General features: G+C 42.6%; 1 long non-coding RNA gene across 4 annotated transcripts; it reads left to right on the forward strand.

Moving 5' to 3' along the window:
* The first annotated feature begins 8487 nt into the window (after nt 1-8487).
* On the forward strand, nt 8488-117159 carry LOC144243649 (uncharacterized). 4 transcript variants are annotated; one of them, XR_013338724.1, is made up of 6 exons: nt 8488-8943; nt 9622-9799; nt 21229-21422; nt 62966-63173; nt 109052-109205; nt 117108-117159. It is a non-coding gene; the product is annotated as an uncharacterized LOC144243649 (long non-coding RNA). The 4 variants fall into 4 exon arrangements; XR_013338722.1 differs by lacking the exon at nt 117108-117159 and adding an exon at nt 110349-110536; XR_013338721.1 differs by lacking the exons at nt 109052-109205; nt 117108-117159 and adding exons at nt 80083-80248; nt 80955-81325.
* The last annotated feature ends 27020 nt before the right edge of the window (nt 117160-144179 follow it).

The raw sequence follows: 144179 nt of genomic DNA on the forward strand, positions 1-144179 counted from the left end.
TAAATTTAAAAAATAAATTTGAATTTAAAAGTTGTTTTTTCACATTGCTTAGATCATTTAAGCCAAAGTAAGTTTTTCTTTTTCTTTTTCTTAATCTTCATTTAATTCTCATTCTGAATTATCTGAGGCAGTGTGGCCAGATTACTTGGCCAGATTACTTGGCCAGGCTGAGCTGGCAAGGGTAGAAGACGTATGCCCACATAGCTGTGCTGCCATCCACACAAAAGCTAGAGACTGCCTTGGTTGAAGTAGCCTTTTGATCCTTTCAGGGCTTCTATCTTGGCTTAGAATCACAACCTTGAAGTACAAGAGAAAATATGAAATCCATGGTACTTAAGAGCAGTAAGATTCAAGGAATCTTCCCAGGACACACCCCCTGACTGACAGATATGCAAAATCTCAATCTAGCTGGGCCACCAGTCTCTGGAACCTGCCCTCTTGGTCTCCATATTGCTCCCCACACCTTCTTGGGTAAGAGGACTCCATAAGAGACTCAGATCTGTACGACTTCATTTTATTCCACCTCTCACCTTTAAGGGGAGCAAAAACCAGATTGACTTAATAACAACAACAAATTGATGGTTGCTGTTCTGTGCCTAGGGGAGAAGCTCTTCAAAGGCAAAGTCATCAGGGTCACCTTGATTTTTTAAAGTGTCCTAGAAGGTGACCCTGATGGGAAGATGGAAGGGGAAAACTAGTTCTTACTGGAAAGATGGGAGGGTGGGAGGGGAAAACTAGTTCTTACTGGGAAAGGGGCTATACTATCAGGAGACACATGGATCCTTGGGTTACATATGAAACAAATCACATTTCCCCGCTTTGGTTGAGAACCCCCCATACACATGTGCACACATCTAAAATACAATCATTCTTATTTCTTGGCTTCCTTAAAGTTCTGTTTATCTACCATTACAGCAATTATCACATTATACTATATTATGTCTGGTATACTTGTATGTTTTTATCATTAAACTTGTGAACTTTTTCTTTGTATTTACCTATAAAACATGAGCATGTGTTAAGAATTGTGTGTTGGATGACTATTTGAGTGAATGGCTATTATACATATTTGTTAACAAGATGGAACTCCAACTCACTCAACAGAGTCGTCTTATTTATCATGTAGGACCTGATGTCAGAAGTGTTCCTACCTCTCTGCTTGTCCCTGAATTATTTAGATGCACCTGGGGCTTCAGAAAGCATTAGTTCTGTTCTGACCCACAGTGGGACCCACACATTCCTCCATGTGTTTTAGTTTCTGGCAGAGGAAGAGGTGTGGACAAGCTGGTGTGGGCACGTCATCCTCACTGGGTCCGGCAGAGCTGGCCCAGGTGCACTGCCCAATACAGGCATCAGCTTATCTCCAAGAGCAGCAATGACCTGGTGAGTAAAAGAAGTGGGCAGGCATGGCTTTTAAGTCATTTGGCAAGTGCCTGGAAGCTTATCCTTCTGACAGCCCCCCTTACTGAGCTTCCTCTTTCCTGTCACTGTATCCAAAATTCCATCATCATTACTTATTTCACGCTTTGGGGTATTTCAGAGCTTCTAATTAGAAAGTGATTTCTTAACTTGGTATCTGTGTAGGAGTTTGGAATGCTGAGGGATGTGGGGATAGGTGAAGAGGACAAAGAAAAAAATAAATGAGAGAGAGAGAGAGAGAGAGAGAGAGAGAGAGATTTTGTCTCCCTTCCAGTAGTCGTGTGCATATGATAATACTTCCTAGAACACCCTCAGCCCTTCCAAAATTGCCCAGACAATATTGAGAAGAGGTGTATGTGTGTGTGTGTGTGGTGGGGAGGTCAGAACTCACCACATAAATTCATAAACACATTTCCAGCCTCAGAGCACTGAAAACTCAAGCACATAAGAGAAATGAAAGAGAAGAAGTCACTGCAGTCTTTACATGCCCCAGACACACACTTCCAGGCTCCCTTCTATCCAGATAAGTAAGATCTGAAGGACAATCTTTTTCTAGGTGAAGACTAAGAACTTAAAAGGAAACACAGGACTGTATTTTCCAATCCCAAATGGGAATGTTGGTTCAGACATATCTATACATGTCTTTATCTGTGAAGTCTTAAAAGAAGGAATATAAGTTGCGTTTAGTTTACATGTAATAAATCCCCTTTATTGGCTAGTGGATTTCATTACATTGGCTTCTGTTTCAGGAGAGGACTGTAGATGTGGTTGCCTACTCTGTCACTTCTGCAGTTGCTGTTCTTACCACCCAGACCATCTCCAGGTACAGACTGGCCCTTGGAATCTGTGTTTCACTTGCCTCCCATGCAGGACCATCTGGAACCAGTAATTTGTTGTGCTTTCTTTTCTCGTTGTAAGTAAATATTCACTCTTGTGCATCTTTTTGTATTTGTGATTTGCATTCCTTTTTATCAAGAAGACCTCCATCTTACATAAGTTTCAGTCTCCACTGAGTTGGATCTGCCCTTTTATACATCTGCTAATGCAGTGCACATGATTAAATAGAAAATCTCAATCTATAAGACTCTTGATAACCATGGTTCCGTTAACCAGAATGTTCTCTGCATAATGGTCTTAGGGGCAAGTAATGAAATTAGAAGGAAGAAGCATATGGTAGGGATTTCTAACGTTAGAAATGTAGGAAGTGTTCTACCTGGTTCCCAATCATTTCTCTACCTCTCTGCACAGAAGTGCAGGTAACACCTAACACTTACCTCGTGTTTACGATGAGCTGGGCACTTTTAGTCCTCATGGGCACCCCTTGAGGCGGGTGCCCTAACTCTACTCACAGATAAGGAAACTGAGGCATAAGAAGGTCAGCAAATTCTCCAAGGTTACACCTAATGTACAGGGTACAACTGGGATCTGACCAGGCTATCAGGTCCAGGATCCAGGGTCCTCACCTCTAAGCTCTATCACCTGTATAGGATCATTCTTTATGTTTGAAATGATAACTCAGCACTACAGAAACAAAATCTTTACTTGGTCACACAGGGCCATGCTTTGCACCCTTGTATTGGGTGTGCACTGTGTGATACACAGTCCTCCAGTTAATCCCCATAAGGTAAATGAAGAAACTGAGGTCACACACCTACGAAGCGCAGAGCAAGAATTTAAACCCAGGTCCGTCCAACTCCAAAGGCCATGAACAGAAACATGATACTATCCAGTCAATTTGAACCCCTTCCATGGAGATTTATTAGCCGAAAGAGACAGCCAAACTCCAACAATCCTTAATGATTTCTCTGAGGCTAGATTTATTAATTAAACTTTTCCTTCTTCAGCCATATCCCTCTCCCATTTGGTTATTTACTCGTTCTGGTTAGTGCCCCTTAAAAGAAATGAGATACAAACTACTATCAGCCCATTTTCCAAATGGAAGAAACTGAGACACAGAGAAGTTAGGTCACTTACTGGGACTCATCCCCCAGAGCCTGGTCCTGGAAACTTTTGCTTTTACCACTATATACCCTTTCAGAATCTCAGTCTGAATCTATCAGAAATAGCCAGTGGCTCTCAGTTTTTTTAAGTGCCTTTTAAGTTCATGGAGTAGATGTACCAGATCTCTCTGCACAAAGGTTAATTAAACCATGATAAAATGCAGAAGCAGCCAAGTCTTTGTCTCCAAGGTAATAAAATCACAAATGATTCCAGTTCAGAATGAAGCTTATAATAATCTGTTGCCAGTGGGTTGTGGCGTTTTTCTCATTTTAACAACATGTACTTCTCTCTTCAACAAAAACATTAGGTCACAAAAGCCGATCTCATCTACATCTTTACAATATTGTTTATCATTTTTTTTGCATGTCGGGGATAGAACTGGTAATGAACCAGACAAATTGGATTCCAGAGAGGATTTGTACCGACTTAGAATACTTTCAGAATCCATTCACGATGCCTCTGATTTATCATTATAACCTCTGAAGCCATTTATTTTGGGGCCAGCTTTTCAGGGATAGCACATCAATTGTATGCCAGTTATTGGGAATTATAACACAGCTGATGAAGTGTGACAATGCGGAGTCCTTTGGATTTGCAGTAGACTACAGGAGAGTGTTATAGAAGTCAGAGGCTATTAAGCTGAAAATGTTTCTGAGCATGAAAATAAGGAAATTGATTCTATCCTGTCATCTGACCTCTGTCTGGTGGTCCCTAGGGTTGAGCACAATTCTTTTCATCTCTGCTGCTGCTCTCTCTCTCTCTCTCTGTCTGCTTCCACCCACTCTCTTTCTCCCTCAAGTAGGTATCATACAAAACTAAGAACACAGAAGAAAGGTAGATTGATACTTGTGGCTATGCCATGGTGGGGGGGAGGGGGGATTCAGCCACACCACAGACTCAGTTATGGTCAGAAAAGGGAAGGCAGTATGTGATCTGATGAGGTTTTAGCCAATCCATAAAATCCAAAACACTTTCCAAACCGTAAATCATAGTCTTGTTATACTCACAACTGTATCCACTTGAAGGTGGATCCCAGGTCAGGTTGCCCCTTCCCACAGTAAACATAATAGTCTCATGGGAGGAGAAACTCATGGGAGGGGCGGTGGTGAAGCCCTTCAGCTTTGTGGTGATATCATCTAAAAGTTAACAATGTATATACTTTGTGCTCCAACTATTACCTTTTCTGATTCTATCCTAAGAGGAAAGAAAAAAATGCCAACATAACACACAAGAGCGTTTATTACAGGATAATACTTGATGGTTAAAATATGGTAGCAGACAGCTTTCATTTCCTGCAATAGGGAATGGCTGAAGAAAGCATGGAAACTATATACTATGGAATATTATGCAGTTATGAAAAAGAATAAGTTAGAGCTATATACATGAACCTGGAAGAATGTCCGCATAGATCAATAAGTCACAAAAAGTTGGTTGCAGCCTAGAGCATGTAATACTAGATGGCCAAACTTTATATCACCAGGGCTTGGTTTCTCCAGAAAGAGTACCATGATGACAATAATCATCTGTGAGTTTGAGGAGGGCTCATCAGTTTATCATAATGCAGAAGAAGTCTGAATCCTAAATTAGGTTGGTTTTCATCTAGCTGGGGAGATAGACTGAATAATATGTACATGCCCTGCCCACATTTATATTACCTTGGCAATCCTCATGCAGTAAAAATATCTTTTATCCTCCAGGGAAATCCCTTAAAGTAGGGTTCTAGTGGGATGTTATGTTGAGGGGTAAAATGAAAGAAAGCATTTTAGATATGCTTTTTCAAAGTATGCATCCCTAAGTTTTACCCAAGACCCACAGAATCTGAATTTCCAGAAGGTTGGAGACAAGAGATGAAGAGGAAGACCAGAACATGTAAAAGTGCCCCAGGTGATCTCACTACTGCTTTCCCCATTTTTAATTTTTTTTTTCATTTTGAGAGAGAAAGGAAAAGTGCATGCACGCAAGCAGGGGAGGAGCAGAGGGAGAGGGAGAGGGAGGGAGAGAATCAGTCCTAAGCAGGCTCCACGCCCAGCACAGAGCTCGATTTCACAGCTGTGAGATCATGACCTGAGCCAAAATAAAAAAATCAGAGAGCCACCCAGATGCCTCTCCTCCATTTTTGATGCAATTGCAAATAACTCTTTCAAAGTATAACAAGAGGCAGCCGTGCTGATGTTAGTAACAACAGCCTTTACAATATGTCAGATGGGAGGTCTTAATTATTTTTATCCCCATTTCACAGATGCAAATAGGCAGAAAGGTTAAGAATCATGCCCTGATTATAGTTAGTGTAGTGGTAGAGACAGGGGTTTAAAACCCAGGAGTTTACATGAAGAGATGTGAGCCACACGAAGTGAAACAGGGCAGACTCACGGGCTCAATAAAACCTTTCCAAGCCCAGGTTCCTCATTTATCTTGTCCGTTGGATGACATCTTACAAGTGACTCTGTTCCTCAGAGCTCACCACCTGCCATAGTCCTTGTCACAGAACTGCCCGTGCCCTTTGAATTGTTCAGTGCATCTGGAGAAATGATTCTGAGAAAATACATTTTTACCATTTTTTTCCTCTCTTTCCTCCCTCAGTTCCTCCTCTGCCATGGAAACAGGTTCCTTTCACAAGCAGAAAACTGTACCGAATCTTCCATTAGAAGTCAGTGCCAAAATGGGCTGAAATCTCATTATGTCTAGTTCTTATTTACCATGTTCTTAACAGGTGTCACTTTCCAGACCTGCCTTTAAAATTAGCCTGTGAGTACTGGCTCGCCTCTGAAATCACTTGGTTAGGGGAGGAGGAGGTGGTGAAGGAGACAGGCATATAAATGTTCTTTTCTCTAAAGGCGGCTTGTTCTCAGCCTAAAATGTGGAAATTAAGTCTTTCTTACCTTCAAGAATGATTATGTTGTGTGAAGAAAAATGTCGTAAAAACTAAAGTCAGTTCTGTCACTTTTTAAGTGTGTATTCTGCCAAGTCACTTAACTTTCTGAGCCTCCATTTCATCATTTGTAAAGTAGGACCAATAATTGCTGGTCTGCTTACTTCAGAAGGTTGTTGTGTTAATCCATATAAGAACCCAGATCTTCTGGCTTCATGTGCATTGGTGGTCCATCCATGCATCCACCCCTCCCTCCATGCATCACCCTTTCATTTCTTCATTCATTCATTCAGTATCTATTATACCTTATGATAGTTAACTAAGTGAGAATATATGTTAGGAGGCTGGGGGAAGAAAAGGAGAGATGAACCCCAGATTTGGAAAGAGCACTGAAGGCAGAGGCAATGAGGTGATTAAGAACATAGAGTGAGCAAGGACCTACAGCAGCCCATAATCCCACATTCTAATATTTTTCATGCTATTCCAGTTCCTCTGAAAGCAACCACTACATGTTGCACAAAAAGAATTAATTTTCAAGATTTTCTTAAGACAGAGCCACCTTTATTTTATCCAGGCAGGACTCTTGTTGACATCTTCTATCTCACCTTTTCTCTAGGTCCCTCCATTAAGTACAGTAACTAGTGAGCATAAGTGGACAAGGCTTATAAATCAGGCCGGCTCCTCAGCTCCAGTCATAGGAAGAGGTGTCTGTGGGGTGCTTTAAATCTGACATATGCCTGATATAAAGATAAACCTTAGGTATTACATAATGTATATAAAGTATAGATTCTATATGATCCAGAAAAACATTTTAAAGGTAATTAATGGTGTATATCTCCATATAAGGGACATTCATTAATAAAAGTCCTTTTCCGTGTATTGTTAGATTTATCTTTGATGTACCTTGAAAAAGTAAAATAAGAGTAAGAAACATGAGATGCCTCAGTGCCTCAGTCAATTGAGTCGTGGACTCTTGATTTCAGTTTACCTCATGATCCCAGGGTCATGGGATTGAGCCCCGCTTTGGACTCTGCACTGAGCATAGAGACTGCTTAAGATTCTCTCTCTCTCCCTCTGCCCCTCACCTGTGCACTCTCTCTCTCAAAAAATAAATAAATAAATAAATAAATAAATAAAATAAAATATTAAAAAAGAGAATAGAAAACATTACTTCACTGTCCCTATTTTATAAATAAAGTAATACAGACTGGAAGCAACATGTGGCAGATTACACAGTAAAATTAGCAGATGAGCAAGAATTAGATTTGAGGTTTCTTGGATTCCAGACAGAGTTGATTTCTCCATTTCAGGTGATTACTGAACACAATGGGTTTTCAAATGATGGAGGACTTCTCTTCTGACAAAACTGCTGAATAATTCTAGAAATAACTCATTCTTTCACTAATTTCACAAACCCTTAACGCAGGAAAGGAGTGGAAAGTGTCTGGAGATAGGGCTGGGGCAGGAGGCCAGAACCTCTGTTGCCCTGAAAGCCAAGTTCAAGGTTAGGCCTTTATCCTGAGGGCAGTGGCAAATCACAGAAAGGTTTTACGCAAGGGGAATGTCCTGACCATTTAGTACCAATCACTGTAGGCCTCAGTGGGCCTGACGGGAAGAGGCAAATCTTGGATCAGAAGTCCAGTCGGAATTATGGCGATTAAAAAAAAAAAAAAGTGTGAGAGAATGGTGGTGGCAGTTGTAAGAAGCAAAATGAACAGATCATATCAAGACGTGAGAATCAAGGTGTCATTCTTCCCCCAAATCCCACTGTTTCTTGGATTTCTCCTTCTAGAATGACTGCCCATGTATTTCCAGTAGGAAAATCATCCCTGCTCCTTCGCCAGCCTTCCGCAGCTCTGGGCCCCGGCGACAGGAATGACAGTGGACTCAGAAGGCGCGGGCCCCCTATCTGTCTATCACAACCACCAATTGCCCGGACACCCGGATTCCAGAGTCCCTGAGCCAGCTGAGGCCATTTGCAACACTTCGTGACTTCGCCAGCATCCTGCTGTCCTTGCTAACGAGTTTCTGCTTGTCTCCTCACACTAGGCCTCGGAGCATGAGATGAGCACCAGCCTACGTGATAAGGCCCCACAAATGTGCGCTCAGCAAACGCTGGGCAGGGCGGGAAACTGCGACAACGAGTCTGGCCACGTAGCCCTCTTCCGAGGCCCCGCCTCCGCAGCCTTATTGGCCTACGCTCCTGCCACTCAGCCAAACGCCCACCCCCAGGGTCGCAGGAAGGCGGGATCCCGAGTCTCCTCCCCGCGTTGGTGCCTCCTGGCTCGCCCTTCCAGCTGCTTCTCTGAACTTGCGGTAGTGGTCCCGACCCCTGTAAACTTTTAGCCGCCTGCAGCCAACTGGTGTAAAAACTCTCCCTTTGGATTCTCACCCGTGAGACGGACACGGCAGCTTTACAGGCGAGAAAAGTAAGGGTCACAGAGCTTGAGTGACTCTCCACAAAACCACGTGCTGGGATTTTAATAATGGTCCCAGACCCGTGTTTTCTCCTAAGTAACGTCTGCTCAGTGGTTAACTGTTCAGAACTTATTTCCTCCTCTGCGAAATGGGGAAAGTAATAGCCACCTTGTGAAGCTGGTGTGGAGAATACAGAAAAGAGCAGGAGAAGAATCTGGTGCAAGGACTGGCCTGTGGTAGGTTGTTCGTGAACAGTATGTGTCTAAGCCTCAAAAATTCCCAGGTCTTCCGACTTCCAGTCTGAGACTTTTTTTGTGCTAAACCAGTTTCAGAGGTCCAGAGAACTCAGAGGGTTCAGAGATATATTCAAGGGGTTCGTTTCTCACACGGGAGAGACACCAAAGGAAAACACACTACTCTGAGGCAAATACCAAACATTGTTTTTACCACTACTTAATTAGAATTAATGTTTTGTCTTTGCCAGGCACTGTTCTAAACCCTGTATGTTTCCTCTTCACAATGACCTATGTACATCCCATTAAAACTCTCACTTTACAGAGGGCAAACTGAGGCACAGAGAGAGGTTAAATAACATTCATCTTTAAAAAGCTGAAAGTTGTCAGAGCTGAGATTTATAGCCAACCAGTCTGGCCCATAAAGCCACACATGCTAATATTTGTGCTTTACACTATGCATGACAAAATGGGGTTGTGACAAGAGCTGTCTTTGAGAATAAATACTTTTGTCACCATCTACAAGATGCCTCTGACTTTTTTAAATCTCCTAAAGGGCCAGAGGAAGAAAAACCAAAATGGAGAGAGGCACCTAACTAAGCCCTTGACTGCGGACAGACTATATATGGTCTGATTATTAGAAACTCACATGCAGGTGCTATGTTTGGAATTCCATTTTAGCTGAATGCTTCGGACTGTCGCATCTCTCAGTGTCTCCGGGGAAGTGCCCACTATGGAAGAATGGCTGAAAGACACGATTGGAATGGAATGTAGCCGTCCTCTTATCTGACCACACAGATACCTGCCAGGGGAGGAATGCCTCACATCCTCATGATAATTTTGAAGACTTTCTGAGAAGGTGATAATATTATCCAATTACCTCACGATCATAAGGTTTACTGCAGTGACTGCAGACCCTGTGTGCCTCGTTCAGCAGGTATCACAGAACAAGGAAAAAGGTTGCGAGGGAGCTGGGACATGGTAGCTGGGAGGACACCAAAGACTCAAACTGAAGGTTAAATCCTGTGAGGTAGGAGCAGGGATTGTTGAGAGGACAAAAGTGAATAATACCGACAGGGGAGAGCTGCAAACAGTTCTCCCTGGGAGCCAGGTCAGAGTTCGTCCTAAAGTGACATTGGCCTCTATAGCTGTGGTAGCCTTGAACTATACAATACCCTTCCATACACAGCTTCTGTTTGTCCAGAACAGTCTTTTGACTCTTGCCCCATAAAAATACCTAAGGTCTTGGGCTTTATCCCTCTCTCCTGGCTTCTTTTCCTCCACCTTTCCTGGTAAACCCAGGAAATATGGAGCGTGAAGAGGGAGCTGAGTGGAGGCTACATTTTGGACAATGTTAGATGACGTTTGAACCTGACCGGTAGCAAAAGGAAGATCCTTAGAGGGTCCTGTATTCTCATCCCCTTTTCCGTCCAGATCTTTGTTGGGGGCAAAAGTCACCCGTCTCTGGGGCTGGGAAATAGCAGACAGGTTATATAGACAACATCAGACATGTAGGGGTGGCGCTGGGGGTTGGGTCTCAAGTGCGCTGTCAACATCCTGAGATGATATTCTGAGTGACCAGAGAAAATTCAGTCTCTATTAAAGAGCGAAATGTAGGGCAATCCTGGTAGAGAAATACTGGTTATGAGATTTTAGCAGTGTAATTACAGCACAGACCGATGAGGCAAGAGGCTGTGAGCTAATGACACCATCTGCTTGGAAAGTGGAGTAAAGGGTGGCATGAGCAATAAAGTCTTATGAGACTGTGGATTAGATAGCTCAGAGGACAGCTCAGGCCTGTGGCTGTTGGACACATGGGACAGGAGCAGGGCAGTGGAGTTAAAAGCCCAGGGACAAGGAGTCAAACAGTATGGCTCTTATTCCAGAAATGAAGGGCTTCACCGAACCACCATCCTCCAAGCTCCTCCATCCCCACCAACTGGTGATTTTCTTCATGATATGAGTAATGTCTACTGTGTTGCTGAGTATTCATTCAAAGAACGTACATATACTTTTTCCTGGGCTTTTGTTGTACATCTACTTGATTTTGTGGACATGTACTTTGTGCTGGGCTTTTACTAATTAGCTATAAAATGCTAACCTTTCATAAGTGATCCTAAAAAATATTATTTCTGCACAGCATTCCGAGCATTTATGATCTTAGAAAGAGAAACTGTAAGAAGCAGTGGGCTAGCAGACCCTTCTGAATAGCTTGGAAGGCATAAGCCAGGGAGACGCAGGCAGATATAAGGAAAACAGTTCTTTCATTAGGAAGGTGGAACATTTAAATGTTCACCATGGCACCACCATTAGCAAGTGGATTTTCTTTTTTTTCTTTTCTTTAGCAAGTGGATTTTCTAAGTACTAGGTTAACACATGTGAAGTGCTGATACTTAATTGTTTTTTTTTAATGTTTATTTATTTTTGAGAGGAGAGGAGGGGCAGAGAGAGAGGGTGACACAGAATCTGAAGCAGGCTCTAGGCTCTGAGCTGTTAGCACAGAGCTCAGTGCAGGACTCGAACTCACAAACCACGCAATCATGACCTGAGTTGAAGTCAGATGCTTAACTGACTGAGCCACCTAGGTGGTCCCTCAATCATTTTTGATGCACAACAATGGTAACTTCATGTGGCTAAATCTTCCAGAATCTCAAATACACTAGGGGATGCTTAGCTTAGTTGATTGAAGGAAAAAGACTGAGGAACTTTGGGGGTCTAGATCTCTGTAGAGTGAGTATTCCTAATTGCAAACAATCCATTAAAAATAGTCTTGCAGGATATCTCATTAAAAACACTAGTTTTATTCATTTACTCATTCACTGTAACAATAGTACAAATCATTGAGCTTCTCCTATGTCTCAGTCACTGTGCTAGAGACAGAATAAAATGATGGTCCCTGTCCTGGAGACCACACAGAATAGGAGTAAAGGCGTGAGGATGATGGAATGGACAGTGTTATGGGAAGGGGCCCAGGGAGAACAGGAGAGCAGCACAGAGAAGGAGTTATGAGGGAAAGAGAGGAGGGAATGAAGGAGGGAATGAGGGTATGATCTTATTAAAAGGTTTTGATATAAGAGAGAAGAATTATAATTAACCAAATGGTCAAGACAGGAAAGAACATTCCACACAGAAAAGGGCAGAGATAACCACATGATTTAAAGAAACAATTTGTGTTAACAGTGAATATGAATTTATTAAATCTACAGAAAGACATTTCTCAAAGGCCTTTAAGCCAGGTGTCTTGTCGTATTCATGTTCGTAGACCCTGTGTTGAGTCTAGGACAGTGCCTAGCACATAGTAGGTGCTCAGTAGATGTTGAGTTAAACTCATATGGAAGAATAAGCTTCAAGTTGAAATTTACCACATATTTAAAGGAAAGTTTCTTCTCCCCTATTCCCCTTAGTCCAAATTCATGAAGTTTCCATGTGTTCCTTGAAATCTTCTGTAAGAAAACATGCACTTCAGCTTATCTCTGAAAAGAGTAGTTGTGTAACCTTTTAATGTGTGCATATAAGTAGATATCAGAAGTATGTCTTGCCTTAGGGACATTTGCAGTTCCTTATTTGGAATATTTACTGTATACTGTCTATAGGCTAGGCAATATGCCAGGCCCGGGAACATAGTGGTGAATAGGATAAATATAGCCCCTGCATTCAAGGAGTTAAATGTTTTGTAGATAAAGCAGTTATTAAACAAATAATTAAACAAATATTTTCTAATTATAATTTCTGTTAATAAAATGGAAAACAACATACAGATGCCATGGGAATCTATAACAGGGTACAGAGCCTAGTCTGATAACAATTAGAAAGGTGCTCAATCAGAGTGTCTTTAAGGAATACACATTTAAGCTAGAATTAAATGGAGAGGAAGTAAGAGTGTTCTAAGCAGAGGAAACAGCATATGTGAGGACCATGAAGAAAGGGAAGCTGGCCTTCTAACAGAAGGGATTATGTGACTGTGACTGTGTGTTGATAAAACCATCTCGTATGATCCTTATAAAGTATAATTGATTTATCTGTCATTTTAACTCAGAAGAACGTAGCACATGAGAAGGAAACCCACTTTATTCATTTATTCCAGCACGTACTAAATCATTGCTATGTGCCTGACACTTTGCTGGGCACTGGAAATTAAAGAGAGAGAAACCTCATGAACCTCTAGAAGTTTATGGCTTTATGGGGAAACAGGTGAACCAACACACCATTATAATACAGTGTGGTTGTTTCTTTGCTTTAGGTAAAACACGCGGTGCATAGGAGCAATATGGTCATGTTTGCCTGGGAGAATCAGGGATGGCTCTCAGATGAACTATCTGAGATCTGAAGGATGAGGCCATTCCAGAGAGTAAAAGCAGCATATGAGAAAAGAGCATGATGTAGCCAGGAAAGAACAATGAGTCATTGGGAATGACAAGGGAATGGGAAGAGAGGTGAAGTTAGAAGGGTGGGTAGAAATTAGATCTTGAAGCATCTCAGAAAGAAGTTTTTATTTTATTCTATTGCCAATGAGGAGACTACACAGGAGAATAGGAGAGAGAGAGAGGAATCTAGACCAACTGCAAGGCTTACAACTCAAGAAACTGAGTGATAAGAGGCATTCAGAGTGACCAGGACCATGCCTTACTTATTTTTCAGACTTCAGCACCAAAAGAGGTGATATGTGCATAAGACCTTGAGGTTCTTGATCACCAAATTGCTGGTATTCTTAGGACTTTATATTCTTACGGCCAAAGAAAAGTCTCTGCAAAGACAAAAAAATAAAATAAATAAATAAATCTCAAGAAAAAGAAATTATTTATCAAGTCCCAGCCTCTCCCAAACGTCTCCTCCTTTCTGACTCCCCCCAGTTGTATAGCTGAAGCAATATTAGCTGCCATGCATTATGTCATTACCATCAATAGGCAAATAACTGCATAACCACCAGAGGGCAATGAAAATGGCCATAAAGGCACAGAGTAGTAATTATTTTTGCATTAGCACCAGCCACACTCATATCAACATAGAACAGTTACCATCCCTACCCTCATAGTTATGCTATAACCCCCACATGTCTTACAGGAGTAGATTGATGAATGGTACGGGAGGAATAAGCAACAATAGAGCAGTCGTGCAACGAGACCCCTGCATCCTGACTATGTCTGTGGGCCATCAGCCATGACGTTGGTGGAAAGCCAGTGGGAGAACTCAATTTTGATTATCACTGATCTAGCCACTCCCCAGGCAGAAACCATAATTCAACTTCCCTTTCTTTGGGCCCCCAGGAAGTGAGTATTTGAGTGGGAGCAAAGCTACAGCTGTAATAACACAGCAGGCAGCCTCCTTTGCATTTATATCTTGTTATTCTTCCTATCACTAGGCAACCATTCTTTGTGCGTAAAACTACACATCTTTCTACATTGTAACACCTTATTCTTTGAAGTAAGCACTCTGGTGTACACTGTTTTTAGGGGATATCCATTCCATTTATTTGTTAGGTCAACCACAGTGAAAAACCAAGCGGCTTGGAACCTCCAGCCTGATTTAGGAGCTTCTCTGTGTTCTCCTAGCCTCATATTAGAGCATGGATCATAAATTTCATTTATAATTGCATATTTCCTTGTCCATTTCTCCCTCCAGAATGAGTTCCTGGAGGGCAAGTACTATATCCAACCAATGCTTGTAGCCACATCCAGCATCTAGCACAGTACCTGGCTACTTGAACAATACTCCATAACCATTGGGCGGATGGATAGATGGATGGTTGGATGGATGGATGGATGGATGGATGGAGATGAATGAATGTTTTCCGTGAAATTCAAGTTTGGTGGTCAAAAGTGTCATTATTTGGTTTAAAGAGCAAGCCAGGCTAATTGGGTAGACTTGGCCAGGAAGAACTAGGCAAAATGTAAGAGAAACAGGACTCGGCCTCTCTGGCTGGGGAGGTCTGACATGGATAAAACAGGTACCAGCTGCAGAGGCAAAGCTATTTCACTCTCTGGCTGTAATATCACATAACTTACCCAAGGATCTGAGTAACAGAATCACAGTGAGCAAAATTGCTCATTATTGCTTCAGCAAGAAAGAAGAGTGCTCTCCAAGTAACTGTTTGTGTCTTAAGTTGGATACACTAGGAGCAGAGCTTGAGACAAGGAGTCTTGTCTAAGTGATTTACTGAGGACATGCTCTCAGAAGAAAGGGAGTGAAAGAGCAGAAAAGGGCAGGGGAAATGCCAGGATGTGACCCCACCTGCATTTTGATTTACCGTGAGTTTTAGGGTTGGTGCCATCTTAAGGCAAGGAAGATAACTCTTTGTTTCTCCTATATGTCAGTCACTGGCTGTGAGCTGTCCCTTGGGAGGAGGGAACCATAACTGCCTGGTGAACACAACTTTTGTTGTAATGGAGGGCAATTCTCTGGAGAAGCGGGCAGCTGTGAGCTGTTAGTACTCAATTCCTGGAGCTGGGGGATGGGCACGGTGGCCAGTAAAAGTAGTCTAGGTGTGGCGCCAACAGCATGTACTAAAATTGGTAGTGTGAAATAATGTTGATGATAGTAACCACTACCATTTATTGAGCACCCACTGTACTTCAAGTGCTGTGCTAAATGCTATATCTCTATTGGTCTATCTAGCTATCTGCCCATATAGTCCTTAGAATACAGCTCTTAAATAGGTAATATACTACCATTTCCATTGGACTGATGAGGAAACTCAGAAAATACCATATTTCACACTTAAAAGATTTCCTTTCTGCATCTACATTCCTATGGATAGAATCAGGATATTGCATATCCACCTGGCCTAAATTCCATGGATTCATTCAATTCATGAATTCCACCAGTGCTTTCGAGCAGCTAGGCCCTAAGGAGTTATCAGTGAACTGATAGTCTTGGATCCTATTCTCAAAGGGCAGAACTAAGCCTCAGGCTCAGATATAATACCCGTGTGGCCCATTTAAAAATATTGTTTGGACACCTGTTGTGTACCTTCTGCTCCATCAGGCCTTGATCAACAAAGAATCTAGACCCCAGGCCTCTGTAGCAATCCCCTTGAATTCCTCACATAAAACGTACTTCTGGGTTGGGAACATCAATTTTCAAGATTTTGTACAAACCAGGCACCACAGGCCCTTTCCCTGTGTGTGGAAGGATTGTGCTTGGGGTCTCCAAATCCCCTTCTGGCTCTCACAGCCTGGGATACTTTCTGATCATCCACTCTGCTTATGGCCACATCCTTTATGGGGAACTCTTCTGGTCAAAGTCATGTTTCCACTTGGCCAGGGTATAGTCATTTATTGCATTTTGTTGAACACTAATCTAGGTGTTGCTGGGGAAGTATTGTGTAGATGTGATTACCATCTACCTAAATTGATTTTAAGTAATGATTATCTTTGGTAATCTGGGCTTTGTCTAATGAGTTGAAAGGCCTTTAGAGCAAAGCTAAGTTTTCCCTGAGGAAGAAAAAAATTCCATCTGTGGACTGCAGCATCAGCCCCTGCCTGAGAGTTTCCAATTTGCTGCTGACTTGCCTTACAGATTTCAGACTTGCCAGTTACCCTTAGAATCCCTTAAGCCAATTCCTTGAAATAAATCTTCCTTTCTCTTTGTCTCTGTCTCTCTCCATATATACATATACATATGTATATGAAAATGTGTGTATATATATATACACACATATATACAAAATCTACTCTCTGTCTTTCTATACATATGCATATGTGTGTGTATATATACATATACATATATGTGTACTATAAATACACTACATATAGCATATATGTATAATCTACTAGTTCTGTTTCTCTTGAGAACTCTGAGTGACACAAGGATCCATCATGTCCTTTTTTCTTTATAATATTGTCTGGTATGATCAGTCTTGCATCTTGTGGTATGTGTAGTTAAGGCCCCCATCTGGATTACTAGTAGGCAGATGAAGCACGTACTTTAATCAATAAAGCAGGGGCACAAAAAAAACATGAGAAAAGTTCAGCTTTGATTCAACCAGCTTATCCAGAATTTTGCAATCAGAAAATCTAGAATTTTTACATGCATGCAGTTCTGTGTTTTACACTTTGCTGGGATCTTTAAAATTTTGATCGGTATAAAGGTGGGAGGGACCGTATCTTTTCATGTCAGGACCTATAAAGGTTTCATCCAGGTCTGTGTGTCCCCAAGTACAATGTAAGCTCTGTGAGGTCAGAGGACAAGTCTTGTTTTGTGTGTATGTGTGACCCTACAGTACCTATATGGTGCTTAATAGACACTCACATACACGGGACATGCTGCATCAATATAGTTTCGTTTTGTTTTATTCTCCAGAATATGTTTATGTTATCTTTGGGAAGTAGAAAACAGACTCAGAGAAATGTAGGTTTGTTTGTTTTGAGGCAAATCAGTGTACCGTCTCTGAGGGAGAGGTTCTCCTCAGTTGGAGATTTATATCTGAAAAGCATTTCAGAGACTAGCCCTTCCCTTGTTTCTCTGGCCACTGATAGGGAGAAGATTACTGATCTGCATCAGGCTTTGCAAGCATTTAAAGAGATTATTTTTCACAATAGCACATGGGCTGTTGTAAGATAGACAAGCATTGCTGGCAGTGGGAGGAATTACAGGGGCTTTTGCTGAGTCTCAGTCTAGTCTTTCTTGAACACAACCTGTAATATGTGATATGTAAACAGCAGGCGTCCAATAAATCTGTGATCATAGGTAGACTTGTTATTAACCCCTGAATTATTAACACCCTTGGTGTAGAAAATAAGGAAAGGTTGAGGTCCAGAGCAGCACTTTTTTCAAGGCCTCCTGGAGAGCTTTTTCGTTGTTATCACCTTTCACAGAAATTGTTTGGAAACAACATGACAATTTTCCCAGACAGGTGTTTGTGTGTATGAAGTATGAGGATGTGTATGAAGTATGAGTGATCAGAGGCCCTCCAAGCAAATGAGCAATACTTTGGAGAGGGATAGACGTTCACCATTAGCTCAAGGTTCGCTGAGTTCAGCACCAGGTAGGGGCTGCTTATTGCTATGAACACCTGACCTGAGGCTTCCTCATGGTGTGAACCTTCCTTTGGCTATTGAACAATATTCAGACTCTTTTGAACACAACCCAAAATAATGATGTGAAAGGTAAACATCAGATGTCCATTAAATTAGTGTTCAAAGGCCAGCTGGGACTTGATCCCTGGATTAATAACACCCTTGATAGAGAAACTAAGGAGAATTCCATGTCCTTATACAGATAACTTCAGCTTCAAGTGAGGAATTGTCAACTTGAAAAGATAAAGCACAATTATGTGGATCATAGGAGAGGGACTTCAAGTTGAGTCAACCTATGATGTGAAACTTCCATTAATCTGAATGTGCACCCTGAGGTCTCCCATCCCTGGCCAAGGACGAAAAATAGCGTACACCCTGACATTGTGAAAATAGAGGGTAGATCTTGAGGCCCAAGAAAAATGTGGGAGCAGGTTTCCAGAGTAAGTAGTTGCAGAGAATCAAATAAGAAAACATCTCTGTCGGGGGTGCCTGAGTGGCTCAGTTAGTTAAGTGTCTAACCTTGGCTCAGGTCGTGATGTTGCAGTTCACAAGTTCAAGTCCCCTGTTGGGAGCCTGAAGCCTGCTTCGGATTCTGTGTCTTCCTCTCTCTCTGCCCCTCCCCCACTTGCGCGCTCTCTCTCTCTCACTCTCTCAGATATTAATAAACATTTAAAAAAATTTTAATTAAAAAAAAAAGAAAAGAAAACATCTCTGTGTAACAGTACCCCAAAAGCTCTGAAAAGACAAAGAAAGAAACATGAGGGTGGAGTAGCCTCCATCTCATAGGTCTCTGGAAGCTTCTTCTGCTGCACGAATTCTGCCACTTTCCTACTTGTCTTTGCTTCCTGCCTTCCCCCTTTCCATGGATTCTCCTCCACACTGGCCAAAGTGAATCTCTTAATGCCCTCTCCCCACTTAGAGCCTTTGAAGTAGAAGCCCACATTCATCACAGGATACTCAGAACCTTCCAGAACTAGCCCAACCTCTTTCCAGCCACATTCCCACTCTATGCCTCCCTCCACATACTCTTTGGTCACATGGTATGTTTTCACATTCTTTTAATGACTCATTCTTTCAGCTTCCAAGCCTGAAATGCCCTCAGCAAAGCTTTCAGAAGCTCACCAACCTTTCCAGGCCCAGTTCAAATGGGGGTTCCACCTCCTCAGGTTGAGTCCATCTGTCTTTCCTCAGTGCTTTCCATTAACTCCTCCTTTCTGTGTGCTGTTGTACTCTGTACTCTCATTATTTATACAGTACATTCATACTTCAGTTCTCACTAGCATATGAGCTTCTCAAAGCCACAGGCAATGCTTTATTCTTTTTGAAAACTCTTTGCCTCATTTGGTTCTTGTCACTTAATAGGTCCTCAATAAATAGAGTGGGACAAATGAACCAAGTAATCAGTCCAGCAGCTAAGATCTCCAAGCCTGACCCCCTGACCTTCAGCTCACACTCAAATGCTTGAGAGAAATTCTCAAGCATTCTCCATTTGACTCTTGCTCTGAAAACCCACACTCATTGCTGCATCTGACTTGCACTGCTCCCTCATATTTCCATATATTCCGTATATTCATGGTGCCTTAATGCATAATCTATACTCATATTGCAGGAAATAATACAGTCTTCTCAAAGATTGTATTGCATCCAGCATGAAACAGTGAATACTATTTAAATCAACAATTTGTGATATTTTTCTGTCATTCAGTGCTGTGCTCTGGAAAAAAGAGATAATGGCATGCAGGTTCAAAGGCTGGTTCAGAACTCCAGGAATATCCACTGTTAGAGGGCTGGGGACTTGGATACACTTACTGCCTTCCTGAACTTATTTTGTATTTGAGAGCTGCCCTCAACTACACATGGACCCAACTTTGGTTCCTTGTTCAGGGAAATGCTGGTTAGTGACCTCCCAGAAGTCAGGTACAGCCCTTGAGCCAAGACAGAGGCAAGAAATATGCTGTGACACCCCTCCCAGACTCCAAAGACTTTGCTTAGTAGGGGTGGGGGTGGGTGGGTGCTCTGCTCTTCAGAAGAGAATCATGTGTATAACCAAGGCATAATTTGGCTTAAATCAACACTCAGAACAAGCAATAACAAACGAGAGCTTTTTGTCATTGCTGTAGCTCCATGAACAGAATTATCTAAGCAATTAGAAGATAATTATTGTCTACATTCAGATGGAGAGAAGTGTCAGAATGAGGCCAGCAGAAGCAGTGACATGGTGGATAATTTATTAGTTGTTGAGTGGCTGTTTTTCTCTCTCCAGGCCTTTGTGAGAGAAAATCTGAATGCCACAAGTACATCCCCAGGGAGACGCAGGGTGGCAGAAGCCCAGGGTGTGGGAACATAATTGCCTTTTATCAGCTTTGATTCGGGCTTTATCAAATCTTTTGGCCCCCAAGTCATTCTGTAGCAGACATGTTCATGATGTTCCAGGACTGGGCCCATTCTGCCAGCACTGTTGGGCACACAAGAGCCCAAGGGTCTGCACAGCCTTCTAGCCCTTTCTCCTCCCGGGCCTCAGAGTCTGTACTGGCCACATTTCTGATAATCCCTGGCCAGGCTCCTTTATGAGTTCTTTGGAGGCTCCAGCTTTTTCTCCTTTCATTTCAGATTGATTTCTTCTGGGCTCTGTGCCTGTGGGAGACTGGAAGGCTAATGATAAACAAGTACAGGGGTAATGATGGCTTTTGCCCCCTTAGGAGAGAGTGGTGGAGCATCTGGACATCCACCTGTCCACCTATCCATCTGTCCATCTACCCATCCTTACCTGAATCTATACATCCATATATGCATCTACACACGCGTACATTCAGTAAAGCTCTATTGTGCTCAGTCTGCTCAGATACCAGGGAGACTTTGTGCTGAGGTAGCTCACAGCAGAGAGAGATACAGACCAGAAACCACATAAGCATCAGAGATTATTCTCCTCTCCCATCAGCTTGGAGGCTCTAAGGAGACATGGAGACACCCACACACTCCCCAAAGACCAAGCAATAGTTTATACATAAAGTTTCAGCTCCCCAGTAGGATTTAAGTAAGTGAAACCTACTCTTGCCAGTGTTTGGTCACATAAAGGACACTCTGAGCCCTATGGTGACCATTCAAATCTGTCTTGTCTGTGTTTTCTCGCACCAAGGCCCCTACTTTCCCTATACCCCCACACTCCTACACACACACACACCCTTTCCATTTGCACCAGCCATACCAGGCTTTGCAGCTCTGTGACACAATGAGCTGTTTCATATCTTCATTGTCCTTCTGTTCTGTCTTCCAGGGCCTGGCGAGACCTACACAGCTCCTGGACAGGGTTTCACCACTTCTGTCACTGTGCCTTGTCCCTGTTTTCCTTGCACGGGCACTAGTGTGTATGCATGTGATCACAGGTCGCCTAGTGACTACATGTGTGGAAAGCTCGCTCATCTTTGTATCCGTGGGACCCAGAACAAAAGCCATGAAGTATTTTAAAATGTAAGTAATGTTAAATATTCAAGTATCTTTATTGTTTATTATATTTCTCTTATTCATTTGTTCACTAATACAATTTCAGATGCTTATTGAACACCTACTGTGTGCCGGGCAATATGCTCAATCCAACTTTCATAGTCTCTTCCCTTAAAACTTTTCTAAACCAGCATCTTAAAGGGTTGTGCTAATAGTGTGTGTTCAGGTTTCAGGGTGAGTAGGAGCAAAAAATTACCATCTTATATTTACACACATGATTTATGTTTTTTACAAAACATTTTAGAATCCTTTGATCAAGACCATGCATGGTCAGATAATTAGGGTTTTGCTTGTTCCAACTGCAGGGGACATTGGGAGGCAACATGGTTCTAAAATCTGAGCTGTGCGTCCTCTCGGGAGCCAAGTATATGCTTGCTAGTTCCTGATGCCATTTTGAAACAGGGATGGGTGACAGATGGCATTTGTGCCACTCAAAGCATTGCAGGTGGCACTCAGCCACTTTGCCGCATTACTATCACTTTGTACTCTTTTACTTCCTTTCCCTTCTTTCCCTCTCCTATGTGCTATCTTACCTTTCCTTTCCCCTTTCTCTCTTCCAGATGACTTTATCATCCCTTTCATAGGTACCTGTAGCTGTTGCTTAGCATCTGACACTTACCTTCATTCCTAAACTGGATTACACCCAAACCGCAGAATGTGAAATAAGGGGAAGGGAGGGACAGAACTGGTCAGAGTTCTGTGTCCCTCAGGATGACTCCATTCCATGCCAGATGCCCTGAGGGGAATGAGCCGGACCAGCCGCTCATCCTGGGCCATAAACAAAGAAGGACCCAGGAAAGGGACAGTATAGCATTTTCCTGTTTATGCTGAAGAACTTCAAAGACACACTCAGCTCTGTGCAGACAAGGGAAACGGAGCCTAGGCTTTCTCCTTAGGGTTTCACACTGTTGCAAAGGCAGGGAACAGGAGCAGAAAGGCAATGCTTGCCAGGCACCTGGATGGCTCAGTCGGGTAAGCATCTGGCTCTTGGTTTCAGCTCAGGTCATGATCTTGAGGTTTTGTGAGTTCAAGCCCTGTGTCGGGCTATGCATTGACAGTGCGGAGCCTGCTTGAGATTTTCTCTCTCTTCCTCTCTGTCTCTGTCCCTCCCCCACTTGTGCTGTCCTCTCTCAAAATAAATAAATAAACTTTAAAATATTTTAAATAAAGAAAGACAATACTTGCTTTCACCCAGCAGACACAAAAAAACCCCTTCTCCCAGCAGTGGTTTCTCCAAACCCTGCCCGAGAACAGTGAATTTTGACTGAGCCTGATTTATTGGAGCAGAAGAGGAAAAGAAACAGCAGGGCCTATATGTCAAGGTGAGGAGTGTAGCCTGGCTCGAAAGAGAGCCCAGTGTTCTGTGGGGTGGAGCACGTGACCAGGATCCTCAGGCCTGGAGGGACCAGGAGCCAGTTCAAGTGGGAGGTGTCGGGAATGTAAAGTCGGCTGTAGACTCAGCACATTAAAAATGTCAAGAACAAGGCAGAGAATAATGCAAGGGGAAGAGTGCCTTCTGTTTTGTGGGAGGCAGGTTACGAAATGTTAGAAGCGCACGTTTGCTTTCATGTGTCTGCTCGGTTGCAAGTCCAATGTGCTGTCTGCTGAAACCCAGGAGAACTGATGGGGAAGTGGCATCCAAGAAGATGCTCCCATTCCAGGGAGTTCTGGCTCTACCTTCCTGTGCTCCAGAGATTCTCCTGCTGCTGCCTGAAGAGGAATTTATGGAGCAAGTCAATCCAGGAATGCTCAATGAAAGTGAGCATTTACGGCACTACTCACCAGGCCTAAAAGCTAGTAAGGAGTAGCTGACCCCGCATCTACCTAGAAGTCCACATGGTCAGCAAGACAAGATAGAATTAGGGAAACTCAAGGCTTACTTCAACTTGGCACCATTATTAAAGACATTGAGGGGTGGGGAGCCTGTGTGGATCAGTAGGTTGAGTGTCTGACTCCTGGTTTCTGCTAAGGCCATGATCATGCAGTTGGTGGAATCAAGCCCTACATTGAGTCTGCACTGACAGCACAGAGCCTGCTTGGGATCCTGTCTCGCCTTCTCTCTGCTCCTCCCCTGCTTCTTCTTCTTCTTCTCTCTCTCTCAAAATAAGTGGATAAACTTAAAACAAAATAAGGACAGTGAGCTCAGTTCTCTATTTCTTACGCCTGCAGTCCTGATGCAGGGGCCCTCCTGGGTGTGTAGGAGAAGAGATTCTTCCAACCTGAAAAACTCTAAAATTTATGACTACCAGAGTCTCAGTCTTCGTGTCCAGTGGCTGAAAAGGAGCAGTGCCCAACAAAGAAATGCACTCTCAACAGGAACCTGGCTGTGTTGAAAGCCCCCACATACAAGGTGCTCCTGGGAGGAAGGAGCTGGGCCACTGTCTTAGGGGGAACTAATAGAACTTAGTTTCCCCATTGGTAAAATTGGAGTAATACCACCTGTCCAATTCACCTCCAAGAGTTGTAGGCAGACTCAGAGGAGTCCACTCATGTATCTGGACGCACCTTCAAATGGAAGGGATGCTCATTGCTCAGCCTTGGCCTATTACACTGGTTTTGGGCCCTGAGACAGTGGTCTTTCTGATCGATCTCTCAAAAGGGTCTTTCCCTCACCCCCAAGTGTGGTATTCTGCTCTGGGAGGGCTGAATGTCCTTTTGTCTAGAGGAAACTAGACCTATTGTTTGCAATAGGTCCAGGCAGACCAAGTCCAAGACCAGGACATTTTCAAGGACTTCTCAGAACATCCTCTGGGGATGGGCCAAGCAGGACTGCTTGCTGCCTGGGTGGTGCAGTTACCACCCTCCTATCTCTTCATTTTACCTTTGTGTCAAACAACAAATTCCTGAATCACTGTACAAAATGGTGGTTGGAGCAATGTAACTTCCCCCAAACGTGGCTCGGGACCAGTGAGAATACCAGCCACTGTGCTTAGCATGTGTTATTAAAGCCCCTGTGATGTCAACAGAGAAGCACATGTCAGTTGGACCCAATCTGTCCAGCTAAATCAGGGAATGCTTGTCAGTCCTTCAGGGTGGGCCACCCTAAAGGGTGAACTCAATGCCCAAGGGTGGAAAAACTAACAATTCTGGAAGAGGACTGGAGGTTTATCACACAAGCAAACACTGGGGACAATGCTCGGGTCTGTAACAACGGTAACAATACCCATTGTAATATTCAGTGTGGGCTCAGCCAAGGTCCTTGGGGAGTAATAGTGTGGGGAGGTGCTCTGAGCCCTACACCCAGGCTTCAAAAGAAAAGCTCTTATCATTACCCAGTTAAAAACAATGTAAGCAAAGCTACTCTGTGATGGAAACATTTGATGGTGAGGGAGAGACTTGAGGGAGACGCTGAGCAGTTCCCAGAATAAATTCCCATGTAAATTCAAAGAATGCTAGTGGAGAGAAGCCGCTGCCTGCTCTCCTGTAAGCCAAATAATATCTTCCTGCCGGAACAGAGTTGTTCTTGGCAATTGGAAATAAACGTGAGGAGGGAATCAAAACATGATGCCTGAGAAAGGAATCCATAAGAAATCTGAAGGCAGGGACATGGTGAGATATAACAAAGAAAGTGGCAGGAACAAAGATTAACTGTACCAAAGGTGATGGCGCCTTCGCTCTTAGAATAGGGTTGGTGATGGTATGATTGGTTGTAGGGCTAGGACAGGCAAGCTGCAGCGTGTCCTTCCGCCTCCATTCTGAGGGCTCAGCGGAGGGTCCCTGTCCAGCCATGGTGACTTCAGGTCAGACATCTAGAAGCTGAGGCCCTAGCCCCTGCCACCTCCTTGCACCAATTCTGAACAACATTCCAGGATCAAATCAGTGAGGCTTCACCTTGTGATGCAAAAGGTCGACACAGAATGCAGTATTCTCTTCCCTCCACCTTCAATTACTTGAACTGCCTCTGGTGCACTTGGGCAAGTTTGACAAATGGTGGAAGAATTGGGAAGAGTTTCTTTGCCGGCAAAGAGGAGTGGATGATTGGGCACAGATATGCTGCTGTAGTTCTTTGTACTATAACTGTAGATGGTGGGCAGAAAGGGCAGATTCCTTTCACTTCTTGTCACAGCTATTCCCCTAGTGCCCGTGTGCAAACTCCTCAGGGTTTAGCATTTGGGTAAAGATGAAGTTCTCTGCGGTGGAAAGAACAAAGTCATCTCAAACTATACATTCCAGCTAGAGGCATCACTGTGTTCGCATGAATCATCAGGCAGAGGCGACTACACTTGCCCAACTCCAACATCCTTGACTCACAGAGCACTCATATACACTAATAACCGCTGTTTATAGAGGCACCCTTCGCCAAGTGGCTGGAAGCGGTTTACGAGCTGCTGGTTCATCCTTAGCGTGTCCCCTGCAGGGAGAGCAAACGGTGGGGACGGATGAAGGGTAGACATAATCACCTGTATTTTATGTGGGGAAACTGAGGCTCAAACAAGCCCTGGAGTGAAATGTGTAGACATTTATGAGTCAGACACTGCCTGTGGAAGAGCTAAAATGAGTGATTCTGAATCCTAAGTGCACTGTATTCTCATGCAACTCTTTTCATACAGGTGAGCCAAAATGTACTCACTGTATTTTATGTTTATAACAATTTCCCACCCCTCATACCACTTGTGACTTCTGCTCCATCTCAGTGTGACACTTTTATTGACTTTAGAGGCCTCTTGACCGTTCTTTCCTCCTGACCTACTCCCAGTTCTGACAAGCACCTCATTCCTGACATTTGCTTCATTCTTGATCATTATCTGATCCTCAGTGTTCCTCCCATTTTGAATTTCTACCATCATTTCCCCTTACCTGTTCCTAATCCATACACCTTAGTGCCCACAAGTGGGAATGGGGCTAAGGGAAAGATTTGGGCTGGAGGGAAGTTCATAGAAGGAGTATAAAATGTCCATTTACTCATCATTTATTTTTAAAAATAAAAACATTTATTGGCTGAACATTTAGGACAAATCTAAATACCTTCATGTCAAATAGCTGTAGTAAAGTGGCTCTGTTAAAATAGACGGGCACCTGGGTAGCTTAGTTGGTTAAGCAACTGACTCTTGGTTTCAGCTCAGGTCATAATCTCACAGTTTGTGAGTTTGAACCCCGCGTCAAGCTCTGCATTGTCAGTGCGGAGCCTGCTTGGGATTCTCTCTCCCTCTTTCTCTGCCCCTCCCCCCCACTTTCTCTCTGTCTGTCTCTCTCTCTCTCTCTAAACAAATACACTTAAATTTTTTTTAAAAAAAAATAGCTGCATCCAAAGGACTGAAAATCTGTGTCACCTCTTTCTGGCACCTGACTGTGGTCTTCTTTTTTTGTGGCCCCGTCTTCTGTTCTTCTGTATTCGGTGTGTGGTTATTCAGAAGAGGAGTTAGCACCAGGGCAGCTTTATACAGTGTTGTTCCAAGCGAGGACTATGTAGGTGTCCCAGATGAAACCCGTCTAGAAGCTGAACAGGAGGCTAATGGTGTGGCCACGTGTGTCTAGCTCCCTATGAGGCAGCAGGCTGGCATCAGTCCTTTCCCCAGCCTCCTTCCCGCCCCCATCCACCCACGAGCTCTTGTTGGGTCAAAAATGCAGTTCTCTGGTGGTGCCAGACAGCCAGATGATGCTGGAAAAAAGAAAGAAAAAGCAAAAGCAGATTTCTAAATTAAGCACAAGTCTCATTTATAAAAATAAATAACCACAGCCTAGCAACATGCTGACAGCTCAGCTTCCCTTCGTGATGTAACCTCTGTGGCTGGAGCCGGGGATGACACAGCCTTCAGGGGGCCCCACGCCCTGGCCCCTCCCTGTGCACAATACTCATCTGGAGAGTGCTGACAGTGGCACTCCGAGGACCCAGCTTCGCATTCAAGGCCAACGCCAAGGGCCAGGCTCCATAGGGAGCAGAGAGGAGCCAGAGCTTTCCAAATTTAACAAGGCTCCTAAACACCCACAAACTCTTGGCAGTAACTAACATACCTGAAGCAAAAGCAGATGAAATGTTTGGGCCATTCTGTTGAAACAGACACCCCTCCTTGAGACCACCACTTCTCTGTTCACCACTGAATGCCTGGTACCCAGCTTAGCACATGGCACACACAGGGCACTTAATAACTATGTAATGGAATACTGGATGGAGGTAGACATGAATGGGTGGGCACTGCCATCCCATCATCTCTGCGCTTCCAACTGTCTGCTCTAAATGGTGTGAACCCCAGAATATGAAGAGAAGCATAATCTCCAAATTATGACATGTACCTAAGAGGCAGCACTCCCTGGGAATTGAGCCAGCAGCTGGGGCGAACACCTGCGAGGTGATTAAAGGATGTACTCTTTTACTGCCCCAGGGGCAGGCAGTGTGGCCTTCACACATGGAGAGGGGCACAGGGGATGGGATGTGTACTTGGTAGGAATTGTCAGTTCTCCTGCAACTTCTCTCAATGCTTAGGAAGCATCAGCTCCATGGGTGAGGTATGGCTAAGCAGAGAAGCCACAAAACAAAATAGTACGTGAGTTTCTGGCATTAATCCTGTCGGGAAACAAAGTAGAGTCCACAATGCCCTTGGAGTCTCAATGGGCCAAACACATCAGACATGGACAACAGTACAGAAGATTTCATCCCATCCCCAACCCTCTCAAGTAACGAAATGATTTGGTGAGGCCAGGGTGATTCTGACAGTTCTCAGAATACTGAACATTAAGTAATTATCTGAATCCCATGAGGATCCTAGTGAGGTTGGAAGGGACAGCCTTGACTCCTGGTAGCAATGTTCCTGTGATGTTTCACATACTCCCTAGTGACCAGAGAGTGGTTGAAGACAGCATGTCAAAGTCATAAGTCATCATCTCAGAGCAGGGGCCCTAGGTTAAAAAGATCAGAGAAGTTAGCCCAAAATTTGGATATCTGTCTTCAGACACCCATGTCTGGTCTGGCCAGAAGCAGTAAAATCACATCCGTGTCATTGAGAAGAAGGTTCTTAATTAAATTCAGATGTACAAGAATATATTACCAGTCTATTTTTGGAATAATAATCTATAATGGACAAAATAATTCTAAACCGTAGCAAAAGCGGTATAATAGCATCGGGCTATCAACACACAACAGAAAAGCAGGAATCCTCACAGACTCAGATCATTTCAATCCCACAGCCTTCCAGAACACCACGGCTGTGGCACTCAGACATTTAGGAAGAGGGACTCCAGCAGTGACCTAATTAGAGGTGTGACCATGACCACAAGGACACAGCCCCAGCAGAGGGTAAGCATATAGACTGGTCAACATACCCTCAAATCTACAGTGACATCTCTTTGGTGACTCTAAGAGTAAATCCTCTCCAGAGCAGGCCAACCATGGTCTTCACAACCGCAGTCCTGGGCTCTAGCCTGGGGAGGGCACGGTATGTCCCGTGGGTTCTTGACGCTTTTGCCCAGGGCTCCAACTTCTGAAATGGCTGCATAGTGATAAGACACCACTGACCCCCATTCTCTATAGGTGTTACAAAGATTCATGAGAACAGAATCCAGAACTCGGCTTTGTGACCTTACCTACTTAGAAACTTCATTTCCTCATCTGTAAAATGGGGAGAATAGAAACTCTACCGTCTGCTTCCCAGGATTGTGTGAGGATCAAATGAAATACTGTTCTGTTCAAAAAATTCCCAGTCTGCAAGCTCTCTTTCTGTGTAGTGATATTTTCTAAATTGGAAAGGTATACAATGAGAAGTTCATTTCTGATGTGAGGAGTAAGACGTCCTTCATCAAAAACTTCCTGGGTGCTGCCTGGTTTTCAGTGTGTCAGGGCTTGTTCCATACCAGGCATAATTCTATTTATTTTTGCAGAGACCCTTGGCCACTTCCCTCGGTTTCACATACAAAAGACTTCTAACATTTGTGTGTGTGTGTGTGTGTGTGTGTGTGTGTGTGTGTGTGCAGCTGTTTCTCTCCCCTTATTAAAAAAAAAGTGCTAGGATTCTAGAATTCATGTGAAACTTCAGAGACATGCTTGGTGTACCCCTTCACTCTGCAGATAAAGGCCCGGGGCACATACACTTACACACTTATGGCAGGTCATGTGGTCGTGCATTGAGTTTCACTTGCCCTACTCCTGGCTTCTCTTACAGCCTGGTGATGCCTGACCACTACTGGGTCTTTGAGGCCACGGTTCACATTAGGGTCCTCCCTCCACTCATAATAGCCACATTTCCCCGAATTTTGAGTGAGTAACTGTAACTTAAGCTAGGTTTGTTATTTAGGATATAGAGGTGGGTTCACTGAGTGACAGTTTCTCTACCATCTGCTTACCTTCCTCTCCAGCAGATGAACTTACATCAACTTTTTTTTTTACTAAAAATTGAGGTTATTTTGTGTGAAACTCTCCCCTGGTTTTCTTGATACTTACATGTCCATATTAAGAAGGGTCTTTTATTTTGTCTGTGACAACAACTTGCTTGCTAGGCCTAGGGTACCAATTATCCTGGCTAGTCTAAGACTGAAGAGGGAGTGCATGGGACTTTCAGTGCTAAAAATTTCCAAGGCAGACCAAGACAAGTTGATTTCTCCAGTAGGCCCCATACCCTCTCCCATTTCCGAACAAACAACAAATAATTATTGAGTTAATTGATACCAAATAATACCACATTGCTATGTGAGATTGGAAGTCAGGAAGAAAACTGGAATGAATTAATGAAATTATTTGTTTTTAATAAAAAGATCCATGAATGAGGGGGGAAGAAAGAGCCAGAAGGAGAATATCCTACTATCCAGGTGAACAAAAGAAGACAAAATTTCCATTAAAAGATTCATGTAAAGATGTAGATCCCATTCAAGAAGAAAAAAGCTTGATGTTAAATTAGGGCAATCCATATTACTTAAGAAACAGACCACAATAGTGCCTCTCAATGATTTTAACTTCATGTCACACATTTTTAAAAATTATAATCTCTGCAACATGGGGTCAACTGAAAGGAGGAGTTACTTATGGCCAGAAGTGACTAACCAAGGGTCTTCAGGACCACAGAAACTCTCAGTCCCCTGATAGCTGAAAGGGCCAGTATCTCAGCTCACTTGTAGCCCACTGAGCTCTTTGAACCCTAGGACTATAGTACTTTGGCCTAAACACACATGTCTAGACTCTGCTCCATTACAGATCTGAAATCCACTTCTCTGGGTTTCTGGTGAAACTAGTAAAGCCTAGGCAGTCAAACTCCCTCTGTTGACCCAATATTTCAAAGCTTCCTTAACAGGCATTTACTGCAATGGGACTAGTATGGGTTCCTGTTTACATTTCTACTTCTTTGATCCAGGTTTATCCTATATGTACACAGAGTTACAGGTTGAGCAATGGCCCAACGACTGGCAAGAAGGAAGTGATGCTAGATTACATTCACATGTATTCAGTTGCTGACCTGACATGAGTTTTACAAAAACTAAAAAAAAAAAGATATTGTCAACAATTCAAAAATTCAGAAATTTCTTGTTAATGAATCCATACAAACTGGCTTCCTTGAAAAATGGGAAGACCTTACAACACAGAGCCACAGTGCCCCCACCCCTTGCCATGTCATGCTCATCTGAGACTAAGGGCCCGAGTAGTACAGTGGATAGGGGTGTTGGCTGCCAGGATTCAGATCCCTTCCCTGCTACTTATAGGCAACTGTATTCATAATTTAACCTCTCAAAGTCTTAGTTTCTCATTTTTAAAGACAATGTTAAGCTAATTTATTTTTGTGTACAGAAAAATGCTTAAAACAGTGGCTAACATATAATAATCATTCAGTAAATTCCAATGATTCCCTCCTCCTTCCCCTTACATAGGTAGCTTTGCTATTTTTCCTGGCCCCATGAGCATAACTTAGCCTGGATAGTTCAACAAAATAAGTTTGGCAACCGTGGTGCCTCAGGTCGCTAGGTAATAACTCAAGTCTACATCCTTTCTGGGTTGATTGGCCCCATCCCCAGCCTGACACTTACCCTTTCTTCCTCTCTCAGCTTTCTCCTGCATTCTGCTGGAGCCCATAATGAAACCTGACAGCAAGGTAAAGGACACACAGCCATGTTGATTGCTCAGACTTCCTAATTAGAGATTTCTGGTTAGACGAAACATGGTTCTCCTAGGTGCTTCAGGGTGTCCCATTCACCTTCTAATATCACGTCTTTCCCAGCCATTTCTCCCCCTAGGTATCGCCAGCACATATAAGGAGAAAATCTTTTGAGTAATTCAGTTAGCAAGTCAGTCAAGAAGAAGACATGAATCCACAGGAAAATGTGGGGGTGCTTTCCTCACAGAAAGTTGTTTTTAATAAACTAATTTCTGCTGCTAAGCAACCTTGACACAGCTAAAGAGAGTCCTTGATTGTCTACAGTGGATTAGGTAGATGTTCTTATGAGTCAGAAGAAGGTACCAGAGAAAGTTTAACTCAGGCTGGGATGAGTGTAAAATATTTTGTAAGAAGAAAAATAGGAGTGATATACCCAGGTCGTGATGTCTAAGGCCTGTAGTTATTTTACTCACACTTTGGGGTGTCACACTTGTTTGGGGAGTTAATTGTAAAGAGCTGGATTGTTCATTCATAGCTGAGTGGATGGAGTCATAGTGTGAGAGACAGTCTCCCTGGTTCTCTCAAGAAGACTAGTAATTAAAGTTGTGGTTAGATCTTACACCAAACTAAGGGAGGACCAGTGGAACTCCCTGGAAGCGAGAAAGAGGCTTTGAGGCAGATTTGATGTTGCAACTGTCAAATCCCACGACATAGTCATTATGCTAAGGAGATGAGGTGAACTCTGAGCCAGCCAGTAAGAACAGCTGGAGAGTGGTACCATTTCCAATGGCTCCAGTATCCTGGCTCTGTTTGGAAAGGTAGGGCAGGGGCAAAGCCAGTCCCATAGTTCCTTTTGCAAAATTTAACATACTGGGCGGCTACGCCTCCCATTGCTGAAAACATGGAAAAGTCTTTGGTGCAATTTCCTAAGCCTCTAAATATATATTTCCCCTAAGAACTAGATGTGGCTATTTCAACAAAGCCAATCAGTTACATAAAGAACATTTGGAAGGAAAAATGTTTGGAGTGGGGAAGGGGGATTTGTTAGAAAGTTCAATGACTTCTTAAAAAAAAAAAAAAAGAAAATTCAGTGACTTCTTTATAAACCCTCTTTGCCATCTCTCTGATACTGAAAGAGGCATTTTAAATTAAATTCCTAGGGGAACCTGGGTGGCTCAGTCGGTGAAGCATTTGACTCTTGATCCCAGCTCAGGTCATGGTCTCACAGTTCCTGAGTTCAAGCCCCACTTCAGGCGCTGCGCTAATGGCACAAAGTGTGCTTGGGATTCTGTCTCTTTCTCTCTGCCCACCCCCCACCCCCGCTTCTGTGTGCTTTTTTTCAAAATAAATAAACTTTAAAAAAAATTTTTTTAATGTTTTATTTATTTTTGAGAGAGAGATAGAGACAGCGTGAGCAAGGGAGAGTCAGAGAGAGAGGGAGATACAGAATCTGAAACAGGCTCCAGGCTCTGAGCTAGCTGTCAGCACAGAGCCCGATGCGGGGCTCGAACCCAGGAACTGTGAGATCATGACCTGAGCCGAAGTCAGATGCTTAACTGACTGAGTCACCCAGGCGCCCCTAAATAAACTTTTAAAATGCCTAAATAAGCTATTAGCTACTGAATGTAAAACTGCAGGAAGTGTTAAGAACTGCAGTTGTGACTATTGTTTGATCATTTGCTGCTGATCTCTAAAAACATCACCAAGACCCAGGCCTTCTCATACCATATCTCTGTCTCTTCCTACTGCTGCCTCTCCCTCCAGGCCACTCTTCCCTCACACCTGAACTATGGAATAGCCTCTCAAACAGAGGTGAGAAAAATTGAGAGGCTTAAAGAAATAAGCACCTCCTGAACTCTACCATACTCTCCCTCCTGCTGGAGGAAATAAAACAAACTCATGGCACCAAGCTGGGTCATATAATTCTGAGTTATCGTCGGTCTCATTGGTCAGGAAGCCATTTAACTTCACTTTGCTTCAAGATTTCCATCTATAAAAGCAAAGCATATGACGTGCTCCCTACTCATGTCTGTGCTGGGAAGATTTCATGAACAAAGGTTTGGAGAGCTCCCAGAAGGAGTGGAGAAATCTGATCACCACGTGTGTTCAAGGAAATAATGGAAACAGCCATTCTCTGGGAAAATGAAAGAAGTCACCTCCAATCTGATGACAGCTGTGTGCCGTGAAGTTCAGCAGAGAGAAGGTGCCATGAATGCCAGTGGGAGTTGCCAGAAGCAATGGAGATAAGAAGAGTGAAGCAGGCACCAGGATCCATTAGCTGACCAGCTCCCTTGGGAAGCTGAGCACACTGTCAGGGACAGTCAGACATTCAAAAGACTTTTCCCACATAATCCCTGCTTTGGATGTCTTGTATGTCTTGATCAGTGTGTTGCTTACATGGGTATGTGGAGTTTTCAGTATTCATCAAACTGTACACCTATGTAAATTTTATCTTAATTTAATATCTATCTAATCCCACTCAAATAAATGAGCTCCCTGCTGTGCCCATGAACAGTTATACTCTATTCTCTAGTAACCTATCTCTGCACATTTATAATGCACTGATAACTTTTCAAATGTCAAATACCTTTGGAATTATCAAAAATAAAATTGGGGCGCCTGGGTGGCTCAGTCAGTTAAGTGTCTGACTTTGGCTCAGGTCATGATCTCAAGGTTCATGGGTTCGAGCCCGGCATTGGGCTCTGTGCTGACAGCTAGCTCAGAGCCTGGAGCCTGCTTCGGATTCTGTATCTCCCTCTCTCTCTGACCTCCCTGCTCACGCTGTTTCTTTCTCTCTCAGAAATAAACATTAAAAAAAATTTTTTTTAAATAAAATTAAACTGTGAGCAGCAGACTTTTAGTGTTAAACATGTTTTACTGTTTTCTAATTCATTAAAAATTGGTAAAGCATGTATGGAAATGCAGCAACTCTATCAGAATATTGGTTTGCCCAGGGGCGCCTGGGTGGCTCAGTGAGTTAAGTGTCCAACTTCAGCTCAGGTCACGATTTCATGGTTTGTGAGTTCAAGCCCTGCCTGGGGCTCTGTGCTGACAACTCGGGGCCTGGAGCCTATTTCAGATTCTGTGTCTCCCTCTTCTCTGCCCCTTCCTTCCTTGCTCTCTTTCTCTCTCTCTCTCTCTCTTTCTCTCTCTCTGTCTCTGTCTCTGTCTCTCTCTCTCTCTCTCAAGAATAAATAAATATTAAACATTTTTTTTTAAAAAAAGAACATTGGTTTGCCCAAATGATCCTATACTCTTACTAAGCCTAGTAATAAAGTTTACCATATATATGATTTAGATGTGGAGAAAAAGTACATAACACCAGTAATAACTGAATCCATGAATTAGTTGTTGTTTGGTTTGCAGTTCTAATATAAAAAACAAATATTGCCTAAGTTTCATGTGTGACTTTCCTGAGAACAACCAATTTCTGAAAGGAGTCTGAAGCTGGGTTCTTATTAAAGAATTATCACCCTTTGGTAAATCATACATATTTGTGAAATTCGAGTTTGTGTGTTTTCTTTCTAATAGGAAATTCAAACAAAGAAATAACTTATTTGAGAATAAGTAATAAATAAAACCCAATCAGTTAATTTGCCAGCAGTTTAATATTCTTGTCAGTATCGGTGCAGGTGTGATCTTTAAAGGGAGTGAGATATAATCAGCACACCATCTTTCTCCTCATCATTACAACTTGGGTCATCTGAGATTTGCATGCAGAAAATTTACCCAGGACTGCTCTAGGGAGTAACATCTGTGGGAAAGCCCCAGAAATAGGGTTGGAAGAAGTCGGGGCCCTTTTCAAGGAAAAACTGGAAACAGCCCTTTTCTGGGAAAATGAAAGAAGTCACCCCTCTTTGTTGCCTGCAGTGGACCTCAAATGATCTCAGGAGGAACTTGAAGATGGAAGGAGACTTTTCTAATGACCCTTTTGGGGTAAAGGGCACCAGAATTTGTATTCCCACATCAGGCTATCATTGAATGTAGGCTGCCCCAGAAAAGTGTCATGACCTTGCGCAAGAAAGCATCCTTTAGCAGAAGGAGCCATCGGCAGCCAGGAGAATAAATGCCTCAGGTAATTCCCTCAGATGTGAAGGGGCCTCTGATGTTGCACCACCACATCCACTATAATTGCCATGATATGAGTCTACTAAATGCCTGGCCATGTGTTAGTTTCTTTATACACACTCTCTAATTTTTTTTTAACGTTTTATTTATTTCTGAGAGAGAGAGACAGTGTGAGCAGGGCAAGGTCAGAGAGAGAGGAAGATACAGAATCTGAAATAGGCTCCAGCCTCTGAGCTGGCAGTCAGCACAGAGCCCGATGCGGGGCTCGAACCCACGAACCGCGAGATCATGACCTGAGCCAAAGTTGGACGCTTAACCGACTGAGCCACCCAGGTGCCCCACACACTCTAATTCTATTGTCCTATTAGGGAGAGAAGTTTTAATCTCTTTTGTAGTTGGGGAAACTGAGGCTTAGGAAAGCTGAGTAATTTGCTCCAAGATCACCCAGCTGCTGCTTAGCAGTACAGTCAGTGTTCAGACACGGACTACATGTCTCCAAAGTCCTTGCACTTGACCAAAACTGTCAGGGGGGCATGGGTCCCCTCCCACTGATCCATTGTGTAGTCTTTACTAAGACCCAGTTTTGAATCTCTTCTTAACCTAGATATGGAGACAGCATTCACGGACCATCTAGGGCACCAGAAAGTGAGGAGAAAGGGGCCACTGGGCCAGAGATAGAGCAATAACTTTCCTATGGATCTGCGCCCCAGGGCTGATGGTGTCTAAACATAAATTTGGAGGTATTACAGGGGGCACTGAACTTGAGCACCAGTAAGGCCAATGTCAATATCCAAAAAGCTTTTGGGCAGTACTGGTACCTGCAGTCAAATGGGTAGGAGGGCCATAGCTCTGGGTTGTCCATCCACCTGGGAGCAAGCCTCTAGGCAGTAGACGGGGCAAGGAATATAGCAAGAGGAGGCAGGTGTTAAGGGTCCCAGCTGACAGGTGTCTGTAGGGAAGACTGTAGTCAGGCTAGACTAATAAACCTTAATCCCGGCTTAAGAGGCCAAGATGACCTTTACCTGCTGACATATTTTTCCCACTACATTTATTACTACTCCTGCTGTGCTCCCAGCTATGTTAAGCTGCTTTCCCTGTCTACAACATTTACCATGTGCTTTCTCAGCTTTGGGCTTCTGCCTAGATCTTTCTCTCTGGTTCCCTTTCTTTATCTGGCTAACTCCCACTAATCCCTCAGGACTCTTCCAGGAAGCCTTCCTTGACCTCCCAAGACTAGATTAGGTGACCCTCCTGTGTTAAATCAAAGCAGCATGTGTTAGGAGGATTATATAATGACTGGCACATAATAAGCACTCTAAAAACAGTGGCTGTTATTAATATTATTCTTCCTTGATGGTGCCTATCACTCTGAATTGGAGACTATACATGCCTTGCATGGGATTAAGCCTTTACTCTGTCTCCAGTGCCTGATAAATATTTGATGAAACAATAAAAAAACCCTCAGTTACACAACTGGGTAAACACAGACAGGACAGTATGTAAGAGGGAGCAGGGAAGGGTGGGTAGGGCTCTCTTGCAACCTTCCAGAGATTGTTCCACAAAACCAATGCCAGTCTCTCCCCAGAGGTGGGTCTGAGCTTCTATCCATGTTGACTATTCTGGTCAAGATTGTGTAAGCAATAGCAAGGAATCAGGCCTCTTGGCTGAAGACCTCAGAGCCTTTAACTGAGATGGCCAACTGAGATGGTCATGTGAGCGGAACCACTGTTCACAAAGTGATTTCACCTCTCATTTTTTTTAAGAGGCAGTGCAGTTTATGGATTAAACATGGGATTTTGAGTCAGACATACCTGCATTCCAATCTCTCCCCCCCCCCTTTTTTTTTTACGTAGAACAGTGGGATAACTTTAAGTAAGAAAAATCTTTGGGACAAAGATCTGAATCCTAGCTGCATATGAATCCCAGCTCCTTCACTTCTTTGCTGTGGGACATTAGGCATGTTATGTAACCTTAGTTTTCTCTGTGCCTTAGTTTTCTCATCTGTAAGATGGAAATAATTCTTCCTTCACAGGTTATTATGAGGATTGAATTAGTTAATCATTGTAAAGTTCTTAGAACCAGGCTTCACATATACTGAGCACTGTATCAAGGTTTAATTTATCATTCTAAGCCTCAATTTTCTCATTGGAAAAGTGGATATATGTAGAACACTTAGTTCAGTGACTGACATATGGCATGATCTCAGTCATTATTATTATTATTATTATTATTTTATTTCTATTACTATTCTTTTATAAGTGGAAGATACTTTCTTAGGACGAGCTTCATTGCATAACAGATACATTTTTTCTGTGAATGCTTTTGGTCTCTATTGATGATTTTGGGAGAAAAAGAGCTGTTCTTATGTGGTTCTGAGCCAGTCTCTTCTCTTGTGCCTTGCTTTTCTCACTAGTCCTCTGAAAGTCTCCTTCATGGATCCAAACACTCCAATGCATACCTGTTTCTCTGATATATAAGCAAAGGAAGAGTGTATTAATTTTGTTGGGCTACCATAACAAAGTACTGATGGCTTAACACAACAGAAATTCATATTCTCACAGCTCTGAAGTCAGAGGTCTGAAATTACGGTATCAAGAGGGCCACACTCCCTCTGAAGGCTCTATGGGAGAATCTTTCCTTGCCTCTTCCAGTTCCTTGTGGTTCCAAGCATTCCTTGGCTTGTGGCAGCAAAACTCCAATCTCTGCTTTTGTTTTCACATGACCTTCTCCCTCTGTGTGTCTCTGTCCCAAATATCCTTCTGCCTCTCCCTACTAAGGACATCTGTCATTAGACTTAGGGTTCACCTTAAATTCTGGAAAATTTTCTTCTTTAGATCCTTAACTTAATTATATCTGCAAAGACACTTTTTTTTTCCAAATAAATTTGCATTCACAGGTACCAGAGGTTAGTATGTAGACATGTGTTTTGGGCCCCACTAGTCAAACCACTATAAGGGCTAACAGGCCCCTAATTGGGTCTAAAAACCCATCCCTATTCCTTTTCCCTGTACACTTATTCCAGTCTCACCCATACCTCTTTAATGGGATGGTCACAGCCAGAGGGACAAGCAACACATCACGAGCAACCAATCCGCTCCTTCCTGGCCTCCACTCTGGCCCACATCTGCACCTGTTTCCTGCCTCAGGATTCACTATGAGCAGCACACGGACACTTGAACCCATGAAGGCTTGTTCTCGGCCCACCCAGTTGCCTTGCAGACAGCCAGGAGAGTCAGATGTCACTCTGGGACCTTGCAGTGCCAGCTTGCCCCACCTGGCTTTTCACCAGGGTCATTTTAGTCACATATCAGGTTTCATAGATGAGGCCAAAGCAGGAGACCCTGGTGAGCTGGAACAAGTAGAGGCAGTGGATCTGGGTCAGATCAGGAATTATGTTTGCACTTGGACCAGGCAAATAGGCTCAGAGAAAGAATCTGGGTCAGAAGCTTGGCAGACTGGCAGGAAACATGAGGTCTGATACACAAATTAAAATAGAGACTAGTTTTTTATCCACATAGGACAGTTCTTAGTTCTCCAAAGTCTTATTGAGGTGGGCCTGTGACATGTGGCGAATTATGTACTATAAAGAGCAACTAAATTTAGCATATATTCATTGAGCATCTGCTGCATGCTAGAATCTAGGGAAACAGAGAGAGATAAGCCATAATTCTTGTGTCTTCAAGTTCATTAAAGAAGAACAGGGGACACATACACATAAAGAATTATAAAATGTGATAACTCTATGTGCACAATGTTATAAGAGATCCAAGAAGAGAGTAACTTATTCTGCCTTGAGTTAGGGAATGAATCATGATAGGGGCACAGAGGAGGTCACATCCGAGTAGGCTCTTAAAGAATTGTAAGGAGGATGTGGGAAGAGCAGGAAGGGTACTATCCATCCAGCTGATCAAGTGGGAGCCTCTTCTCCTTCTTTTACTTGTTGATCTCATCCAAAACCTGGACCTTGCATGAAAGGAACCGCCTTCATATAAGAACTATTTTTTTGATTAGCAATCTAGAGACAGATATTAAACTTGTCTTGCAGATAGGCTATGGCCCAGGGAAACAACTAACCCAAAAAGCCTCCAGTTGTAAGGAAATGGTTTAGTGGGTACTGGCTCAAATAGTAGAGACCCCATAGCCATGACTACTGCTATCCAGATAGTAGTAAACCTTAGAGCCTCAGTGTGTTATAATGATGTATCACCACTGAGGTTATCAGATGGCCTATTTAGATATTTTTCGTCTTTCTAGTGGCACCTGGATGGCTCAGTCAGTTAAGCGTTCAACTTCCACTCAGGTCATGACTTCATAATTTGTGGGTTCAAGCCCTATGTTGGTCTCTGTGCTGACATCTCAGAAACTGGAGCCTGCTTCAGATTCTGTGGCTTCTTCTCTCTCTGTCCCTCCCCTGCTTGTGTTCTGTCTCTCTCTCTCAAAAATAAACATTAAAAACTTTTTAATGCTTTCTATGTATTTTACATATACCATTGGTGTCTCTAAAACCCCAAAGGCATTTATGATCTCAATCTCTAGTAAAAGGTAAGAAGGCTATTGCTCAATGCTTCCTGTTCCATACTTTTCCAGTATTCAATGAATATCTCTTTGAACTTTCTTGGACATGTCTTATAACCAACATCTTTGTAATTAGTAGTAATATTTTTAATTAGTAAATAGGGCAACTTCATGGAGTATTAATTTTATCTAATTATTATTGGGTCACATTAAGTAGCCTAACTGGGCAAGTAGGTTCAAATGGATAGCAATATTAAACAAACATGGATATATAATTCAGCATTTTATATATATATGTGTGTGTGGTGGTGTATATATGTGTGTGTGTATATATATATATAAATACAATTATTGAATATATATCATTTATATCTTATGTGTGTATATACATACATCTTATACATCAGCATTGCATATAAAATTAAAACAAATTTTAGAATCAAAGCAATAGACTTCAAAAAACATGAAAGAGGCCAGACATAAAAGGCTACATATCATGTGAATCCATTTATATGACATTCTGAAGAAGGCAAAATTATAGGGATAAAATTCATATCAGTGGTTTCCAGGGTCTGGGAGTGAGGGAAGGAAATTACAGAGGAGCACAAGGAAATTCGAGATGACGGAAATGTTCTATATCTTGATTGTGATGGTGGTTCCATGATTGTATATACTTGTAAAATTTTAACCAACTGTACAATTTAAAAAGATTAATTTTACTTTATGTAAATTATATCTCAATAAACCTAACTTTAAAGAGTCATGTTACTTTGGGCTTCCTTTCCAGGCTAATTCACTGCAGCATCCATTCTTTTTTATCTGATTTTAGAAATACCTGGTGAGAGGAATTTGAGAATTACCCAACTAATGTCTCTTTTCTCTAAAAGAGAGGGGTTTGCATGTGATTTGAGTGATATGGACTGCCAAATCTTGAACAATTTAAACTTGAGCAAGCATTTCAGAAGTAGGAGATACAAGATGCCTTCAAATGTATTTATAATACCAACAGAATTACACACAATATTTTAGAGATACATAATTATTTATCCCAGCCTTCCTAAACTTCTTTATTTGTGAAATGCTCACCTACTGCTGTATACCAGTAAGTATCAGTTTCCCATAGTACAAAACACCATAGACTGGGTGGCTAAAACAATAGCAATTTATTTTCTCATAGTTGCGGAGGCTAGAAGTCCAAGATCAAAGTGCCAGCAGAGTTGGTTTCTTTGAGCCCTCTCCCCTTAGGATGGAGATGTCCATCTTTCCCTCTTGTACCTTCCAATTGTCTTCCTTCTGTGTGTGTCTGTCTTAACCTCCTCTTTTATAAGGGCTATGGTTGTATTAGATGGAGGTGCATCTAAATGAGGTCATTTTGACGTCATTACCTCTTTAAAGACCCTATCCCCAAATATAGTCACCTTCTCAGGGGTTAGGACTTCAACATATGAATATACGGGATACAATTCAACTCATAACACATTTCCCATGCCTTCCCTCATTTACCGTGTGTTCTTTTACAATTCTAGCCATCCCTCTGGCCATATGATTTCTCCCAAGATGTAACTTCCTCTCTTTTTTCTGCTTGGCTACTTCTATGCTCTGGTCAAACATTTGCAAGAGATGGAAGGCAACTCAAGCACTAAAATATCCTAAGGATACCATGACACTGTCTGACCAAGATGGAAAAGTGTGTCATTGAATGTTTTTGCTTGTTTAGGTATAATCCTACAAATTCTTTCCTCAAAAGTTTACACGGAGCTGCTTTGAACTCTTAAACTATGTCAGGAATATATCTGCCATGTCAGAAAGTACTTCCCATGGTGCATATAGCCTTTATAGTTGCTGCTACCACACATATAAGTGGTGAGAAATGGTTGAAGAACAAATCAGCAGCAAGGAATCAATTGTCCAGTTTTTAACTCCAGCTTCTGCAGCTAGCATGGATGGTAAATGGTCACACAAAAGTCAGATCCTGAAGTAATTTACTTCTGAGCAGTGTAATCATTTCAAGCTGAAACTATTCCTCTTCCCATTGAAAGGCAGGGAGACTTTATTGAACTTCTGGCAGAAGGAGCATCTGCTGGCTCGGCTTCCTCTACCACAAAACAATATTCCCAGGCAGCTCTTGGAGAATTGGAAGCAAGTCTCTCCTTCAGTATTTGCACAGTCTCATAGAGCAGAAAATGGAAATATAAATAACTCAGACTGTATGTCTAAAAGCAGTTGATGCAGACTGTGTACTTTTAGGTTCCACTTTTGAGCGAATAAAATGCTGAGAGCTCTTTAAAATTAATACTAGGACTAAGAAGTGATGAAGCTGGCATGGTTTCATGTGAGGTGTGGATGGGGATCAGTGAATGGTACAAATCAGATGGTGAAAAGCTAAGGGGACCTAGACAGGAAGGAAGGTGGAAACATCTGAGGTTGTGACACCACACTCCATGAGGAAAGGAACTAAGTAGTAATCATGGTACTGGCTACCCTTTATTGAGCAAGGCCTACACTAGATTCTCTGTCTATTACGGGCCCAATCCTCAAACAGCACTACCATTGCCTCTTATGACCCCTAGTTTGCAGATCAGGACAGTGAGGCTTGTGACGTGCAGTACATCACAGAGGTAAAGCCCAGGTATCAAATCTTTTTTTATGCCCAACCCCATTTCCTTCTGCAGCCTGTGATAATAGCCATTTACTCACTCATAGCTTGTTGTATTGAGTAAATGGAATAAACTTTGAAGAAACTGAAAAGTTTATTTCTTCATAGTTTATTGTATTGAGTACATAGAATAAACTTTGAGGAAAATGAACACTTAATTTCTAAGTGTGGTTTTAATTCTGCTCAAGTGATTTTTTTTCAATTATCTTTATAAAGTTCAAAGAAACCATATCACAACAGATACTGCTAAGAGGTTGATGCTTCAAACAAGGGAACACAGTTGAATTTTGTATTCCAAGGTTCTCATGTCCAAAGTGCACCAACTTTATTAAAGAGTGTAGCCCCCTATTGAAAGAGGTGAGATTTGCCCTCTCTACTCAATTCACAGCAGTTGGAAAAGTGTGACCTCTCTAGGGATGGGGTTACTGTCTAACGGGAGACAGGACATATTGGGTTTCTGAACAAGAAGTGCACAGATAGATTTGATTACAGTATGCCCACAGTGAGTAGGGGATTGCTGTAATGGTTGGTGCACATTGGAAAGGTTGTAGGGACAATTGGGAAGAGTCCAGGAGGGGGAAAAATTGATGAAGGGAGGTGAGTAGAAGAGAAGAAGGAGCACTGACTGATAGCAGTTGTGGCAGTTTGAAGTTACCCAAACATGGATGGATAGAGTAACAAAGCTTTTTTTTTTTTTTACAAATAGTTTATTGTCAAATTAGTTTCCACATAACACTCAGTGCTCATCCCCACAAGTGTAGAGTAACAAAGCTTTTGATCCCTGGGTTGGATTCTGAAACTTCTTCGCTGACTCTGATGCCTTGGCTTTTGAGTTCCCACAGCCTGTGACTCAGGCCTGGTGTTTTCTTGGGTGGAGTGAGGGTAGGACAAATGACTAGATCAGTAGGAAAAAGAAGGATGACCGGCTGCCATTATACCTGAACCCTGAAAGAGGCTCTGCTTCTGCTCTGACTCATGCTGTTGCTCTCATAGTGTCTCTGACTCAACCAGCCTAGAAACCCAAGAATCAACTTTGACACCTCTGACTCCTCCAGGCATTATATCTGGTCTCCAACACCTCAGGATTTTATCCCAGATTATTATTAGAACCCATTCCCCTACTCCATCCTTCTGCCAGTGCTTTGGGCCAGGCCCTCATCCTCCTTCATTTGGACCGAGTGCCTCCTAACTGGTCTTCCTCCCACCAACTTACCCATTACAATCCATTCTCTACACCACCATCTATGTGATCTTTCTGAGAAAGAAATTTTTCCTCTGCTGCCTACTGCTAGAGTAGTGGTTCTCAACTGGATGCTGCCCTAAAGTCCAAGAACCCAGAAGAGAAATTGCACATTTATGCTACGTGGCAGAGGCAGTTAATGATGAACAAATATTCTACATGCATCCCCATGTGTTCTACCCTCTCCTGGGGTTAGGTTGTAGCATGTGACTAGTTTTGTCCAATGGACTGTGAGCAGAAGTGAGAATATGACTTCTAGGCTGAGATTGGGTGCCTCCTCCATGTCCAGGGACCTTGTAAGAGGTGTTCTCAGTAGCTCTGCTACAACATGGAGGGGGGCTTTCTAATCCACCGTATACCTCATTTGAGCAAGGATAAACCTTCATATGTTAAACCACTGAGATTTGGGGGTTTGTCTGATACAGCAGCTAAATTTGTATATCTGACCAATATACCCCATGATATGGCTCATGGGATAGGAGAGCTCTTTTTTTCCTGAATGATGTTATATCAACTCCATTTGGTAACACAGTGTGTCTCATACTTATGCATGACTCTGATTGGATATCATGGAGGTTGGGTGACTTTTTAAAAATGGGAAACAAATTAGTTACTTCTTAATAGTGATAATTGGGAAGATTAAAAAGAAATCTATGAAGACATGATCAATTAGGAAGAAAGTATAAAGAAGGAGTCCTTAAGAGTGAATATTGGGGACCACTGACCTACAGGATAAAGTCCAAACATGAAGCTCATGTCAAAGCAGAGAACACATGCATTGCTACCCTGCATTTCAGTCAACCTGGACCTTGACTCATTCCCCAATCACACATTGCCTTTAATGTGACCTTGCTAATCCTTCATCCTCAGCCTGTCCAACTCCTCCTCCTTCTTCAAGACCCAGCTGAAATGCCATCTTCTTCTTCACTGAGCTCCCATGTCCCTCAGCCATGACCTTAATCCTACCACCTCTTTTATAATATTGGAGTTTTTTCTCTATCAGATCTGACTCTTCACTAAAATGCAGGCTTCTCATGGGGTGCCTGGGTGGCTCAGTTGGTTAAGCGTCCGACTTCTGCTCAGGTCATGATCTCACAGTTCGTGGGTTCGAGCCCCGTGTTGGGCTCTGTGCTCACAGCTAGCTCAGAGCCTGGAGCCTGCTTCGGGTTCTGTATGTCCCTCTCTCTCTGACACTCCCTGTTCACACTGCCTCTCTCTCTCAGAAGTAAATAAAACATTTTTAAAAATGTTTAATGAAGGCTTCTCTTGCACAGGTAGTGATATATTGATTCATTTTTTCATCTCTATGTCCCCAGAACCCTATAATAATGCCTGGCACACAGGAGGTATTCACCAGCTGCTTTGGGTGCCCTTCTAGGCACCCCAGATGGTAATGGATAAACTAGTTATGTAAGTGGCCCCCTTGCTGTTCCTCGAGCATGTCAAAACTGTTCTTTCCTAAGAGCCTTCACATTTGCACTCACCTCTGCCCAGAACCTCCTGTCTCAGATCCCACAGAGTGCTCTCCCTGTTATCAGTCAGGACAGACGCCACTTTTTCAGGGAGGAGCTTTCCCTGGGCACTCTGCCTCTCTTTCTCCTTACTCTGCTTTATTTCTTCATAGCATTCATCATCTGGCACATTATATTTTGCATTTCTTGTTTGTTTACTATTTGTTTCTCCCACTAGATTGTAAGTTTTGTGAGGCCAAGGGCTTTGTTCATTGTACAAGACTAGTCCCTGACACCTCATGTGTCCTCAAAACTCTCAGAATGAATAAATAATAAAATCATACTTTAGGAAATCAAGTATGAAACCTAGACTTAGATTCTCAGCTAGTTTTGTCTGAGAGCAAAAGTGCTCTGTTCGTGAAGCCTTAAAACTTGAGAGTGATAAAGGAATTTAGTAGGTTTGCTTTAGCCTATTTCCATTCACCTGAAGTAGAGACAAGGGTCTCAGGAGAGCTGCTCACAGAGTTGAAGCTAGACCCTTGTCTGACCTTGGGGTTTTGACCCTAGTGCAATGCCTTGCATGTAGTGAACATTTAGTTAGTCAATGAGAGTTAAATCAAATTAAAAGGGGAGGGGCGCCTGGGTGGCTCAGTTGGTTAAGCGTCCAGCTTCGGCTCAGGTCATGATCTCATGGTTTGTGGGTTCAAGCCCCGCTGCCGGCTCTGTGCTGATAGCCAGCTCAGAGCCTGGAGCCTGTTTAAGATTCTGTATCTCCCTCTCTCTCTGACCCTCCCCTGCTCACTCTCTCTCTCTCTCTCTCTCTCTCCCCCTCTCTCAGAAATAAATAAATAAAAACATTAAAATAATAAGTCAAATTAAAAGGGGAAAATGCTGATCAAAGTTTGTTGTCTATGTGGTCTACCTTTCTACCTCAAAATAAATCAAACTCAAAGGACATAGACCTCTAGAGAGAGTTGCTTGAGAAGGCAGAATTGTAGCAGGTGGGGACCCAGGCTCTCACCCAGGACATGATGAGTAGAGTCAAACCACTTAACCACAGAACTACCTGACCCTACAGAATGGAAGCCCCCCAAAATCTGCAGACACAGCTAGCTTTGTTTGCTGGCCACCAAAAGCTGCTTAAGGGCCAAAAGAGAAAAGAATCTCTCTTTTGACCCAAATACAGGCCAGACGACTGCCAAGGAAAAATGAGAAATACAGTGTCAGTTCAGTATGATGGTAGTGATGGAGATGCCCAGAAACTAGAGAGAATGAGGAGCTCATCTACTTTGCATACTGGGTCAGGTACTGAAATTGTCAAGACGTTCACTTGTGAAATAAATCCTATAGTTAGGAGTAATCAGTGTCTCATCACCAAGCACACATTCAAGGACTATAAGACCTAAATTATATGTGCTAGTGCTGCAAATTGCCAATCAAACAATACCTTCCACAATGGAAGAACAAACATAATGAAACCCTAGTTGATAGAAACTAACAAAACTGCTCATATTATTTCTTCATCTTTCCTTTAGATAGAAAGGCATCACCTTTTCTATAAGCTCTATACACCTTTCAGCTTCTGTCCTCGGACAGTCAGAAATACAAAGAGCTTTTTGGCTAAACACCCATTATTAAACAAATTAGGAGATTTCATAGCCTGATGCATAATTCTCTAATATGCACCCCAATACAACTTGTCCCCTCACCTGGAGCCATTACAGAGGACCTCAATGACCACAGGGTGCCTACTCTGAGCCTGGAAGCTACCTCACAATCCCATACCATCCAAAGGGCTTCTGCTAGTCAATTAGAGCTGGCATTTGAAATGCAATGATTTACTATCCTAGGTTTTAGTTGTATAAAGCTAGGACCTAAATGCTTAAACTGTCCTAAATCTTCTATTTCTGTATTTCTGAATGAAAGATAGTTGCCAGTCTTGCAGGATTTGTATTCCTTCTTCTTTCCCTCCCCTTCCTTTTCCTGTCCTTCCCTCTCTATCCCTCCCTTTCTCTCCCCTCCCCTCTCCCCTTCCCTTTTGTCTTTTTTTCTGATACACATACAAGGCAGAATACAGAATTCAACCATTTTTTTCTCAGTGAACTGAACACTAAACTACAAATTTTCAAGTCCCTCATGATCTGTCATTTTTCACTCCCTCTTTTTCTATTAAACAAAGCCAATCTATGTGTGGCACAGTCAGTCCCCTTAACCTGTGTCCTCAATCTACTTGGTTGCACAAGATGCAATGCTTTGGTGAGTCACTAGGTGGCATCTAACGGAGGCATTTGGAGGACTATCCCAGAAAGCGCATTTTTAGAGCACTCCACAGTTCTCCATGTTGGCTGCCATTGTCTGGTGGGCGTGTTGGAGTTAATCCATTGCCATCTGTCTTTATTTTGCTAACTTACTCAGTCGGACGCCACACAATTGAGTTCTGCAAATGTCGGCTCTCCAGTACAGCAATTACCAAGTCTCTTTCTAAACAATATCACCGCACGGTATTCTTCCTGCCTTGCATAGAGCTTGAAGCATTTAGGCTCATTTTGCTTTGCTTTGCTTATAAGGCTCTTCATCTTCAAAGATTAAGAAAATTTGGTCTGAACTCAAAGCCGCAACAAGGCATGGTTTCTCTTTCCAAACTGAGAACATGCCAATCGACATGTTCCTATTACACAAAAACCCCATGCAGCATAGCAGAGGACGTGGGCTGTGCTCATACAGCCCACACCATCACCACCACCTCCCCTAGGATGCAGACACTCTGAATGCATTTTGTGGTTTTTGATAAAGTTGTTATTTTAATATTTGAGGGGCTGGTAGGAGGAGTGAGGAGTGAAGCATGTGGTAGTAGGAAGCGAAGCAGAACGGAAAAAAGGAAGGAGAAGGGAGGGGAGAATAAGCTGATATCTGAATGATATCTTGCCATTGCTGTTCCAAAGAGGGGTTAGGAAATAATCTCAATAGCCTGGAAATGGTGTTTGTTCTTCCACTGCCTGCTTATTCATTCCTCCATCATGTATGGAAGACTCACTGTCTATGTGAGGCACTCTACGAGACGCTCCAGATCAGAGTAGGATTAGCTCACTGAGAGTCTCTGCCCTCTCGGAGCTCACATCTTGTAGACAGACAGAAATTAATCAAACAGAAAGGTAACGGCTTTTGTGAATGAGAATGTTTCACATGCACATGATGGTGGCCCTCACCTCATGTGGGGTCTGAGGAGGATCTCTGAAATAGGTGAAGAGGAAGGAGGTTTAGAGTATTATTCTTACTGTGCTTCTATATGCTCACTATTCTGATTTGCAATTAGCAGATGCTAGATTAGGACCGATCTATTGGGTGACCCAGAAGCAAGTTTTTATTGGACATGGAATGAGGAAGATCTGCAGCACAGAAACCACAGTGAGAACACAGCCCAGTCCTTGAGGAAGAGGCAAGCGGTTCTCGTACACAGCACAGAGTTCTATTCTCACTGCTCTGCCCGCCTGTTTCTTAGCTGTGGCTTCTTTTTCCTTACAACCTATTTCCTCCTTAACTACTTGCTTTTGCCTCCATTTCTCCACCCAAATCATATTAAGATCTCCTTTCACATTTTAAGTCCATTTTGTTCAAAGTTTTAAAGTACTGATCAACCAAAAGTGAATTAAACATTAGCATAGTAGTTTACCCTACCTTTTTGTAGTTCTTCAGATTTGATTCACTAAGTTTTAGAAAACGTGAGGCAAAGAAGAGACAAGAAAAAAGAAAACCTCTGATCATGTTTATTTGTTTCCTTCATTGCATTTCTCTATTTTCAAGAGTAACTTCCAATTTATTCTACTTTACTTTTTAGCTGTAAATAAAGCAAAGGGAGCCCATGTCCTGAAGTATTGCATATGATTTAAGCAAAGGAAGCCCTACTGATCTGTAGTTTTTAGGAACTATAAGCTCCCCGAATTTTGTCATAGGTGCTGGAATAGATGGACATTTTAGTAGTTTAACATGGTCTCGTTGCTTACCAGTGCCTTTAGGAATGACCCAGTCTCATAGGACTTTATCTTGACAATCTTATTTATTTGTCATTCAATATTTGAGGTCTGAGTCATTTAAGGTCATCTCCTGGGAGAGTTGTACCAATAGGTAATTTTGAGACCAATCCCAGCAACAATAACACGAGAAGGCTTTGTTTTGCTTTATTTAGGTTACCAAATTCCTGGAGGGGGTAGAATTCTTCTGCATGGATGTGGTAACCATGAGAAGTTCAGGTGGGTGAGGCTGTCCTGGGAGTGGCTTGGTCTGCTCAGTGGCTCTGGGTAGAGTTCTGTGCCCCCTTGCTCCAGGCTCGCTGGAATCTGCCTACACCATGAACCTGGAGAGCAATGTGCGAAGGGGACTGTGGGGATGCCAGGGGAAGAAGAAACAGTTCTAGGGCTGTGAGTAGACACTGGAGAGACAACCCATTAGAGTGGTCACAGGTTACCATGGAAACCTCTGAAGAAGATGCTGAAGGCCACTAGAAGCAGTTCTGAGAATGTTCTTCCAGTTTTGACAATTCATTACATTGGACATATCTGACCACACTCATTCTTGAGAATTTTCCTTCTTCATCTTATATGACACGAAGCCTCTTGTTTCTGCTCTTTACCCTGAGTGACCTTTGTCAGCCTCTTTTGCAGATACTTGCTTTACTCTCTCTTGATTCACTCATTAACCATGGTCATAAAATCCTTGGTCTCAGAACCCCTGCCCTCTTTCTCCTCTATTTTCTGAGGCATTCCTCCTTTCTTGCTTTGAGCTATAAGTTGTCCAGAGAAGACACAGCTGGGATCCAGCAAAGACAGGGAGAAGGCTAGTGTTTGCTGATTTGCTGAGTGCTTAGTATGCACCTTGAAGGTCCTTGTTCTGTGCATACACAGTGCTTCAGTCTGTCCCTACAGTAACTCTACAGAAAGGTGTGCCATTATCCTTTGTCCTTTTGTATACTTGTACCTTTTGTCTGAAATTCTTTTTCTTCCTCTGTCCTCTCATCTTCCAAATTTCTACTCCTTTTTAAAACCCAATTCAATGACCATTTCCTTTATGGCATTTCTCTTAACTCCTCAAACCCCGCTAATCTCTTCGTGTGAGTTCTATGTCACTAACATCATCCTTCTATTAGATTATTTACTACATTATATTACACAGTACAGTTTACAAAGTTATTTATCCCCCAAAGTTGTCTTTGGGGTGCTAGGAGACAATATGGGGCCTTCTCTATCTATGTCTGGGTATCCTAATGTCCCAGTGCTTAACACATAGGGAGGTGCTTAAGGCATCTTCAGTTATTATGTGATAGCTAGCCTTGGTTTGCTCAGTGTATTATCTCAGGGAATCCCTGCAATAACTTTGTGAGGTAGATTACCATCCCCATGTTAGAGATGAAGAGAATGGGGTTTAGAGAAGTTAAATAAATTGCCAAAAAGCACGTGGGCAGAATTGGGGCATGAACCAGCAGAAACCAGAGCCAGAGTCCACACTATACTGCATAGTCACCCTCTGGCTGGGGCTATGCTGCCACTGGTTTCTGACAGTGAACAGAGAAGAGTGCTTAGCAAGAGCCCTGGCATAACCCAATGCTGAAGAAAGCATACAAGAATTTATGACAAAGGAGTAAATGAGTGAACCCATATCTATAAGTCTTTCATATAGTCCAGCCCAATTCCTGCCCATTAAACCTTCCCCGTGGTTCCCCCCTTTTATTTCCATAAATGCTCCTTCAATCCCCATCTCTCTTGTCTCATGCTCACTACCTATAACACCCTCTTGGTTAGCCCCCAGCCTCCTTCCTCTTCTCCCTGCACCCAACCATTCTAAATACACCTTCTGAAAATTAATTCTGAAATGCTATTGTTGGATCTACACTAAAGGATTGATTCCAGCCTCTGACTCATGCTTAAGTACAATCCGAGTACTCAAGGCTAACCATCAAGGCATTGCCCTCCCTTATATATCTCCATCATTTTGAACCAAGCAAATTTGTTTGCTTCCTCTGGCGCACAATTTGCCTGTTTCGCCTCCAGATCTTTGCTGAAGTCATTCTTCTGTGTTTTGAACACCTACTGTATATCAGGAACTGAGCTGGGTTCTGGGAATACAGAGATTAAAGCTTCAGTCTCTGAAGCTCATAGATTAGTGGAGAGATGGCTGCAAGAGCAATTACAAGGCACTGTAATTGTGGTAGACAATTCCCAGGAAAGCCTGGGTTGCTATGGAAGCATAGAGGATGGCCTCCTCCCACATCTCCAGTAATCTCATCCTTAGCTCTCCCAGGGCGCTCTCTAGGCCTGTCCCTCGTTTGCTCCATCAGGCCCTCTTCCTCACAGGTGCACTGACTGTTCTACACTTACCTATATGTTTTGATTCATTCATCTGCAAAAAAAATTTTTTTTGAACTTGGCCTCTTCAACTGATGAGCTGTAATGGGGGAGGAGAGGACAGAAGGAGGGCAACTTAAAGGAAGAGCGGGGTGCCCATTCAGGGAAAATGCATCCCAGAGAACAATGTAGGTAAAAGGCATGGTCTGCCCTAACTATCCCCTTTGGTGAATCCTGAAGAGAAAGGGTCATATGTAACTCAAATTTGATCCACTAAATTTTGCAAGGTTCCCCTTAAAGAGTGGCTCACAGAAGACAGGATGCTGTTTCCATGCAGCTGGACTGACCATGAAACATATAAGATGCATCCTCAGAACTCCAAGAGATACTAGAAGGGCCAGGACTACACAACTTCCCATGAGGATGCAGTTGAGCAAACAAAATTTGCTCCTAAGAGTTGACAGTCTCATTGGTGTCCCAAGCTGGTGAAACCTGGGAAGTATTCACATGTAATGATTTGCTAACTGACTAAAGGGAAGCAGGCCCCACAAGAGATGATCCCAGGAAAAACAGAACATCTAGCAAGACTCACCATGGCCTGACTGGTCCCACAAGCTTCCCCACTATCCTGCCAGAATAACGCTGTCATTCTAGTACCTGGATCCCAGGCACTTGGTTGATACATTAACGTGTCAACAACATCTGTGGTTCAGCCTTCTTGCCCCCAGGTCTGGCATGCTTCTCTCTGGCTCCAAGCCCCTCTTACTTCAATCTTCCCAAATCACCTTTTTCCACTATAGTCACCTATCCCTTGAACCAGCCAGTCAGCAAGCTGAGGAAGTCTCTGCTTTCCTCATAGTCCTGAGGAGTGGGTGCTGGGAACTGGGATGTGGGTGTTCTCCTAGCCCAGCACTATCGTTCTGGGGCCTCAACGACATCAGGCAGAATCTCCTACAGCTGAAGCTCCCTTGCCATGAGGGCTTTCATTTTATGTCAGCAGTTCATAGGCTGAGGGGAGTGAGAGTGAGGAACACGGAAAGAAGAAAGGATGCCACACATCACCAAACTCACTATAGCTTTGGGGCAGAGATACAGAGATTTGGTAAAGGTCCAGAAATCCAAATGCTGGGTTGTGCTTACTAAGTCTGCCTGTGTGTTGAGCTAAGCAAACAGATCTCCTGTCTCCTTGACAACCAGAATACAAGCATGTTTTACCTATATTATCTACCCTCTTTGTTGAAGCCAGTGCATAATTAGTGGAGAAAAAACTATAGGTTTTTCACCTGCTGAAGCCAGGTGAAAGAGCCCACATCTCTTAAACATCTATCTTTCACTACTTTCTAGGCCAGGAGTTACCTACAGAACTTTATTCACATCTCACTTGTCAAATTTATCAGCCCTGCCTTTTACTAACTGGTGGAAAGCCAATATAGGTTTGCCTCTCCCTGTCAGTCAACACTATTGAGGGACCTGATAAGAAAATTTACTTGGAAGGCTTTTCTGGAAAGTTCTATTTATAGAAGCACATCTCAGTGGTCCTAGACAGTAACTATAAAGAACCTCCTTTGTGTGGGAGAAGTAGGGCCTGTTGTCACCATCTTGGACAAGAAGGAGAGGCCTTTCCTCCTCTTGATAGACCCACACCCATGTTTGCCATCTTGACATATAAGACAAACTGCACTAGTTACATAGTGTTTGAAATGAACTGAACCCAGAGATTTGCCTAATAAGTGGACCACCTCAAGCATATGGGAGGCAGCAGGCTCTGAGTGCTTAGGGATTCCAAGGACACAGTCTCCTGAGATAAGCAGCAACTAAAATAAAGAAGGCAGTCCTGAGAAGATGGAATCTTACCCCGTAAGTCTGGAATGCCCTTTCCCTGTGACTGTCCTAATTACCACAGCCCCAAGCCAGTGGGGAGGATGGTCAGGATGGGAGGACAGTATCGTGACTTCCTCCTGACTAGACACGAAGGGCCTATGAGGCTGTGTTTGGAGTGAGTCATCATCTTGAGCACGGTGCACATTCACACACCTGGGCTTATATTCACAGGATGGAGGAGGACAGGATGGAAGCCAAGTGGGGAGAGAGAAAGAATGAACAGGAGTATAGAGGCCCTGATTCTTCAAAAAGAGTTATAAAGCAAATATGATGAGAGGGTTAAAGTGACTTGCTTCCCTTCCCTTCTCTCTCCGTGTTAGGTCTTTTCAGGATGTTTGCAAACCATGTGGAGAATGGGAGGGGCTTGTAAATACATGTAGGTGCGTGCACGCGGGGTGTGTGCACCACCCCATGTAGATCTGTATGGGTATGCTGGAGCCTCTGGGCATGTGTGTGGAAACCCACGTGATGCTGCAAAACAGTACAAGCACCATGCATGTAAGCCTAACCACAAAACAATTGCCAAACCCAACTCTGATGGGAAAAGCTATTATTTTCCAAGAGTCGACAAGTACCCTGTTCTCATGCCAGCTCCCCTTCTGGGAATCACCTAGCATAGTTGGGGAGGTGAGCAGTGTAAAGTCATCAGATGAATGGAACAAAGGAGAATGTTTACCAATTGTCATAACTGACATCCTGATGCGGAGGTCACTTAGAGTGTAAAAAATAGAACTCACTAGGAATGCGTTGGTACTGGAACTCAGACTGTCTTCTCAGAAAGTGTCTTGCTGGCTTTTGCCAAGAAGCGGGAGAGGGAGATTGAGGGGCTGTCTGTGTGGAGTGCCTTCAACACTGCGGGGAGTGGATCTGTGTGAGGTGCAGGCGGAGTCATTGACAGGGTTATATTTGGAACCAGTAGTAGATTTATGGCAACTGATTGCATGATAATAGCTGGCCCGGGCAGAGCTCTGGTGCAATTACCAGAACCCTGTACTACTACTACTACTAATAATAATTTACATAACAAACATTTTACACCTACTTAATGAGGGTAGCTAATGTTTATTGAGAGTCAGGTACTGTTCTGAGCTCTTTATACCTATTAATTTAATCTGCACATGAGCTCTATGAAGTGGGTACTATTATCACCATTTCCATTTTATAGAAGAGGAAACTGAGGCAAAGTGAGCTACGGTAACTTCCCTAAAGTCTTTCACTGTATGGAAGAGCCAGGGTTTGAACACAGGAAGTTTTATTCCAAATTCAACCCTTGTAGTCACTAAATGTATCCGCTTCCTATGTTCACTTTTGTGTGAAGCACTATAGGGGTTTGAAAGAGGCTAACAGTCGGGGCGCCTGGGTGGCTTAGTCGGTTAACCGTCCGACTTTCGCTTAGGTCATGATCTCGCGGTTCATGGGTTCGAGCCCCGCGTCGGGCTCTGTGCTGACTGCCAGCTCAGAGCCTGGAGCCTGTTTCAGTCTGTGACTCCCTCTCTCTCTGACCCTCCCCTGTTCACGCTGTCTCTCTCTCTCTCTCCTAGAAGTGAATAAAACATTAAAAAAAAAAAAGTTTGAAAGTGGCTAACAGAAAGGGCACGGTCTCTACTTTAAAAGTGTTTACAGTCTGGTGGAGAGACAGACAGCATTGTGAAAGATTTGTGGAAGACTGACTTAAGCAAATTTGACCATTCTGCAAACGTCATGATTTTCTGGTAACTATTGGTAAGCTCTTGAAGTCAGAGGTACATGGGGAACCATAAATCCCCTCTCCTACAACCTCAGAAGTGTTGAACTGAACCCCACCAGACATATAGACACATATTGGCAAGGAAGCACAGAAACAGTCATTCAATTCATTCAGTAGTTTGGGGAAGGCCCCAGCAATCCAGCGAGCATGGTGCATGAAAGGATGGCATGGGGACAGACAGTGAGCCGTTCTGGGTTGGATTAGGCAGCGGGGTCCTTTGTGAAGGGAAGAACAAAAGACCAAGGGGCTGGTGGCAGGGATAGATCTGCCACCTTCCTTGTCTTATTCATGAAAGGGGGTGGAGCCTCTACAGTATACCTAACCATTCACCAGTCTTGACGCCATTCATTGTACCAAAAACTTGATTTCACTAAAGATATAGGGAGTGCTGGATAACCCCCTCTGAAGATGCTGATTTAGGGTCGGGTACCTCGTGTGCTGGTAAGCCACCTGGAATATTGCTTCCTGATTCGGCCCCCCTGCCTCCTGCCTCCTGGATTCTATCAAATGACCTTTATGTGCCCAAAACCATCATCCATTGTATCATTTTGGTCTAGTATGTCATTCCAAATGGTACATTGTCTTTCACAAGTCAAATAATGGAAAAACATCCCATAATATAAGAAATTTTGTAAGAACCTGAATATAAGACAAAATTCTCTGCATCAAAGGGTAATTTGGAGGGAAATATGCCTTATCTTTGTGTATTTACTATCACATAAAAGCACCTAGTTTGTGTATAGCACAGAGCAGATAAACTCAATAAATTTGAGTTTCCTTCCTACATCGCTATCTCGTTTAATTTTCAGTAAAAAATAAATAAATAAAAATAAAAACAACCCACAATGAAGTTATTATAATTTTTATTTTGTAGATGAGGAAAGAAAGTTTAAAGTAACTATTTTCTATTTCACATGACAGCAGGTGGCCATTCTGGGCTCACACAAGAATGTCATGCGTTTCTGGTATCAACACTGCTTCTCCAACGCACATAACTTGGCTTTGCAGAAATTGCATTTACAAAGCACTTTCACATACCCCATTTCATCAGATCCTCAGAAAACTCCTATAACATGAGGATTATTATTTCCTACTTTTCCAAGTAGAGGAAACAGCTACAGGAATTACAGCAATTTGCCCACGGTCTGTCCGAATTTAATCCCATCCCTTATGATGTCCATGCCTTTGCTCTGGGCACCACACCATGTGATGTCTCCGCACAGAAGCCAAGGATGGCCAAAGGGCTGAATGTAAACTGCACGCCAGAATATGCATTCATGAACAAGGAGGATCCAATTGGCTCTTTGGAGCTGCCCTTAATTCCAGCTCAGCGGCATGGAGGGGCCACTTGTAATGCAAGTGATAACCAATATTTTCATAGTTTCTGGAGTACCTATCTCATGTGTTCTAATTTTGAATGCAGCCACTGCATTCAACACTACATGAAAAAACAGAACAGCAAGGTGGCTATATTTTTCGGGCTGACTACGTCTAGCCTTGACTGTGTTCTTAGGTGTTGGAATCAATTCCCACATCCTGTGGAGGCCACTTTCCTAAATGACACTCAGCATTCTTCTTGCATCACTTAATCTCCTTGAGACTACCTTGATCTTCTAGGTATAATTTTCCCAGGACCTTTTTAAAATAGATTTGCTGTAGTTTGATTATAGCAATAGTATATGGCTTTGAAAATAATTTAGAAAACATAAATGGTATACATAAAAAATTAGCATTAACAAATCACTAATTTACCAAGAATTGCTAATATCTTGCTATACACATACACACACACAAAATATTTCATCACATGTACATGTATATAGGAACTGTTATTTATGTATTAACGAAGATTTACAGCTTGGATTGTTTTTAATGTATATACAACATTTCAGTGAAAATCCTTGAATATATATATCTCTATATTCTTGTCCAGTTCTCTACAAATGGAATTGCTGTTCATGAGAATATACTTTTTAAAAGTTTTTAACATGTATTTACAAATTACTCTCTAGAAAACTTGAATCTATTTGTACTTTCATCAACTGACTGTTACAGAAATGCAGTCATATAATCTATATAGCCTTTTGGGATTGGCTTTTTTCATTCAACACAATTCTCTGGAGATTCCTCCAGGCCATTGAATGTCCCAATAGTTTGTTCCTTTTTATTGCTAAGTGGTATTCGAAGATAGGGAGGCATCATAGTTGGTTTAACTGTTCGTGTATATACAGGACATCTGGGTTACTTTCAGCAGTTGTAGTTTAATTGCTAAAAATAAGACTGCTATAAAATTCATGTACAGGTTTTTGTGTGAACCTAACTCTTAATTTCTCTCAGATAAATTCCTAAGGGTGTGATTGCTGCATCATATGGTACTTACATGTTTGGCTTTTTAAAAAAAAGAAGCCAAACTGTTTTCCAGAACGGCCATATACCATTTTACATTCTCATCAGCAGTGTGAGGGTCATCCAGTTTCTCTGTATCCTCACCATCGTTTGGTATTGTCACTCTTTTTTATTTGGGCCCTTCTGATAGGCGGGTAGTAATATCTTATTGTGGTTATAATTCTTATTTCCCTTTAGGCTAATGATGTTGAGCATTTTTTCATGTGTTTATTGGTTTATTGGTAATTCTTCTTGGTAAAATGTCTCTTCATATCTATTGTCCATTTTCTAACTGGATTCTTTGGGTTTTATTACTATTCTATTTTGAGTGATCCTTGTATATAGTAGATACTAGTCCTTTGTCAGATATGTGGTTTGTAAATATTTTCTCCCCAATATATAGCTTGTCTTTTCTTTTTCTTAACAGGGTCTCTTCACAGAGGAAAATTTTTGATGTTTCTGATTTATCAGTTTTTCCTTTTATACATTATATTTTTGGTATCAAGTCTTATAACTTTTTTCCCAGATCCTGAAGATATTTTCCTATTTTTCCTAGTAATTTTATAGTTTTAATTTACATTTAAGTTCATGATCCATTTTGTTAATTTTGTAAAGAATATGAGACTTAGGTTGAGCTTCATATATTTTCCTATACAGGTCTAATTGTTCCATAACAATTTCTTCCTTTCTCTTTTCTTTTTTTTTTTTTTTCATCTTTGTCAAAAACCAGTAGGCCATATTTGTGAGAGTCTATTTCTAGGCTCTCTGTTATGTTCCATTGATCCATTTTATCTATCCCTCGACCAGTATCACACAATCTTGATTACTACAGCTGTAAGTCTTAAAATTCAGTAGACTAATTTTTTCATTTTATTCTTCTTTTTCAAAATTATTTCAGCTATTTTAAACTGCTTGCCTTTCCATATAAATTTTAGGGTAGTCTTATCTATGTCTACAAAAATCTTGCTGAGATTTTCAGAGAAATGAGCTATACCTTATAGTGGGTTGGATAGTTGTCTCTAAAAAGACATGTCCATGTCCTGATTATTGGAATAAATCAATATGACCTTATATGGGAAAAAGGGTCTTTGCAAATGTTATGAAGTTAAGGATCCTCAGATCAGGAGATTATCCTGAATTATCCAGGTGGGATCCAAATTCAACAAGTGTCCTCATAAGAGATATACAGAGGGGGCAGCTGGGTGGCTCAGTCTGGTAAGCCTCTGACTTCAGTTCAGGTCATGATGTCGCAGTTCATGGGTTCTAGCCCCACATCGGGCTCTGTGCTGACAGCTAAGAGCCTGGAGCCTGCTTTGGATTCTGTGTTTTCCTCTCTCTCTGCTCACACTCTATCTCTCTCTCCTTCTCAAAAATAAACATTAAAAAATTTTTTTAAAAAGAGAGATACAGAGAAGACAGAAAAGGAGAACACATTGTAGTCATGGAGACAGAGGTTGGAGTAAAGTGGCCATAAGTCAAAAAACATGTCAACTGCCACTAGCCACTGGAAGAGGCAAAGAACAGATTATTTCCTAAAGCTTCCAGAAGGAAAGCTGCTCTGCCAGCACCTTTATTTCAGACTCCTCGCCTTCAGAAATGTGAGAGAATAACTATCCGTTGTCTTAAGCCACCCAGTTGTGATCATTTGTTGTAGCAGCCATGGGAAACCAATAGAAAACTGTATACCTAAATATAAGGCTGGATCTGATTTAAACGTCTCTTTTTAAGTGGCTCTTTCTGATACTGTTCTTGCAGGAGGTGGCAGGGTTTGGGGGTAGGGGATGGAGAACCACCTTGTTACTGCCAGCGGGAGGTGGAAATCCAGGTTCCCCACTTGGCCTCTGTTGACACCTGGGAGGGGGCTCCTTGTTACTGCCAGGTGAACACGGGAGCTCCATCTCCATGGACCCTGTGAGGTGGGGATGGGGGGATGTTTTACAGGCCAGTGGGATGAAAGCCCTGGCCCCCTACGTGGCCTTCTCTGCCAATCCCTCAGTGAGGGGTCAGGAGCACCTCAATACCGGCTCACAAGTGTCAGAAGTATAGGCTCTTCGCCTGCTCTTCGCTGGTATAGGTGGGAACGGGACCACAGCTTTTTCTGTCTGTCTTTCTAGACTGCTGCTTTCCTCTTCCTTTGGCTAGTGAAAGCAGGCTTTTCTGAGGGCTTTAGCTATTGTTGTCTGCTCCCGTTAGCCTTTCTGGTTCTTGGGTTCCAAGTCTGGGCAATATGAGGCAAAAAGAACATTCAGAGAACTTGTGGCCATGTCATTTCTGAGGTCTCCAAGTGCCTACCAGCTACCTTCTTATATGTGTCTTTCCAAATCATATAATGTTTATTTTAGATAAAATTTCTAGGGACTTTAGTTATCCTTAGTGAAGAAATGTGCAAAAGTACATCTATTCCAAATCAAAAGTTTGTTTTATTAAAATAATAAGAATAATAATAATAACAGAACCTAAACCAAACATCCAAGTGTCTCACTTCTCCTGCCTTATCCTCACTCCACTTTCCTTAAGTAACTCGTGGGTTCTCCAAAGCCTCTCTAGTAGTAACAGAATTCAAAATAGAAACCTCACACTCTCCACTTTAAATTTTTATTTAAGGTAAATATTTTTAATAGATACTATATTTACTTAGATCTCATTAAAAATATTCAAAAAAAGTATATAATGAAAAATCTCCTTCCTATCCTTATTCCTCAGACACCTAGATCTCTTCCTCTAAAAGCAACCAATGTTAGAATTTTCTTGAATCTCCTTCCAGAAATATTTTAGTCATATATTATCAAAAACATTACACCTTTTATGATCAAATGTATTATAATTCCCAACTATTGATGTCCTCTTTCCCAGTAAGAGAATTATCCATACCTAACTATGGTAGTGCCTTCTTGTGGAAGGATTATCCCTACCTTCCCTGTAAACAGATTCCACTATGGACTTGCTTTAACCAATGAAAGGTGAGCAGCAGTTAAGTACACCAGTATTAAGCAGAAGATTTAACACCCTGTGGGTTTCACTTCTCTAGGCTCTTCTCTGCAATGAGAACAGATGTTCTAGGGGATGTTCCTTTCTCGTTGGTCTCATAATGAGAAATTTTCTGTCAGTAAACTCACAGCCACTGTATTAGTATCTATTGCTGCCTAACAAATAACTTTAAAATGTAGCAGCAGCTTAAGATAAAAATAATTACCATATAAATATTTTTAAAATTTTTTACTAGATGAAAATATTGCTATCTCATAGAATCTTTGAGGGTCAGGAATCTGGGAGCAGCTTAGTAAGGTGATTCTGGCCCAGGGTCTCATGAGGGCTGTAATCAAATGATCAACTGGGTCTGCAGCAATCTGATGGCTTGACCGGTGCCAGATGGATGACCTGCTTCCAAAATGACTCACTCACCTGGATATTTGCAGGAATCCTATCTCAGTTCCTCACCATAGGTGCCTCTCCACAGGGCAGCTCAACATGGCACCAAGTTTCCTCCAAAACAAGTGATCCAAGAAGGAGTGATATGCCACAGTGGAATCCATTATGCCTTTTAAACCTAATCGCAGAAGTTATGTGTCATCACTTCTCTAGTATTGGATTGGTCACTTAAATCAACTCTGGCACCATGTGGGAGAGAAGTACACAGGGGTGTGCATACCATGAGGCAGGACCACTGGGAGCCATCTTGGAGACTGGCAGCCACAGACACAGACATGATTTATAAGCAAAACAATACATCATTGTTTTAATATTAGGGCAGTGTTTGTTGCTTCAAAATAATCCATCACAAGCTAAACCAATAAACTTCTATGTCTTTATTTATAAGGTTTCAATAGTTTTTGTTTGCTTTTTACTTCATGTTCTGAAAGATGAACAATGAATACCTCTTATACTATCTTTGGCCTTCTTACCATCCTGCCCATTCCTTAAGTGTGGTTAGTTTTATTATTTTTTAAGCTTTTATCAGTTCTTTTACAGCTCTTCTAACATCATCTCCCTCCAAACTTCTGTCAGTGACACTATTTATTTTTATATTTTTATTGTTCTTTTTGCCTCTTCATATCCTTCTCTTCAAATCATGTTGTCACCCTAAGAATTTACTAAGCTGAATCACCACACAGAGCAGAGGATTAATGAAAGATTCTTGTGTCCATCAGGGAAACATAAAAACAGCGGGTGCTGAGTCAAGCAGTGGATTTGATGCTGTAAGATTTGATTCTTAGGTGGAGGAGTGACTGGAATCTAGAGGAACTCCTGACCTGTGGTCACATGTATTTTCTTTCAGGTCCTTATCCAGGGCAGACAGCAATCCCCCCTGGGGCCAAATTTCCCAAGCTTCCACAGCATAGGAGCATCAGTCCTGGTGCTTATGCCAAGAGAGCCCCTGATCCAAACAGGAGAGTTGAAAAGAAGGCAGCCTGATAGAGCTTTTCTGACAACAGACACCTTGTGTTTCCCTCCACCTTGCCCTTGCTGTTTTTCCTGAATCAATCCAATCTCCCAGGGTGTAGTTAATTCCTCTTCACTACCTGTCAGCGTGGAGTATCCTGTTGAGTTCACCCTTAGGCCCTTACAAGATGAGGGGCTGGGACACAAATACAGTGTAGGACATTCAGTTCGATTTCGATCTCAGATAAACAATGGATTTTTTTTTTGTATAAATACATGCCAAATATTGCATAAGGCATACTTATACTAAACAATTCTTCATTGTTTATTTGAAATTCTAATTTAACTGAGCATTCTGTGTTTTTACTTGCTAAATCTTGCAACTCTACAAGGGTGGGGCTGAGCTCCGTCTTATCAACAGGGACAGACATAGAGCCAAGAGCCCCAGACAGAAGCCCCGATCAATCCAAAACCATCATGAAGTCCTCAAAAAGCCTGCCTATGTTAAGAGATATGTCTGATAAAGAGGCATCCACGTGGAAGTTTCTCAGAGTTTCCTTGGGTAGCTCTATCTGCCAGCCCACAAATTACTTCATATCCAAATAATTCCACATCTATTTCTCAGCCTGTATATAAGCAGTTTGCATTCAATGTATTTGCATTTGTTTATACTTTTGTATATGTTGTCCTGTTTTCTAATAGATCCAGATTCAATATTTAATGAATGCCAGCTCTGTGACAGCACATTATAATAGGTGCTTTCTCATCTTCCCTTTCCTTATCTTCACGACAACCCCATGAAGGAAGCATCATTTATTATTGTTGTTTTTCTTGTTTTTCAGATGTAGAAACTGAGTTTCAAAGGGTCCCTGAAGGCTGAGGGACTCATCAGAAGAGTGTTGCCTACAGCCCCACTACCAAGAAGTGCCACAGCTAAGATTGAAACTCCTTCCTAAAGAGGAATGGCTCCCTGAATGTTCTGGAAGCCTCCCTGCTTTTCCCTCTCCACCTAAGGCACCTACCACTCACTGCTCCCACCAATATAGCCAGGTACCATTTTATTACCCCCACTAGAGCCCTTAAACAGCCGAAGCTCAGTAAAAGGAGAGAGGTGGGACCATTCCCTCCCACAGGATGGTGACACGGAGCTTCTGTGATTTACTGTGAAGACCATGGAGATCAATTCATTAGTCTGTAGAAACAAAGTTGCAAAAGGAGGGTAAATCCTACACTTGTCTGAAGAAGTAAATGGGCTGTGGCTTGCCAACCTTTAGGTTATATTTTACACTGGCAAATGCAGTCTAAAGTCAAGCCATTGATTTAGAAATGAACTTGCACAGCGCTCACCTTGGAGTTTGTGCCTATCTTTCCCAGGTAGATGAATGTGTGTGACTGGTTTTGCTTTCTACTGGAATTTCAGTGAGGGAAGGAGCCATGTCTTTGGTGATTCATTGTTTCCCTGCAGGACTAGTGCACTGCTTTGGCCAGAATTGAGCTCAGTCCGTGCTTTCCACTGATGGAGAAGCATAGGAACCTCACATACTTCTGTCTGTAGCAGTTGTGCAGCCCAGGAGATCTGCAATCATTATTAACTGCTAGCTAATTGCACATTGTTATTATTTTTTTATTTGGGGGGGAGAGAGAGAGAGAGAGAGAGAGAGAGAGATTGAATCCCAAGCACGCTCCACACTGTGCATAGAGTCCAATGTGGGGATCAGTCCCACAACTGTGTGAGATCATGAGTTGGGTGCTTAACCGACTGAGCCACCCAGGCGTCACTAGGCCATTATTTTTCTTAAGGGCATAAACACCTATTAACTTTTAGTTTTCCCTTTTGAGAAAGCACTGAAGTTTACTTTACATCTTCCCAATTCTCTGAAAGAACCCAGAAAGGTGTGAAGAAGGGAAAACCATTTAGGTAAGTATCAACCCAGGGCCTTCAAAATATCAGCTGGGTTGGGTCAAGCTTCAGAACTTAGTTTCTGCTGTGAAATACGGAAATGACGCAGATGTTGTACCTTTGGACTGAGGCAATATTCAATTTCAATCTGGTGGTTTGGAATGAAAGACATCTTAGTCCGAAATCCTACCCATGAAAAGACTGATGAGAAGTTCCTCCAAAACAAAATCAAATGTGTATTGTTTAGGCAAGTGTTATGGTCAGATGACATTTCAATTCAAGTCCGCTCCACTTAATGCCTTCATTTCCTACTCTGAGGGATGAAATCAGCTCTCCCATCCCACAGGTTCAGAAGAAAGCTCCCCTTTGCAGGCTGAGATGCCATTTTCAGCTTTGGAAGGGAAACAAATCATGTTATTGTCAAGGGTGTTATTGAGAACATCGTGCTCTCAGCCCTACTGGCTTGGCCGTAGTCAAAAGACTCAAACAAAGCTGTTTGCCATGAATTTCATCACTCTGACTTACCCAGCTAGGGCCTCCCCCACCCTACCTAATTCCACTCTTACTTCAAATGCCCCAGAATTTATTCCAGGAACAAGTTAAAATTCTTGCTTCTTTGAGACCTACAAACAATGCAAATCTTTTCCTTCCTTTCCCTTCCTTTTTTAAGAAAAGAAAGTCGGCTTGCTGGATGATCCTGGGTTGATAGCTTCAGAGTATAAAGCCCCCGAAGAGAACCAGGGGATGGAGTGATCACTTTGCAGAACTGGAGAATATACATAAAGTATAGGCCACTGAACGAATACCTAATTGCCTTCCAGGGTATAGAGGCTCCAGGGCCCCGTCCTTGGCCCTGACACCTGTCATCGTTGCTGAGTGGACCCAAGAGAGTTTGTCTACTCAATAAAGGCACTGGAGTCCTACCTGTTAATCTCTTGCCCTAGGGCCTGTACATAGGTCCCTTGTCTATTATGCTATCAACTTCTTCACCTCTGAGGCAGAATAGGAATGCAGTGGTTGTCCTGAGGAATTGGGAAAATACAAAGAATAATGTGTTCCCCTAAACAATGTTATTTAAGAGTCCACTGGATGGGGGAGAAAATGCACTGGCAGCTTTCATTACTTTTGTTTTGTGCATTTGTGTGTTTGAGTTGGGAGGGGTAGAGGGAGAGCTTTCTTTCTTTTTGGAGTTTGTTTTGTTACTAAATTTTCCTTGAAAAGTACTGTTGGCTAGAACAGTCTTTCTAAAAACCTCCAAAATAAAACACAGGAGTCAGTATGGGTAAGAGAGACTGTTTCAAAAGCAATACCTTTGGAAGCAGAAATTACAAGATTTGAATTCTTGCTCAGACTTAGAGTCTGTGATTTGAGGCAAGTGAATTTGGATTATCTGAGCCTTTCTTTCCATCCCACCTCTGAGAGATGAATATACTATAATAAAACCTATTTGAGAGCATGGTTGTAAGCACAAAATAAAATAGAATATATAAAGTACACAGCACAGAACCTATCATGTAGTGGGTGCTAAAAACAGCAACAGCCAACATTTATTTACATATCAGTTACCATCATCTGTGCCTTGCCTAAAAGATGTCATTTAAACCTCACCACTACTCCAAGAGGTAGATACCACAGTCATCCCCGTTATATGGAAGGGTGGGACTTAGAAGGGCCCTTCTGATCAAGAGGCAGAGGCAGGATGTGAGCCCAGCCCTGGCTCTTACCTGCTGTGTCCTGTGCAGAGGTGGCAAGCTGAGTCCCATTAGCCAGACCTGGCCCATGAGTGTGTATGGTACAGTTCAGCTTACAGGATTTAAAAGAAAAAGATATATTAAAAAATGTAAGCTTTCAAGAAGCTTACATATATATGTAACTTAGTTGTCAATCCTTAAAAATTGAGAAAGATTGCACAATTCTGGATCTTTAGCTTCTCTCTTAAAGTCTGTATCTCTGGCCATCATGCCCTTGTATTCTCACATAACTATGTGCACCTGTGGACAGTCCAGAGCTTGTGACAGTTCCCACCAGCCCTCACCCTCACTCATGCTGGCCCCCGGAAGGATTGTAGGTTTTGTTCTCTCATCCACCTCCTTTTGCATCCTAACTAAAGTCAGGAAGTTATTAGGTACAGCCTGATGTCTGTATATGGTTCCTTTGTGGAGTAAAATGGCCAGTCCTGTGTGAGATACCTCCCAGTCAGTACAGGGTCAATGACACACACTAATGTTCCCCATTTTCTCGAGGGCTCCCTAATGCTTCCTCTGCTCTGAGAAATCTGGAGAGACCCTGAAGCACCCCTGACTATAAGCACATATCATCTCTTATCTCTCAGAATAGCTTTTTTATCCCTTCGTACTTCTATGAACCTCCTGAGTGCTCAGGTGCTTCCACCTGAACCCAGGATCTCATCACCTCCACCTTTCTGGTTTATTGCAGTAGCCTCTTACCTCATCCCCCTGGTAGACCCCTTGCTTGTTCAACCCATTTGACACAGTGACTTCATATCCACCTTCAGCAAACCTTTCATGATCAGAGTTGGTTGGCTTCACGGGTGTGAGATCTGGCAATTACAGCAGACCCCACACTTAGAAGGCTCTATACTGGTTCAATGCTCTACTATTGGCATCTTGAAAATGTTTATGATTTTTGAACCAGAGGTCAACATTTTTATTTTACACTGGGGCTCACAAATTATGTATCTGAACCGATCCATGTTTCAGTTCAAGACGTTTCAATGACTCCTTACCTTAGGAGTATTTCCTAGTCTGTTTTCAGCATGGCACACAAAGAACATAGTGATGTATGTGTGCTATAGTGGGTTGCTTGAAGCCCCAGCCCCCAGCCAGCCATAATGGGGGGAACAGATGTTATGGCAAACCGTGACCCCTTCCTGGCACACGAAGATGCTGAGCACACTTTCTAGGGAAGTTCTGGCCTGCAGGTAGGTCACCTCATGCAGCTGTGTTTTAGGAACCCCATCCTGTCATGTCATTCTGAGTCCACATATTACTCTCTTATCTAGAGATAAGAACGTTCCTTCTCAATGTCACCCAAATCCTGCCCATTTTATAAGAGTGGCTCAAGTCCATCTCCTCCACAAAGTCTACTGTGTGTATCAGCCAACAGTGCTTCATTCACACATCAGATAATTACTGGTTGCTTACTTGTACCAGGTCCTGAGCAAGTGTTGGGAATACACTTATAAACAAAGCCATGTCTTAATGAAGCTTATGGCAAGTTAGGAGGACACACAGTCACAGAAAGAGGCCACTTGGAAGCACTGTGAAAAGAGGCATCACAGAAAGAAGGGAAAGATGAATTAGTTCCTATGGCTGCTGTAACAAATCTGGTGGCTTATAGCAACAAAAATTTGCTCTCTCATAGTTCTGGACAATAGAATACTTAAATCAAGGTGTCAACAGGACCACACTTCCTCTGAAGAATCTTTCCTTGCCTCTTCCAGTTTCTGGTGACTTTGGGCTTTCCTTGGCTTGTGGCCGCATCACTCAATCTTTGTCTCCCTCTTCACATGTCTTCCTCCTTTTTTCTGTGTTTCTTATAATGACACTTCTTATTGTATTTAGAGCCCACCTGAATAATCCAAGATGATTTCATCTCAAAATCCTTAATTACTTCTGCAAAGAGCCCTTTTCCAATTAAAGTAACATTCACAGATTCTGGTAATTCAGATGTGGACATTTAGGAGGGTATCATTAAACCCACTTCAAAGGATATATGACAGGACAGCTAACCCCACACTGAGGAATTGGTAGATGTCTCCTTGAAAAAAAAATAACATTGAAACTGAATAAGCCAAAAAAGAATGGCAGTAGTAAAATTGTTTCTGTAAATAGCATGTGCAAAAATCCCAATACAAAGTTAAGCATGCTGGGTCCCTGAACTAAATGAAGCTAAGTGTTTTTACAGAATAACATACATGGGAAAAGGTTAAGAGAAGCAGCTGGAGAAGTGAACAGAGCCAAGCCAAGATGAGCCTTGTAACCATAGAAAGGCCTTTGGACCAATGTAATGGAGAGGCATTGAAGGCTTTTAAGCAATGGAAGGACATTATCGAATTTCTAACAATTGCTAAGGCTGTAGTGTAGAGCATGATTTGGAAGGGGGCAGAGACCAGACCATGGAGACTGAGTCAGAAATGGTTACATAATTCAGGCAGTGAATAATAAATTAGGATAGTACAGAGCAGAGGAGAGGGGAAGCAAATCAATGAGTTCAAGAGTTTATTTGAGAGGTAGAATCAACAGGACTTGGTGGCTGATGGCATTTCAGTGTGGAAGTCAAGAATGGTGGCCAGGCTTCTAGGTTCCAGTTTAGAGAACATTGCCTTTGCTGAAGTAGGGAACCAAGAAGGAGGTGCAGTCTGGATGGACACTGGAGGGATGAGTTTGAAGTGTCTTTGGAACGGCCACTGGAGATGATTAGTGGGCATTTGAATTTAGAAGTCAGAAGCACCGGAGAGAGTGCTGGGGCTAGAAATAGACTTGGAACCCATCGGCATATGGATCATATGTTAAGTCAGAGAGTGAATGGTAACGCTCGGAGGAATGGATGGAGCAAAAAGAGAATAGGGCCCAGGACAGTACTCTAGGAGCACCAAGGCTCACTCAACGGGCAGAGGACAGAGGCTGTTACAAGTGGCAGACAGCTCAGAGGGTGGCAACTACCAATATTTAGTTACATGTGGTTTTTATGATACAATTCAAAATTTATTGTCAATTTCCCTATTCTCTGTCATTCATTTTATATTTTGCTGAACAATTCAAGTACAATAATGTTCTCCATTATGCTATGTTGGTCACTAACTGTTTCGTATACCCAAGAACCAAGGCAAAGGTCTGGAACCAGAGACCCATGTGGGAATAAATGCTGAACAATTGGCTGAGTGTTATCTATCGGAGCCTGAGTCAGAAAACCTGGGGAAGGGACATTTCCCATTTCCTCTGATCCTTCACCAAAACCCATCATCCATCATCATAAACTGAATATTCTAAAAAGTTTATTTCTCTTAGATTATAATTAAGTTTCTCTAAATTAAGAAGTATGTTTTTCTGGCTCAGTGTATTTCTTTCCCCCTCCCTGGCCTCTTTTCCAGCTAGTAAAATTCTGTATAACAGCACTGCTCAATGGAAATTTCTACAAACATGGAAATATTCTATATCTGTATTTTATAATATGGTAGCTTCTTGCTGAAGGTGGCTAATGTAACTGAAGAAATGAGCTAATTTTATTTAATTTTGATCCATTTAAGTTTAAAAACCCACATTTGGCTTGTGGCTCCCATATTGGACAGAATAGTCCTATAACTGTAGAGAGCTCAACATTCATTTTCTCAAGGAACATTCTCTGAATCCTCCTCCCAAAGCCAGGCCTATTTCCCCACTATATGCTGTCATATAGCATAAAGCTAAAGAGGACCATAATTTTGAATAATTATATGTGTATTTACTACCTTAATACCTGTTTCCCCTGATAAACTCTTGGAAGGCAGGAACTATGTTTACTTTATTTGCTACTATACTTCTAGCACTTAGCAAAGGGCATGGTACTTATTATGTGCTCAACAAATATTTATTGGGAGAATGAGTGAATGATAAAATGACTCACTAAAACATACTATGAGATTATGTACCAAATATATGTTTATTAAATAGTTAGCTATAGATTATAACCATATAATAGATAATTCTGGAAGGCTAATACCTCTAATCTATAGAAACTGGAACTGTCAAGAGAGGAACAAATTTGACATGCTCAGTTTTGGATATGTAAAAGTTGAAGTGCCAGATCGTGTGTTTTATATTCCCTTGATCTTATTGTCCACTAAAATCCTGAAGGCTTTCCAACTCATAATGGATGGTATGACACAGGTTGTCTCTCCTGCACTTTACAGTTAATAGGAAAACCATTCATACTTCTCATTAACATTTCTCTATGAATATTACATCACTGCTCAGCCCCTCCAAGTTGCTCTAAATCGCGAGGTTGTCACAGTGTACTGGTCTCTGCTGCCAGCTTTGCATTCTCTCAGTGTTTATTTAACATATTCTCAAAGTTCCTAACCCAATTAATTTCTAAATGGTGACTGTGTCAGGGACCATGACATACCACCACAGACCTCCCTCCAGATTCCAAAATGCACAAGTCAGCCCTCTCTGGCTATAGCCCTGCGATAGTTAGGTAGCCCCTGCCTGGGATGGAACTTGAGCCAAATCAGAAGCACTGGCCTCACTGGAGCTCCCTGGCAAGCTTTTCAGTCACCTTCAGCTCTGGGCCCCTCTCAGTGCTGTGGCTTCCATCTCCTCCTAACAAATAAGTGGAATCTGGAAGGCTCTGTAAGCCCCCACTCAATCCAGTTTCCTACACCCTGGGACAGCATCGGGCCAGGGCCCGTTAGCCAAGTTTCATTGCAAATCCTTGAATGGCAGTGGTTTATAGGCACTCTGGGTCAGAGCCAGGGTAAACAGGCTGAGCCCTGGGGGTCAGTCCAGCTGGGGTTAGGCAGAGTGGAGAGCCTGGAGAAGCCAAAGAGAAAAGAGGCTGAAAGAGATGGTCAGAAGAGGAACTTTGGCAGTTCTTGATTCGTGCCACCTTCTGGAAGCCTTGAAAGGGACTGAAAGGGATATGGTTTGGTAAAGATGAGTGCAGAGGAGGTGCACATATTTGATTCAGAATGGGCAAAAGAGCATTAACCTTTCCTTCAAAGCCTTCTTCTCAAACACGGTGTGTTCTGTGTAAAACAGAAGGGTATAGGCTTTAGTATGTATCACAGGGTCCTTGGTGGTGGACAGACACCTCCCTGTGTACCCCGAGGTCCTGTTAGCAGCCACCACCAGCACCCCAGCATAAAGAGAAGAAGCCATATTTCTGGCAGCTGCTACCCTCCCTGGTCCATCTCCTTACACTCGTTGGTTGCCAAAAGGCCACTGACCTCTGCCCCTGCCCTACTAATTAGTAGAAGAGTCGTTCAGACATTAACATTCCTCATTTTCCCTACAGGTTACATCACTGCTGCCTTTTAAAATTTCTTCATAATCCTGAAAGCTACCAACAGAAGTGAAATGAACGACTTCATGTTGGAGAATCCGTAGGCAGTCTGATTTACTGTGAGCTAGAGTCACAAACAGGAGCACAGGGTCGTCATTCAAGAGTCTTGCTAGCAGCCCAGGTGATTCCCAGAAGAGAGCAAAGCCAGAGGGCAAGGGCAGCTGGTGATGTAGCCAGTGGGTTTGATTGGCTGGAGCAAAGAGACAAAGGAGCACGTGAAGTCAGAGCAGAACACAGTGCACAGGTCCAAGAATGCCCGTGGCCTGTGCTGTCCTGTTGTTATACATGTACACAATTCATGGAGTCATTCAGCCCAGTAGTTGGGGCCCAGCCAAGGAGCAGCCCGTGCTGTGCCCTCACAGCCCACTGGTTAGGTTTGCAGTGCCTAGTTTCACCTCAAAGGAAAACATTGATTTATAGATATCAAACCTCAGGCCACTGAGAGATCTAAGCCATCCTGTTCTGAGGCCTCTGGGAAGCTTCTGCAGCATCAAGCTGCCAAATTGTCCCAAGTGCTGAGTGTTAGTCAATGGCCCTTTTGTCAACTACCTACAGCATACCGGGTGCTGTCTCATAAACTGTTCCACTTCCTCCTGTCTCCAAAACCTCCTTCCCTTCTCTCATCTTCATAGGCAACTGCCCTCATTCAAGGTCTTGGGATTTCTGTATTTAATTTCTAGAATAGACTCTGACCTGATCTCTATGCCTCATCCACACAAAAGCCTGAAGGGACTTGCAAATGTATGAATCTGATCAAGTCATTCTGCTTCTTAAAACTTTTTTGTGTGTCTGATGCCTTTGGATGTGAGGTCTGCTGTTGGCTTGGCATTCAATGCCCTGCATGGCTGCACCAGCCTGCCTCATGCCCTGGGCCTTCCCATCGGTACTCACCCAGAATGGGCACACTGCCTCGCTCCTCTTTATGCCTTTCTGTGGGAACTTCACCTGTGTGTGCCTGCCAGGCAGTCCTGATTTGCCCTTTGTGATCTCGGGTGTCTTCCTTTTATCCCTAAAGTCTTCCAGACAACACTCACCCCAGCTGGTCTCCCCCACCCATGGGCGGTGGAGTGACTCTACAGCTTGTACCACTTATTCCTGTTGCATCCCCCACTTCCCTGTAATATTTATTTCCTTCATTTTCAAGGGAGGAGATATCTCCCCCAAGGGAGAGAGAACTAGTTCTTGGAGGATGGGGCTGGAAAAATTTTACTCTTTTTATTATAAAGCACAGATATGCATGACAATTCATAGATATATATCCACAGTGTATCTGCGGTATTAAAATTTCATGGAGGGCAGGGGACAATGGGAAAAAATGTCTAAGAAGGCTCCTTAGAGACCAATAGTGAAAAATAGGTTGAGAAATACAGAACTGATTTGTTCATACATCTTTCTCACCAATTGGACTGTGAACCTTTTGTGAGTCCCCAGAGCTGATAGAATGTTTTGAATAAATGTGTAATGTTGAAAGCTGAAGGCATGTGTGCTTGAGTGAATTCTCCCAGTAATCCTTTGGGGTGGCATTACTGTCCCATTGGGGGAAGATTAGGAAACAGGTGCTAAGTGCCCCTCCCCTACCTCCACTACCAAAGCTCCAGAGTTAATAAGGATAAAGTAGAAACATTTTAAATTAAGGAATTCTAGAGTCCAAATCTAATGTTCTCTTATACTTTAGAATAATTGATATAATTTACACAAAATTGGGAAAATATGTTTCCCAATTTGCCTTCAGCATTCAAAAATGCTTTGGTTGAAATATCCTAAAGCAATCTGAGTAGCCAAGAACAACCTTGGAAAATCAAGCCTGTGGTCTTTCAGACTCCAGCAAAGATGCCTCAGCGCTTGACTGAGTTGGGGTGAGGATGGTGGCCTTCTACCTGACTCCCAAGAATCCAAGGTATAATCAGGTGGAGCCGACACCACCCACTTAGTTCATAACGCTGAGCCTTGCAGTTAATCCAATTAAATTAAAATTTTTTTTNTTTAAAAATCTAGCCTTGAGCCTCTCTTGTGTATTGAACTGAGCAGCATAGGGGGCTACTTTGCCCTCAAGAGGTAGGGGTGGTCGAATGAGAAAGAGTACACACAATTGTAATGCAAGATTCAACAAGAAGACAGTCATGAGAGAGACTTAGGCAACTCTAAGGCAGGAGATGAGCTACAATGGGAAATAATGTTATTAATAAAGATGCTTCCCTTGTTGAAAGCAAAGCAAAGCAACATCTATAAAATGGTTTTATGAGTCAACTTGTTGAAGCAGGAAGAGCTTAGTAGCTCAAACCAGTGTTTTATTCTTTCCAAGGTCAAGATGAAGTTTGAAACTGGATTTATGGGTCTGTTTGTTCAATCAACTCCTCATTTTCCACTCCTGAACTTACGAGCGATGGGTAGAAATCCCTACTAAATGACAGTTCATCTGCCTAGAATGAAACCTTTTGTTTTTAAACATAAATACTTCATCCATACAGAAAAAAAGCACTAATCATAAGGGTACAGTTCAATGAATTTTCACAAAAAGACCAAACCCTTGTTAACAGCCACTCCGATGAAGAAATAGAACATTATCACATCCTGAAAGCCATCCTGGTTACCATAGATTAGTTTTGCCTTTTTTGAACTTTGAAGAAATGGAATCATACAATATATACTCCATGTGTCTGATTTCTTTTGCTCAACAATATGTCTGTGAGCTTCATCTAGAATGTTGCAAGTAGCAATAATTTGCTCATTCTCATTACTGAAAGAATTTCATTGTGTGGATGTACTACATTTATTTAGCAACTCTACTGTTGATGAACATTTGGATTGTTTCCACTTTTTGGCCATTATGTACAGAACTACTATGAATATTTTTCCTACATGTCTGTTGATGAACATATGTGCTGATATATACTCAGGAGTAGAAGTCCTAGTTGATAAGGTATACACATGTTCCTTTTTAGTCAATTTTGCTAAATACATTTGAAAAGTAGTTGTATCACTTGTATACCAACTGTTAAGTAATAGTGTGCAAGAATTCCAAATATTCCAAATGCTCTCCAATACTTGGTGTTGAATAACTTTTTGGCCATTCTGGCATCATTTCTGAACTCGTGATTTTAATTTACATTTTTTAAATGACTAATGAAGTTAGGCATCTATTCATATGCTTATTCACCTTTTGGATTTTCTTTTTTGTAAACCACTTTTTCAAGTCTATTGTACATTTTTCTGTTTATATGTCTACCATTTTCTTTATTAATTTGTAGGAGATCTTTATATGTTTTGGATACAAATCCTTTGTCAGATATATAACTTGCTAATATTTTCTTATAATCCATGACTTCACTTTTCACTTTTTTAATGGTATCTTTTGATTAACAGCAATTTTTCTATTTTAATGCCCTGTAACATCAATTTTATGATTAGTTCATCATAAAATGTATAAATGCTATTAATGAAATCTTTGCCTTTCCCTTGCTCATGAAAATAACCATCTGATCATAATGCTGAATCTTCCAATCCATAAGCATGATCTATACCTTCATTTATTTAGGTCTTCTTCAATTTATCTCAGTAATATTCTGTATATTTTGGTCTAAAGATTTTGTTCATCTTTTGTTAGATTTACATTCAACTTTGGGCAAATTCCAAGTACCTATCATTCTAGTTTTAAGAGACATAAAAAAGAAAGTCTAAAATATAGGCCCTGAATTCAAATTGCTTTGGTGTAATTGTGGGACACATTTGCAGAAAAGATAAAAGACTAAATAATAATGAAGTAGTAATTGTTTGATGTAGGCAATGAAAAAAGAGAGAGGCAAGCAACCAAAGTGGATTGAAACTGTTGGCAGAGATGCCCAGCCCAGGATGTGAGAAGGTGTGAGATGGACTTACAAGGATGAATGGGAGCATTTGCAGAGAGGAGTGGAAGGAAACATTCCAAGAGAGAAACTGGAATGAACTGAAGTCTAGAGGTTAGAATGAACATAGCATGTTAAGGACCTAACAGGGCACTGGTTGATAAAACTGTCTACACTCTGATTCATGAGTAGTGGGAGATAAGATGAAGTCTTGAGCTGAGAGGCCCTATGAACAACAGAAGGAAGATCTTCCAGTACATTTTGATGATGGAGTTTGACATCCTGGCCCTGGGAAGGGAGCTCAGCAAGTATTCACCCTTGCTTGACACTAATTGGCAGCCAAATAAGAACTTCCTGATAGGAACTCCCACACTCTCCTCCTTGAACCTGACCTATCCAAGAAGGCCTCTAATCTAGAAATGAACTATTTCTTATAGAATGTATAAGTCAAAGACACTTTAATAATAACCCAAAGTTCATGGCCCAGCCCAAAGGCTCAGATTCAACACCTACCACCCAGTGCTTCTGAGAGAGCTACATCTGTAGACCAGGTAGTGATGGTCTACCAGTGCACAATTTCTCTATAGCTGGACTTCCCAGAAGAAATGGGGCTGGAAGTGGTTGTTCAAATCTTACACTAATTGGGGTTTTGATGCCCCATTTCCATCCTAACTTAGACAAAGTTAAAACCAGCAGGCTTAGGGCAGCTCCAGAACTCATGGAGGCAGGTCCTTAGGCCTCCTGGGAGCTACTGGAATGAGTAAGGCATGGAGTAACCAGTAATGAGTTCAAATGATAAGATTCCTAAAGGGGACATGACTATGCATTTTGCCAAGATTTATTCTAATTTTGGAACCCAATTGGAAACTTCTGAACGTCATGTTCCATTTGGCTCTGACAAAACACAGCTCTGCATTGCTTTGTGTTTGTTTTATCCTTCAAGATCAGAACATAATTTATTTGTAGTTAGATTTTTGTATTTAGCACAAATCTCCATTTAGATAGAAAAACAAGCGGATATTTTTTTCTTATATGTCCTTAGGGGGTAAAAAAAAAAAAGATGTACAATGGAGAAAGGTTCCACTAGAAAAACATGCATACCCAATATAGAAAATTTACGCAAACAGAAGCACCCAGAGGAGAAATATTTTATAAAGCCTAAAGTATAATGAGTCCTCAAACTTGGCACAGAACAGTAGAGATCAGATCCAGAAAATCTTCAGGACTCTCCTCCATTTAGGCAGGACTGCATCTTCTCTAGCACCTCCTCCTTGTTAAAATTTCTTACCATATTTAAACAAATATTTTGAGAATAAATATTATAACTTCCCTGGGAACCATGTTCTCTAACACTCCAGCACTATGTCTCAAACATGAGGATGTTTCCCTATCAGTCCCCATTTCCCTCTCTTTATCTCATTTTTCATTTACTGTCAAATGAATCTTTTGGTATTTATTGGTACAAAACCAAAATATGCTATAGCTAAAATGTACTGGGATCTCCATTAAAGCAAAAATTGAGAAGAATTGGGGGTAAGGTTATATTAATCAGGACTCTTTCAGAAGCTCAATATAAAATAAAACACCCCCCCCCCCCCCAAAGGAGATTTATTGGTTCGGGTAGCTAGAGTCTTCTCACCACCTCCAGTTAGAAAGGTCTCAGAGATGGACTCTGACCACACTGAATCATGTGCCCAAGTCCGGACTGATCACTGAGCCTGGAGCTGGGTCCTTTGCCCACATGGCACGTGTTCATAGAAAGTAGATTTATTTCCAGGAGAAAGAGGGATTGTAGATGGTCACTTAGGGACAATTCTAAACTGACAAATTTGAAAGATGCATAAAGAAGTATTTTCCACAGTGTATTGGATCTAGTACATTAAGATTTTGGATAAAGCATTATATCTTAAATACAAAGGTATTAACAAAATGACCAAAAGGTATTAACCATGACCACCACTGTCATGGTACATAAGCACTGATTACCCTTGAGGCCTGCTCTAGAATGTATAGCTACTTTCACTGTGGACAACTTAAGAGCATCAAGAAGACAGGATAGCATAATGGCTAAGAGCATGAACTGTGGATACTAACTGACTCAAATTCAAATCCTCGCAGTGCCAATGGCTAGCTTTGGTATTTGGGCAAATCATTCATCCGCTTGAATGAATAATAATAAAATTTACCTCTTGGGTTATTATGAAGATTAAATGAAATAATACACATAAAATGCTTGGTACAGTGTCCAGTACTTAGAGATCACTGTTTACTCTAGATATTACATTTTAATTACAAGCATCATAATTATTATTATTAAAAGGAATGCCAAGGAATTTCAAGGCTAGAGAGTTCTAGGATGGGTGATAGTGATAATGTTCCATTCTATGATCTTTCTGGAATAAGAAACATCTTTCTATACCCCCTCTCCATCTATATCTAGCCCCATCCTTTGCCTTCAAATTATTTAAAATCTCTTTCTTCCACCTTCCATACTTTCTCTTTCTGTCCACTGAGGCATCAAACACTAATGTACCTGGGTAGGAAAAACAAGATGATGGTGCCCTTTGTACTTGTTTTAATCTTTCCAAAAGAGACTTCACAGGTAATTGAAGTCCAAGAAATTACAGTCTTAGGAAGTGTCCATGCTGTGAGCAACAAAAGATAACTCCTCAGAGAGATATCAAAACAATTGACCAACTTCTGGAACCAATTGGCAAAGTTATGTGTAACTGCACAAGACGACATTGCCAAGGAAAACCTGTGAGGTCCTCTAGGAAAAGACTGGAGTCTTCAAGACTGCACTTCTACCTTCTCATTAACTTTATTATACCTTACTTTTTATAAATTTTCCATTGAAATCTCCAGAAAGGGAGATGTCTCAAGAGAAACTGGTTCCTTTACGTCTACCACAGCTGTCAGGGATCCCTGTCACCTATAAATTTAGCACTTAGAATTTTTTAATCACAGAAAAGAGTAAGAGACAGGAAAATAGGTTCCATTTGAGTTTGACTTCCATGCTCTATTGAATGTCTGTGGTAGCAATTACTCAGGATTCAGTCTTATTTTTTAAAAGAAAATGTTTCACAATATTTTTTTCTTTCTAATTATGAAAGACAGATAGAATAACACCTTATATTTACATAGAACTGGTCCTTGGAAAGTGCTACAAATAATGTCATTCTTTTTCCCACCATAATTCCTTGTGGAAGCAACATATTTTCTTCACACCATTTTTGTAGGTTATGTAGTCTGTCAGAAGCATTATGGGGGCCAGAACCTGGGTTTTCTTTGGATTTGAAATGAGGTATTAGGTTTCCTTCTATTACAAAAACAGCAGTTCTACGCAAAAATGGGCTTTTATGCATAGTGCTCCAGGTAATTGCCATGGGAAAGAGCTCATGCTCTTGCTTTTCAGCACTCAATGAAATCATCATTTTCCCATTCTCTTACACTTTTTATAGACATAACTTTAATGGTGGTAGCATCCTATCTATATCAGTTATTTGCTCATAGTAGTGTTAAGTATTATTCTATGAAACTCATGTGTATCCAAGGTCACAATATATTTCTTCCTGTGACTTACAGTGGTTTTAATTTTTTCCAATTGAAGTGTAACTGACATGTAACATTTTATTAGTTTCAGATGTTCAACATAATGATTCAATATTTGTATACTTTGAGAAATAATCGCCACAGTAAGTTTAGTTAACATGTTACCCTACACAGTTATAAAATAAATTTTTTTGTGGTAAGAATGTTTAAGATGTACTAATTGTACATCAGTGTCTTAACACAGTAAAAATTTATTTATCATTCATGTGACAGTACAAGATGGGTTCTCCTACCCAGCAGGTGAAGGCTATACTCCATGTAGTGATTCGGAAACACACAGATCTCTTCCCAATTTGTAGTTTCACAACCGGTTCTAAGTAGAGGCCAGGAATACACAAAGCACAGAACAGATCCTGCAACAAAGAATTTCCTGGCTCAAAATGTCAACAGTGCCAAGGTTGAGAAATACTGCCCAAGAGACACATTATCTTCTGCACCTAGCCAGCTAAATAGGGAAGGAGAGGAACTGATTAAGATAAAACCGCATTGTAAATGCCTTGACCTGGAAACACTAGTCACATGATCCCCACCTAAATGTAAGAGGGCTAAGAAATGAGTCCTGGTGGGCTGCTGCTTCTAGTAACAGCTCTTTTTGGGGAGAGCGAGAATTTCTAGTGAACAGCTAGTTAACTTGTCACAGGGGCCAATGGCAAGATTTGAATTGTATATTTGCCTGGCTACTCAAAACACTGTTGTAGGATCAATATGAACTAATAAAATCAGTGATATATAAATACATCCCTGACCTCCTCCTTGGGCTAAAGATCTTCTGTCTAATGTCCTATTTAATATATTATTCGGTGTCACAAACAACACAGCCAAACAGAACTTTTGGTCTTCCCACCCAAATTTCATTTCTCATTCATCTTTCTTATTTCCACTAAAGATGACACCATGCTCCTTCCCACTTTCCTACATCCTTCTCCAATTGTTCAGCAAGTCTTTGCAGCTCAATCCCCAAGATGCCCTTCAGGTGTTACCATGAACCACCATTTCTAGCCTGAACAACCCAGTAACCTTCTAGCCGACCTCTCTGTAACCTCTCTTTTCCCACTACAGCCGGTTCATTCACATACCAAGCTGTTCTTTGTAAACTGTAAAGATTATTTCTTTTTTAAAAAATATTTATTTACTTTGAGAGAGAAAGAGAGAGAGAGCAAGTTGGGCAGGGGCAAAGAGTGAAGGAGAGAGAATTCCAAGCAGGCTTTACACTGTCAGTGCAGAGCCCAATGTGGGGATCCATCTCACGAAATATGAGACCATGATGTGAACCAAAATCAAGAGCTGAGCACCCAACCAACTGAGCCCACCCAGGCACCTGTGTAAAGATTATTTCTTTACATCTGGTGCCAGATCACTCTCTTGAGTGCTTTGACATATGCCCCAGCAAGGGTCATGTGAGACCTATTCACTTCACTCCACTGTTCCTCTGGGGTCTGCACACCCTCCCTTCACTGAGATTCCATTTCCTGAACCTGCGACTGGCACTGGTTTGGTGGCCTCTAGATTCATTATGGTTACCTTCATTGTACCCTTCTAGGAACATGGCATCGTATTGTAAAATGGAGAACCAATTTGTCAAAATGGAGCAGCTAATTTGTCCAAATCCATGAATCTCACCCTACTCTACAAAACTCATCATGATCTGGCCATCTAATCTCATCTCCTGCCTTTCTCCACCTCTTCACTTCACTGCAGACACACTGGTATGTAGTCTTTCCCTCTAATGTTCCAGGTCTCCTTCGTCTCAGAGCTTTCATATTTGGTGTTCTCTTTCTCCTTGGAGCATGCTTGCCTGGATACTTGCACACCTGCCTCCTTCTCATCTTTCCAGCCCAAGGTGTTATCTCCTCAAAAGGGAAAACACTCCTGAAATGGCTGTTACTACCTCCCTCCACCTCTCCAAACCTATATCCCATCTCCTTGTTTCAGTTTCTCCAGAACACCTACCACAATCTGGAGATGATACTTATTAATTTTTTGCATGTATACTGTTTGTCTCTCCAACCCAGAATGGAAACCCCATGAGGGCAAAGTTTTGTCACTTACCCCCAGTTCTAGAACAGTATCTGGCATGTAGTTAATACATGGTCGTTGAATCAGTGAACCTACAGGGGAACACTGGGGCCCTAGAAGAGTAAGGAATGGCGAGTATGAGGTCTTGCTCCAGCTCTGCTACAAATCTCGTAGGTCCAAAACTGAGTCTCACAGATCACACTCCCTCCTCTGTAAACCTGTTTTCTTACCCAGGAAAAGAACTAACCAGAAAGGCCTCCTAGAAGCACAGATGGGAAGATCCTCAGACTTAGCAAAGAATTTTCTCCAGGGCCGGCAAGCAGTTATCATTGTGGGTCACGTCAGAAACCTCTGTGCACCTACCAATAAGTGACTTCTGACCTGCTCTCCTTCCAGGCCACACACAGAATTGCCATTACTGGGGAGAGTTGGAGGCCTCGTGAGGAAAATTATCATCGTCATCATCATCATCATCATCATCATCATCATCATCCTTGCCGCTCCACATTCAAACTAACCTCTATTATCTTTTTCTCTGGCATATTCAGGCTGCTCTTTCACCTTTTCGAACAACCAAGACTGCTCTGTGCTTTTGAAAGTGTCATGGTCCAAAAAACTAGATCCTTAGCTTGATGCATCCCTAGAAGGTTCTTGTGGCTGGCTACGTGGCTGCTTCCTGGGGCCCACGTCAAGCTGAGATGCTGCTTGGGGTGCACATATGGGTAGCAGCACCTTTGATGTCCTCTTTCACCCCTCTGCATTGTCCTTTACAGACTGATTTCCTCATTCTTTCAATTAACAGCTATTTATTGAGCACTGAAGTGGGCTTTATTTTTTTTTTATTTTTTTAAGCATTTTTTTTAATGTTTTATTTATTTCTAGGAGAGAGAGAGAGAGACAGCGTGAGCAGGGGAGGGTCAGAGAGAGAGGGAGTCACAGACTGAAACAGGCTCCAGGTTCTGAGCTGGCAGTCAGCACAGAGCCCGACGCGGGGCTCGAACCCACGAACCGCAAGATCATGACCTAAGCGAAAGTCGGACGCCTAACCGACTAAGCCACCCAGGCGCCCCTGAAGTGGGCTTTAAAATGCATACAAACAGAGGCACATCTACTGTGAAGTTAATACAACTTAGGCTACAACACCCATGGTCACATAGATTTTGCAAAATTTACAAAAGTGAAATATTTTAACTGAAGTTTAGTTAAAACCATCCTTCCACTCTGACTTCCCTTTTTCACACTAACCCTTGTGCAGGGTTGCCACAGCCTTTTTGGAAATCTGCTGAGGTGAAGGTGATTTGGAGTTACATTTGAGTTGGATTTAATAGGATATATTTATATGGTTCACAGCCGTGTCTGCATATAATAGTTATGTTGTTGTGATTCATCTTGGTCTAGGATTGCTTCTAGGTATACTCCCAGAACCCACTGCCACAACTCATCCAGCATCATGATATGAGGGTACACAGCCAGATGTCATACCATGATATGAATGCACTATGCAGAATCTGAACTCGTAAATACATGAGAAAGGGAGGGTCATCCAGGCATGAGATTACAAAGGCAGAAGCTGGTCTGTGGGAATTCATCCAGTCATCAAACATGTAAAATCACATGCAGAGATTTCAATTCTTATGGACATCTAGAAAAAGAGGAAGTTATCTCTGTGTCTGTAGGGCTTAAACTCTTATAGGAGTAGTACCATATTTTATTTTTTAGTTTTAGTTTAGTTGTTTTTTTTTTTTTTCTGAGAGACTGTATGGACAGGGGAGAGAAGCAGAGAGAGAGAGAGAGAAGAAAAAGAGAATCCCAAGCAGGTTCCACGCTCAGCATAGAGCCTAACATAGGGCTCAATGCCACAACCATCAGATCATGACCTGAGCTGAAATCAAGAGTTGGTTGCTCAACTGACTGAGCCACCCATGTGCCCTAGAAGTAGTACTATTAATAGCAAATATGTCCTGGCTGAGTCGATTGTTTAGTATCCCAACTATTTACTTTAAAATATTAAAAAATTGATTTTGATCAACCATGTTAGTGAAAAGACTTCATTATCCTTCTATTGTTTCTTTCTATAAAGTTATTGTCATATGAAGAGGTGATCAAAGAGTATATAACCAAAAAGGTATAGAGGTATGTCAGGCAATTAGTTACTAGAAACAATTTGCTATTGACAGGGTGGGGAGAGAGGGAGGATTGCAATGTTTGTAGCATTTCTCAGCATTTAAAGTTTTTAAATTTATTTCTACTTCTATTTTTAATCTTAATGGATATTTAATTTTTTAAAATCCTTCCACATTTGGTAAGCTAACTGGGTCATCTTCTGGATACAGGTACAAATGATGTATTTCTGATTATTAAGGAGCTTCCAATAGACATTAAATGAGTCCTGGGTAGGAGAAAGGGTGAAGAAATTATCAGAATGTGTTTGAAACTCCCTCCATCTACTAATCCCCCATTTCCCTCATCTCTCCTAAAAGTAATCTCCAATAAATTGGGCTCTTAATAATCATATTCTTGAGAGAAATGAAGGGGCTAAATTGTGGTGTGTGTAATAGGTGAAATTAGGCAACTCTCTTCTTTCCCTTTGGCCATCACCATTAAGAGGAAAGCCAGCAAGCATGACAGGGCTAAGCCTTACTCTTGACTCAGGTGTCCTAAAACAGGTCCTAAGAAAAAACCTTCTGATCTTGGGTCAGTCAGTCTGAGGGCTGGAAGACCCTGAATGCAGTCATAGCGTGACATCAATGAATGTTCTCTGTAGAATCTTGCATCTTTTCTTCCTTCCCTGCTTAGACTACAATGATTAGTCAACTGATTTCCAAACATTCAGTGAATGTTTGACTTGGGTGAGCCACTTACAGCAGAATTTGAACTACAAATTGGGTACCATGATGCCCAACCCCACCCTTCAATCCTACACAGTTGTTTGCAAAAGATCTCTCAAATGGAGCCAGCTCACCAATTGATCATTGACTGTGGTTACTGTTTCATAAAAGAAAACGAAGCACATCATGGTTTTCCTGCAAAAATTAACCAGAAATGTAAAGGGATTAGAATCAGAAGAGTAGATGAAGCAGCCAGCAATTAATCATTTACTACAGGGTGGGTGACCTTTACATTGAAGGTAACAGGTATAATTAAACAGCCCCTTGCTGAGTGGGTGTTGAAACTGAAATTCTCTAGGCCTGACTCATGGCTTTCCACCTGGTTCCTGGCTCTTTCCGACTTGGTTGGGAGGCAGGTTGCCTCTCATAACAAACTCTGGGAAATCCCCGCCTCAGGACTGCCTTGGAAAACATTGCCAGTGTCTTACTTGTCATTTAAAGTTTGTTTGTGTGCTGGGCCAAGAGAAGCCTGCAAGCAGGTACTTGAAGTGGGTGGAATGAAAGCCTAGGGATCAAATAGTGCCCTGGATACATTGCCAAGGCCAAGGGAGGTACAGAGACCTACTCACAGAAAGTGTCTGTATCTGCACTCCAATGCTGTCATTATTGTCTTGCTGTAGCCCCTGAAACCTTGTTTATTTCCTGTTTTGAACTTCTGGAGGCGTACCACGCAGGACAGTTATTAAGGGCAATAACATCATAGCCCAGTGAGGTGGGCTAGCCTTTTGTGTTTCATTTGGGTGGGACCATCTTCAATATTATAAAGTCCAAAGCAATTTTGGCTCTGCAGACTCCTTTTTATCCATAGATACCTTCTAATCCCTACCTTGAGGACCCCCTACCCCACATCTTTCCATTCTTGGGCTTCCCCTGTGAAACGAGAGACTTTTAAAGATGATCAAGTTGTTGATGCTTAGTTCAGATTCAATGTTTCTCTTAAGTCTGAAATCCTCTGAATCTGATGGGAGAGGGGAAGGAAGTGAAACTGGATAGTCCAAATAATTTATAGTTAAAGCCAAGATTTATGAGGGGAATTACTGCACAGAGCTTGGTTTTGTGTGTCTTTGGACCTGGGGGCCAATTTCTCCCCTTTGACTGCCCACATGTGTCTCTCGTGGCTCTGTGGCACCACCCTTCCAGGGTGCGGGGAAAGCTACAAGGGTGCCATAAGCCAGGAGCTTTAGTCCTAAAAGCGGGGGGAGAGTGGCCCTGCCGGTGTGCTTGGTAATTAGCATGTGGCTCTTCAAGATGAAAAAGAAAGACTTTGTGGTGGCAGAGGAGGAAGCAAAAGGAAGCAGAGAAAGAACCACAGGCTGTGGGAAGCACTTTCAGGGAGATCAGGCCTGGGGGAATGCAGGATGTGCTTAGACCCTTGAGTCCTGTCTGGCCTTTTCTTTTGCCAAGTAAGGCATTAGAGTGGGACCATTTTTGGAGCCACAAGTTAGAATCAAATTCTACTTAGGGCAGGCCCTGCTAAAATTCATTTTGAGAAATTCAAAGACTGGAAGAGGAGAAAACTGAAATTCTTTCATGTGCTCACTTGCATGTGTGTGTGTCTCACACACACACACACACACACACACTGTTTTATGAACATATAGTGCAAAGTGAATTAATAAACCACACTTAAAACAGTACCTAACACATAGTAGATGCTATAGAAGCATTGATTGCCTGCTAAATTTAACTATGAACAATTATTATTATTACTATTATTGTATTTTGATTTTGCTTTCAAAGAATTGATTTTGAACATAAAAATGTAGGTAAGAAATCCCAGCCATATTCTTGCTTTTCTTGGTAACCCTACATGAGTTGGGAGATGGTATAAGGAGATGGTGTACCTGGTGTAGAGCCCAGGGGCAGCTACAGGAAGGCAGGGCAGTGGGAGGCATGCTGAAGACAAGAATAAGCCCAGTGGATGGCTTGTATATAAGTACAGATGTTTGCCTGACTCCCCATTGTAAGGGCAGAAGCCAGAGAGAATGAGGTCAGGATCTGAATCCTCACCTGTGAATTACCTAGCTGTGAAAATTACTATGTACCTCTGAGCCACCAGGTCCTCTTTTACAAATGGATATGATTAAGCCACATCCCAGTGGGGGAGCAGAAGACTAAGTGACTATGTGGGGATCAGCAGGCTTTGGTTCCCCACAGTATCAAGGGTGTTTTCTTAGCTGGAGTCTAAAAAGGAGCAAAAGAAATTAGGAAAGAAAGGCAAAATCCACACTGTGAGATGACATCTAACTAATCTACTCAACAGTTAGCTGGAACATAAATGAACACATAGAGTCAGTTACAATTCATACCCACACCTAACCAAAGAGTAAGTGATCTTGGCAGGGTTTTGGATCCTTTCTCAGTAAGGGACCTCAGGACTTACCCTGGCAGGCCTAACTTAGGGAAACACCTGACCTGGTCCTTTTCCTGCCCAGACTCTTTTAGGACCTTTTCCCATGTTTTTTGCTTGCATAGTTGTGGTCTCTGGTCTTCCCCCATGTGCCCCACAAGTATCCAGCCCATGTTGGTCTGCCTGAAATCATCTCTTCTTTCTAGTGCAAGTTTCCAATTGCAGCCAATTCTTAATGCTTGTAGTTCAAGATTTAAGAATCATTACCTTTATTTTTATAACCATTGCTGTTCCCAAACTCATTTTTCTCTCAATAAAATGGGAATCATCTCATAGGGTTGTTAAAAAATAATATTTTGTATTCAGTTAGTACAATGCTTGTCACCTGTATATAAAAATATTTTTAATGTTATTTACAGTCATCACCATCATCATCTTCATAATTCCACTGTGCTAATCTTTAAATTGGATCCTAGAAGATGCCTTTCAAAATCATTTGTAGCATTTTCTCTTTTACATCAGAAGATAATTTTATGAATCACCCCAGTGTTTGGCAAGGAGAAGACAACTTTCAAGTGGAGGGTTACAAACAAAACAAAAGGAAACAGAAAACTAATTCCCAAATGATGCAAACGTCATTTACTTTACAACTACTTCCTCAGTCCCACTTGAAATCTACCTGAGTGTAATTTCATTGTTAAATTATTTAATGCCACTCAGATAGGAGCTTTCATGGGGAGTTACCTTACCCCCAAGGAGCCTCCTGGTCTATGTATCTGAAATTCGTGATGGAATCAACATAACCTCGTTTTAACGTGTTACCATCCTACTCCTCCTCAGAGCTACTTAAATGCCCAGTTTCAATTCACCCAAGGAAGTGGAAACTGGTAGAAATCAACAGGCCTTCTGTGGATTGGGCATCCTCAGAGCTGGTTTGTAAATGAGTTGCTGCTGAGATCATGACATTAGGGATCAAATCCCAGACCAGAGCACAATAATGTAAGGAAAGGGACAGCCCACTCAGTGTAACATAACTGGCCTGTCATGAGGTGGCCCAGAGAGAGACCCCGTGCTCAGCAGACAGGGACACTCCATCCCCCAGAATGAAGTGCAGCAAGCATGAGGAGGAGGATTTCCCAGATTCTGCGTTAGTCTGCTCGACACCTCCCTTGAGATTAGGCAATTAGCTTTGTTTTGATTCTGTGCTCACTGAGAAGCCTTCTAATTCCTTCTTCAGTCACCTTAGGCACCTTAATTCCCAAAGGGGTCCCCTCGATTATGGGAATGAATATTTCAGTTACCGGAATGGTAGCACCATCTCTGCATAAGAATAAATTTATTTTGTGGTATAGAAATCAGTTGTCCATGAGCTTAGCAGGATGCAGCCCCTCCAGGTCTACCAGCTCCAGGGGGATTTGAAAAATAGAAATTTAGCATTAGAAAGCTGAGAACCAAACTCCCAGTCAATGTTTTCTTAAATTCTGTTGTTCCTCAGTGTCCTCATCTGTATAGCGGGGGAAAATAATAGTGCCTGTTTTGTATGGTGATTGTGAGGATTTATGATTTAGTAGGTGTAAATTATTTATATGTATGTGTATATACGAAATGATTTCAGGGGCACCTAGGTGGCTCAGTTGGTTAAGCAGGCAACTTCAGCTCAGGTAATGATCTCACAGTTCGTGAGTTCAAGCCCCACATCAGGCTCTGTGCTGACAGCTCAGAGCCTGAAGCCTGCTTCAGATTCTGTGTCTCCTTCTCTCTCTGCCCTTCCCCTGTTCATGCTTTGTCTCTCTGTCTCTTAAAAATAAACAAACTTAAAAAAAAGAAAATGAAATGATTTAACAGATGGAAGTACTTCAAACGGTGTCTGTTATTCATACTGACCCCACGAGACACTCCCCAGAGTACTCTGTTAGAAGCAGCCACCTGATGTCACTCTGCCTTAGGCTTTCTTACGTGGCCCTCACAGTACTCACCTCCTCCAGCTACTCCACTCTGAAAACTAGAGACTTCAAATAAAGCTACATGCAATGTGCCTTCATGGATATGTGACCTGTGCAGTTATACAGGGCCTGTGCTTGGTTTAATGTGTGGCTGTTGCCATCTTTTAGTCCTTCATAATTTTTCAGAAAGAGGCCCCACATTTTTATTTTGCACTGGGCCTTGCAAATTATATAGCTGGTTCCATGTGACCAATAACTAGTCAAGTGGACTCGGGAAGGCGATTTCCTTTCCAGGTGGCTCTATCTTAGGGTTTTTGTTTTTGCTTTTGTTTATCTGAGCTGTCAGCATGGAGCCCAAACTCACAAACTGTGAGATCATGACCTGAGGTGAAGTTAGATGCTTAACTGACTGAGCCACCCAGGTGCCCCTCTCTTAACTCTATGGATGTTGTGGAGACAAGGATGAGAGAGATGAGATTAATATAGCCATATTAACCCAGGCTTGCCAATGAGCAGAGTGGAGGCTTCTTGAATGGGTAGCAATGTTTCCAGGCTACAGGCAAAAAAGTCTTTCTCAGGAGTCTCAGTAGACTCAAAGAAAACTGAAAGAAACTCTGGATGTGCTTCTGCTCTCTACCAATTCCCCCAAGTAACAAAGATACTTGGTAATTCATAGCGAAATGATTTGAGTTACATGGAGATACAGAGAAACCAGCTTGGCTTTCAGCACAGGGACTGGGTGCCCTTCGAGCACCTGGCCACTGCAGGGAAACTAAGAGCACAGTCTTTGGCTGGAGCCTTCCAGTGGAGACTATTGTGGGGAAGGAGGAACTATGACCACTTCAGACAAGCAGCTGAAGCCAGGTACCCTCACAGGTGACCTTTGTGTCAACACTAGCTTTGGCCTCCAGCAGGGTAACCCCAGTGGACTGGGAGCCTGTGTTAGGGTCCCTGCAATATGTTGCTTGGTTGGGTGGGATTTCCACAAAATTCAGTAATGAGAGTGAGAGGCATAGTGTTTTGAAGGCACTATTGTAAACTGTTCCTTCTTTGAGTTTCTAAGTTGGAGCGGCCCAAGGAGAAAGGATTCTACAAATACTTGGTCTCATTGTTCTAATATGTCAGTACTTTGTTCATACAATAGATCTGATTTTGTCAGACCCTGGAGACTTTGACCCTGGAAGACATTACCAGGTTCGTCCTTTCATCTTCTGGTTCCCCGTCTGTGGCCCTGAAGTGCCAGTGTAATTTACCAACAGTTACCAGCAGCACAGATATATGGATGAGCTTTCTGAAGTGCCTCCTCAAATCCCCTTTTAGAGAAATCCATCTAAATATCCTGTTCCCAATAATTCGGTTTCTTTGGATACTTGGGTTCACTTTGTTCTGATTTTAGAAGCAAGAAATGCAGTGCAAGATATTTCTGAGCTGGGAATTTGCCTTCCCATTGCAGAAGTGCAGCAGCAACCCCAGAGAGAAATTTTTCAAGTCTGCAGAGAAAACAAGGACTGGAAAAATGTTTGTTTATTGCCAGCTCTCCCCACAGCCACTTACATAAGAGCTCGTGCTGAGACAGGCTGTCCTGCCCAGACTCAGGATCAAGAGTTATGCTCCTTGGGACGATGACAGAAACAATGTGGGAACCACAGAGCCATGGCCCGTGACGCAGTCCAGGAAGGAAAACCAAGTGTTGTGTGGCGATTAGTCCTTTCACAATGGTGTGATGGTTTCCTGGGGTGTTTTCAAGCTCACGGGGTGTGGCACAATCTGGGGGGAGGCTCTGTGAGCAAGATACGGCTGAAGAATGGTTCCTCGTTTTCCCATTTTGAAGATGAAACAATGCACAAAACTGTGTGAGCTGACGAGCAGAGTCAAAAGTTCAGCGCTCTCCTGATCTTCCAGATCCATTCTGACTCTCAAGCTACATAAATAAACACCACATCCAGATCTGGGAGCATTTAAAAAGTTTGGATGAATTTGTGTAGATTCTGTTCAACTATTTACTGCACTATATATATATTTTTTCTTCACAAAATAAACATGAAAAACTAAGTCTGCCGGAAAAAAAAAATGCAAAGGCCTTTTAGAGCTTGCCTTCCCCCATGCTGTTACTGAAAAGCAGATGTGATGGGCAGAGATGCAGGCCTGTAATCAAGCCCATGAAGCAGCCATGAGGCAGTCTAAACTATTCTCAACAGCCTCCCTCTAAAGGAGACGCCACAGCTTCTTTGTGTAGACTGTTCCAGGCTTTAAGTGAATATCAAAAAAACATTTTCCATATGTTTTAACTTAACTTCTGGTTTAAACGCGGGCCCATTCATCCTGTTCCCTCCTTCACAGCCTTCATGAGTAATTGTCCACTGACTTTGCTGCTTGCCATTCATACCTGGGTGTGCGTTTCTCTTACTCCAGACACACCTAACTCTTAGCGTCTGTTGTCACAAATAAGGTTTCTGCTTGTTGCTTTAGAATGACAAGTTGCAACTAGCACAACCTTACACACGTAGGAAATATTCAGTCAGCATTTTGCCGATGGAGTAATCTCGCTCCTCTTTCTCTCTCTCTCTCTCTCCTTGCTTCTCCTGCTACACTCTCCACTTCCCTCCCCTTCCCCCAATTTTTCCTTCTTTTCTTCTCCCTCTGCCGCCAAAACATTGTGCTTATCAGTGAATGTACCGAGTACTCTCTAAAGCTCTGATTTACACCAAAAAAGTAACACATGTGCACAAAATAGTACAACACTCACTTTGGGAACCCAACTTTGGCCTGAATCTATGTGAGTCTGGAGTCATAATTTATTATAACCAAGTTGGGGTCCAAAAAGAGCAAAGGAAGTGAGGCCCCATGTATCACCCATGGATTCTGTCTCACTGGATCTCACACATAAAAATCTTTCTCACCTGCATGATTTCCCATCCTTTCTTCCTCTTGACTCTTCTGCAAATCATCATGGACAGGATGGACTCTGAGACTAATAGTTTCTGATTTTTAGTTCACTTTTTGGCATCTCTAGGAAACAGAAAAACTGAGAAATGTTCTAAATTATTCAGGACTCATGGGTTACAAATGGAAGAAATACATCTTAAACCAGCTTAAGCCTAATTTATTTGTTCATATAAACAAAGCATAAAACAATATGGTTGGATTAAGAGATATCCTCAGGACTCTCTCATTATCTCTCCTTTTTGTTCTTGCTTGATGCCATTTTCCCAGACCAGCTCTTCCATGGAGGTGAGGACATGGCCATGGGTAAAGCTCACCTCCTCACAGCTCATGACCTGAGCAGATAGGAGCTTTCTTCCTTCACCCTGTGGATTGGAAAAAATAAAATCCAAGATTAGATGCTGATTGACCCATTCACTATGGTTAAACATGTGAGGTATGTGATTGGCTCTCCTGGCTCTCCTGTGGTCAGGGGGACAGCATGTTTCTGTTTTCAGAGGAAAGGGGATGGGAGTTCTAGGAAGACTAAATAAAAGTCAATATAGCATCTGAGGAAAAGAGCTCTGTGAAGATACCAGGTCTATCAGCATTATCTTCATAGCCAAGATATCGCATCCTTATCTTCATAGCCCCATAAGTGAGAGTTAAATACTACATGTACTCTAAGGGTTCTCATACCCTTTACATGAATATATAACAATAGTCAATATCCTACCATCCTGGCAGAGAAAAGATGGGAACAGTTTGTCTGACTTTCTTACCAACACCAAGAAGTAATTAGAGATAAAATTTGGTATTCACAAAAAATTACAGACTCAGAGAATTGGAGAAGATATAAGGGAATCTAGGTGATTTTTTATCTCTGCCAGAGCTTTACAAAAAAAGGTGATAATGGGTGGAAAAAGATTGTATAGGGCCTTGCATTAGATGAGAGGCTGGACAAAGAAGCTCCATCTGTGAAAGCATCCCAACTTGAAATCGGTTGATTCTTTTCCTTAAATTGTTCAGGACAATTTCTCACCCCCCACTCTCACTGATTTTAATTACCAGCAAGCCTTTCAGTATGGGATTCCATCTACATATCTCATATAAACACCCCCTACCCCCTTGGCAGAGTAAGCCTGTACCCTTTAAGCCTGAGAATTCTCAGGCCTTTAGAAACTAGAAAAAGTCTTTCATTAGCCATCATCCCATTTTAGCCAACATTCGTGAGCCTCCGTTTCTATAAATGTTGGCATTTTTGTTCCTTTTCTTTGTGTCTTACCAGATTAACCAAATCATAGGTGAGAAGAGAAGCCTGAGCTTGAATACAGAGACTTAGAATATCTTCATACTAACTTTTTCTGATCACAAAGAATTCAAGAAGTCAAGAAAGCAAGAGAAAGAATTGACCTTCATTCTCATTTTCCAACTCCCTTCCTGTGATAGGCAGAAAAATACCCCCCAGAGATGTTCATATCCTAATCCTTGGAAACTGCGAATGTGCTAGTTTATGTGGTGAAGAGGAATTCCAGCTAAGCTGACTTGAAGATAGGAAGATTGACCAGGGGAGCCCAGTGTAATCCCAAGGGTCCTTCAAAGTAGAAGAGGGAGGCAGGAGAGGAAGTGGATAATACAATGTGAGGAGAACTCCACACACCGCTGCTGACTTGAAGACAGGAGCAGAAAGCCACGAGCCAAAGAATAGAGGCAGCTTCTAGAAATTGTAAAAGCAAGGAAGCAGCTTCTTCTCTGGAGCCTGTAGAGAGGAAGGTAGCCCTGCAAACACTTAGATTTTAGCCCCGTTAGACCCACATCAGACTTCTGACCTACAGAACTGCAAGATAATAAATATGAGTTGTCCAAGGCACTAAATTTGTGCCTATTTGTTATAGACACGATAAGAAATTAACACATTTCCTATCTCGTTCCTGTGTATTCTGAAATGTTAGGTTCCTTAGGATTCCAACTGCTGAACTATATAGAGACAAGGAGAACAGACTTGATTGACTGTTATGACTTCACTTTGTGACTTTGGGTAAATCAGCTTCTCTGGTTCTCAGTTTCCACATCTGTAAAATGAAGTCATTTTATTAAACACTCCCAGAAGGTTTTCTCTCTTTAAGTTCAGAGATTTGATATCCTTGACCTTTTCTTCATGGTGTAGAATGCTGTGCAAGCCCTAGTTGACCACCCCCACCACAGCTCACAGCAGAGCTTCAGACAGGGAGGGAAGGTCCATGTGGTCACAGCTCTCTCAGGTCTTACCCACAGTGAGTGAGGGCAGAAGTAGGTCATAGTAGGCACAGCAGCTGCCCAGTTTGCTATCTTTACCCAGGCAGAAAATATCTAGTGCTAAGTAAGCACTGTAGGGGCTAAGGTGCTGGAGAATTCCTAAGCCCAGGTGATAACAGAGGTCCTCTTGAAGGAGGGGAAGCTATGTTAGCTTCAAAGAAGGCATGTGTTAGCTTTGGATAAGGATATTCAGTGCATCAAGGCCCAGAATGAGTTGAGCATGGTGAACAGACCAGGCTGATAGGAGAGAAAGAAGCTTTTGTAATAGATATAAAGTCGAAAAGATGTTAAAACCAGATGGTGGGGGCCTTAAAAAATTCCAGGACAAGGATATAAAGACTGAGTGACCTCCTTTTCTTAAAAATATTTTTTAAGTTTATTTACTTTGAGAGAGGCAGAGTGAGGAAGGGGCAGGGAGAGAGGGAGAGAGAGCAAATCCTAAGCAGGCTTCCCATTGTCAGTGTGGAGTCTGATGTGGGGCTCAAACTCATAAACTGTGAGATCATGACCTGAGACAAAACCAAGAGTTGGAAGCCTAATGGACTGAGCCACCCAGGTGCCCCTGAGTGACCTCCTTAAGGCTGTACTGCATTTTGTACTATGTCATGTACACAAAGCTTAGTATAGCGCCAGACACATAATAGATGCTCAACACAATAGGTGCTCAATATTTCTTGAATGAATAAGTGAACATAAGCATTTTTTAAACAGGACATTGCCATAACCCATAATGAGTTTAAAGCAGGTAAGTGGGACCCCAAGGTACAAAATGGATTAGAGGAGACAGGGATGGAATGTCTGGATACCAATCAAGTGTCTGCCAAACTGAGTGAGACATAAGGGTCAAGCTGGGCCGTTGGGCAGTATGAACTGAAGAGAAGAGATCCATGTGCCATTAATACTTTCTCTAAACTAGTCCAGCTGGGAGGATGTCATTTCCATTCATGCAAATCTCCAAGGAAGGAGCACCCCCACCTCATGCATGAATAAGAGCAATGCAATAAGCCAAGACAGGCCAGCACACACTCAACAAAAATCCTCAGGCAGCAATTTAAGCATCTGTAACCCACATCGTATTTTCAGTGGAAATGACCACTTATCTCTGCACAATTATTCTCCCTGTAATCAAAGCTGGTTCTTAGTTCACCCTCTCCTTCCCTAGACTCAACAACTCTGAGTCCCCTAACCATTTTCAGAGGCTCATTCACCAAGTCTTCTAATTACTTATGTTCTTCTCCTCTGATTCCTTTCCAACTTCCCTCTCCCTGAAGTCATGTACCTGAATCAATATTGCTCCAGCCACACTCATCTTCCAGGCCTGCTTTTTCTCTAAGTAGTTGGCAAGGAGCACAGCTCTCTTCCAGGAGGGAGACGTGGCCTCACGGGAACATAGCAGTTATGTTCCAAGCCCAGCCAACCAAGGATGCTGACTGTCTTGACCTAGAGGAGCCCCCACAGAAATCAGCAAGAAGCCCACCTCCAGACAGCGTCTGGCCTCAGATCCCAGAGGAAGTCACTGTCCTTTTCCTCTTCATCATCCTCTCTAAGCTTTCCTATCTTTGTATCAGCCAAAGCCCATACGGCAAGGACAGAAGAGTAATTGATGGCCTTAAGGGATATCAAAGTGTTATTGAGCAAAACCACAATTCAACAGCCTCGCAGGTGCTTCCTGCAACAGGGAGGGAAAGAAGTGTCTTTAGAAAGCCCTAAATAACTCTAGGCAGGGATGTCAACTTGACTAATGACTCTCAAGAAATAGCCCCGTTGTTCTCTGGTGTGTGATTCATCCCAGGCTGTGCTGGTGTCGGGGGCAAGGCCCAGCCGTGAGTCCCGCAGTTGTCACTTGGGGCTGCTCTTCAGCTTGCCTCTCAGGAGGGATAAGAAGGCATTGTGTTGGTTTCCTTGGCCCGAGTCACTCTGACCTTGTTCTCCAGTGCTTTTATTCTGTGAATCCTGGATTTGTGCTGATTTGGTTTAAGCTGCATTAAGTGGAGGATGGACACCATGGGGAGGCTCTCTGAGCATCCAGAGGTCTCCCTCCCTTTGATGTGAGCTCCCGGGACTTCTTGCAATCATAGCAACAAACACCATGGGCTCCTCCGGACAGAGACTCTCCCTTTCATCTCCCTTTTCTCAGTTCCTCAAAGAACTGACTTAAGTGCTTGTCAAATGTTGGACTGAATAAGTGAAAAGATCCCAAGACCAAGAGTCACAATAGCTAGTTTCTAATCTTGACTCTGACAATAAGTAGCTGGGATCGTGGCCACGTGTTCAAGTTCTCTGGTCCTCCTTATCCTTGTGTGTAGAATGAGAAAGCAAGCTCTCACATCCCATCAAACTCAGACCGTGAGGTACACAGAAGTCTGCAGGGGCTGACTGGGGCTTGCACTCACTTAGCAAAACAAAGGTCGGGCAAATATGAGGCACTCGCAATTCCTTTGCACACCCAGCAGCAGTAGTAAACAAAAATAGATTAAAAACCCAGGGAAAGGGTGCATAATCATTTCAATTAGTAAGAAGGCCAGGAGGCCCTCTCCAATGACACTAGATATAAGTATGGTGAATAGCAAGTGGGCTGGTGTGAGCCTCAGGCCCACACCTAACATAAATACAGCATTATCATCCCCTCTGAGATTATTGGATGCTCTTCACCAAGGTATCCAAGCCACCAGACTGTGATGTACATTCTTTGACTTGTGATGCTTCTTCTGTGAAACAGCACAACAAATAAATTGTCCAAGGAAGACTGTCCCACCAGCAGAGGCAATTTTGTATGTGTGAGTTCCAAAGAGGAGTCTCTGTACAAGAGTGGTTTGTAATGAAATCTTGGGCATGTTCTAAGGAGATGAGCCAATGTGTCCCAATAGGGGGCCCGTTTCTCAAAGCGATCATCTGATTAATTCCCCCTGGGTGGTGAATGTGCTCTGGGTTTTAATGCCCTTGGTTTTCATCAATGGCAGCTTTGTTAGTGTTAACAGAAAGCAAGACAAATGCTTTTGAAATCAAGGTCTGGTAGATGCCTGAATATATGCCCGCCTCTGAAGATGGTTGTAATCTTCAGACTGAAGAATTGAATGAAATTGTCTTTTTTATGGAAAGGCATTTTAGCAACTGGAATTAAGGATCACAAAAGTTTGCAGAGGTTTTAACAACCCCAGTTTCCCCTCTGGGAATAATTTTGGTTCTTCCTTTTACAGATCACTGATGCCTCTGATCACTGAGGCTCTTAGTGCTGGAGAAGTCAGTTAGTGAGGATTTGGACTTGCCCTTCCTTTTCCCTTGCCTTTGTGGAAAGTATCTTGTCACGCTCACACCTTGGCTTGGCTTGGCTTAAGCAGGTGCTATGGTTTGACTGTGTCCCTGCCCAAATTCATATGTTGAAATCCTGACTTCCAAAGATGCTGGTATTAAAAGGTAGGGCCTTTAGGGGTGCTTAAGTCATGAATGAGATTAGTGTTCTTATATAAGAGACCCCACAGCACTCCCTAGCCCCTTCCACCACATGAGGATACAAGGAAAAGTCTGTGACCCAGAAGAAGGCCTTCAGTAGAACCCAACCATGCTGGACCCTGAACTCAGACTTCCAGTCTCCAGAACTGTGACCAATAAATGTTTGTTGTTTATAAGCCACCCTGTCTGTGGTCTTCTTCATAGCAGCCCAAAAGGACTAAGACAGCAGGTCTAACAGGAAGGGGCTTTGTTTCAGCTGTGGATCTCTGCCGGAGTCTGATGTCTTCTGCGGGGGGAGAGGGGGTGGACAGACCGTCCCACTGCAGAGTTAGACAAATAAAAGGAAAAAGAGATGCTCTTGCTCTGAGATATCAACACCTGCATACACGCGTGCGCATGCACACACACACACCCCCACATACACACGCATGCATGCCCATGTGCGTGTATCTAACACTTGTTAGCTTGTGAGCTTGCCTGAGTTGATCAGCCTTTCAGAGCCTTGGTTGTTTTGTTTAGAAAATAAGAAAAATAAAAGGGCCAAATCATAGTTCTCTTTCAAGGATTAATGGGAAAAAATATACATCAAGTACTTACTTAGCACAACACCTGGAATAATTCAAAATGCTCGATAATTATAATAATAACAATAATGAATCTCCTCTTTCCTGACAAAGAACCTTCAGCCCCTCGGCACTCTACAGAAAGTCAGAGCTGACTCCACTTGGAGTTTTCCACTGGGTTCACTAAGAGGCAGGAGTACAATGTAAGTTATAGGCTTTTCATACCTATCATTACAAAGAATTCCTGGAAGAGACACCATCTGCAGTTGTCTGAGTTTGGGAAGACTTGCCTTCTCATTTTATAGATGAGAATACAGAGGCCCAGAGACATAGGGCACCCGGGCTAACTTACTGAGACCAGAGACTAACTATTATGACCCTTGGTCTCATGATCTTTTCACTTACCCTTTCAACATTTGGCAAGTGCCTAAATAAGGCAGTTCTTTGAAGAACTGAGAAATGAGAAAGGGCTGGAGCCTCTGCCCTCAGAGGTCTCTGTTGCTAAAACTGTAAGAAGCACTGGGAGCTGATATCAAAGGGAGAAAAGCCTCCGGGTGATCAGAGAGTGTCTCCCCATGGTTCCCATCCTTCCCCAAATGCAGGTCAAACCAAGCCAGCACAAATCCCGAGCAGCAGTTGGCAGCATGCACAGGATGGCTCCAAGGCCTCCATGCTTAGGACTCTGCTTCAGACCCTTCTTCCTTCTGAGTCCCTCTCTGTCTCTCTGACTGAAACTTGAATTTTTCTGCTCCATTAATCAAAAAGCCTTAATTAGCAAGCGACCAGTAGTTTCATAATCTCAACAAAGGGCCAATATTTATCCAGCACCCTCTCATTTGTATCCCAATGAGGTGAAACAAGAGAAAGACTCCCAACGACCATTGCTCTGGAACTCACAGTGTACAATCTATTTACTGAAACAAACAATGGCTGCAAAGACGCTGCCTTCACCACCACTTTAGAAGTGTGACTTTTCATGCCCAGAGCTGCAGAAGGTATGGATGCCACACTAAACGTGACACTTGCAGTGCGGGAATCACCCCTGACTCAAACACAAGCACCAGGGACATGAGGATCTCCTTTGGGCTTCTTTGCTGCTGCACTTCCAGGGCCTAGAATAGCACCCAGACATCATAGCCAATAAATACTTGGTGAATGGATAGGTGAATTAATAAATGAACCAAGGATGAACAGTGGAGTCAAAGAACCATTCAGTGAGTTTGGGCAAATCGCTTGCCTTCTCTATCTGCACCCAGATCCTTAATCTTGAAAAAGATTGTAATTGTTGTGAGCACTATTGGTTTCATTGTATAAATCTCTTTAACACACTGCTAATTAATATGAAATGTGTTCGAGTATAGATCTTCCCACCGATTGTACTTTTTCTTTGTCCTCACAAGGGATTGGCAGACATTCAGCAATTAAATAGATATATCTACAGTTTGTTTTATTTTATTTTATTGTGGGGTTTTTTTGTTGTTTTTAATGTTTATTTTTGAGAGAGAGAGAGAGAGAGCATAGCAGGGAAGAAACAGAGAGAGAGGGAGACTCAGAATCTGACGCAGGCTCCAGGCTCTGCCCAACATGGGGCTTGAACTCATGAACCATGAGATGGTGACCTGAGCTGAAGTTGGATGCTGAACCTACTAAGCCACCCAGACACGCCCTCTAAAATTTATTTTGGTCGAATGATCATATTAGGAAAGTTCTGAAAGTTTTCTCGCTTGTTGTTCTTTGTTTTTGTTTTGTTAAAAGGTCAGATACCCATAGGGGCTTGACTTTATAACCATTATTTAATATGAAGTGTGACTTTTGCATTCAGACTCATGTGTGCTACCAAAAGAGGCAAGTCACATTTCCACACTTTTCTGGGGTTGATCCACTTCTTATGAAACTGGGACAACCAACCTCCTAGACACAATGATGACTCCCTAGCAGTGAATGCTTTGCGGGAGGAAGGCCTCAAAGAGCTTTCCAGTTAGTAAGCTGACCAGGCGTCTCCTCAGGCCACTCACCTAGACCTCTCCAAAAACTTCATCTCAATTAATAACAAAGTATTTATGGTCTTTATTGAAAGGAAGGAAGGAAGGAAGGAAGGAAGGAAGGAAGGAGGAAAGAAAGAAGGAAGGAGGAAAGAAAGAAGGAAGGAGGAAGGAAGAAAGGAAAGAAGGAAGAGAGAGAGAGAGAGAGAAAGAAAGAAAGAAAGAAAGAAAGAAAGAAAGAAAGAAAGAAAGAGAAAAGAAGGAAGGAAGGAAGAAAAAGAAAGAAAAGAAAGAAAGAAAGAAGGAAGGAAGGAAAGAAAGAAAGAAAGAAAAGGAAGGAAGGAAAAAAAGAAAGAGAGAAAACAACTAGCAAAATGTGTGATACTTAGTGACTAAGATGGTGGGAGTAACTGGGAGGCATGAATTGACCAAGTCTCATGAAATAGCAGTAAATTCAACTGGCGTCATATTTACTTTATCAAAGAAAGAACAGAAAAAGTGCTTGAGACTGAGAAATGGGATCCAATTCCTGGTTTCTGGATCCACAGCTTAGGTAACAGCACACCCACCTGAAGTTCTCTATAAAAAGCCAAGGCATTGAGAAAACAGTCCTTCCCATATCCAACTGCTGAATATTGATCTGGCCTGGGACATTGTAGTAGTAATAAATATTTGCACACAAGGACGTATGGCAAAAATATCATGGATTTTGGACTCTGAAAGACTTAAGTTTAAGTACCAACAGTGTGATCTTAAACAAGTTTCTTATCTGAACATCAATTTGTCCTTTATAAAATGGAGTCCAGGATGGCACCCCAGCAGTGTTGTTATAAAAATGATAGACAGTATCTGTAAGCTTCCAGAAGATTGTCTAGGTCATAAACGGTGCTTAATAAAGGATGAGATGACAATGATGATGATGATCATCATGATCATGATCATGATGACGACAACGACAAGGAGCTTCCCTATTCAGAAAACACATTCTCAAGTTAAGCAAACACTTTGCCTTTCCCCCAAAAATGTTAGTACTTATGAAAATTTGAGGTGCTAAAATTTTATAGCTTATCACGGCAGCTTCTTGGGAGGACCAAATTATAGAAATTAAATTGGCTCTATTCATTTGACCATAACTTTAAATGGCCCAAACTGACTACTCCCATTTAAAACAGCTTTTCTTTCCCATCAGTTTAAGACACACACACACACACACACACACACACACACACACACACACACACAGGCTTACCCCAGCAATTCATTTCTCATTTTGGTTTGGGATGGAGCCAGCTGGGAAAAGGGTTCAGAGTGTTTTTATTGCCTCTTTGTTCCCAAGCATTTTTGGGGCCTCCTGGCAGCTCTTGGGTTTGCAGCAAGCAGCAAAGCCCTGCAGGGTTGCAAAGCCCAGACAAATCCCAGGCTCTGACCATTGCCTAAGGCTGGCATAGAATGGCTGGAAACCTCTCCCCTCCCACTCCAAACTTCTGTGCAGAACTCTGAGCAAACACAGGGCAGGCACTGAGCATTGGACCCCCTAGGGCTCATTCTTACTGGTATTGTTTTGGAGTCTGCCATGCTGCCTCTTGCCAGGCCCCACACTGGACCTTTCCCTTGAAACTGACTGTGACAGATTCTAGAGTCTCTGTTGTTTGGTCTCAGTAAGCAGTTGTTTGGCAGAATGAGCATGTGTGGGTATGTGGATGTGTGTGTGTGTGTGCATGTGCATGTATGTAGGTGCGTGTGAAGCCCTTCATACCTGGTCTTCATTAATGACACTGTAGATTATAGACACTGCAGATGCCCTGATTCCAGGACACCCATGGATGCTTTCCAAAGAAATTACCTCAACGCTTAGCACCAGCTCAAGCCCCCAGGCCTGACCCCTTTTGGGATTCTTACTCTAAACCTGCAGGGGGAAAAAACTGTTCAGCCCAGGCTGAGCCATGCCATCCCAGCACTCTCCACCCCTGCCATCATCGTGCCACTTAAACGTGTGCTGTCGTGGGTGTGTTAAAAGGTAATACCACTCAGTGGTCAAGAGCACCACCTTTAGCCTTCACCAATTAAGGTCCAAATCTGGCTTTGCCAATTTGGCTTTTCCCTAGGACCTTGAGCTAAGTATGTGATCTCTCTTTGCCCCAGTTCCCCCAAATGTAAAGTAAGTGTAAGGGTATTAACGCCTACTTGGTAGTGCAGTTGTGAAGATTATATTAAGTGGTGGGTGGAAAGGACCTGACACATACTGATAGTAAAATGTAGAATCAGAATGTAAATTGCCGGAAGACTCAGTACTCCTTACATGTCTTGGGCTTTGTTTCAGTGAGTTCCCAGCAACTCCCTCAAAATGTTACTCCCTCAAAAGTGTGAATTAATATGGCTTTCTGTGGGAGTTGTTATATCACTGGTATTTTTTCAGTTTCAAGAATGGTGGGATTGATCAAATAATTAATTTTAAGATGTATTTTAAGTGTCAGGCATTGTTACAGTGTGAGTCTACAGAAATAAAAAGGCCTGGGCCACTGTCCCCGTGGTACACACAGGATAGGGAGAGATGGAGGTATCTGTTCAGATATTGACAATGTCCAGAGTGACTGAGCTATGGCACAGGTATTATAAAGAGCTGGAGGCATCAGTGGTTTCCTGGGAGCATCTACCACAGAGAAAGGGCGGCAATGCAGAAGGGGTGGCCATAGAGAAGGGTCTTGAAGAATGAATAGGGACTTACCCAGAAGAGAAAATAAGGAAGATGATTCTAGACAGAGTGAATATGCAAGGGCACAAAAACAGCAAAGAAAATGCCATATTTGGAGAAGGGTAAATAGTTCTCTGCAGTCAGAACACAACAGGAGAAAGTTGTCTGCCAAGACAGACTGTAGGTAAATCTATTCTGCTGTAACAGTTTGGCTTAGGCCACTTGATGAAATAAATCACTGGTGAGATATCAGCCTGGCATGTCATTCACTCTCAGTGCCCCCCCCAACCCCAGCCACAGAGGCAGGAAGGTGGTAATGGGAACAACAGTAAAGGTTTAACTTGATTTAAATAGTTCTCTCAGGGGTTTTTTCTTCTATGTAAACAAATGTCATCTCTGACTACAGTGGGGTTGGGGTGGGGTAACTCTTCTTCCATTTTAAGGAACTTCATGGAAACCTCAGTTTCTCATTACCCACTGATGAAAATATTTGGGGCATTATTTGAATAGAGTGACTGTTCAATATACCCTTCTAAAGAGCATACAAAGTGACTTCGCAGAAATCAACTTAACTTTTCACACATGGTAATGGACGTCTTGATTGAATTTTTCCTACTCTCCTCATGATTTTTCTATGTCACCCTCTGCTCCCACCTGTAGGATGATGAACTATCAAACCTAAACTACTGCTTCCACTTCTGATTCCTCTGAGAGGGGATCTCATATTACCACTCCGAAGGAGGAAACATTAGGCCAAATGAAAGTACTTAACTTCCTCCAGCCATCGTTCCTCATCTTTCTCTCCTCCCCCACAAAAAAAAAAAGGCAGCTGAAATCTATCAGAGCCTTAAAGGAAGAGCCAATGGAACTGTTAAGTCATCTGGCCCACCAATGAGAGTGGACTAACACCGGAGCCTTCTTTTCCATTCTAGTCCTAGAAAGTCATTTTCTAGATTCTGTCAGCAGTGAAATTCTTTCAGTGCCTAATCTGATTCTCTTTCCGAAATCACGGCTTGATTTCCCGAAAATGTGGCCAGCCCATGCTTCCTGCACAAGCTGCTTGAAAATCACCCATCAGAAAGTCTTCAGGGCTTTGCAGAGTCTGTGTAATGACAGTTCCACCCTTCACATTAAGAAACTGAGCCACAGCAAACACAAGAGGAATGTTCCAGGCCCAAAGACGTTCCCTAGCAGAAAAGAAAAAACCTTGAGTGCCCTTATTTATGGCTTGAGATCCTGGAGCTCCTTTTTCCAAGGCAACCTCAGGAATGCAGCACATATAGTCTGAAGAGTGGGTAGGTGGAGGGGCAGATAACAAAAGCTGCAGGCAAATATTTAGATAAATAAATGTATGTGTTATATTATATATATATGCTTATAAATTGTATGAATGTCTACATTTATATATTATGTATTTATATAATACAAGTATAAATAATATAAACAGCATACTTATAAATTTTTACTTATTAACTTCTCAGCAAAATCCCACTGATCCAATGGGAAGTGACCCAAGTTTCTTACTGAAACCTATTCCTTCTACCAAAATGACAATAAGAAAATTTTTCACATGAGAAAGTGAAAGTCTTAAGAAGAAAATATGTTTTTAAACCCTAGCTAACCAAAAGAGGTTGTTCTTCCTTCTTATTCCACACTTGTGTAAAAGCTCTTGGCTATTTGAGTGTTTGCTTCCTGATTCATGATTGTCCCTCCCCTTTACTTAGCTAATTTATTAAACACCCACTCTGCTCTGGGAACCCAGCATCACACAAACAATGGCATAGAGAGGTCTTTAAGAAAACACTCAGCCTGCTTAAAGGGGGAAAACAGTTAAAAGAATTCATTCTGACTAAACTATTGTGGAAACAATGGTACAACCAGTTTGTTTTCTTCCATGGACTTTGCTTGGCTCTGATGTCAGTGGACCCAGCCCTAAATGCACTTCTTAGCAAAATGCACATACCTGGATATTGGGGGGCCATGTGGAAAGAGAAGAAAGCCTCTGAGTTCTGCATTCTGGTTCAATTGGGGAAAACAGGAATAGCACCCACCAGGCAATAGTGTGGTCTTTAAGTGGAATGAAGACAGCTCAAACAGAGCCGTATGCCCAAGGTGACCATGAGCTCATACACTTCCTTCTTATATGAAGACATCCTGGAAACCACCTTGGGACTGCCAAGAAATGGAGACTTGAACCAATTTTACCTGGTTCTTTTTTTTTTTAAATTTATTTTGAGAGAAAGAGAGAGAGAGAACATGAGCAGTAGAGGAACAGAGATAGAGGGAGAGAGAGGATCCCAAGCAGGCTCTGTGCCGGAGCCTGATGTGGGGCTCAAATTCACAAACCATTGAGATCATGACTTGAGCCAAAATCAAGAGTCAGATGATTAACCAACAGAGCCACCTGGACACTTGGTTCTTAAGAAGGAAAACTGCTTCCCTGCGTGCCATCCTCCCATTCCCTGAAGTTCAGGTTGAGACCTCACTGTTGAATGACCCTCATAAACCATGTCCCATCTCCTCTTCTTCACTACCTCCCACAACAGAGGCCACAGCTTAAGGTTCTCTGTCTTTTGCAGCTAGACAGAGCCAGATCACCCCATTTTGCACATAGAATGCAAGCCAGATCACCCCATTTTGCACATTTTATCCTGGATACTGCTTCCAGGATAAATTTTTCTAAGAAAAAGGCATAGTCTTGACTAGCACAAACCCTGCTATTCCCTCTTCTTGCTGCCTTGAATATGCCACTCTCAGGTACATAGCCACCTTACAACTGGCAAATTGATAAGGAAGATGTGATATATATATATATACACACACACAGTGAAATACTACTCAGTGATGAAAAGGAATGAAATCTTGCCATTCGCAACAACGTGAATGGAGTTAGAGTGTATTATGCTGAGTGAAATAAGTCAGAGAAAGACAAATATCATATGATTTCACTCATGTGGGATTTGAGAAACATAACAGATGAACACAGGGGAAGGGAAGGAAAAATAAGATAAAAACAGAGAGGGAGGCAAACCATAAGAGACTCTTAAATACAGAGAAAAACCTGATGGTTTCTGGAGGGGAGGGGAGGGAGATGGGTTAAATGGGAGATGGGCATTAAGGAGGGCATTATTTTGGATGAGCACTGGGTGTCATATGTAAGAGATGAATCACTGGATTCTTCTCCTGAAGCCAAGACTACACTGTATTTTAAATAGCTTGAATTTTTTAAAAAATGCTGGAATTCAAACTTGAGTCTCAGCCACCTTCCAGAGCTGTTCTCCTTGCTGCCATATTCTTTTTTTTTTTCATGTTTTTTATTTATTTCTGAGAGAGATAGCATGAGCAGGGGAGGGGCAGAGAGAGAGGGAGACACAGAATCTGAAACAGGCTCCAGGCTCTGAGCTAGCTGTCAGCACAGAGCCCGATGCGGGGCTAGAACCCACAAACCATGAGATCATGACCTGAGCCGAAGTTGGCCACTTAACCGACTAAGCCACCCAGGCGCCCCTCCTTGCTGCCATGTTCTACTGCCTCCTCTTAATCACTTATTTGGTTCACAAATTACATCCAGCAGAAAGGAACCAAAATTCGAGGCAGTGAGGAACAGAGAAAAGTGCATTGGGGAGGGCACCTGCAGAGAGATCTGAGCTCAAGTGCTTGTTCTGTCCTGGCTGTGTGGCTTTAGATTAGTCAATTCACCTCTTTGAGTCTCTGTGATATTATGATTTCTAATATGAAATAAATGATTTGGTTTTTGTCCCATTCCTAAACACTCTTGGAATTTCCTAAGTGATACAAGTCATAAAGATATCTTTTTTTATGTTAATGAGATGACTTTTAGAAAGGTCCTAGGTAATAGAAGGATGGGCACTGGTTGCTAGGGGAACCCACCCAGTAATTAAAGGGTTAGAACTTTCAGTCCCCGTCCCCTGACCTCCAGAGAGAGGAGAGAGGATAAAGATTGAGTTCAGTCACAGTGGCCAACAATTTCATCAATTATGGCTGTGTATTGAAGCTTCCATAAAAATCCAAAGGACGGTGGGGTGCCTGGGTGGCTCAGTCACTTGGCATATGACTTTGGCTCAGGTCATGATCTCACGATTCATGGGTTCAAGGCCATCATCAGGCTCTGTGCTAACAGCCTGCTTTGTATTCTCCTCTCCCTCACTTGTGCTCTGTCTCTGTCTCTCTCAATAATAAACAAATATTAAAAATTTTTTAAAAAAACAACAAAGGATGGGATTCAGAGAGCTTGTCGGTTGGTGAACATGGGACAGTACAGGGAGAACGGTATGCTGGAGGGGGCATAGGTGAAGCTCCACACCCTTTCCCCATGCTTGCCCTGTGCATCTCTTCTGTCCAGCTCTTCCTGAATTATATCCTTTGATAACGAACCAGCAATCTAGTAAGTAAATGTGTTCTTGAGTTCTGTGAGCTACTCTAGCAAATTAATCAAATGTAAGGAGGAAGTCATTTGAACCTCCAATTTATAGCACTTGGTCAGAAGCACAGGTAACAATCTAGATTTATGACTGGCAACTGAAGAAGGGGTCAGTTTTGTAGGACTGATTCTTTAACCCGCGAGATTTGATGCTATTTCCAGGTAGATGGTATCAGAACTGAGCTGAATTGTAGGACACCCAGATGATTGGCGTGGGGAAAAATCCACACATTGGACTTGGTGCAGAATTAGAGTCACATTTTCCTTATTGATGAGAACTAGCCTGGGAAACTTCTGATGTCCATTCCAGTGGTCAATTTGGTTATGATTCTAGAATATGGACATATTCCACCCCTGTTCCTCCTAATAAGCTACCATATTCTCAAAGTCCTTCTGAACCTACCAGCGACTCTGACTCTATGGAGGCAGCAAGTTGATGCCCCAAAACATCCATGGTTCCGTTCTCATGTCTACTGGACATGTCTAACTTCCTGATGCATTGTGAATGCGGGTCCCAAGGAAGACTTGAGGTAAACTCCCAACCACTAAGGAAGGAGCCCGAAGGTGTGGCGGGCTTTGTTTCCAAAGATGAGGAGAGAGTCCTTCCCCCACTACATGTGATTTGGCTGCTCTGAGCCCAGGTTTCCTTTGTAAAAATTAGGATAGCAATGAAAGTCTCCTTTATCCTAGTTCCGGTCATGGTTACTGTGAAATCATGTGACAGAAGGCACCAGGAATTCACTTTTAAAATGACAAATTTGTCATTATCTAGGGTTTAGCAATGCTCAGATAGGCCTAAGCAAAGAAACTGATTTTATGCCTGGCATGTAAAAAATTCGCATCTCATTGTATGTAATGCAGAGACATTTCAAGGCAGACCTATGCTACTCAGCTGTACTAACTTTCTGGCCCATTATTGTGGGTGCTCATCCTTTACTCAAACAAACAAACAGAATCCAAAGGCAACAAAACAATACAACAAAGGACTAAGGGAGAGTGAAGAGGAATCTCTCTCCTCAGAGGACAGCTGTTAAACACCTCCACATTGACCATCCCACCACTCTCCATCTGACCTCATGGGCTGTGGTGTAATCCCATTTTTTGAAAAAACAACACATGCTCTGTCCTTATCAAACACCTTTCCAGCATGGTTTGTGATTCATTCGTTTCTTTTAATAGAAAGTATGTTATTGTAGACACTGATGCTTGGGTCTACGTTTCCCTTACAGGAAAACATATCACCATCCAAAAATCAAATTGAAATGACTTCAACTTAGGATAGCCAGAAGACCAGGGATTTCGTTTTCCATTCAGAACTTTTCTCTCCCTTTGTTTTCTGGAACCTCTGCCTGATAGGTGCTTGAGCTCCAGAGCTCCGTGGGCCACTTAAAGTTTTCATGCTACAGTGCATGTCCATAGGTTGGAATCGTTCAACACAACTGAGGAGGCTTTTCAGAAGCCAAACGTAAGGTGGCCATTTTCTCCCATAAAACGCTGTTCTGTCATATTGCCATTAAAAAAGCTGTGGCCATGGGGCACCTGGGTGGCTCAGTCGGTTAAGTGGCCGACTTCGGCTCNTTTCATGCTGCTGGGCTTTGATGTTGATCTTTTCACTCTCTCAATGGTTCCTATCTGGAAAATAACCTAACTGCTCAGGTTTGTGGTTTATTGGAAGGAGGAGATTTCCAAGCCCTGCTTCTCTGAGAGCCGCTCCTTGCACAGGGAGCTAATGCTGTAACAGCACAATGAGACTGACTAGATTAACAACAGGTTCAAGGAGACCATGGGCAGGGTGGAGCCTGATGTGTAGTGCTGACCATTATGCCTCACACGCCTGTGTGGCCTTGCTCTCTCACTCAGACAGCACTTAGCTTTGGAAAAGCCCACCATTCTCCAGGACCACACAACTGTGGTCATTCAGTCTGTCCATTGTCCAGTGTCCATTCCCTAATAGGAAGCTTTGGTGCTAGCATGAACCCATTTTCAGGAGAGACACATTGTGTGTGAGAGGAAGTAGACATAGTGGTTAGTGCCCAGGTTCAAGACCAACTGCCTGGATTCAATCTTATTTCTGCCTCTCCCCATCTCTGGAATTGTAGACAAATATCCCTTCTTCTCTCATTGCCTTAGCTGTTAAAAGACAGAATGCTAGCACAGACCTTCCGGAGTTGCTATGAGGGTTAAATTGGCATGAAGCACTAAGAACTGTGCTGGGCATATAGTAAGCACTCAGTAAGTGTTAGCTATTATTATCTTTTAAATGTGGAGAAAAGAGAAAACTACCATTTAGTGCGCATTCCTCTGGGCCAGGCACAGTGCTAAGCACTTTACATTCATTATTTAATCCTGGTAGCCACTCAATGAGATACAACTCATTATGCGCATTTTTACTGAGCAAAGAGGTTGAGTAACTTGCCCAAGGCCATGATGCAAGTGAGTGGTACATCTGGGACAGGATCTGAACCCAGATCAGTCTAATCTGAAATCCTGTGTGAAGGCCTGCATAGAGGAAGCAATATCGCTTCAAGAGAACAGTAGCTGAATTATGGTGATGACCGACAGCAAAGCAAATGGCAAAGAAGGGTGTTCATCTGCTGGTGGAGTGCAGGGCCCAGCTCAGTAGCTAATGTAACATATATATCCTTTTTCTCAAATATACTAGAACAAAGTGTGACAGATGTCATAGGTTAACCAACCCAGCTGTCATCCCAGTCACATTCCCTTTTTCACACAGAATCTTGATTTTAGTAGAGTAACAATGCACCCATCCCTAGGAAATGAGTCATGGCCTCTCATTCCCCTTTGCTAGATACTTCTTGTCCTTCCTTACAGCTAGCCACCCAGGTTGGACAGCAGAGATATAAGGGAAATTTTCTTGAAGGCTTTGGGGAAAAAAGCTTATTTCTTAAAGACCAAAAGTCTGAGCCTAATAAAAAGAAGGTCTTTTGCTCTATCCCCTTTGCTTAGGCTTGGGATGCTCAAGCAATGTCTGGAACTGCAGCTGCTATCTTAAAATCACGAAGCATGAGAACAAAAGCCATTAACGCTGAGGATGCCAAAGAAAGACGGAAAAAGCATGGAAGGACAACCAAGTGACTGAATAAATGCTGACACTTCTTAAGTAAGTAATAAAATAATTATGAGTTAATTTACATGATACTTAGCCAAGTGGTCTGTTCCTGACCGATGGACGGGAAGAAGTGAAAACTTAGCCTAGTCAGAGTTAAACTCCTCCATCTGCACTCATGATCCATGGCTTGTGCCTCATTCTGCCTTATGTTTCCAAGGCTAGTTGTTTACACAACTTTCCTCTTCCCCTTTTTATAGCCAAAAGTAACCCCNTTTTTTATCCACTGCCCCCACTCCCCAGCCCCACCTGCCATAGGGACTTACTATACCACTCCATCCCGAATCGTCATGTCCACCGCAGACAGAAAGGCCAGTGCGCATGTGTGCACACACATACACACGAAAAACCACATATGTTTATCGACCTGAAGCAGCAATCACCGGGCTACAAGTGCTGAACCTCTGTTCAAGGTCTCAAAGTGCTGGAAAGAGGAGAGAGTGATGAGAATAAGTGGAAAGAAACCGAGTAGAAAAAAAACTAAGAAGTATGGGAGGAGGGAGAGCGAGAAAATAAGCCAACACGGCAACAGCTCAAGGGCTTGACATGGGCGAGATTTACTGCACTAATATGTCGGGCTGCCTGCTGTAATTAGTTTCTGTAAAAACCATATCTCCTAGCTCAGATTCAATTAAATCATACGGTGTTTATTTGAGAGCTTTCTTATTACATGATGGGATGCCTGGCAGGGCCCCAACCTCAGCTAACCCACCTGCCCCTCGCCTGGCACAATTTATGTGTCAGTCACACTGTTTTCGGGTGGTCAGGCAGCAAGGAGATAAATGGGGGAGTGTTTGTGCTGACAGACACATGGGAAGATGCCACGTGAGGCAAGCGTGGCACTGAATGATGTTGTTTTCTGCGAAACCTGAAAACACGCACCAGAAATAGTTAACTTAGTGCTTAATCAGACATTGGTTATCTTACAGTCCCTTTGGGTAGAGGGGCAAAACCAGAGGGATTGCTTCTTAAAAATCATTTGTTAAGAACAAGTGATAGGTCTGTTAGAGAAGATTCTGAGGAGATAGGAAAGAAAAGCATCTTATTCAGGAAATTCATCTGTCTGAGATTTCCTGATCACTGTACAGAGGTGCTTTTGACTGAATGCACTTTCTGTGCTACTCTTCATCGCCATAGAATGAATAAACAGCCCCTCAAAATGCCTTCAGTATGAGACACGTGCATGTGGGGAGCTCCCGGGAGGAGAAGAGAGACCCAGTCAGAATGAGAAAACCGAGGTTTCTGCATGACAGCATGCTCAGCGGCACAGACAATTTCTTCCTCCTGAAACTGAAACCGATATTAAAATAAATCTGTGTGCCTCATTTCCATGGGTAACTTCCTAGACTTCTTTTGTAGCCAATCACAATGTCTTCACCCTCATCCATTCACTTGCATGGTGCATGCATGCATGAGTGCGTGTGCGTGTGCGTGTGCGTGTGCGTGTGTGTGTGTGTGTGTTTCTCTGCCTGCAGAGTACATGTTCCGTAGGAGAGAAACAGCATAACACATCAGCTGCTCCCTGTTACTAAAGAGTTAGCAAGAAAATCATCTTTGAGACTAAGATCTGCAGGAAAGAAGAGTAAAAGATAATTCTTTAATTCTGAAACTCCCCGTGTGCAGCTTACCAGGGGTCACCTGGGCCAGGTCTGTTAAGGGAATATTGACCTCGAGCAGATCTATCCTGAAATCTATTCTGAGTTTCTGAGGATCCTTTTCTCTCCTTGTTCTCATTTTGATGAGTGATTATTTGCTATTGTCTTGATCTTCTAATTCCTTAATTTCACTTGTTTGAATCTTTCTAGGAGACAGCGATTCTTTATTGAGATTGTACTTGAGAACATGACATAAAATAATAATCTTAAAAGGTTTCCAAGACTTGAGACAGTAGAAAAAACTTCAATGCAATTTTTCCCCCAGGATAGTCTTTTTTTTTTTTCCTTTTTACAATGTGATTCTTTTCTGCCAATGGGTGGTCCTCACTGTTCTGTGACTATCCTTAAACCCAGCTTTGCTTCTTCCTTGGCTTAACTTCAGCTGTTTACCCAGAAGCATGAAAGCATCTCAATTTTAAAAAGATTTATGGTCAAAAGCAAACAAACAATCCACCAAAAAAATACAACCTCCATTAAACGGTAACAGAAGCATTGTGTTTCTTTAAGTAAAAGCACACAACCTGTAGCATCAGAGGAAAAAACTAACATTACTGAGACCTGATCAGATGGTAGACACCTTAAACGATTTCAAACAACAACGTTCAATGCAGTGATTATATTTTGTAAGTGAGGAAGCCAGAGTTTGGGGAGGTGAAGTCATTTGCCCAGAGTAACCCAATGATGAGCCAAGAGTGACCCTTGTCAACAGAAATCCCAGATCTGGCACACTGCTTACATATTGGCTGTATAACACATTCCCCACTACCCCTACGTATCTTCACTCTTCCATGCCCCCACCCTTTCCTATGGTGCCAAGTGCAGTGCATGGGCCATCCAACCAGAAGCTGATGATATGGGGCTTGTGAGTGAATGATATCAATCAATGTCTGATGTAAACCTCAATAGCACAGCTCATGTCTCTAGGCTGTCGGACATCCAGTACACTGAACGTCCCTGATGACCACTGAATTCCACCACGAGGAACGGGAGCTCACTATCCCTAAAGGATAGAGCAGCACTTACTATTTCATTTCCAAATGGTATCCTATTCCACATGGTCCTGTGCAGTGGCCTTGCTTAGTCTCTTATCCTGTGAGCCTAGAAAAGAGATCTTTGACCTCTTTCCAACTGGAAAAGAGGAAGTTGGGATTAGGACTAAAGTAAGGCTGTCTGCTTCATTACCTGGCATTGGAAGAAGCAGAGGATTCAAGTCTGTGCCTGTGTTCTCTGCTTGGGAAACAGTCGTATGTCAATCACACTTAACAGTTTTCTACAAAACCAACCTCATGTGCTGGCCCCAGCCCTGCCCAGGGGACAGCCCGTGTCTTCCAGCACGCTAGCCCCGGGGAAGGGTTTACTCCTGCCTGTCTCCTCACTGTGGTATTGTCCATTTCGTCCCTGTACTGATTGAGCGCAGACTCCACAACCAGATTGACCCCCAGCTATGCCGCTGTGTGATCTTGCATAATCACATAGTGTCTCTGTATCCTCTCTATGAAATGGAGAAGGGATAAGGATCCCTTTATCCTAGGTAATCATGAAGGTTAAATGAGGTACTGTATGCGAACTTTTTAGAACACTGCTGACTTTGGTCAAGGCTCTAGATATGATAGCTAATTCTAACATAATTGTTAATATGGCTCCTGAGGAGTTTTAGAAAGGGATGCCTCCAGAAATCCTTCCTTAAACCCACTCAGTTCTCAAAAGTACAGAAGAGGTTGAGGGGCACTGGGTGGCTCAGTCAGTTAAGCGAACAATTCTTGGTTGCGGCTCAGGTTATGATCTCACGGTTCACGAGTTCAAGCCCCACATCAGGCTCTGTGCTGACAGAATGAAGCCTGCTTACAATTCTCTCTCTCCTTCTCCCTCCCTGCTCACTCACTCTCTCTTTCTCAAAATAAATAAATAAACTTAAAAAAAAGAAGAAGAAGAAAAGGCTGAGAACCAAGACCTTATGGCAGATACTCAAAATGCAAATCTGTGTAGTAAAAGGCAAGGAGCCCTGAATTAGACATCATCACCTGTGAGTGTTTCCCCTGTCTGTCTGGCTATATGAGCCACAGGACCTCACACATATCACAGGACCTCTTTAGACCTCTTCATTCCCACCTGTCATGGATAGAATTATGTCAAACCAAAATTCATATGTTGAACCCCTAACCCCCAGTATGATAGCAGCTGGAGATGGGGACAGTGCGAGGTAATTAGGGTTAGATGAGGTCACAAGAGTGGGGCCCTCACGATAGGGTTAGTGCCCTTGTAAGAGGAGACACCGGAGAGCTCTCTGTCTCTCTCTGTTCTATGTGAGGACACAGCCAGAAGGCAGCTGTCTATAAGCCAGGAAGACGACCATGCTGGCATCTTGATATTGGACTTCTAGCCTCCAGAACTGTGAGAAAGTAAATGTCTGTGGTTTAAGCCACACAGTCTGTGGTATTTTGTTATGGCGGCCAAGCAGACTAAGATACTACCTGCACCTGACACCAGCCATTCTTACAGCTCCTTCCCCGAATCCTAGCAGAGGGAGGGGTTTTCACATGGTGGGGGGAGGGGAGGTGTTCCTGCATAAGATTCCACTGCAGAAAGGGCTCTAAGGCCAGTAATTAAAAAATTTTTTTAATTATATTTATTTATTTTGAGAGAAAGAGAGAGCAATCATGGGAGGGGCAGAGAGAGAGAGGGATAGAGAGAGAGAATCTCAGGCAGGTTCCAGGCCACAGCACAGACAAGGCCAATAATTATTTAAAGACCACCACAATAAGTGATTGCAAGGACCCCTCCCCCTCTGGCTGAGCTTCTGCAGAATCCATGTGTAAGAACTCTTAGCTCCATTGGCCTGGAACTACCCCTAGAGAGTAGTTGGAGCAGTATAGAACACTACCACAATACACGCAGTAGTAGTTCACATAACTTAATTTTTCATAAAAACAGATGTCTTTCCTTTCTTATGTTATCAGTTTGGTAGGAAATCTTCTTGAAATATACTACATACTTCCTCTCCTTAAGGGTGTGTAGGGGCACCTGGGTGGCTCAGTCGGTTAAGCATCTGTCTTCAGGTCAGGTCATGATCTCCTGGTTCGTGAGTTCAAGCCCCACAGGGGGTTCTCTGCTGTCAGCATGGGGCCCGCTTCAGATCCTCTGTCTCACTCTTTCTCTCTGCCCCTCCCCTGCTCAGGCTCTCTCTCTCTCTCTCTGTGTCTGTCTCTCAAAAATAAACCTTTAAAAAATATGTGTATAAGTGCATATATATTTAGCTTTTCTTGATGACATGTTGGTGTCATTCTGAACACCAATAAAAGAAGACCTTCAGTGGCTTTTGAGATACACAATACTCTTTGTCTCCAGTATCATTTGGGGTGCTAAAGGTTCCCAAACTATAGTCCTATTAGATGTTATTCTCTGTGTTGAATGTGATCTGCATAATGCAGTCACTTAGTTTTGAGTGAGGAGGTCCTCAGAATGGCTCCACATCACTCAGATGGAATAAAAGGCACAGACCTTTGGAGCAAGCTATTTTTCCCAATGGCTCTTATATCTTTCCCTAATTAGGCTTGCACCTTTGGGTTCCCCTCCTTGGTACAACTTGTGGGGAAGGGGGGCTGGTCATCTAACCAGGCTGCCAGGCTATGGGCACTACTGTAGATGGAACTGCTCTGAGGGCCCAAGAACTCAGAGATGTCAGAATGGATGCCACAGACGGTGAGTAAGAAACAGGTCATCATCCACATTCTGAATATGAAGTGCTGGAAATGGAGAGGGCTGCTATGGATCGTTGTAGGCTATTTGATGACCAAATGTAGGAGCCAGACACTGTGGGAGAGCCCTGACGGTCAGAGGAGCCAGAAACATTTCTGTTGAAGTCATACATTGAGGGCACTTATGAAGCAATAAACAAATGTATTCTGAGAAATGAAGGACTGAAGCGAGAACACTCTGGGAAGCTTCGTGACAAGTCGCCGAGGCTGCTATGGGAGCCGTGCACTGGGTTCCTGACTGAGAGCCTTCCTGCACCGAGGTGATTTGGGTCCTCCTGGCCCTCTCAACAAGGCCTGGTTCAGATGAATTGTCTAAATGGTTGTTTCCATGACAACGACTGATTCTCAGAGGCCAGCGTCAGGAGGCAACGACCACCACACCGGAAACAGATCTGAAATTTGCTCCTGATGGAGCAGAAATGAGAGCGCTCCAGGGGGGAGAGCGAAGCCAGGCGGGAGGTGGGGGTGGGGGGACAATCCATCAGAGCGACTCTGTACCCCTGCCAGCCCTTCTCAGGGAAATCCCGTCACCATATTCCTTCACATACCTCACCCTGCTGCTAGCGTTTCTCAGCTGGCTGTGGGAAATGGCTTATGTATACAGTTCTGACTTGATATTTCTTCCCTGCGGTAAGCGTCAGAAAGGCTGCACTGCTGTGTCTCAATAGAGTTGAACAATCATCAAATTCCCATTGTTTCGCCATCGCCTTCTTGACCTCCACCAACAGAGGACTATGTGTAGGGAATCTACCTCATTTCCTTTTATTTTGGTTTTGATTCCATTCCTTCTGTTTGGGAAAACTCTTTGTTTCTTTTCAAATGACTTTTGGTTGGAACAGTGAATTCTCTTTGTTGAGACTCTGTCTCAATTTCTCTGTCTCTCTCTAACGTTACTCACTTTGTTGCCCCGGAGACAAGATAAAATTCACAGCTCTCTTTTTCTCTCTTCTCTCTATGTGGTCAAAATTGCATGAGACTTTTAAAATCTTAAACATAGAGAAAAGGGCCATTTCTTAATTCCAATATTTTGTCTTTCATCTTTTGTTTATTCAGCTTAGAGCCTCAAGGTCAGGTTAAAATTAAAGTCACACTAAATTGCTCTGGTTTGTTTTCCCAGTTCCAGAAATATCTTCTTAGTCAATCCTTCACCAGGATGTGATTTCAAAAGTACATTAAAACTGATCATTCATTTATGCACACATTTAGTAAATCCTGTTGAGGGCCTGCTACGTGCAGATAGTCTGCTGGGTGAACAAGACTCTATCTTTGTTCTTTAGGAACAAATTAGGGCCCAAAGGGGGATGACAGAAAAGGCAATTAGAATACATGATAAATGCTGTAATAGGAGTGCATGACGGGATCTAAGGGAGCAGAGGAGGAGCCCCTAATTCAGGGCTGAGAGGAAAAGGGGAAAGAGGTATAAAGGGGAGACGGAGTGATTGAGGCCGTCCCCCAAGAGAAGAAATTGATGCTGAGCAAATGCCTCTATGACAGTGGCACTTAGACTAGTTTGGTACTCAGGGAAGTGCCCAGAGAAGTGCCCAGCTAGTTCAGGGAATGTTTATTGGATCAAGGGGTGGGAGTAGAAAATATTCCAGGAAGGAATAAAATATATAAAGTCACAAAGGCAAGACAGAGCATGGAATGTTTGGAGTCCTCAGACCATAATGATGAGAACTTAGAAAGTGCTGCCCACAGGGCAGGATTAGACCCTCCCTCTGAGATGACAGGGAAGAGCACCAAAATGTCAGACAGAAGGAGCAGTCAGAGCCACAGCTGGGGCCAAGAACTGCCCTTGAAAAGCAACCTCCAAGCCGCCTAAGTTTTGAGAGGGTGCTTGCATTTGATACGAGGGAGGGAAAGTTGAAGGACACCCCGGAGAGGCTCCCTTAGTTCACTGGTCTGACAGAGGGCGACACCCTGGAGCCGCTGCTTCTGGACATAGGGCCAAATTGCCCAGGGGTAGTGGGCCAGAGATGATGTGGTGTGACAGCTGAGTCCAGCACAGAGGCCTGGGCAGGGTTTCCCAGCTCGGGAGATTTAGTTCAAGTTATGATCTTCAAAACAGCCACATAAATGAGAAGCCAGCAGAAGCAGGAAGGTTGCTTTTCCACGTGACATGAAAGAGCACCATTCAGGGCAATGTCGATGGAAGATGGGGCCACTTGAGGGTGGGGCTCACACAGGTTCCCATGTGTCCGAGGACTCTTCGAAATACTGCCCACTGTATTTTCCCAGTGACTCTTTGCTGCTCCCCTACTCCACAGCTCATCTGCCATAAAACTGGACCAAGCTATGGACACATACAGCCCCAAGAAGGGACAGACATTTATAGCATTCTCCAATATGCTAGCTGGAGAAAAACACCATTGTTCATGATGTGAATTCCGTATTGTACTTCACTCTAAAGGCAATAGACTTTGTAAGACTGCTAAGAGAAAGCATTTTATCAGGACTCCCAAACCTTTTTTTTTTTCCCCTAACAGAAAGACCCCCAAAGCTCTTCAGCTGGCCATGCATATCAAGGCATGAGAGAAGGTAGGGAGTGATATGAGGGCGATTCCTACACGGCAGGAAGAAGAGGAGCCAAGTTAGGACTGTGGCCTCCCTCTCCCATAAGCTCCCCTACCCCTTCTCTTACTCCAGCCCTGTGAGTTCAGAACCCTATCTGGAGGTGGTGGATGGGAACTGCATATCATGGACTCCTATGGCAATGGGAGGGGCCTGGGAAAATAAGCCTGCGGGTGGCCTCACAGTGTCCCATTCCCCTGCAGGGATGTTGGGGGAAGGGGCCACTGGGAGCCCGCACTTTCCCCAAGGAGAGCAGAATCATCTGGGGCACTAAGAAAGTCCTGTCACAGAGAAGGCACTTGGTAATGGATAATACATGAAGAGTAGAACGAGTGGACAAATGGATGGCTGGATGGATAGATAGACAGATGGCTTTGCAGCAGTAAGTCAGAAACCCAAGTCCAAAGGGAAAGCTGGATCAGAAATGAAAGGTCGTAGCAAGGGACTAAGGGTAAAAGGCTGTCAGAGGACACCCACGTGTTTCCTCTCAATGATTTGCACAGTGCTGACACCTGTTGTTACGGAGGCAGCCAGTGCTGTGGTGGCCCCCACAGAGGGAGGAGAAATGCCCTGGTCTTAGGCTTCTAACAAAGGAAACTTCTAGTCACTTGGCTGTTACTTTTTCTTAGGATAAAATTAAAACCCACAAAGACCATAAAAGCATCTATTTTTATATGACCCTACTGCCATATAACCATGGGTTGAAAGTACCATGAGAAATGTCATCTTTAAATCTAGAAAGTAGGGCTACATGGAAAGTATCCAAACATAATATAAAATCCTTGTTAAAAAAAAGAGTTATTGTTGCTATACCCTCTAAATACTCACCTATTGTGACCTTTTGAGTATTTACCTATAAACAAATACTAGGCTCTATTTACATCTACACAGGAATTCTCCCAAGGTAGTAATAATGTTCTCCAAATCCCTAGTCAAATTTCATTTAAATGGAATGGTCCAGACGAAACCATGCACTCTGCGTTTGGCCCCTACGCTCGGCCAGAAATTCAATGTTCTTGCCAGAAAGCAAATACACTGTTGTTGTGATTTCATCCTAAGATTCTTATGCCACTTTTCATATTTCAGTGTTTCTGAGAAGAGCCACACAGACCAGGACCAGATTTGGGTTAGTTATGGAGAAGTGCAGGAGAATGTGCTTCAACATTGCCTCCGTTACTGAAAGTTCTTTGTCGAAGTCAAATCCAGATGAACCAAAATGTGCTAGGGAGAGAATTGCTTTGTAATTCCAAAGTGAAACAATTAAGGGTGACCCAGAAATCCCTTTTTGTTTCAGTATTCTAAACCTTTGTCCTAAAAAATAGAAATACAAAATTAAAATACCTTACATCTGAGTAACCATAAAGAATACGCACATTCAACCTTTACTTGCTGATTTGAAGTCTTGCTTGGGTTACATCCTGCACACCCACAAGCAGCATCCTGTAACAACATCCCAGCCTGTCCGCTGTAAGTCGGGAATAACTGGCAGAAGAGCAAAGTTGCCAAAAGCATGAGCTCTGAAACCAGAGTGCTTGTTTCACCCCTGGCTTTGCCCCTTACTAACTATGTGACCTTAAGCATCTCTGGGTCTTGGTTTCTTTATCTGTAAAATAAGAGACATTAATAACAGTACCCACCTCTCGAGGCTGCTATAAGGATTAAATGAGTTGATGTGTCAGGTGACAAGTGTTAGCTCCATACCAGGTTACCTTGTTTGCCATTGTCACAGCCTAGGGGTTTCAGGAACTCCTGGGGGGAGAGAGATGAGAGACACTTCAGTCCCTGGCTCAGGTCAACCGTAGTCTCCTCCATATCCCACCACCGTGAGTTCTGAAACTTGGCTGTCAGTTTTCCTCTTGCTCCATCCCCACCTATCCGAGTTCCTACGCTCCTGGAGAGGTAGATGCTGGAAACTAGAAGCATCAATTTCCCTCATGGAGCCCCCTGGAAATTGTATCTCTAAAATAAATATTGCTAACCAAGTGAGGGTAAGTTTGCAAAATTCAATTCAGCTTTCCAAGCAATATCACATGTGTTTATTTTCATTCACTCCAACTCTGCGCAATGATTCCAAAATTCAATCTCAGTCCCTATTGGGGCTTTTTGACCTACCAGGGTCATACCAGCAACCAAATGGGTCCTTAAAGTCCTAGTGCCTGGTATTTCCTAGCCCATCCCAGGGGCAGGAGAAGCCAATTATTATTGGGGCCGAGGTCTCCATTTCCTGGCTTCAGGCACCCTGAGAACTCTACCAACCATTTCTGCCCTAGGTCTCACTGCTAACCTGGGGTGTGGACAGAGAGGAGGTGAGGGCGCCATGACTCAGCAGGCTCACTCATCTCCACCAGCTCCCCAGTCTCAGGATAACACCCCCTCTCTCTCAGCTGTCAGTTGCAGACCCCCAAAGCTCCTCCTCTCTCTCTGTTGCTTCAGGAGTTCATCGTCCGGTGACCCTAAATAACCTGTCTACTTTCTTAGAACGAGAAAGCTGGGATAAAATAAGTGACGCATAACAGTGTCTCATTCAATTGCCTTCTTCCATCGCAGCCCAAACAAAGCACAAATTATTATCTTCATACATTACCTTGACACACAAGTTTTGTATGTTGCTTACTAATCATTCTCACGAATACTAAATGCAGCAACATAATTCTGGTGAACTGAGGGCTCTGGTTATTAAGGTTCTACTTAATCATGCTTTGAAATGTTTTATTTTCAGTGCACAGGCAAGAATCCTAACTGCTTATGGTGTCTGGCCAGCAGAAAAGGCTGGTCTCATTCTTTAAAGAGTGACAAACATTACCGATGTCCAGTTTAGGGGCAGATATACCAGAAATGTATATATCTGTTTGTACGCCTAGATGCATCTCCCCAAAATGTGGGATTTCAGCAGAGGCAACTTCTGTGGCCCCCCACGCCCTGTCCTCATGGCAGACTGCCAAGAATCCCACCCATCTGGGTTATTGCACAGGAAGGACAGGGCCACAGGTGCCAGCAACCGGAGCTGGAGAGGCTCTTGCAACCTGCCACCACACTGAGCACATGCACCGCACCGTGCCTGTGCTCAGAACTGGTGGTGGGCAGACGGGGACAGGGAGGAGGCCAGTAGGGGACACAAGCCAAAGTGAGGCCTTGACGAGAGCCCATCCCACCTGATCTAACAATATCATGGCTCCAGTTCATAGACCTTAATAATCTCCAAGCCAGATTCATATGCGTTATCTCTTTTGATCCTCACAATGCCCTCGGAAAGAAAACAGACAGCTTCCTTACCGAGGAGACCTCTATGACAGGCTAAGTCATTTACCTGCACAAGGTCACTCAGATAGAATGCGAGAGAACAACACAAAAACATGGCAGTCCATGTTCCAATTTATGGTTGGAAAGATACTTCCTTCTACCAATGACGATGCTTCTCTTACATAAAACTCATCACAGTTGACAAAGTATTTTCATATCTATTACATCATTTACTCCTCTTCCCCCAAATCTAGGAAAGCAGTATTATCACTTCACAGGAAACAAAATGTCAAAATGATGATTTGTCCAGGGTGACAGAAACAAGGAGTAAACAAAAGAAAGACCTTTGGTCTTCTTATCCTTTCCTGCTTCCCCTACCTCCTAGCTACCTTTCCATGAGCCTTTTGCTCTCTTCCTTTGCCAGCTGGCAGCCAAAAACATCATCCTCCAGAATCAGGATAAGTGCTTGGCATCAAATGTTTGTCTGCTCTGCACCAGGCATTGTGCTCATTTTGAGAATACAAAAGTCAATGAGAGATGACTCCTAGTGGGGTTCAAGGACCAGCGGGGGAGACAGACTAGTGAACAAATAATATGCTATCAGCCATGAGTGCTGTGGTAGCAGCATGCACAGGTGCTCTGCATACTCAAGCTGGAGGAAACGCATTCTTCCCGCCTGGGAAGTGGGTGGAGGTGATACTGAAGCTCTCCACGGTGTTACCCAAACACAGGGATTATCCGACAATTAACAAAAGGACAAAAGTTTACCTCCAGTGGTTTATTGAGACTCATGAAAATAATATGTGTAGGAGAGGAAAGTGATCAGCTAGCCCACTGGTCTTTTCTATTCTTAACACTTTAATTGAAATTGTCCTGAGTCATGCTTATAACGCTTGACATTTCTTGGAGCCGTAACAGGTAACACTCTTCAGCGGCCAAGTTGAGTTGTTTATCTAAATTCATCCTGGAATGCATGCCACGGTTGCCATTAGATCCCATGCAAGGAAAATGAAAAGGGCAAATTTAGCAGCAGATGACAAGTGTCAGGTCCTGGCGTTTCCCAGAAGCTTGTGAAATTCTGTCCTGTTTACTCGAAGTCTAATCTCCCTTCCCAAAGCCTGTCCTCCACACAAGGATGAGGGGGTTGCTCACACTGGAGCTGTTACTTCCTGCAGCTTTCAGATGAGGAAATCAGCCCCACCTACCTCCAGGGTGCCTGCAGGGATGCTGGGCAGCCCAGGGCCTTCTGAGAGGCTGGCATCACCAGTTCCCTGAACAGAGCACTCTAAACAATACAGTGACAAAAGAAAGCCAAAACCGTGTAGACGTAATGTGTTACGGAGCACTCTGTCCCTCAGTCTTCTTAAGCAGATGGCTTTACAGGAAAAGATCTGAGACAGATGCAGAAGAACAAGACCCCAGACCAGCTCCCCCCTTTTTTTTATGTTTATTTATTTTTGAGAGACAGACAGATCATGAGCAGGGGAGGGGCAGAGAGAGAGGAAGACACAGGATCTGAAGGAGGCTCCTGGCTTCGAGCCGTCAGCACAGAGTCCAACATGGGGCTCAAACCCACAAATTGTGAGATCATGACCTGGGCCGAAGTCAGACACTTAACCAACTGAGCCACCCAGGCACCCCTGACTAACCCCTTTCTAAGGCTGGGCTCATCTTCCTAGTGGGACAGCACATGCCTAGTGACAGAAAGCTAAGGAGAATGGCTGGATTCTTACCAGCACAGGAAGAAGGATAGAAAGCTGCCTCCAGATTTTTACTTCCCCAACAAGGCCAGGTGTTAATGTTTTAAACAGCAGGGTCAGTGATTGTCTTGGTAGTCATCTATTAATAAAGTAAGGTAAGGGTTTTTTTTCCTATTGGCACCCAAAAATCCTTCGCATTTTGAAACTTTTTTTTTAAGACGTGACTTTGTGGGGCATCTGGGTGGCTCAGTCGGTTAAGCGTCCAACTTCGACTCAGGTCATGATCTCACGGCTCATGATTTCAGGCCCCACGTCGGACTCTGTGCTGTCAGCTCAGAGCCCGGAACCTGCTTCACATTCTGGGTCTCCCTCCCTCTCTCTCTCTCTGCCCTCCCCTACTCGCACTCTGTCTCTCTCTCTCAAAAATAAATAAACATTAAAAAAAATAAAAACAAAACAAAAAAGGACGTGACTTTGTTAGGAAATGCTGTTCTGTAATATTTGCTGAGCTCAGACCCAGGCCGCAACATTCTCCTGAACTCTCCACAAGGGATCATTCCCTTCTCACCGTTTGGCTGGCCTCCCCAGGGTTACACCCACACAGAGCAGCAATCTAATTTCCATCTGGTCAACCCCCGGGAGCTATTTTGGGTTTGGCCTGCTTTTAATCCACTTTTCCTGCCAGTGTAGGCTCACCCCTCTCCTCCCCTGGGACTCTTGCCTCTAAGGAAACGGTTGCAAAATACAGACTTCCCATAGGGCAAAAGTCAGTGCCCAGCTCAGCCCACAGGGCTGCCAGGAGGTGCTAAGTACCACCCAGCGTGCCTCTGGGGAGAGACGGGGAAGGCAGGAGCTGGCCTGCCATCCTCAGCTCTCAGGGCTCTGCACTCCCGCCCCTTTCTGCCCCCAGCCTTTGGCTCGCTCCTGCAGTATCCTCAGTGCACCGTGCTATGTGTCTGATCCTCTGCTCACATCTTATTTACTCTGTGCCTGGAGCGTACGCACATTTGTATAGCTGATCCCTGCTGATCCATCAGGCCCCCTCCTGTCTCCAAGGTGCTCCTCCTCCACACTCCTGTAGGCTCCTCCCCAGTAGACCTAAGACCCCACCTTAGAGAGCTGGACCCTTTTCTTGTCTGTCTTCTACCTGATCCTGACAAATTGCAAACTCCTTCAGGGCAACCACTGTGCTTCGTTTACCCTGCACGCTAAGTGCCAGGCACGTAGTCCATGTCCCATGTGCCTTTGCTGAATTGAATTTAACTGAGCTAGAAAGGTATTGGCAGGACAAGATGAGAGACAGGGAAAAGAACTGGTGGAAGAGAAAAGAAAAAGCATTTAGTGCAAAGTGAGAAAGCATCTCTAAACTCTACCTCAACTCTCATGCTTGACTTTGTACATGGACTAAAGCCAAGCTGATGATGAATCAGATGGAAATGATGATACTATTTCTTACCACTGCTGCCTAGAGAAAGGGTCCCCAAGATCATTGTCTCCAGGGACCAAGTTAGGTAACATCAGTGTGAAGAAGTAGACCAGATGTTAACCGGCAGGGAGTAGTGGAACCATAGATACACTGTGGAGAAACTCTCCCCGGACCAGACATTCAAATCCAAACATATTGGGCCAAGCAGAGCCAGCCTGAGGATCTGATGTGGACTCGGATGGTCAAGCAAGAAGCACAGTGCTCTTCGTCACAAAGGACTAGCCCATGGGGCGCCTGGGTGGCTTAGTCGGTTAAGCGTCTGACTTTCACTTAGGTCATGATCTCGCGGTTCGTGGGTTCGAGCCCCGCGTCGGGCTCTGTGCTGACTGCCAGCTCAGAGCCTGGAGCCTGTTTCAGAGCCTGTGACTCCCTCTCTCTCTGACCCTCCCCTGCTCACGCTGTCTCTCTCTCTCTCTCTCCTAGAAATAAATAAAACATTTAAAAAAAAAATTTAAAGAAAAGCAACAACAAAGGACTAGCCCAAAAACAGGACCTGTTTCCCCTTACATTTCTATACTTTACTTAAGATGCATTCGACTTTAATAACAGTGTCCTAACTACATGGAACTACCATTTAACATGCTGTTTCTCTGAGGAAATGGAATTCAACCTCTAACTCTAAATGTGTGGAATGCCTAGCACTCTGTCTTTGGTAATGACAGCATCCATTGTATCAACATCTGAGGGACGGAACTCCAACAAGGAGGCAATNCAACAACAAAGGACTAGCCCAAAAACAAGACCTGTTTCCCCTTACATTTCTATACTTTACTTAAGATGCATTCGACTTTAATAACAGTGTCCTAACTACATGGAACTACCATTTAACATGCTGTTTCTCTGAGGAAATGGAATTCAACCTCTAACTCTAAATGTGTGGAATGCCTAGCACTCTGTCTTTGGTAATGACAGCATCCATTGTATCAACATCTGAGGGACGGAACTCCAACAAGGAGGCAATCCTGGGCATATACCTCTGTACTTCTCTCTATATTTCTCCTCAGACGTGAAGCTGCAGACATACCAAAATACCTACAGAAGCCACATTATCCCCTTTGCCTTGCCCACTGCTTGTCATTCTGTGCTCTCTGCCTCACCTTCACCCGGCTCTTTCCTTTTCATTCTTGGGGTCTTTGTTTTCCTGGACCCTCCCCCAGCTAGGTTAACTGACACTCCAAATTCAGAGCATTATGGACTTCCCCCAGCACAGTGTTTATCCACACCGGGGTATAACTGTCATTTGTGGTCGAGTCTCCATGACATTGGCAGGTGCAGGGCATGGTTGTATCCCCAACACCTGCCCCGTGTCACACACTTAGCGGTCAGCATTTAGTGAATGAGCAAATGAATTGGTGAAAGAATAAATTAACAAAGCAGATAACGCAAACATTCCAGCTGAACCTCTGGCCAGGTATTCTCGAATGGATCACATAACACAGTCCCATCAAAGGGCAGAAACAAATCTTGAATCTGAAATTCCCCATGCCTGCAAGGTTCAATGCGTACTTCATCTTCACAGTAACCTCCTTGATATAGGTATTATCATTTTTCTTCTACAAAAAAATATATAAATTGAAGATCAGCAATAGTGATTAACTTGCCAAACATTATATAGCTGGTAAATGGCTGAGAACCAAACTCCAACCCAGATCCACTGACTATAAAACCTGTATTTTCCCACCACACCAGACTGGTCAGAGGTTAGGAAATCATTAATAGAGAAGATAACTGTGTTACTGCCCACACTCCTAGCCCTAATATTCTAGGCTCGCAAGATTGAGTGAACTCTTAGAAGATGTCAATTTCCAGAGTGGATTTTTGGATCACAGCAGTTATGATTAAGCACATTGGTCTTTAACTTCAGGTAGAAGCTTCATTTCACTAGCCTGGGACTTCTCTGAGCATTGATCATTTCCTCTATCTGCTGTCCTAGACTTGCTTCTCCCATTTCCCATTCTCTTTTTGCACATTTTTAAAACCATTAAAGGACAACCTCAAGCCATATTCCCAAATCTTCCTAATTAAAACACTAAGGCAACATTTATCATCATATTTTGGTAAATATAAGTATGACAGAGATAGAGACAGAGAGGCAGAAAGAGGGAAAGAAACAGAAAGAAGAAGCAGAGTTATACACAATAGGCTCTTAAAATACACTATTCGGTAGAGGTATAACAATGACGCAGATAGCTAGAGAAAAGAACAAGATGGAGGAAGCTCTCTGGCATTTTTGTACCTTATAAAGTTACTGATTAAAACAATCCTTAAAGTCATGTAGTATTAAGTGACAAGTAGTTTAACTACAGTAGGATGAGTCAACCACTGCATATTCCATTCTATTTTAGCATTGAATCCTAAGATGATTCAGGCTAACCATGTCATTTCCCAAACTGATTTAAAATCAAATCCTCATGTAGGAGAAAAGGGGGACTCACTGGACTGCAACCCCAGTGACAGTCAGTCTTCATAAAGTTCCAGTTCAGGGTCTATAAAACCCTGAGACAGCTGAATGGAAAGGACCCAGGGCTGTTCACACTGGCTGGTGTGGTCTTTGAAAATGGGCCAGCAAGGCTCACAGAGGAGGAAAGCAGACCTTTTCAGAACTCAGCAACTCTGCATAGTGACATAGGAGAGGGACCAGGACTGCCATGATGAGTGTGCAAGTGTGATTTTTACCACATTTATGAAAATAGTTCCAGTCCAGCCTATGCCACCTATCAGTTCATCAAGCTTGATTTGGAGGAAAGGCACTTTTATGTCTACCCTCTATCAGGCAGGAGCAAGTAAAAGCAGAAATCAATAAAAAGCAAGGAGTATCGAGGCAAATTCACTGGTGTTTTCATGGGGGCAATGGCAACACACTGTTGGTAAGAGAGAGATTATCTCTACCAACCAGCATATCAAGACAAACTTAGACCACGGGGCTTCAGATAAACTACCCATTGGCTCAAAACAAAAGAAAGTCTTTTGTAAGAGAAATATTTACAGCTGGAGACCCATGGTCTCAGAAAGGAAATGTTTTAAATGAAAGTTTATGCCTTTGTAGCTTTGCCCTTTTCAGATCCCCAAGTACTCCATCACTGTTTTCTTTTTCCCTTTTTCACTCCCAAAAACTCACTATCCCTTTGCAAGTTTAGGGAAAATGGAATTGCTGCCCATTCTGCAGCAAAATATAAAGACAATATACCATGCTAAGTGAACAAAGCCAGTCACAAGAGGTCTCACACTGTATAATTCCATCTATACGAAATGTCCAGAGTAGGCAAACCCATAGAAGGCATCTACAGAAGGCATCTAGAAAATATTGGCCAAATGATCCAATAGCACGGAGGTGTGACACCTCCAGATGCAGGTCATGGAAAGTTAACCAAAAATAACCCCCATCTCCTGTTGACAGAAGAAACATTAATGGTTTCTCTGAGAAAGTGTTTAGGTGCCTAAGTCCACCCCAAGTGGGAATCCTGCCCACAGAGCTCCAGGGGCCCTTCTGGTGCTTGGGCAAGATCCACATCTGGAGGGAGAAGGCAAATGGAGGGCACCGTGGGTGGTTAGGCAAAAAGAGCTGTGAACGCAAATAGAACCACAAAGCAAGCCTTGGGGTAACAAGCACAATAACAAAGCAGTTTGCAGAATGTTTTCTAGGGAAACCAAATTCCATAGAGACTGCTTGATCAGAATGGAGTTTAAAATGAAATCTGAGCTTTTGCTGATATCCAGCCTAGAAGTTTCTGTACATAAAACAAGCATCCTGAACAAAAGAAGCAGCCAGCCTGAGAACCGACAAGAAAGGATGAGAAGATTGTGAAACATAGAGGTCACCTGAGCCTGAGAGAAGAGACTATGAAGTTCAAGTGCGAGTTTCTTCATGAACAAAACCAGGAGGCTATTATTTATATCTATGGATTTTTGTGTGTTTATGTTGATGGTAATGGGTAGACTTCCTAAATTTAAGTTCACTCATTCTCAAAAGTCATTCTACTGGCCTCACAGAGTCCAGAGTTAAAGATGTCCCTCTAGGTCTGATCAAAAATGGACAGAACTTGCTGACTCCTATGCACCCTAGGAGCTATAGGAGCTTCTAAATAAAAGGTATTCTAGACCCTAAGTGTTAGCTTGACTTTGTGATAAGTTAAACTTATAATACTGCTATTTAAAAACATACCATTATAAATGTGGATATTGTAGCTCTGATATAACTTGCAAAGCATCATAAGTTTACCAATTAAATGGAAACAATACCTCAAAGGTTGATAAAACTCTAATTAACCATATTAAATGAAAGGCACCAATAACAGTGTTTTGTTGAAACTACTTCACAGCACAAATACGATGCTGGCATTGTTACGATGCTGGCATTTCTGAGTGTGACATGCCTGTGCTACCCTGTGCCACAGCATGACTTGATACTCCCATCACTTTCCTCAGTTCAATTTGGTGCTACACCTCCATTAACACAAAGCTTTGAGATGATATTTGCTCTTCACTGGAGTGCCTTCAGTCATAACTGTGGGTGCTGAAATGAAACCAGCATGCTAGTGATAAGTTTTTCATCCAGTTGCTCCAATGACTGAATTAACTGCATAATTTTAAATTGTTTTTATATTTAAAAAGGTAGATGCCTATGAATTATATTTGCATAGAGAACCTGTGGATTCCTCTTTGAGAAACATTCGATTAGATGAACCCCCAATCCTGGCTGCATTCAACCAATCTGATCAACCTTTGTGCCCAAACGAAAGACAAATCACTCCAGTCACCAGAAATCTTGAAGAGACAATAGTTCCCTGCCCAGGAAAGTGTCAGTATTTGCAGTAAAACATCTGTACTTTCACAATGAGTTTTCCTCCAGAGGTTACCAGAAGGAAGAATTCCCAAGAAGGCAAATGGCAGAGGGGATGACCCACCTCTCTCCTCAACAAACCTCTTCCAGCTGAGATCACCTCCTCTGACCCCACTCTCCAGCTGGCCAGATGTGGCTGTGTCTCCCCGAAGTGTGGGTGCCCAGTTAACAAAGCTCTGTCAACCCATTAGTTGTTTTACAACTAACTATCTTGTCTCGCCTTATATCCTTTTGTTTCTTTCTTTGTTTGTTGTTGTTGTTTAGCTGTGGTAAAATATACTTAACATATAATTGACTCTCTTAAATATTTTTAAGTGTACAGTTAGGTAGTGTTAAGTATCTTCACGTTGCTGTGCAGCCACTTTCTAGAACTTTTCCATCTTGAAAAACAAACTTTGTATTCGTTAAACAATAGCATCCCATTCCCCCATCTCCCTAACCCATGGAAACCCCCGTTCTACTTTCTGTCTCTGTAAATTCAACTACCCTAGATGTCTCATGTAGTGGTTTTATACAAATTTTGATCTGTTGTTATTGACTTATTCCAGTTAACATAATGTCCTCAAAGTTCATCCATGCTGGGTATAGACCTGATTTTCCTTCCTTTTTATGGCTGAATAATCCATTGTATGTATACACTACATGTTGCTTATCAGTTCATCCACAGATCGACATTTAGGTTGCTCCCACCTTTTGGCTATTTTAAATAAGACTGCCAGGAAGGTACCCACCTTATTTTATTTCTTACTACATTGGCTGACTATTTGGGTATTTGGGTTCTATCATATTAACGTCTGAATTTTCTAGATTTCTTAATCTCTTTTTAAACCTCAGAAAAGTTTGCCTCTGAGATTTGGTACTCTGTTTTTACCTCAGTGTACAATTTCAGATGCCTTCTGCCTCCAGGCGTGGGCACAAAGCTTCATGGGTGACAAGTTATAATGGCTAGACTCCAGAACATCCTGCAGGAACATGTAAACATGTGCGTAGACAATGATGTGTGATTCAGCTTCCTGGTGGAGGAGAACTAAGAGGGGTGTCGTTCTCAGCCATCAGCCACAGGGCTTCATGTCAATGTGGAAAGATCCTAGTGTATCCTCAGAAGGATCCTGCCATGGAGCTTTGGGAAGCCTCCCTCACCAGCCTTCCATTCCAAGGATTTCACAAATGCCTCAGTGGAAGCTATCTGTCTTATAAGTGATAAAGGCAGCCCAAAGTCAGCTGAAATTGAAGGTAGAGGCTATCATTCTTGATGATGCCTTTCCTGTGAGTGACACATGAAATGTGCTATGACATATGGATAATCACTTAGAATGCCACCATCTAATAGCTGCCACACACACACACACACACACACACACACACATCCCACAAAAGAGTGGCTGCTAATCTCTATAGCCTGCTGACAAGACTCAGGGGCCATGCACCAACGGAATGGGAAAAGATAGTTGCAAATGACATATCAGATAAAGGGTTAATATCCAGAATATATAAGGAACTCACCAAACTACACGCCCGAAGAACAAACAACCCNAAAAAAAAAAAAAAAAAAGACTCAGGGGCCATGCATAAGTTCATCTTAACATAGGTCAATTTTCTCCTGGTCAAAGAAAACAACTCCCACAGGGCATACTTATTTCTCTCAACTGGTCTCATGAAAAGACATCTTCCCCACACCACCTGAGAATTTACATTTTCACAAAAGAGGAAACCTCAGAGGTGTCTCCCTTCTCTAGGTCAATAGCTGCTCAAAGTGCCCCAGGCTTTCTCTGGTTACAACTGGCCTTCTTTCCCTGCACACTTGGTACCAGGTAGAAAAAGAGCCACAGAAGACTGAGGGGTAAAAGGTGAAAGAGTCTGCTTTCTTAGCAAACTTCTTAGATGGTACCCACCTGCTGAGAGGAGGAAGCAAGAGGCAGAGGATTGAGCCCTGGGCTGAGAACCCTAACAGAAGACCTGGATTCCAGGCTGGGCTGCTTCCTCCTTTTCCCTATATTACGAAGCTGATGTGAAGGCCAAACATAATTTGTGAAAATGTTTTGTAAAGGCTAAAATGCTTTACACATGGAAGACATTGTTGCTTCATAAAAATAAATAAATAATTTTAATGAAAATAATTTCCGGCTCTGAAAGATTTTGTTCACAATTTTAATGGCCGCAAGGTTGGATTTGGTTTTAGGAAGGAGCAAACGATTATTCAAAGCACCAGCTACGTTCCCCCAGGCCTGAATCGTGTCCAGGATCAAAGGGCTGCTGTAAGATCAAAAGGCTCTGCAATCCTGAAACCAAGCCTGGATCGGCCTCACCCTAGTGCTCCTGGAGGGGACCAGCTCCCTGACTCAGCAAACAGCGCCTCCTCTTTGTTCCCAGGCAGGCTTAGTTTCCACCTTTTTTCCCCCATCTGCATGACTCTCTTATTTTATAACTGGAGGATTCTACCTCTTAATCCCCATCACCTGTTTCACCCATTCCCTTACTCCTCCCCTCTGCTAACCACCAGTTTGTTCTCTGTATTTATGAGTCTGTTTCTGTCATTTTATTTGTTTGTTCATTGGTTTTGTCTTTTAGATTGCACATCCAAGTGAAATCCTAGAGTATTTGTCTTTCTCTGCCTGACTCATTTCACTTAGTGCATATATATATAAATACATATATAGTTATTATATATAAATATATTATATATATTATATAAATATACATATTTATATAAAATACATTTATATAAAATATATTTATATAAATATATTTTATATAAATAAAAATAAAATAAATTTATTTATATATATGATCACATCTTCTTTATTCATTCATTTATTTGATGGACACGGGTTGCTTCCATATCATATCCTGGTTATTGTAAATGATGCTGCAATAAACAGGGGTGCATATATCTTTTCAAACTAGTGTTTTTGTTTTCTGCGGGTAAATATTCAGTAGTGGAATTCTGGAACATATGGTGGCATTTCTATTTTTAATTTTTTGAGGCATCTCTATACTGTTTTCCACAGTGGTTACACCAATTTACATTCTCATCCATAGTGCACAAGGGTTCCTTTTTCTCCACATCCTTGCCAACACTTGATATTTCTTGCCTTTTTGATACTAGCCATTCTGACTGGTACAAGGTGATATCTCACTGCGGTTTTGATTTGCACTGCCCTGGCATTTGGTGATGCTGAGCATCGTTTCATATGTCTATTGCATCTGTATGTCTTTGGAAAAATGTCTATTATATTCTCTGCCTATTTTTAATTGGCTTCTTTGGGGTTTTTCTTTTTTGGTGTTGAGTTGTATAAATTCTTTATATATTTTGGATATTAACCCCTCATCTGATATATCATTTGCAAATAACTTCTCCCATTCAGTATGTTGCTTTTTTGTTTGTATGAAACCACAAAAGACCATGAATAGCCAAAACAATCTTGAAAAAAGAAGAACAAAGATGAGGGTATCATAATCCCAGGTTTCAAGAGCTATTCCTAAGGCATAGTAATCAAAAGTATATGGTACTGGCCCATAAACAGACACATAGATCAATGAAACAGGATAGAGAGCCAAGAAATAAACCCACACTTATATAGTCAATTGATCTATAATAAAGGAGGCAAGAATATACAATGGGGAAAAGATAGTCTCTTCTATAAATAGTGTTGGAAAAACTGGACAACTACATGCAAAAGAATGAAACTGGACTACTTTCTTACACCATACACAAAATTAACTCAAAATGGATTAAAGACCTAAATGTGAGACCTAAAACCCTGAAATTCTTGAAAGAAAATATAAGCAGTAATCTCCTGGATATGGGTCTCAGCAACATATTTATGGATATATTTCTTCACACAAGGGAAACAAAAGCAAAACTAAGCTGTTGAGACTACACCAAAATAAAAAGCTTTTGCACAGCAAAAGAAACCATCAAAAAACAATAGTTTCCACTTTTAACTCCTTCCATACCTGGAAGCAATGAATGCTCAAAATGTTTGCTCAGCACAAAGTCAGAAGGGAGCAGGGCAAACAGATGACCTGGTGTCTCAATGGTGAGCACAGAAGGAAGTACTCTTTGCCTTATATGTGTTCTCAAAATGATCAATGGAAACATCAATGGAACAGGAAATATCATCATTAGAAGGAAATACAAGTGTGCCTTTCCTGTTTTATCATGAACCTCTAATAATAAAACTTCTACTAGAAATAAGTTTGCATAAGATCTCTGATTAGAATACATTTCCCTCCCTCTCTTTCACCCTCCTGCCACAATGGCCTTTACTTCTCTCTCATTGAAATGAAAATCTTAGTAGTTTCTTCCAGGTACTCATTCATTCCCCATCCTAAGCAGTATCTCCTTCTCCTCTCCAAATTATAAACCCCAACATTCACCTAACTATTGGAATTCTACCCCACTGGTTAATCAGGAAGAGTATCATAAAAACTTCCACCCAGAAGGACACCAGTCTCCAGTATTTCTGGAACTGCAGGGGAGATGGGTTCACTGTAGGGGTGCTGCTGCTCTCTGGCCAGGCCCACACTGCTTTCTTAATCTCTTGCTGGGCTCTTATAAGTCTATGATAGCTATTCCAAGCCCCTGTGCCTGTGTGTTTGTTCCACTGGCTCTGGTCACATCTGTACACCAAAGCTCTACACTGGCAATCATACTCAGGCTGCTTGGCCCTCAGTGCACTGGAGCCAAACTGACAGGTGCCTGGTCAAGAAGCACTCTCTTGCCTAGGGCAGACTGCCAATTACACAGCTCTTCTGGTTCTGCCCCTAACCCTCTCTCAGGAGCTCAAAAGCCAGTCTTACCCAAATGTGTAACCTGAATCTAACCATGAGGAAACAATCATAAAAATCCAAATGGAGGATTTGTAAAGCAACTGGCCTGGACCCTTCAAAAATCTCTATGTCTGGAAAACTATCCAAGAACAAGGGGACTGGTTTCTAAACCAAAAAGGACCAAAGACACGTGACAACTGATGTTTTTTAAAAGGGGTAAAAGACCTTAGTGGGAACATTGAGGGAATTTTAATGGGAACTGCCTATTAGATAATAGTGTTGTACAAGTATTACATTTCTGAGTGGGAAGGTAGTATTGCAGTATGTAGAATAATGCCCCTGTTCTCAAGATATAAATAATGAAAGTATTTGGGGATGAAAACTCATGATGCCTACAACCAACTCTCAAGTGGTTCAACAACAACAAAACCCACCTATGTATGCTACACACACACACACATAGAGAGAGGAAGCAAATGTTATGAAACGTCAATATTAATGGAGGCAAGTAAAGGGTATATGGTGTACTCTTCTTGAAACTTTTTGAAGATTTCAAATTTCTTATACTAAAATATTAAGGTTCATAATACCAGGCAGAGGAGACAGACATTTTGCATTTCTCTACTATCCATATTTCTCTCATCTCTCTCTAGGAAGCTTATGCACTAAACTTGGGGGAAATGAAACAAAACAAAACAATGCACACAAACAATTCATGAAACAGATATGAGGGGTGGGGTGCTAGCTCATTGACAGCCCATTTATCCTACAGGTAAATGTTCTCTGTATTATGGTTTGAACACAAGGAAGATCTCACTCTGCTTATAAATAATGGAATTCATTAATTGTATCCATTTAGGTTTATCTCTATTGGTTGACACAGGATGGGAAATGATAATGGTGTCCAAATTGATGGGTCCCAAAAGACCAAAAGAGAACATGAAGCCCAAAAACATATCTTCTCTAAAGACTTTTAGGCAGTCTGCTTGCTATAGGACTCTATTTTTCATCAGGATCAACTCTACTTTTGGTGGCTCCAGGATGACATAGTTTTCAAGGGAAACAGCATTATATACAGGTAGAATTGAGATTTTGCCAAGTCCACTTTCAGAGATTAACTCAAATTCCTCTTTCTCCATGAATTTCTTCTTATGCTACACTTTAAAGACACTTCTAAGTGTACCTCTATTAAAACTAAGGCAGCCAGGAAGCGCCTGGGTGGCTCAGTTGGTTAAGTGTCCAACTTTAGATTTCAGCTCAGGTCATGATCTCACGGTTCCTGAGTTCAAGCCCCACATTGCGCTCTGTGCTGGCAGTGTGGAGCCTGCTTAGGATTCTCTCTCTCTCCCTCTCCTTTTCCTTTCCTACCTCTCTCTCTCTCTCTCTCTCTCTCACACACACACACACACACACACAGTAAATAAATAAACCAAACTAAACTAAGGCAACTGGATTTCTGACACAGCTGTCCTTCAAAACTGTGTCTGTGGCCAGACATCAGTGAAACCACATGGTCCAATATTTGACCTGGAAAATACAGTTGCTATAATTATAGAGATTACTGCATGGTTCCTTGTATTACAGTTCTTTGTGTTCTCAAGCCTTCTCCCCCAGTTGACAATACATTCCCTCAAGGGAAAGGATGACGTGTTATTCTTTCTGTCTCCAGTTGTTCCCTTTGTGAGTGATTCCAGCCACTCCCCCAACTGCATTTCCCACCCATGTAAGCTGACTATGCTTACAGGTCACTTTGGCTGTCTTCGGAGTTTCAGGTTAGATGTCCAACTCTCTGCTGAGCATGGCTTTTTTCAGGCCCTCCAAGTACTTCATATTCAAGCCTTCCCCTACCTTCTCAAAATTCTCTTCTCCCTCTTATATTCCCAGTCAGCGCACCAAACCTCCGTGAACCCATCCAGCCAAGCCTCAATGTAATTCACCCTGCTTTCTCCCATATCTCCTCTCCTAGATGGCCCTAGATGGCCCTTAGACTCATCTCCTTCTCCCCACCCCATCCTTCCTCCCCTTTCTTAGCTCAGGAGCTCAGCTCTTACCTGGACTATCATGCAAGACTTCTAACTGGCTCCCTGGTTCCAGTCTGGACATTTTCCCCATGCAGATTCATCCTCTATTTTGCAGTTAGCTGATATCAAAGCATGTCATCCTCAACATGAAACCACGCTATGGCTTTCCAACATGATAGAAAGAAGTTAAGCTCCTTGCTTAGCCTCCTGGTCCTGCACCAACTTGCCTCTACGCTTCTAGTTTCCTCTTCTGCCTCTCCCTGCTTCACAATGTATTCTCTAATCTTTCTAAAGCACTTGTAGCTCCTAACAAACATTCTGTTTCTTGCTGTTGCTCACACTCTTTCCTTAGCCTGGAATTTCTGTCCATCGTTTGTTGACATAGCTACGCTTTACTCACCTTCCAACCTCCATCACTTCTTGAAGCCCTCTCAGAAGCTCCAAGTTAGGCTGAGTGCTCTCCTCCATACCTCCAAGCCATCCTCTGTATCCCTCTCCCTTGTCCATAACCATATTATATGAAAATTCATATGTAAGTCTGGCTTCCCAACAAAGACTATAAGCTCTTAAGGGGAAGGGCCGTTCCTCATTTTTATTTGCCTCCAAAGCAGCTAACAAGGTGCTTAGAAAATAGTACATGTTTGTTAAAAAGCACCATTTACTTCCTATTTTGACTTGCATGGAATCATGTCACAGTAGATGACCAATGGATGTCTTTAGATCTTATTTCCTGGGGGGGAAGGTAGAGAGGAGCACAGTAGACTTTTCATCAGAATCCCAGGTGATGAGAGGGGTGTGAGGCTCTGTTTGCTTTTCCTGAACACTTTCTCCAAGTATGGCACCTTTTCAACAACCATGACATGATAGCTGAGAAGCCTGTGGTAAAAAAATATTACAGAAAGCAGTGTGAAAACCGGGCCGAAGGACCTGGTTATGAGGTGTGAAACAAAGATAGTTTAAAACAAAGATCCATTTTCCTGTGCTCTGTGCCATACAGTCTGTCTTTACCCCAGTCTGTCACCTCTTCATCTCTTAGTCCCCTGAGGTTAAAACCTGCCATGCACCTGTATTTTGAGTTTCAAGATTTTATTTGCCCATATTTTATTCTGCCATAGTGCTGGAATCTCCATTTTCTCACCCTCCAAATTCATATTTCCTAAAACTTGAAGCACTGCCCTACCTCCCATTCTGAAGGGTCTCTGAAACCCTTTCTCACCATGTCCTTGTTAGAATGGCCATTTCCTCTTTGTATTTCATCATCCTAGAACCCCAAATCATTGTGCATTAAAATATACACATTGTTCACCTGTCTCTTATGATGAGTATAAACTGCTTGATACCAGGATATATGGCATGTGTACCTTTGTGTCAATAGGCCTAGCCTAGTGTCTGGTGCTGTGCATGGTTCATACAGCTGACTGACTGTATATTCTCATATAAAGAAAGCAGAATCCTGAAAGAGTAGGGATGATACACTTTGATGATGAAGAAGGGGAAGTAATTGGGAGCCAAGGGGATGGATCAAGCCTCCTGTGAGCTGACCTGATGATGCCTGGCAGCAATATCAGGGCATTGGGGTCACTTTGGGGTGGGAAGAGAGAATGAGGGAAATAATTCCCAATAGACTCTGAAAATGCTTTGCAGTGGTGATTCCTATGCCTCAGGCACTTTACCTGACAGTTCAGGAATCTTCCTGAGAGTTCTAGAAAATTCTAGAATCTAGAGGAACTACATATGCAGTTATTACATTTGTGTCTGGGCCTATCAGTTTGATCTCCCATTATAATCACCACACCAGCTAAGACCACAGCCTTTATGTGATTTCAATCCTGGCAATCCCTGCAGAATGCTTCCTTAAGTGCCCAGAGAATGTTTGATGACTTGTAGACCAAGTTCTTTGACATTGAAATAGTCTTTAAACCTGGGAACAGCTTCAAATGAATTTTAACTAAGTCTTAGGAAAACAATTCCAGTCAGAGTGTAATCATTGAATTTTTAATTCACATTCCACTACCCCCAAGATGTCACAGCCTCTTCCTGGATATGCTTCTAAAAGTCAGGAACGCATTTACATGGGAGAGAGTGCTGAGTAAAGGAGGCTGAGCATCAGGCTATCAAAAGGGTCCCAGAGGTGCTTCCCAATGAAAGCCTTGTTTTCGTGCTAATTTATTGTGCATTTTAAAGTCAGCTCCATCATACTCACAACTACCACATCCTCATTCTTAAATCAGTTAGGGTCAAGCTAATTAATACAACAGAACTGCAGCCTTCTCATTTAAAACAAACACTCTAAATGAACCAAGGAAGCCACAATAAGAGAGTCCAGACTTGCCAGAGGAGCTCATATGCTCAGCAGTAAAAAGCAAAGGAACCTGTAAGATGTATAAAGATGCAAAGATATATTTATAACACATGTAAAATGATAGGCAATGTCTCTTGAACATCTGTTAGGTGCCAGGCACTTTTTAGACATTATCTCATTCAACTACACATAACCCTACAAGATAAACATCATTAATCCCATTTCGCAAATAAGAAAATTGGACTCTCAAAGAAGCCAAGCATTTTGGCTAAGATTTCTCAGCTGGAAAGTAAGGAAGCCAAGATACAAACCCAAGTATTACTGATTTCAATTCAGTGCCTGTGAGGCTGTACCAATCATTTCCCGCACACATAGGAAACCAAAAAACCCACACAGAGTGTCATCTCCTCTAGGGCACAGTCAGAAAACAGGAACTCCACTAGTATTTTAACAGAGAGAATTTACTCTAGATAATTGTTTAAACAGGTTTTGGGGCACTGAAAAGACAAACAGGGAACCCTGAGGTATAAGGAAAGCTGGTAACTGCAGGAAGTGGCCAAGCGAGCACCTCTAGGGCTGCAGGAACTCAGAGAGGGCACTGGGGGAGGCCGACCCTAGAAGCCTGGAGAAGGCCCGGGAGATAGGCCTCAGACTTAGGAGGGGGCACTGCCTGTCTGGGCTGGTCCCTCAGAGCATGCATGTGCCATGGCGCTACTCTGGGGAATTCTGAAAAAGGCTGGAAACTGCAACTAACTGGAAGTGTGCTGCTTCCAGGGTGAAAAGTCCCTGATGTGGACGCTGACAGGAAAAGCAAGCAAACAGAAAGGGCAAATAACTTCTCCCCTCCCTACCTCCCTGCAGGGCTGCTAATTGGCAAAGGAGACATGTCCTTAGCAGAGCCCCAGTCCCAGCCCAGGGAAACAGAGCACAGGAGGAGGGTTTAGAGCAGAGAGAGAATAGCTTCCTAACCAGCACAAGTCGGTTATGTATAAGCACCAGTGCAAGTGACTCAGGGTAAGGGAGATAATTACCACTCTCATATCAGCCGCCATTGCTGGGTATCTACTATGTGACATTCACTGCGTTCCATCCTTTCCACACATTGACTCCTTTGGTCCTCACAATCTATGAAGTGGGAACTATTGTCTTACTAATTTCACTGATGCAGAAGCTAATGTTTAGAGATGCTAAGAACCATGTAAAAACAGTAAGGAAGAAGAGGGGCCATAATTGATAATGAGGTCTGTCCAGATGCGAAAACCCTGCTCTAAGCACCCATATTTGTTTGCTACAGCTGCCATAACAAATTTCCACAAACTGGGTGGCTGAAAACAAGAATATTTATTCTCTTATAGTTGGAGGCCAGAAGTCCAAAGTTGAGTTGTTTTCAGTGCATGTTCCCTCTGAAATCTCTAGGAAAGAATCATTCCTTGCCTCTTCCAGCTTCTGGTGGCCCCAGGCACTCACTGGCTTGTGGCTCCATTGCCCGCATCTCTACCTATCTTGACAAAACACTATCACTGAATTTAGGGCCTGCCCAGATAATCTAGAATAATCTCATCTAAAGACTTTTAATTTAGGGACCCCTGGGTGGCTCATTTGGTTAAGCATCCGACTCTTGGTTTTGGCTCAGGTCATGATCTCATGGTTTCATGAGTTTGAGCCCCATGTCAGGCTCCAACCTGACAATGCAGAGCATGCTTGGGACTCTCTGTCTCCCTCTCTCTCTGCCCCTCCCCCACTTGCACTGTCTCTGTCTTTCTCAAAATAAATAAACTTAATTTTAAAAATCTTTAACTTAATTATATCTGTGAAGATGGTTTTTCCAAATAAGGTTCACAGGTTAGGATGTAGACATATCAATTTGGGGGCCACAATTCAACCACTACACTACCATACCATGTAAAATTACTTCTTTACTTTTGAAAGCCATGTTCGCAAAACCATTTAAAATGAAATCTGTACTCTTAAGTCATTTTCAGATTTTAAAACAACGTTTTGTGCTGTATGTAGTACTTTTAATATTTGGTGTTTCTTTTCCTTTAAGCTTTTTTCTCTTCCTCAAGACAAATATGCAGTGACATCTTCTGCAACTCCTTTCATCCGGAACAGCCATCCTGTATGTCTTCGCCTCATCAACTCTTGATCTCATTTCAAATCTCATCTGGAAATTTCCTCCCTCCTCTCTTTTCCCTCCTTGACTGCTTTCTTTGACTTGGCTTTTGTTCCCACTCACTTTTGCAATCCCAGAATTCAGTGGACACACCTAGTCAAAAGAGTATTATTTTAGATGACAGTATTGCCTCAACCACAGGGTGGAATGCTCCCAAACTTTCCATCACTGGCTCCAACAAAAGCCCACCCTCCTTTCCCAACCCTCTATGCGACATCCCAGCCTTGGGAAGGGAACCTTCCCATGGCAGTATCTCTTCTTGGTTGGAAGGACTGAGTGATCCATTTTGCAATTCACCTGGTTGACGACATAGTTTAAAAATTTATGTACCTTGGAGATGTGCTTCTCATGTGTGTATGAAGGGCAAAAAGATTTCTCAAAGCAAGCAGATATTAGAAAAGAAAGGTATATTGTGCCCTTTTGCTAAATAAAATATGTGAGCCGAGGGCCCCTTATTGCATCAAAATTAATGAAATGTATTTCATATGCCTGATTTAAAAGAAGAAATGCTTTTCTCTCTCATGGAAATATGTCAGACCCACCTTTATTAAAGTCTGGCATATTTGCTAGTGAAGATTTCCAGCATACCAAAGTACTATATCCTTTAAATTTAATTCTGAAGTTCATAAATTTTGCTCCCTAGAAGGAAAGAAGATGAATATTAGAAAGCAAAATCTTGAAACTCATCCAGGGTTTTTCAAGTGTCTGAATACCAAAATCATCTCTATCTGTTTAAAATTTAATTTTCAAAAAGTATTTCCTGCCTCCACAGACATGGATATTGATGTTACTGCACCATTTCTTCCTCTTTCCCCACAACATTCTTGGAAACATTTCTTCTGCAGGTGGGGTATGTATTTGGCATTCATCAAGATAATTCCTCACATTTCATTTATTTTCCTCAAGTTTTTTCTTATCTGTGGGTTCATGTTTTACTTTTTTTTTCAAGGCAGTGGGTGGAAAAAGCAAATGGATTATTTCTGACATGCCACCCTCTCCTTTATGATCAGGAAAGGACCAAACTTTGCCTTTTCCCTTTTTCTTCTTGATATAATTGGTGGAAAAGTCATCATGTATTTGATCCCCTTCTCAAGTATTTGGGATAATAAGAGTACTCCTTACCTCATGGTGTTACTCTACAACTGTGTCTATTTGGGGTTTGGAGGGGGAAAGGTGTAAGTATATAAGAAGAGAAGGTCTTCATGGGGACCTTGGCTAGCAGGTGACCATGGCTCTAAATATTTTCCAGATTCATCACTTAAAGCTAGAACACCTCCCAAGCTCCACCAATATATTCAACTGAGATGTTAGTTGATAAAGTAAGCCATGACTCTACAGTTTGTTAAAAGTGGGAGCAGAACTTATTTCTAGTTCCATTTTCCAGAGATCCTGGGCCACATAGACATTGGTTTCTTTCCAAGGATCTCAGGTCCCATAGGCAGTAGTAGTTGACCAGTCTACCAGGAACAAGTTTACATTCAGTCTTACATCTTTCAGAAACTGCAGATTTCATAGTCCTCATATAGCTCCTCCAAGAGGCAAAGGGGGAAGTCAAAATCTTAGCTTTTGTTAGCTGCCTGGTTTTCTGCTCACAGCCTGGCTACCTCTTCCACAGCAAGTATCTTTCTTGTCTCCAGCTCTAACCAAACTAACCTGTCACTGCTGTAGATGATAACAAGGTATGAAGGGGTAGTTTCTGAATTCTGTAGCTTGTTGTAAGGTAAAAATGGGAAAGAGAGACAAACAGACAGACAGAAAATATTCTCTGTTCCTCACTTGGACCAACTTTTATTCCTTATGGCACCTGAAATGCCTCCCTGTCTCCTCCACCTGTGGTATCTTCCACCTTTCAAGGATATTCAACAAATGTCTGTTGACAGTATCGATACTAAGATGTATAAGCTTTCAGTTAAAAAAAAAAATAACACTGCAAGTTTGTGAGAAAAGGCAGGAAGATGTGGGTGTATAATTGTTGGCAGGAAAGTGGGACAGGGTGGTGTGGCCCTAGGTTTTATTTAGGCTTTTGTTATGCTTGAGGGATTCGGGACTTCCATGCAGAAATCTCTGATCAGAGAAAAGAGAAGTCCATGCAAAGGTGGAGGCAGAGATTGGGGTGATACAGCTACAGAGCAAGGAACACCAGGAGCCACCAGAAGCTAGGAGAGAGGGTGAAACAAAATCCCCCTCAGAGCCTCCAGGAAGAACCAACCTTGATTTCAGACTTGTAGCTTCCTGGAACTGTGAGAGAATACATTTCTGTTAAGCCACCAAAGCTGTAGTCATTTCTTATGGTAGCCCTCGCAAACTAATACAGACTTTTGCCTAGAGGGTGAGAAAGTGTCTGGTTTAACGAGTAACAGGGGATGTGGCTTCATTATGACTTCTAACGGATTTGATACAATTTCTTGAAAACAATTTAATGAGCACCAATTATGTGCCAGTCCCTGTGCTCTGTATTTAGTCCAGTGGAAGCCATAAACCAATAATCACGCTAGTGAATGCCTAATTACGAAGGAGATGAGCAGTCTGGAGGAAAGGAGCCAGGTTTACAAGTGAGCACAGTGAAGGAAACCAAGCTGGAGTGAGAAGTCAGCAGTTCTCTGAGGACACGTCTAGGAGTGCCCAGGACTCAGGGAGGAAAGGGCTGTGGCCCTCTTCTTCCTGCTCAACATCGAATGGGGAAGTGGTTGCTTTCCTGGTCAACGGGAATGTACCTTCTCATGCTTTAAATGAAGTTTTGTGAGCTTCCAGACACCTCGGTGTCTCAGTAAACAGAGTTTGGGATTACTGATTTGAGTAACAGACAATGGAAAAAGGGTTCATACTTTTTTTAGCCAGTAGATTCACTCCTCTCCTGCATCTTTATCTTCATCTGCCCTCAATGTTAAGTGTTTTCCTTAGATACGAAGAGATGTACTGGGGGTTGGGGGGAGATGGTAAACATATTCAAGTAAATTTTAGAAAAAGTTTACTAGACAAAAAGAGATGAGTTTTTCTGCAAGTCTTCTTATAACCCTTCATATGCCAGTCTGCACTGTGCAACTCCACAAGACTGATATGATATGCAACATCCCCTAAATCTTTGGACGCAGCATCTTCCATCGCTGAGCAGCTCATGGAACTAGTGTTTCATGTAACACACTTTGAGGAACACTATCTCAGGGCAACTGTTGAGGTCCATAAAAGTTTAATTTCCATTTTCCTTCTCTTCTCTTTCTTCTGAGGTGCCTTTCAAGAATCCCAGAACAAAGATCAGTATCCCGTCCCCAAGAGACCCTGACCAGGACAGTTCGAACCCCAGGTTGGTCTTCATTGGAATGTGAGGACATGTGGCCACATCCACAAATTGGAGACATCTTCTAGATGATAAATGTAAAAGGAAAAAGTCTAAGCAGGATGCTTGCACCTTTCTGACTGTTCGCTTCTTCACACCCTTGACCATGTAGTCTTGACTACTACTCTTGTAAGTAGAGGGTCCACAAAAGTGCTGGTAGAAATATGGGTAACAAATAGGATCTAGTGACTGGACACTCCCTCTGCATAAGTCAAACCTGTCTCCAGGCAGAATGGCCTGTGATTGACACCTGTTTTCTACATGGTCTAATATCTCTTAACACTGTTCTGCTTCATCCTGCGATATACAATTACAAGCATTGAAGTCAAAGAAGCAAAAAGCATTATATAATTCCATAACCATAGCAATAGATGCACACTATTATATGTCCCGGATCCATTTCAGTTCCTCTGACAGTCTCTTAAGTGTCCTCCTTTCCATACACACTCCATCAGTGATGCATCACTCTTTTGCACCATCTAACAAGTCATAGAATTGCTGTGCTGCGGTACCTCCATTTGCAACTGGGAGAAGCAGCTTTATTGCTGTGGTATGTTTAAGGCATCTGACCATAAAGTGCTGTGGAATTGTCATGTGTATGTATGTGCATGTGTGTTATTATATATGTTCAAATAGTACTATGTGGGAGCAGCCTAGTCTAACAACAAGGCCGAACTACAAGGAGCACCAGCCAAGTCAGGAGTCCATCTGAATCTCGGAAACTGTTGCAACTTCTTGCATTAAAACTTGAGCAACACAGGCTTCCTCAGAGAGCGTGCCGCTTGTTTAAGGGTAGCACAGGAAAGACACGGACTTTAGGTTTGAATCTTGGACGTGCAACTGATGGTTGCACATAGCCAGGTGACAGTGGTCAACTCACTCCTCTGTAAAATGGAGATAAAGATACCTACCTTACAGGATATTTGTCAGGAGTAAAGATAAGCATGAAAAATCCTGAATATTGTAGATACTCAATAAATAGAAGCTATTAGACCTCCCCTATATTTATTGCATTCTATTTGCAAGCCAAACCCACTTCCAATACCTCCCCTTCCTCCATTAACTCAAGGTTTTCTCCTGATAGGAAAGTCAGTAGGGTAGCCAGGTTCATCAGAAGT

The sequence above is a fragment of the Crocuta crocuta genome, unplaced genomic scaffold, assembly GCF_008692635.1.
Source record: "Crocuta crocuta isolate KB4526 unplaced genomic scaffold, BGI_CrCroc_1.0 scaffold586, whole genome shotgun sequence".
Classification (NCBI taxonomy): Eukaryota; Metazoa; Chordata; class Mammalia; order Carnivora; family Hyaenidae; genus Crocuta; species Crocuta crocuta.